Genomic DNA, 142,567 nt, shown 5'->3' on the forward strand with positions numbered 1-142,567 from the left:
TTTGTGAAATATAATTGATGTTGTAGAGGAAGAGTCGGCGAGCCAGGAGGTTTTGATCAGGGGACTCAGCACCCCAGCGCGTAGGTTGCGATTCGGACTGTGTTTGAGTCAGTCTACAATTTCTGTAAGAATCCCTACATCTGAGCACTTCTATGCATATATTGATTTATCGTTGGATTTATTTACGGTTTTGATGTTATTGCTTGTGAGTTGATATGATACATATGAGACGAATTTTATCAACATATTTTCATTATTATGTTGTTATTGTTTATGAGTTGATGCGGCACCTATGAGGCGTGCATGTTGTTTATAATGAAAATATTGAGATAAATTCATTTGGGAAGAAATAACATATTTTTTTGAAAATTTATGAAAATATGTGATGTGATGGAATGTGATTGAACATGTAAAACTAGACATGTAATATGGGTTGGACTAACCTTGTCATGAGATAGCCTCTACGAGCTTATGCGTAGGATAGCGGCCACGAGCTGATGCGTGGGATAGCCTCCACGGGCTTACGCGTGGGATAGCCTCTACGAGCTTATGCGTAGGATAGCGGCCACGAGCTGATGCGTGGGATAGCCTCTACGGGCTTACGCGTGGGATAGCCTCTACGAGCTTATGCGTAGGATAGCCTCCACGGGCTTACGCGTGGGATAGCCTCTACGAGCTTATGCGTAGGATAGCCTCCACGGGCTTACGCGTGGGATAGCTGCCACGAGCTTATGCGTGGGATTTGTGCAGTCTTGGACTGGGACATGATCTTGGTTAGTCCAACGCCAGAAATGAAAAGTTTGAAAACTTTGGAATTTGAGTAATACGGGAATGGATCACATAACGTGAAAAAGGATTTGTGTATATGTACTGATTACATATATTTGTTGTTTGTTGAGCTTTTGAAATGATGAAATGATATATATATTTTGATACTTGATTATTTTATGATTTTGTTGTGTGTGGCTGTTGAGATTCTTACTGGGCTGGAAAAGCTCATACTACACTTACCTTTTTTTTTTTCAGAGGCACTGGATTCGTAGAATCTGTCGGATGGGACAAGAAGTGAGCTCGATCTGGAGTCAGACTGCTAGATAGTTAGAAGTCAATTTATCTTTTATTTATGGACATTTGAAATTATGTAATAAATCAGTACATTGTAGCTGGATTTGATTGAATTACATCAATCTTTGATTTTGGCATTTATGGAATTATTGGAATTATTGGAATTGTTGTTTATCTTAGGCCTTGCATGATCTTTAGGGCATTGCTCTAGGGCTCATGCGGCAGGTCGCGTGCCGGACCCGGGTGATGGGTTCGGGGCGTGACACTCTCTCTCTCTCTCATCACATAAAGGTTGGATTCGATATGAATTGGGCCAAATGTCTGTCAAACCAAACTCAACATTTTTATTAGCAAGTAACACGATTCGATCTACATTAGCTATTTGAGAAACAGGCCAAATCAAATTAAGCAAGTTAAATGAGTCTTAAATAATCTAAAAGGTCTTGAACAGGTTATAAATTGAATCATGACCCCTTTCAATTATTAAACAAATCAAAACAAGCTAAACATGCACTCGATTCATTTAGCAATGAATTAAATCGAGCCGATCTATGTACTTCCCTTATGACAAATCTGAATTTGTTTAAATCGGTCAATTGCTAGTCAGATTGGCGGATCAAGTCACAAGTTGCCACCCTTCTTTCTCTCATATATACAGGCGCAAAATCATTTTACTTATTATACATGTTCCAGCCCGTTGAAAAAAATCTCCTAGCGGTTGTACAAGAAATTTAGGTTTAGATTTCGCAGTTATTAGGATTTGAAGGTTAGAAGTATTTCGAGAAAAAGCTATCCTCATTAGTAAAAAACAAGCACATGCCAAAAAAAAAATGAAAAACATCTATCTGGATGTTTTCAGCCTTCTCTGATTCAAATTGGCCTCTCTGTAGACATATTTGGCCTAAGAGGCAACATCTCTATCTATCATGGCCCAAATATCTCGGAGCAGTAGATGGCAGGCTCTCATGCCATCGATGCACCTTTGAATTCATCAATCACTATAGCCAAATCATCTTTAAGCAAAACTATATTGGCTTACAATATGCGTTGGGCTTGACAGCTCCTTCGGAGTTTGGAGTTGCCCCGGTCTCATGTTTGGCCCGGATTATGTTTAGGCACTGAATAAAGAACCATTTCTCGATTAACTTTTATCATCGGTATTCACCCGTTAAACACCTAACAATAAATAACTTTATTCGCTGTTGGTCGGTGCTTCCACTGTTGGTTAAATAAAATAAGGGAAAAGGTGAAAAAGCTGATAGCGGTGCAGAGAGTTTTGGGTGATTAAAATTATTTCACCGTCCGTCCTGAAAAAAAATTTAACTTGGTTAATTGACAGAATAAATTGATTAGTGTTTGGCTGGTTGACTGGATAACTTTATATTGTCCACACTCTAACAAGAATCTAGATACAGTCTAAATAACTGATATAATTTGTATGATTGATTAAGCAATAGTTATTGTCATCTTTTGGCTTAAGAGAAAGATAAAATAATGCTTGTAGAGGGGCATTTACTAGGAAGCTGGGAGGACTATGGGTCAAGATTAATCAATTATTGGCACAGAGAACATGATTTGAGGATTGGAGGAATAGAAGGGTCATCTTATGGCAAAAAAAACAATGAATTAGTTTTTTCTTAAATTATAAGCAAATTTTGCTTTTGTTTGTGACTGAAGAAAAGAGAAATCTAAGTCAAGTGTGGTCTATAAACTCAAGTCCTCTTTGGAAGCTTGATTAAGTTAATTCCTGAAATAGACATATATCTCAAAAGTAAGAAAACGGGCAGCAATTTTTATATGAAAAAAATCAGTGGAAGAAGCAATTGGATCATGCAGTTCTGAAAAAAAAACTGAGATGCCATCTTCCTTCTGAAAGGTGATGCTTTACATTGTACTATCGTATGAATCAAATTGTCTCATATCTGTACCCTCTCTCTCTCTCTCCCCTCCCCCAACTCCTCTGCCTCTAGTGTAGAACAAAGTAGAAGACAAACAAAATAAGAGTGCCTTGACATGATATTATATGTGTAGGGTAACTTTGCCCCTCCCACGTCTATTGCATTCTGTTTGTTGTTCAAAAATTCTTTATTTAAATCTTTGAATCCTTTGCTTTTGTGGTAAATAAAAGAAATGATGATTTTCTTAAATAAGATCATAAGAAGCTCCTAATGAATCAACATACATGAGTACCTTGACTTATTGAGTTAGTTCCCCTACCACAAAAGAAAAATTAAATCCAACACTGTATACACTGTATGCACAATGTAGCCGTGCAACAAGCCAATCACCTCATCTCTTTTCTGTGAACTTTACTCATCATGCACGACAATAATTGGTACATGCGGTGTAGGGTATAATTTCTCGCCATGGAGTCCCTTTGGCCGCTTTAGTAAACATAGGAAGAAACAAAAGATGAAAAAAAAAAAGGAAACCGAAAGGCAATATAATCTCTGAAACAGCTAAAGTACAATTTCGAGTTGGGTTAGGAACTTAGGAGCTATGCTATGTGAGCGGTTCATTGGAAACCTCGGCATGGGTGTGGTGGCAAATGTTGTTTATGTGTATATTTAGCTTAATAAGACTGTTCATAGATGTGAATGCTTCTGGCTAATGGGATACGGTGGATGACGTCCATGGGCAATGTTAAACTCACACTCTCAATACCAAGTTAAAATCACCACTTGTCCCAAAAGCTTAAATTGATAGGATGAAGATAGATTTATTTATATATTTCATATTTTCTTACAGGCAAGGCAAGTTAAGGTTTAGTTCTATTTATGCCTATAATCTTAATCTTTTGACTAATATAGATGATAAGCGGCAGAGATGGATATTCGTACATTCTGCATGGAGGATATGAACCATACGGTGGAGACTTTTATGGTAGGCTTAGACCAAATGCTGCTCGTCCTTTGTGTGGCCTCTATTCTGGAACTTTTCAGCTCTTTTTTTTTTTTTTTGTGAACGTATGGACATATAAGGTGTGGTGATGTAGATGAAAATTAAGAGGCTTAGTGGATGTGGTATGGCTTCAAACAGATTTACAGGATAAAGAGTCCTTTTTTTTTAATTAGAATCTCACTTGCATATTTTCCAGGGAATTGTATTGAGGGTCTTCTCTTGGTCGAGGAGTGTGGCCTCTCAACCACTGTGAGTGAAGCCGGAACCGCCACTTGATCACTGAATTAAGATAGTATAGTGGATTTTCTGATCCAGAATATGAGATAGCCGACGTGAGTTTTTGCCTTGACATATAACACGAGTGCTTTAATATTTTTGCAAGGTGCTAAATGTCTTCTAGCATTATTCTTTGTATACCAAAGCATAAGCTACTCTTGAAACCCCGGAAATGGTAGTTCATATGATTTTCTCATCCCATTCTCTATTCGAGAAGGGACAAAGAGATTACGGAAATGATTAGATTCATGATTTTGGATGATTTTCCTCATTTCGGTTTTGAGGATTATCAGACCGTAGATATTTATCGTGAAGCTAATGTGGTGGTTGATCGGCTCACTAACAAGAGGAGAGCAATGAAATAGAATGTTAGCTTTTCTTTTCGAGTTGTATATTGTTCTTTCTATTCAGATAACTCGTTATATGTTTTTACATTTTTGATCTATTAAAAGCAAAAAAAAAGTTCGATGCATTAGAGAATATCATTCAATGACATGTAATTCAAAAATTTGTATGCATTGTGCTCAATTTCAGAGGAAAAGTAAATTTCAACTGCTTTTGGAAATTAGATCATGCATCTTCAGCTAATCATTATGATGCTTTAGCTAAAGCAACCTTGATAACACTTCTCCAAATTTTCTCTCTTTTCTCGCGTAAATATGTGCACATGGCCTTCATGCTATTTTATGTGATTTCTTTCCCTTACAAATAAAATTGATTGTAATTGTTTTGATATTTAATAAAAATATCATTGTCAAATATAATTTAAATAATATTTTTTGACAAACTAAGAATATTTTGGCAACTTAATTCAATTGACAAAAATATATTTGATATATTCCTCTATTATTTTATAATTGATATAAATAACAAGAGCAAAATAATAGAGGCATTGCTCCATTATATCATGGATTCAAATTTTCATTTAGACCCTTTTCTTTTTACCATACCATCCAAGCTGCAAAGGAGAGTGCTAAGATCTGATATATATATATTGTTGATCTTTTGACGGTCTAGTCTTTTGATATATTAAGATATCAGGACAAAATTTGCATATATATACGCTCCATTAAAGGTCTTCTGATTTTTTTTTGGGCAAACCAAATTTATTAAATCAATCTAAAATAAATATTTTTATGATCATCAAAACATAAAATATCTAACAAATCAGAAAAAATGTCTATTATTATATTTTTTTCTAAAGTTTTCGAAGACAAAGCACCAGAATGTTGCCGAAATACAAGCCCAAGTCATTAGGAGCTCCCGTTATATTCTAGTGGGAAAAATCTCAGGAACTAGTTAATCGATGATTAATTAATTTTGTAGCGTTACACCAAACTCCGGTTGCCGATTAAGCCTTAAGAGTTGACTTCACGACTCCAATGTGAGTGTCAGGGACGACTGACATCCAACTTACTTGGTCTCCCCAAACATCTCGTGATTTCTTGGTGCTGATGCTGCTGACCGCTCTGTCTACGTCGTTCTGGTCGCCAAATATCATGTAATAAATATGATCACCAATCACATGATTTTTTGCATGTGAATCCCGGCAGCAAACGCGTCATTGGTTTGGAAAGAAAAAGTTCTCCGACGTCCTGTTTTGGAAGCAGAGTGAGAGCTGCATGAGCTGACTTAGTTATGCAGGGGCTCGTCTTGCAAGCCGAGCAGCCTAATTAGAGAAAGATTCGGCCACGGTGAACCATTGAATCCAAAAAGATATCGGTGGCGTGGATAGGTGCCATCCTGCTCCGGAACATCTAGGCCATGGTACCGGGCAATGTAGTATTCTAGTAGGACACGTCTACGAGAGACTAATAGGGCCACGGATTGGATGGCCTCGTACGTGAGGAATCACTTCCAGAGGAAACTTGTGGGTCAACCTAGAGCACTCCACGATGTGTTGTTTTTTGACCTTTTTTGATGTATCCATACTAGAAGTGTATGAGCCATCCATTGCAATAATAATAATAATAAAAATGAAAAGTTCTTTGGAATCAACTAATAACCTAAAGAATCACAATTAATTAAATAAGGATTCTTATGTTTAGGTTCAGATCATTTTCATCTGAATTGGAAGAGGTCCAGAATTAAATCATGGACTGCTTTTGATTGGTACGATGGGCCTGTTATGCAACAAGAGCAGAGCTGATAGGATCCCAACTCTGAACTCTAACTGCTTTTGACATTGTTTTATAGGCAGATACTTGCCTTTTGATATGGGTCATGCATCACCAATCCAGATTCACTGCATGGCCTAATCAAATGGTAAGCTCTATTGGATCATAGCATATCTGACATTTTCACCTACGTAGATGAGTGCATTAAGGAATATTGTTGTTTAAAGTGGTCAGAAAAAGATTTTAGTGATAACTAATCTTTGTCACGTATAAGCATGGTGAAGCGTCAAATATCTTCAGGATCTTGGAAGTAAATAGATATCTGAAGTCATATATACTATTTATTTACACTGTAATATTAAATGTCTTCATATAAGATCTTCAGTACTCTGGAGTCAAGCCTTACATGGCCAACACTCGAGGTCTTTCGGATGCAGGGAGGTCTCATCAGTTGATAGGATATTAAAATAAGAAAGAAGAGGAGAGAAAATGGGATGGAATGGGTAATGGATGGAGCCATCCGTCCTACTTGTCCCTCTTTCTTGCTCCACACAATCCTCCAAATGAATTGCTGCTTAAAAAATTTTAATCGACTATAAAAACCTTCTAGCATCCAAACATCCTAGTATTATTCATATGATAAATAAGATAGATGTATCTTATTTTTTTTTAATTATCTTTTTTTTCTTTTACTCCACACAATCCTCCAAATGGTTTGCTACTGAATAAACATTTCAGAAAAAATTTAATCGACCGATAAAATCTTTCTGCATTCAAATAGCCTAGTATTATTCATATAATAAATAAGATAGTTATATCTTTATTTTTTGAATTATCTTTTCTTTTACTCCACACAACCCTCCAAATGATTTGCTGCGATAAACATCTCTCGTTAAAAAAATTTAATCGATCGATAAAATCTTTTAACATCCAAAACAGCCTACTATTATTCATATATAAATAAGATAGACATATCTTGTATTTTTTAATTATCTTTCATCTTTACTCCACACCAATCCTCCAAATATTTTACTGCTGAATAAATATCTCTTGTTAAAAAATTTAATCGACCGATAAAACCTTTTGGGGTATCCCAAACAGCCTAGTATTATTCATACGATAAATAAGATAGCTGTATTTAATTTTTTTTAATCACCTTTCATCTGCTTGCAGCAAGAGTTAATTATCTTGTGGTATTTATATTTTTTTCTTCTATTTAATATATTATATATTTTCAAACGCTTAAACGGGTCTGCTTTTTCCGGGTCGAACACATTGGCAGAACGTTCAGATACTGTGGAGATGGTGGTATAGCTTGGAACTTCTTAACGCATTCATCCTCATGGGGTCCGCTCTTGCAAGGGCAGTGAATGAGAGCAGTAAGTAACCCATCTGCATTCATTCATCTTTTCCTTCTCTCTCTCTCTCTCTCTCTCTCTCGCCCCACACTGTTCGAAGAGGAATGGCGGAGCACCAATAAGTGGGCCTAACCGAGGTCACCCCCCCCCCCCCCCCCCCTCCGAATCCCAAGGACAGAAGTATCGAAGGGGGGGACGCACGGCAAATTTAGGTGGGGTGCATGCATGGGTCCTTTTGCTCCCCCACGCCTTAATTTTTTTTACGTACTCACTTTTGCTAAATAATTGATGATAGAGGAATTGATTAGCAGAGTATCCGAGGCGTATAATGAGAGAAGGATGCAATCACCAAGGTGCATTTCCTCCTCGTTCCAACAAACCACCTTAATGATCTGGGTTCCTTCTCACAGTTACATAATTACGTAGGCCTTACAGATAGACAGTATGGAATTGAATATACTGACCCCCACCACTATGATTTTTCATGCTCACCCTTACTTCAAGGAATCAGTGATTTGTAATGATTACATCAGCACGTAAGGATTGGAATTTCTCTTGACTAAAAACTGTTGCATGAGTGGTATTTTTATGTGTGATAACTTTGAGATGTGTTTTAATCATATGGTTTTTTTTCTTCTTCTTCTTCTTTTGTTGGTAGAGAATTATGTCGGTGTTCGTCGCGACATCTAACATGCAGCTCAATTTTGGTGGAGTAATTCTAGATGGACCACCTTATGGTGCAAACTTGTGAGATAATCGACATGATATGTATGTTTTTATAGAAATAGATGAGTTTGTAAGAGATAACATCGAAATATTTTATAAGGTTCAAATGATGCCACACTAAATGAAGATGCATCCCACATTTCTTGAAACATGTTGCAAGAGAAAAAGTGCCAATACTTTTGCTAGCTACCAAAACTTGACGAATTTCTAGGCTATGCATCTAATTAATGAGCATGTGGAGGAAGCATATTCAAATTTGTCACTATGCAATTTTATTGGCATATATACACCTTCTGTGCTAAGACAATTTATCAAATTTAGCTCCAACAAAGATCTATTTCGTACTTTGTGGTTAGTCAGCATCCATACTTACAGTGTCACAGTCACCTCTATTAAATGCAAGAGAAAAATGACACAGTAGTACTAGGGTTGATATAGTGCTATTAGTTGTGCTTGAACTAATCAAAAGCTAGCCTGGCTCACATAACAAAAGAATACATCAGATCATAACCGACAAGACAATTTGTTAATAACGATAAATGATAATGAGTTTTTGAAAAAAAATGAGGAAGGTTTATTTTCAAATCAAGAAAGATGGTGGGATATAGCCTTAAACACAGAAACCTACTTGAAACATTTAGAAAAAGGAAAGAAATTGCATTTAGATGTTCTTTCAAAAAGCATGTTTTCTTGAAAGGAAAGAGAGAAGAATTCTTGGAAAGGACTCTTTTTAGTTGATTTTTTCTGTCCAAGTTAGTTGGACAAAATACAAAGAATTTTTATGTCATATATGTTACCATCTTAATCATCAATATAGATAGAAATATCTAGTGTGCAAGAATTTAGAAAGCTTTCGTCAATTTCATTGCACATCTCTCTTGGAACGAGAGATGCGCAACATGTGCTGAATGTTTCGATCCACAATAAAGTAGCCAGAAAGGTTAAGGCCCTGTTTGGGAGAGCTGTTGGCAGTAGAGCTGTTGAAAGTAGAGCTGTTGGAAGTAGAGCTGTCTAAAGTAGAGCTGTTATAAAAGCTGTTTGCTGTTTGGTAACTACATTCGTAAAGTGCTCGTGGTACTTTGTTTTGTATTTGGTAAACAAACTGAGAAAGTACTTTTGTATGACAAAATTATCATAAAGGACATTGCATAGTATTATACAACAGAACATAATAAACATAACATAAATTAATACATAAATATACGATATAGTATAATATTATTGTAATATAAAATAATATTATGTTAATATAGATAATAGTAATAAATTATTAGAGTAATTAATATTTGATAATATAACATAATATTAAATTATTTAACATAACATATTAATGTATTATGATATAATGTAATATAGTATTATATTTATAATATAATACAATAATAAAGTATAAAATATATAATTATTAGTATAAATTAATTTCTCATAATATAACATAATATTAAATTATTTAAAATAACATATTAATGTATTATAATGTAATGTAATATAATACAATATTTATAGTATAATACAATAATTAAAAGGTATAAAATATTATAGTTATTATTATAAATTAATTTCCATAATATAACATAATATTAAATTATTTAAAATAACATATTAATCGTATTATAATGTAATGTAATATAATACAATAATTTATAGTATAATACAATAATAAAGGTATAAAATATTATAATTATTAGTATAATTTAATTTTCCATAATATAACATAATATTAAATTATTTAACATACCATATTAATGTATTATGATATAATATAATATGATATTATATTTATAGTATAATACAAAAATAAAGGTATAAAATATTATAATTATTAGTATAAATTAATTTTCCATAATATAATATAATATTAAATTATTTAACATAACATATTAATGTATTATGATATAATATAATATGATATTATATTTATAGTATAATACAAAAATAAAGATATAAAATATTATAATTATTAGTATAAAATAATTTTTCATAATAATTTTCCATAATTTTTCATAAAATAATTTTCCGCAGTCCAGGGGCTCTTCTTCATGGTCCACGCTCGAGGAGGACCTCAGCGTGGGCCGCGAGGTTGATGATAAAAAAAAAAACAATAGATTGATTTTGGAAGGTATAGAAAAGGATTAAAATTTTTTTTCTTCTAAAATGTGGTTCAAGAGATGCATACAAAAATTGAAAAGAAAAATACCTTTTCTTACGGAAGGGAGTCTGACGGCTTGGGTTCTTGGCTCCAGCAGATTTTTAGGTTTATACAGGGATAAACTATGTAATTATGTTATTTTAATATGGGCATTTTTGTCAAAATATGCTTTCCGAAAAAAGCTGAAACAGCTTCCTCCCAAAAGCTCCAAATTGGAGCTTCCTCCCAAAGCTGTTTTCAGCTTCCCGCAAAAGCTGAAACAGCTTTTTGAAAAATTTACCAAACATAGTTTTTCATCTAAAAATATTTTTGGAGGGCTAGAAAGCACTTTCTGCCCTCCAAAAGCTCCCCCCAAAACAGGGCCTAAGTCGCTCGATAGCATGCTCGATCGTACTTCTTATTGAGCCTTGGATCCTAAACCCATTATGCCTCGCTGATGGATCTAGATGATTGAAAATTTCAGAAACTAGTTCAACCATGAATTCAATCATCTATTCGCATTATCAACAAATAAAAACAACTAGCTAGTGAGAGGTAGGTAGAGTCGAAGCAGCCTTTATTGTGGGGGAATTAAGATGGGACCTCGTTGGTAGGCGAAGTTGGGACCATGCATGCAAGTCCAAAGACCCAACCTCCTTGCATCTTCACCACTTCAGCAGGACCCATACATACCCCTTTTGAACGGCCAACCAGAAAAACTATGTTTCTTTCTTTGCCTTTTTGGGTTCGCCAGTCAGGCCAACTGTCATCATCCAAGTTCCAAAGAAATCCATCCCTTTTGCTCTTCTTCCTCTTCTGTAAAAGTTGAACTCCTGAGAAAAGGAGCAGTTGCATGCGTTCTTCCGTCCATCAAAGTGGAGAGGAAGTTGATCAATTATGAGGGGTAAAGATGGCCTTTAACTCTTTTTTTTTTTTTTTTTGGGCTTTTGGGAGGGGGGAGGGGGGGGGGGGGGGGGGGGGACGTTAGGAGAACCTCCCTGTGGAGGTTCTCCTACGTCCCCTCCCTGTGTAGCAACTCCACGCTGGCCTCTCTCCCACCGGGCATATCCGATATAGGTACCAAAGCACCCACCTCGCGCCACTTGGTACCAGCGACCAGTAGCATATTCAGACTCCGTGTACGGCGTAGGGCATCCGATCTCCGAAGATGACCATTAACTTGCTGGGTTAATTTGATGATGATAATAATAAATAAATAAAAACAAGAGAGCCAGGCCTCATGCCTGAAGCGGGGGTAGAGAATCCCACAACAAACCAATAAATAGTTATATTCTTAGTAGGTAACTATTTATTTAAGATTTTTTTCATGAATATCTTTTAAAAATTTAAATTTGTGTAAATATTCTTTTAAAATTTATATTTATTTTGTACCTTATAAAATACTGTTTTTGTATAAATACTGCTAATATAACGATTTTTTAATAAAAACTATATTTATTTTAATTAAAATAAAATAAAATTTTGAAATTATTTTTTATCTTCTACTAGGATCGCTAATTTTTAATAACATTAGATAGTGTGGGTACATATGTAAAAATAAAAATAAAAAATAAAATAGTAAAATAAGTATTTTATAAGGATACATATGTAAATATCAATTTTGAAAGAATATTGTATATAAAATTCGATATTTAGAGAGTATTTATGTAATTTTTTTTATCGCCCTGTTAGTATGTAGCATAGAGCAACCGACACGCGATGCGGTTATTACTCTGTTAAAAGGCAAAATTATCTTCTTCTCTATGGTTGTTTTTTTTTTGCTAACAAAGAATCGTTTTAGTACAATGAATGAGACATCAAACATGGGAGCCCTTGCTGCTAAAGGTACTGCCGATCTCTGGTTAGAACTTGTACCTGGTTATGTCCGGTTTCATTGAACAGTGACCGGATCATATTTCTGATAAAGTTTGATATTTATTCAGGGATAAATGCAAGATAAGTGCTTCATGGCTTATTTTATTCCCATCGTAGTCTTTGTATAATCTCTTCTTCAATCCTAGAAGCAAAAATGAAGTGTCCTATAGAAACCTTTGGATACTAAGGTATCCGACCTCTTACTTTCGTAGTTCTAGTTCTGAATCCCTAAATTGACTCTCACTATTTATTTTATTCCCAAGCTAGACCTTAATGAAATACCCAAAAAAAGTATGATGATTTTGGGGTTATGAGGATATTTTGGTCATCTTACATCCACCGGGGTATTTCGATGCCGCTTTCGTGAAGCGGGGAATAAAGGCAGTCTTTGGCTTCGGAGATCCCAAAACCACGAGAAAGATATCCTGCTACAGTGGAGAGAGAGAGAGAGAGAGGAGAGAGAGAGAGATCTAGATAGGGGTTGAGGGTGCCGTGACCCGTCGGTCAGGCCTCTTTCACACACCGCCTTCTCCTCCGCCACTCACACTTCGCCGTCTCCACCCCTCCCCACTTATTTTTATATTCGGCGTCTGTCCTCTTCTTTGGACTTTGGAGCTCCACCGGTGGAACAACCGAGAGAAAGACCCGTTTTATTCCCGCCCCCCTCCCCCCTTCGCTCTTATCCCAGTGACTTGGCAGTGGCGCCAGGCCAAGTCTACTGGCTGTATTTTCTTGGAATAAGAGAGGGATTATTTATAATCCCTACAGTCGTTGGCTTATGGAGTAGAAGTAGAAGGAGAGAGAGGAGGGGAGAGAGAGAGAGAGAGAGAGAGAGGAGTGTGGAAGAAGAGATGCTGTGCCTGAAAGCGGAGGCGCTGGGGCATGAAATGTATGCTTCCCATGGCGTCGTACTCCCAGTGAATCTGTAAGCCATGGAGTTCCGCCCGCCTCGGATCCCTCTCCACCCACCGTTCCTTTTCTTTTGTATCTTTTGCTTGTTCTATTTTGCTGATTGGAATTCTCTGGTGTCTGTTCTCCTTGGTGTTGGCTCTGAATTCCCCTTTTGCTTCGCTGTTGTGCAAATTTGTGGGGTGGGCGCCACCGCAGGGGAAGTTCCATTCAGAAGGTGATGCGCAGGCGGGGTAGGAGAGCTGGCGGTGGATCCCGCGCCTCCGATCTGTCGTCTTCGCCCTCCGGCGATGGCTTCCGCTAGCTGCTCTGGTCCAGAGGTCGGCGTTCTATCTATCTCTCTTGCTCGATTTGTAAGAAATTTTTGTCACTTATTTTAACCAATGGGATGTTTGTGTTTTTTGAATCTTGTTACCGGATAATTGCATATAATTATTTGTGTTTGTTGATTGTTAAAGGAGGAAGGAAAGGGGTTGTTGAGTAGACAGGTCATGTTAATCATGTCAATGCCAATTTTGTCCCACTGGATCATGTCACGCAATTTTCGGTATATGGAAAACAAAATTCTCTATTTCTCGACCCATGGGAGCCTGATTTCTGTTGATTTTTTGTCAGGATGATAAGAGCGATGACAGTGGAGGGGGAAGCGAGAAGAGTGCCAAGATGTGCTGCTACAGGTCTCAGCTTGAGCAAGAAGTAAGCGTGCTGTTCTTAATCGTCCATTTCCATAAGAACTAGAAGAAAATCTTCTTATATATTTGAATGATACTGTCGTTGTCATGAATTGTCAAGTGGGAAGGGAGCTAGGAGGGTAAAAGTCGCATCGTCGATACTTATATTAAAGTCTTTGCATTGGTAAAGTTGACTGGGTAATCTCTTCGATAATATAGCGGGCGCTGTTGTAGGAGTATCCTATGAAGTGGGTCAACTCAGCATATTTAATCTGGTATTAGATATTTAGGACAATTGAGTTTTGATATCCATCCACCAGACTAGTTTAATATTAGATCCAGCTTTTATGTCTGTGGAGAACCTGCAGGCTTAGCTCGTAGTTTGATTCTATGGTGCTGCTAGAATCAAGTTATTCATTTTTTGATAAATCATTTCCAACTGGTTAAAGAAGACAGAGCGAGTGCTGGTTATTCTAGTGACTGGACCTGTGAAGTAATCAGTTGAATTAAAATATGCCATTTTGGCCTGAGTTCATAATTTTGCACAAACCAGTCTCTTGCCTGCGAGATCTGCTCTGTCCGTGAGTTTCATCTTTCATTGGGCAAACTGAAATGAAAACCTTGGGATTATTCAGTTTAAAATTTCTGGCATGTCCGGAAGAACCTGGACAAATGATTATTTTAAGGACTGAAGTGTGCCTATCATACTTGTAACTGATACATCTACTGAGCAAGATGATGCCAAATGTTCCCTCTCTTTCCAATTATCCACATTTGTCGATATTTGTTAATGTAATGGAATCAGGCTTCGCACATGCATTCACCATGAATGGTTTTGTATCTGTTAAGATGCCCTTTCTTGCCTTTTCTGTCTGCCAAACTGGAAATTATCCCAAAACTTAAAGATTCGAAGAATAACAATGATTGAACTTGTTGTTGGCCCCTGGATAATTTGTCTTCTCTTTGAATTGCTAGATTTGAATAATAGTTGTTCCTAGTGGATTTCCATTGCCAGTCAGTCTAATGTATAATTGATTTACTTATGTGGCTTGTCGGGCAATGAATTTTGCTTATTTAAGTTTCTACGGTCCTTTAACGATAACAAGTGGTCATTTACCTTAAAGCTCCAGGAGCTTGTGATCAACTTCGTGTGCTGTTAGAAATGAATTAATTTGGAATGCAGGATGTGGCTTCTGAGAGTCATCCAACCTGCAGCACCTTTCTTACAGAAATCAGTTCATGATACAGGTGTAAATTGCTGAGATTGGGACCTCATCCTGTGTTTCCTGTAATAAATATACTGAATATAATTTTATTAATTAATTCATAGCGGTATTAGTTTAAGATCAAGATTATATATAGTCCAGGGTCAAGCATGTTTTCAGTTCCTACATTATGGTATATAAGTCCTTCTCCTTTTACTTGCGTTGCGCTATCTGGTCCCTGTTTTCCATTCTACTTTTCATAAAAGATTAAAGACAAAAGCAGTCACTAACATCACTTTGCAGGTTCAAAAATTGCAGAAGCAGCTTCAAGAAGAGATTGATCTGCATGTGGCTTTGGCAAATGCTGTAGCACATAATGCTGCTCCTTTATTGAACTCTCCGTCCAAGCTTCCAGATAAGGTAAGTTTTCTATGTTGGACCTACTTTATTTTTTGTTTTTCAGGTATTAATTTTTTATTAAATTTTAGAAACAAGTATTTATCGATAAACATTTGTTTAGGCTCAAGAGCTTCTGGCCAACATTGCTGCACTGGAGATCACAGTTTCAAAACTTGAAGAGGAGTTGGTTGCCTTGCATATTCGTCTTATCATGAGAGAAACGAGAGGCGCCTTGCTGAAACCCAACTAGAATGTTTACCATCACTATCACTAGAACAAACTTGTTCAAGTTCTGGTCATACATGGGAGGAGGTATATAGTAGTCTTTCAGTCTTTGCTTTACATATCTTCTGCAGGTGTCATCCAGATCTTCCTGGGTCTGGTTGCTGATGATTAATTGATGTCCTGCTCAGCATATTGCTTCCTTGAGAGTTTCGAAGTTTGGTGGGAGTCAGAAATCTCATTCACCGCAACAAGATATATTATCTGGCCATGGAGGTCAACAGTTAATCCCAGTCAGCAGACTGTCAGGGAAATACCCCGAGGAAGAGGTCTGCTTCTTTTATATTATCTTTTGTTGATTGTATCTAAGACCTAGTTGCTTTGTCTCATACTGGTGGTGACTGAAAACTTATGATGTACCATCCAGGTGTTTTTTCATGATAACATTGCAATAGTTTAGTAAACATTATTCTAATATGTTCTCTTCCATTAAAACAAAACTAAAACAAAATTGTAATATGCAAACTGGAAGTTGACTTGTTTTAATTATACAGATAATGGCATCATGCAGTAGGAGTAAGGAAGGGAAAGAAAACAATGGTTCTCTTCAACCGTCTGATGCAATGGATCTTCAACTGTCTGATGCAATGGATGCAAAGAAGAAAATTGTAAAGAAGACCCATTTGCCGAACCCAAATCAGCTTTCAGAAGATATGGTGCGATGCATGAGAAATATTTTTCTCTGTCTATCTGAGTCATCAAACATCCCTTTGTATGCTTCTTCGGAGTGTTTGCCTTCTCCATCTTCACCAGTTGGGCACCTATCCCGTTCTTCATTGACATCTTTCTCAGATTCATCCTTAATGCCCTCAGTTTTACGAAGTCCTTCAGCTGAGTTACAGCGCAATTATGAAGTAATGGATCAGGCAAATATGTTTGATCCTTACAGAGTTAATGGCAAGGTGAATTGGAGAAATATTGGAAGTTATGGCCTGGCAGCTGAAGTGTCATGGATGTCTGTTGGAAAGAGACAGCTAGAATATGCTGCTGAGGCTCTCAAAAAGTTCAGGTTAGATGTTTTATTTCTAGTGAAAGTTGATATAAATTCATGCTACTCTCATTGATTGGACAAGGGTTCTAATGGCCCACCTGGTTCCTTTGATATATATTTCATGGTTTTTTTTACTTGGAAACATGTTATATGATGATGAAATATCCATTGATAGGTTTCCAGCAACAAGTCTCTGAAAGATCTCTCGTGGAAAGAACCTTAACAAAGTTTGCTTTTTATGTGGTGCATGTGGGATTATATTTACAGATTCTGTTTGTTTTTATGTGGGACAATTCTTTACATCTTTTTTTAAAGCTCAAATTGAGGTCAATTCTTTACATCACCTATAACCCATATGAGTCTCCTGATAATAGTAGCACATGATTTTGAATAGGACGACCTTTGAATAAGATCTGAAGAACAATTCTGGCTTTTATTGCACATGACAAACTATTCTAAATTAGTTATTTACCAATTATTCTTGATTGGGTTTTTTTTTAGAACTCTTGATGTGCTTATTTCTGGAACCTGTTGCCTCTAAAGCCTTTTCCTGTTCATAATATCTTCATCTATATATATGCTAAATTCTTACTACCCAATATCCCAAGTCATAAATGACAATTGGTTTTCCATTTGCATGAGGGAACTTTATCAAGGTCCATTGCTATGTTGTGGTCATTTGGTGCTTGCTGAATTGTATCTCCAATTTGTGTACCTAGAACTGCACAGATTGTGGATATTAAGCTTTGCATTGCAATTGCATATAATAAGGTCTTTCTTACTCTATTAATAACCTGCAAAATTAAGCTCCTCCCACCAATTAGTTTTGTTTCATCATCTATGCTTTGCCTTCTCATTAGTATTTTTTGCATTCCGTTGACATGTCCAATTATGGCGTGTCAGGTAATCGATAACAGATGCACAGAATGAGTCAATCCTGGTATCAGTGGAATATGAACAGATATCAGTATATCATGATATTAATGGAGTTGACATCTTTGAATGTTCTCATATATCTGTAGTAGTCTCATGATGCCCATTGGAGATATCTGTCAGTAGCAACACCTAATTTATCTCATGACATCCAAGAAACAATTATATTTTAGCCAACCTTTTTATACAAAAGGAGTTTAAATGGCTAGTTGGGCCATTAAGCATCTGAGTTAAGAGAACTTTACTTGAGGAAAGAGCTTGACAGCTTGTATATGCAAGTAATTGGAAAAAACATAGCTTCTAACAGTTACTTACAATGAGGGAAGAGAAGAAAAGGAAAAAATTTCAAGATGCAGATAAAAAGGGGAGTGAGGAGAAAACAGAATGGCGAGAAGGTTTCCCAGTCAAGAGGTTCGTGGTCTAGGTTGATTTCAGGTTTGTGGTTGTCAACAATTGCTCCAACTTGTTACCCTTGTTCCCACTACCTTGGATCCCCTCCTATTGCCTGCAAAAATGCAACGCACCAATGTGTTATGCAACCTAGCGACTAGTTCACGAGCTAACCTAATATCTAAAAATTGAATGGACTATTGACTAGACACTGCTCTTCTATAAACAGGGATGCTGGTCATTTAACAGTTGTTTATAATTTTGCATGTATACTTTCTGTGGTTCAGTAAAACCATGCATATATTTTCTTTTTGAATTTTTGAGTTGAAGTTGTAGTTGACTATTAAGCTTTCTGAGTTAACAAATGTCATATAAGGTGAAATAAGGTGAGGGGAAGTTCATTTTTTGGTTAAAAGAGTATGTATAATTGAGAAAAGATTACAAAGACATGTAATATATGGGAAAAGTTTAACACCAATTAGAAAGATTCATAAATTATTCTATGAGTTCATAAGGAACATGCAAGTTCAATTTAGACTGTTTTTTCTAGTAGAAGTTCCAAGAATCACAGAAGCAAGTTGAGATTAGTAAGCTGCAATTTATTTTTGTAAATTTAATATTTTTTGGAGTTATGAATGAAATTAATTTTAAGAAAATAATGACATAGGAATGGGAGACTAATGGAAAAAAAGCAATTTCATTTTGAATTAAGATCCGACTTTCAAATCTAGTTCTTCTTTCACTGCTAGCAATTTTTTTCACTCAAGACCTACCTCTGTTTGGCATATCTTAAATTAAAGTATCTTGGTCACAATTCTGAGATGGCTCATCATGCAATTCCACAATGATATTTTGTATATCTTCGGATGCCATGCTATCTTGTGTTGTCTGCCAGTGTTAGGTAATCATTTATTTTTAGAATCGCACATCAACATACTCTTTTTTATTTTCATTTTTTGGGTATGTGCAGTTTTTTGGGTCGATGGAAGTGTTGCTAATCTTAAATTTATTTGGAGACTGCCTTACATAGTTCATGAAGAAGCATGTCTGCAATAATGTTTGCAATAAATTCTTACATCCTTGTTTATTATGGCTATGCTGCTTGCAGATTTTTTGTGGAGCAATTAGCCGAAGTGAACCCAGTTCGTTTGAGTCACAATGAGAAACTGGCATTTTGGATCAACCTTTATAATGCCTTGATAATGCATGTATGTTTAATACCAGCAATCTCTACCTTCCACTGTTATAAAGTTTGATTTGGTGCAAGTTGTTATTAAGGTAAAGAAGAAACATGTTGCTACTTTAGACTATGTCAGTAATGGTTTTGAGTACCAACCTGTACTGGCCAGTATGGAGCATATCATATTGACCCAGTATGGTACCAATATAGTATGGGGCCTCAATATGCCCCTGTATTGGCACATGATACAAGTGCTGGCAACTGCAATAGTGTATGTTGTGTCAGTAGGTGGGCATCCTACTATACTGACCCATACTGGTCTACCATTATGGGATCTGATACCACAACTTATAATATTGATGTAAATAGTGACACAGAATTTGATACGACTCCTTTTCAACGAGCAACCAATATGAAGATTTTGTCTTCCTGGTAGTTTGCCGCTTAATATTCGTTCAAAATCCTTCAACAAAATCTGTTTTCCTGAATTTGGTTTACTCGTTTAATGTGCTCAGTATGCTTATTTGACAGACAAACTTTTCATTTATATATGGTTCTGTCCTTGAGCACGTCTTCCTGAGATACTGTTTCTGTTTTCATTTTTGGAGCTGAAACATTTTCCGAGAATGGGAAATATGACTTTGGAAGGGAGCGGCAAAACTAAATTTACAAGAACTACCCAAAAGAATGAGATTTGGTCAATTTTTTCAAGCTTTTGGTTTTATAAAATCTGCATATAATCTCGTCTAAATCTTCTAAAGCTTGTTGTTGCTGTCTGCAATAAAGGTTAGAATACTGTTACTTTCGCACCAGAACCTAGTTCTTTGGTGCAGATATGATAGCAAACAGAATTTTCAGTAGGTTTGTTTTAGTAGATATAAGACAAAAAATAAAAAGAACAAGGAGAGATTCCTAGAAGAAAGATCCAGCCTGAAATATAGCTAAGTGTAAAGTTTAAAGTTGCTCTTTTATGTTTTGTCTGCTTAGTCATTGTGGTCTCTTGTCATGAATGTTTTGTGTACTCTTCATTTTTTAGATCCCTCTGATAAGAATTTTTTTCCCTTCTGTTTATTGTCTATATGATAAATTTGTTCGGATGATACTGATTCCAGGTGTTGGATATTTGCTTAAGAATTCCAACTGACATATTTTCAGGAATACTGACCACTTGACATATGAAAATGCTCTATTCTTTGGCATCTGTCTCTATGTGTGTAAACCAAAGGAAATGTAGTGTATGGGAAAATGGCCACTAATGCAAGCAATCTGAGATGGCAATGTTTCTTTTATCTCACCATTTAAATTGAAATAGAACCTTGTGCAATTTTTATGAAACCTCTGTGAAGCTTATTCATCCTTTTGTTTGATTATATCTGAGTGGTTATTGTTCAGCAAACTTGCTCTTCCTTTTAATAAGTCTGTAAATATCATTTGCATTGGATGCCAATGTGACGTTACACCAACATATGGTGGCTCTGCTCAACAGTAGAAGTTGCATATCATTATTTTTGGCAACACCATATGCATACCATGCACTTGTCTATCATTTATGGCTGGTCAGTATAAGTCAATACCACTCTCATTTGTTTTTATGAAGCTGTTGAATGGCCTTGATCCTATTTCTTCATTGATTGCTTTCAAGGACATGTACAAACACTAATGTTGTTCAAAATCTGTCAGGCATATTTAGCATATGGAGTTCCTAGAAGCGACATCAAGCTTTTTTCTCTAATGCAGAAGGTTTGAATTATTGACTTTCAACTCTTTTGGCAATCTAGTTTGCAGAATATATTGACACAAAGGCGTGATGGCTGCAGGTATCTTACACGATAGGTAGCCAGTCGTTTAGTGCAGCTGACATTGAATTTGTCATTTTAAAGATGAAACCTCCAGTGTATCGTCCACAACTAGTATGTGTTGTCTCTTTAAATTGTTCGGTCCTTTTCCTTTCTACTAGCGTAGTTGTTACTTAATGAACGTCAGTTTCAGGCTTTGATTTTGGCTCTTCATAAATCGAAAACTTCTGAGGAGCACAGGAAGTATTCCATTAACAGCCCTGAGCCTCTGGCAGTATTTGCCCTTAGTTGTGGGATGTATTCTTCGCCTGCAGTAAGTTGATTAGATTTTAACTTCAGTGTTTCCTTATAGGGATAACTTAATATCCAAACTTCAGGATGTTGGACTTCTTTTCTTTCGGGAATTAATATTTTCTTTTGTCAATATTTGCTTTGAATTCCTAACTGTGCATGAGAGGAAACGATACCTGGAATATAGAAAAATTTGACTTCATGATTCTGTTCTCGAACTTTTAGCTCTGTGGGGCTTTGAGATGAAGATGAGGGCAATAATTAGTCAGTTGAGTTAGTAGGTCTTCTGAGCAAAAGATCTTCTGGTGGCTTATGAAGATCTGGGAGTAGGACATTCTGAAACAGGGTTAATATTACCCGGTCAGGGTCTCTAAAATGATTTTACTGTTTGTAATGCTTGACTCTTGCCAAAATGGGCTACACCAGTGATATTGTCCTTCTGAATTGATGTTCTTTTAGAAGTCCTTTGAGCTAGTCAGCATGTTCGATTAAGTTATGGTTTTTCCTCTTTAAAGTTGAATGAATGATCTCAATCTATTTCAAATGCAGGTAAGAATCTTCACAGCTGACAATGTTCATGCAGAACTTCAAGAGTCAATGAGGGACTATATCCGGGCATCCATAGGCTTAAGTGATAAAGGGAAGCTTCTAGTGCCAAAGTTACTGCACTGTTTTGCAAAGGGTGTTGTGGAGGATTCTCTGCTGATAGACTGGATATGTCGCTACCTTACCCCTGACCAAGTCACTGTTGTTCGGGATTCTGCATCACAGTGGAAACAGAGACTCCTCGGCGTTCGGAGTTTTAGCCTCATCCCATTTGATTCTAGGTTTCGGTACCTTTTCTTGCCTGAAAGCAAAAGCTTCCAGAGCTCTTCCAAAGGTGGGTCTGTTTGAGCTGGATTTTGAAATGGCCAAGATCTGGAATCTGAGGAATTAGATTACAAATTGGCAAGGATACTCTCGTCCATTGAAGGTACATACTAAGGTTTCTATGAATAGTCATTCTCATGCTGACACGCATGAATAGATGCTGGAAGCTGGGAGAAGAGCAATATGTTACGGTGATGCGGCTGATGAGAATTCCCCTCCTTGTAAATAGGTTGTAAATTCTAGGTGTGCAAGAATTACAGAAGGCAACTCCTGTGTTTAGCCATGCGATATTCCAATGCTAAAAATAATAATCAGCTAAGCTACCGGAGGTATGGATACTTTGCTGGAAGAGTTTCTGCACAAGCAATTTGATTCAATATACTTCAGTCCATGAACAGACTCTAGCCTTCACGTAGCTTTCTTGTTGCTCGTATACATCTGTACTTAACAATTGACACTTGGTATTTGTTGTAAAATAATTAACTTGGGGAACCTCTGCATCCAATAAAAAGGTTAATAAAGATTTATCATGTGAAATATCTCTGTCAACTCTTGCATTAGAAAGAGAGATGATTGCTGTTTTTTACCCTCTTTTAATTAGTAAATTGCATGTTGTTACTTTCATCATTTTTTTTTGAGTTGTGAAATAGTATCATAAGACCACCTTCCATGTTAGAAACCAAGGATTTTTCCTATTGCAGGCACCAAGGGGAGGTCTTGTTGCTGTTTTAGGTTTATCATATTACATAATGGTTAGTCTGGAAATCAAGTTTCTGGTCTTAGCGCTATCTTTTTTTCTGGTAGCGAGAAGCCTCCAATCCCAGCTTATTCTGCCGGAAATTTTCAAACAGGCCCTTAATCTATTGTTTTCACATTTTTAATCTCTTTGATGGCCCTGGCTATTAGTAGGCTGGTTCATAAGGGTGTTTGTGATGACCATTATCAATAGTTTGATGCTTGTGATGGAATGAGATGCCCAAGACATGCATTCTATACTGTTGTATAACAGCAAAAAATATCTAAATAAGCGCACAAAATAAATCACAAAAAATTGTGATTGTGATTGCCGAAATACAGAGCAAACAGTAATGTGTAAACTGAACAAGGCAATAAGTTGAAAAAAAATATATATAGCAAATTGTGACATATAAGATTAAGAATGTAAGCTGCATTAATTCTAAGAAATAAGTTCAGTAACATTTAGAATAAGCAAGAAAAATAACAGCCCAAGAACGTTTTGTCCCCCCCAATCAAATCAAATGTTAGCTTGTTCGTACCTCCCGTCCTCTTCCCCATTATTCTGCTGCGCTGGACCACAATGACCTTGATTTGACTGCCTGGTAGAGACAACAACACCACCTCCTCCTACGCCACCTCTCTCTCTCTCTCCTTCCCCTCCCTTTCTTATACCCAATCGTACATTAATCTTTCCTTGGTGCAGTGACAATGGCCTAGTGGGCGGCCTCTACGAGTGGCTCTCCCTGCAGTCATTCCCCTCGTTCTCCTCCTGCCAGGAAGACTTGTGGCCGGTGGGCAGAGAGAGTAGAAGAAAGAAGAAGAAACACGACAAAGTAGAACAAAGAAGAAGAAACACGAAGTAAATGTAGTTGAGACTAGAGAGTAGAGAGCAAGCAGAAGTGGTAAGAGGGCGAAGAAGAAGAAGAAGAAGTCATGCTATGTACAATAGCTGGTTCGCGTTATGAGGTCAAACAAAACGGTCCTGCCTCTCCTTTCTCCTCCTCAGCTCCTCCCCCCCTCTCCTCAGGAAGAGCAAGTCGTATTTGTTTGGAAGCTCATGAGCTGGATTGCCTCACGGAACAAGCCACGGCCTGTGCCCAGTGCCTCAGCCTCGTCTTCACATGCTGAGGATTGTCTCCTGTTCCATTGCACCAAAATAATGAGACACTTTCAGCAAAAAAAAAAATAATGAGACACAAACTCGAAACGAGAACTAATACTTGATAAATATTTGGTGAAGAAGGAAAGGATTAAAATACAGTACCTGGGTTGCAGATCTTCCAGGACTCGCTGGGGGAAGAATGCGAGTGCTGGTGGGGCTCGAGGGGGCTGCTCGGGCTCAGGCTGCCGCAGACCGTCGACGCCGAGGAGGTGGCAGCTGTGGGAGTGGACGCAGGGCTCGGCGAGGACCGGAGCCTGGGGTCGGAGAGCTGGCGGTTGACGGCGAAGTAGAGGTCGAGAGCTGGCAGCGTGTCGCAAAGATCGTGACCTCCATCTTCTTCATTGAACCCGAAGCCGAGCTCGATAGAGCCCATCAGCTCGTCCCAGTCCTCGTCCGTGAGGCTTCTCACCCTGGAGCCCAGCCTGCTCAGCCTCCCACCGCCGCAGTTGATGGGGGACGACTCCCCGTCCACCATCTGCCTCCGGTGCAGGATCTGCCGCCTTCGCTTCTCCCACTTGGCCTCCCTCGTCGTCTCCCGCATCGACAGCTGCTTCGTCAGCAGCCTCTTCCGCCCGCCGACGCCAGCGACGCCTCTCGCTTTTTCCCACGTCGGCGGGGGCTCCTCGGTCACAGCCACTTCGTCCTCCTCCACCTCGCTCTCCGACGACGACGAGATGATCCCGCGCTCCCTCATGTTGTTCTTCGCCGTCTTTTTTTCCTCCATCCTCCTTCGGTAGGGGAAGAATGAATGGCTGGAGAGGCGGGAACGGCAGCGAGTCCTAGCTAGCCCGCTCTGCCCCTCCGCTTCAGAGGAACATGCAGCGGGGGACCGCGCGCGACGACGACGGCCGCCGCGCGAGAGGAGGACTTCTGGGTTGGAGAAAGAGGACTTAGGGGAGGGGGGTGGGGGCGAAGGGGAAGGAATGGTTTTCTTGATGGAAGGAGGAGGATGGGGTGGGGGTGGGAGGCTAATAAAAGAGAAGGTGGCGTCCGTTACTCCGGGCTGCAATGCCCACCGCTCCTTAGCTTCGACGACACCAACTGTACTTGCAGCGTGACGTGACACGCCAACTATATTAAGAGGGTGGGGGAAGAGGCTGGGAACTAATATTAGGGTGATGGAAGCGGAAGGACACAACGGAAATGATGGGATTCTCCGGAGAATTTGGCTCACTCGGGCTTCTCTCCTTTTTCTCACTCTAAATTTGGATTAAGGATGCTCAACTAATACCAAATCACACCAACACCCAGGGGTTAGCGCTTGTTCAGGGTGTTTTCCTGATTGGCTATTTTCAGGGTTTTCAGATCACTCTAAATAGCTTAGACATGCCAAACTCATCTGGTTTTCCCAATGCTAAACAAATCTTGGGTGAATATTATCTTGTGTTCTCAGCCACCGTTATCAGTTGGATCCGAGAGGTCCAAGGGGTAACGGCTGTGGCCACCCATTGCTCCAGAACATTTGGACTATGGTGAGGGATGGAGGGGCTTTTCAAGCTGAACATGCATACCGCGAAGCCAATGGAGCTGCGGATTGGGTGGCTGCTTATGCAGTCTGTCACTTTGGCAGTACCCTGAGGGCTGAAGATGGGGAGTTGCCTCTGGCACTCCGAAGTATCCTATTTTTTGACTTTATTGGATGTATCCGTACTTATCAGATATGATCTACCCGTCCTAGCAAAAATAAAAAAAAAAATTATCTTGTCTAAGTATATTTGCTGTTGCATGCTTTACAAACTCTTATCAAATACATAACTTTTCCTTTTTCTTAACTTTGTTAATTGTTATAGTCTATTTACACAGTTCTTCCTCCATGGGTGGAAAATAAAAGCTTTGGGCTAAGCATCAGCAAAGGATATGCACAGTTCTTCCTCTATGGTGATCAACTAATGTTGTCAAAATACAATGTAGTAGGTTTCTCTTAAAATATGTTACCTAAACTTTATTGATTTTGGAAAATAATGCTGTTCACACTTTGAGTACTATATATTTGGTTAACCAATAACATTTTGCTAATTCAGGCAGCACAAAGTATCCTTGGAAGAAGAGGAACATTCTCAATTTAAGCCCTATCAAGTTTTCTAGTCATATAAAATATAATACTTTATTTCTTTAAATGAATGATTATTCAGCTAACGAGGAGAGAGTTAGAAGAAGAAAGCCAGTCAATACATATGAAGGCATGCTGTATATTTCGATTTCAGAAGACAATACTTTTTAATCTTGCTAATTACGTCTCTAAGATTCTTAGCACCGAGACCAAGAAATAAATATTCCAATCTTTAAAGGCTTTAAGCAATAGAAACGGTATCTAGCTCACATGGAAAAGTTCTTTTCTTTGTTTGTGCTTTTGAAGAAAGCTCACATGGCAAATTAGATTACAATTCCGAAATTTCAGATTTGTGCTCTGGTTTAAGTCCTCGTCATGATCAACTCAGATGGAAATTTTAGATTTCCATGCACTTGCGACTGTGGATTCGGAAGCTTACCGTGCATTTAGTGAAAGAATTTCTTTTGTCTCCACACTTTCTCAGCAGGGAGTGGAAGACATGAAAGCCATAGAAATTGTGACATAGTTTTCCCAGTATTGCTAAACAATAATTAAATTATTAGTTAATATGAAATGAATCTTCATTAAAATATTTATTAGCCTTCTCTAATTTGAATTCGATTTGGTGACAACAACCAACAATCAGAAATCCCATCGTTTATACTGAAATGAATCTTCATGATTACATTTATGAAACCTGCTCTAATTTGAACTTGATTTGTGAAGGACAACCAATTCAAAAAAAAAAAAAAAAAAAAAAAAAGTATAACAGCATCTTACACACGACAGGTGTGGGTGCAGCCAACAAAATTATATAAAAAAAAGTTAGCAAAAAAAAAGGAGCAAACACGTAGTTCTCTCAGAAAAAACCTCCGGAGTGATGAGCCGCGTAGGAGGTAACCCAGTCAGTAGCACTGTTTGTTTTCCAGCAGACATGACTGGCCCAAATTGAGTCATACTCTCTCAAGAGTCTGTACATGTCGTAAAACAACATCATCCCACTAGCATTGCTGCGCCAACCCTGAATCCACTTGATTATTCTAGCCGAGTTTTTCTCGAGGAAGATGTGGTCTGCATTCAAAACAAACCTCGCATAGGTGATGTTCTTCCATGCGGCTCTAAACCAACACTAAAGACATAAGTATCGAAGATCCGTTTTTCCTCGGCCGCCATCAGTCTAGCGTAGATAACCGATTCATAATTACAAACCTATCGTTCCAAAAGAACAAACACGTCAATCAACCGTTAACAACCATGGGCCTGGGAGATGGATTTTTGACACCTCTATTGTTGGTGCGGAGCTGCGAGCGACATGGAAGGGTATCTCCTTTGCGAGGAGCGTTTTGTGTGCGAAGTACATCTACCTAGAGGGTGACTCGGCCTCTGTGATTAAGGGGGTCCGTGCATGAGATTCTGAGTCGGATGGGCAGGTCTTGCTCCTTGACAGACGATGGATGGCTGAGGAGTGTGGCTCCTTTAGGGCCACTCATGTTTACCGGAAGATTAATATAGCAGCCGACTAGATAGCCTCCTACGTGGCATATTACTCGGAGGGTTTTCTTTGGGTGAACCAGGCAGATGCTTCCTTTTAGTTTAGTCAGCATCTCCCGTCTGATCCGAATAGTGGTACTTATATACGTATGGTGTGAGGAGCTGTGTACCAAAAAAAAAAAAAAAAAAAAACAGCCATGGGCCTAAGCGGCCCAGAAGGAGGTAAGATCACCACCGGTCATTTGACTCAGGCTCTTCTAAAAACGTTCCATGGGGGCGAGAGAAAAGCTTCAAGATGGCTTTCACCGCTGTCATTTCTACGCCCTACCACTCCCAGTCCTCTCTCCTCCTCCGCCCCTCCCCCTCTCTCACCTCCAAGTCCAAGCCCTTCTTCTCCCCTCTTCTTCCCTCCGCCGCCCTCCGACCCACTGACCTTGGCATCGTCGGCAGCTTCCCGGTCCCTACACTAGCTGCCGATCGCTCCAAAAGAGGCTGCTTCGTCACTGCTGTCGCCGACTCCGAGGCCGCGCCGCCCGCGATCGCCGTCGATCCGGTGGCCGTGGAAGTCGAAGTAGAAGGGGGAGGCGGCGACGGCAGTGGTGGTGGTGAGGGTTCCGGCGGAGGCGGAGGCGGAGGCGGAGGTGGTGGTGACGATAGCGGGGGAGATCCCGAGGATAGCGAAGGGGGATCGGACAAGGATAAGAAGGAGATGAACGGGATGTCCATGTCTCAGAAGCTGACGCTGGGTTATGCTGCCCTCGTCGGAGGTGATCCCATTCCCATTCACCACTCCATTTGAATGTCTTCCCATTTATGTCTTTTGCCCTCTTGATTAATATTGGGTTTTGGTTTTAATTTCCTCCCCGCGGTATGCTAATTTTGTGATCTGAATTGAAATTAGAAAGGTGGAGATGATAGCCTACTGATTAGTTAGTGATTTTGTATTTGTTCTGTGTTAATATATTTGTTGAATCTAGGCCTTTCATTTTCAAGATTTGAATAATGTTGCATAGGAGCTATTTATGTTTTTTGGCAAAACTGGAATCAATGGTAATCTCAATAAGGTATCTTTGAATGCACGGCCACTGTATTTTTGTGCTATCTTCAGTAGATGTTGGTGGCATGCGATTCCCAAAATAAGAATCTGTTGAATGAATTGATGTTGGGTTTGGAGGAATTGAAATAGGCTCTTTCGGTTCATTACAATTGAAACAGTCTTTGAAAGAGAATTCTCTCTGTTGTAGACATGTGTCACAATAGCTTACTATGATCTGCTCTTTGAAAAGGTCTGATTGTTTGCAATAGTAATATAGTCTGTTGGTTGGCGTTGCTAGCGTGTCATGTCCGAAAATCGAACTTTTTGGTTTTTATCTTTCTCTGTATCACCGATCCTCTGTTAAAGGAGGAGTGATATTGGCTTCAGAGGTACTCTCAGATGGAACTTCCATAAATGGGATTTGTGATGTATAGATTGTAGTGTCCCAGAATAAGTTCCAGTTTCTAAAATGCTCTGTTTGATTTAAGGGGATTATCAGAAAACTGGGTTTGATTATGTTTTGTTTGACATGGGAGTCATGATTTTGGAAACAATCAAGAAAGATACAAATTTAGTGGAAGTTAGGGCTCTCGGTGTGCGAGATTGTGTGCATGTGCACATGCATGGATGTGTATGCATGTGTTTGTTTATGTGGTATATAATGATACATGCTAGGACAATGATCACGCTAGCCTGATACATGCTCATGCTTCTTCATGATATAAAATATGCATCTTCTTGATGATGCTTAAAGAATGTTTCATGTTATACGTCATGGTACAAAACGCAGCAATACCACCTTATTATGGCTCATTTGTCCGAGCTATATTATTTTCCAAACTTCACTTACGTTTTCATATGTAATTATAGCAATATATGTTTTTCAAATGTAATTATAGCAATATATGTTTTAGCATTTTTACCTTTGAAGTTACAGCTTGCATGTATATCCTCCAAACATGCTATCATATACCAGAGAAAGTGAAAATGAGGGAATATTGGGGTTGAAAATGGAGTAAAAGAGAGGAATAACTCTATTATAGCTTTTTCCCCTGAATAAGCTTATCCAGGTTTGATCGAATAAGTGAGTAAAAAGTTTTTTAGAAATTTCACAAGTGCCCCTAAAGCAACATCCTTGTTTCAGAATAAATTGTGGTGTTTGGTGGGAGAAAACAAAATGTATCAGGGAAAGGTGGGTCTGTCATGGGTAAATCCACTTTGTCCCACAAGTAAACACACCCTTAAAGACCTATATCTTTCCCAATTACCTTCCGGGGACACCATCCTCTCCTCTTCCAATGAGGAAGAGGAGGGGGGAGGGTGGGGGAGGGGTCTTAGGGACAACTAAGGATATCGCAAACAGGATAAAACGAGGAAGAAAAGGGAGACAAGCTGGTGGGTTGGGGGAAGTACATGGGTAAGTTTACCATTTAACTTCAGGTTCTATCTGATTTCTGTTACAAGCAAAGAGAGCAATTTAGAGCATGCAAGGGTTTGAGGACAAGGGCATAGGCCACTGATCCTTTTCATGTTGAGAGTGATGGTTGTGCTTATTTTGCTAGGCAAGAGAAAACAATCGAGAGGATTTGAGGGTTCAAGGAAGAGGGAGTAGATAGCTCATCCTCACCATGTTGTGAATGTACCATGCATTTCGTTTTTCTCCTCTGCTCAAGCTTTGCATGCGCTTTTGAGGCCAAGCAATGACATTAAAAGGTGTAGGTTTTTGCCCCTTTTAACCATCTTGTGCAAATGTAACATAAAAAGGGTGTTATCTTTCACAAATCTTTTATTAAACTGATCGTAGATAGGTTACATAACCTTAAGCAGAGATGGTAGGGGGTGTAGTGTGATGGTAGGGGCATAAGTGCACCTTTCTGGGTTTTTCAGGTGTGAGTGCAATTTAGAAATTAAGTACACTGAGAGCCACATGTAGAAGGGTAGATATGCGATACCTCTTTTTATTCATATCTATAAATTAATGAACATAGCCACATCTTGTGGTAATCTTTATTGAGGTTTTAGTAAATCGAACTCGGAGTCAAGTGTCACATTAATAAGCAAAAGTAACACTGCTGATTTCTATGCAACATAATGGGCGGCATTATAGAAAAACTTAATTCGTAATTATACATGTTCAGCCCAAATAGCCTAGCAAGTTTTTGGACAATGAAGCCTCTATTATTTGAAAATTTATATCTGAGAGAGGAGGTTAAACCTGTTGTCCATTCTCGATCATCATGCTCTATACTTCAAATATCTACAGAATCTTTTCATGTGAGACCATTTATGAGCATTCTGGTGTGGCTTTTACCAGAAAACTATTTTCAATGCAAGACTGCTACAGGTTTTCGAGAGACCTGGTTTATGTTCCTCTGATCTGGATTACCTTCTTGCCTATGAAATGAGATTAAATGATATAGTTAGTCTTGCACTTAATGTGGTTCTGCTATGGGGATATGAAAATAAGGGATGACCAGGCATCTTAAGGTTAAAGTTCTTGCATATACAATGGTGAGGTTGTCTGTCATGCATCAATAATTGGAAATTTATTATACATATAAAAGTTAAAAGTAAATTACAATTTGGTTATTTTGTTAGTACAATTGTCAAAAAGGATAAGTCAAGGTTGGAGTTGCTGAAAGCATTTAGGAGTCCAATACCTAACCAAAATTTTAAACATTGGGAGATTTAAGTTGATTAGAGAATACCCATGAGTAAGCTTATCAAGTCAGCTGGCAGTCCCAAAAAAAATGTTTGGTTCACATTGAATTTTGCTCTTGAAATCTCGTTGGGTTAGCCCACTTGACAAGATACCATACCTATTTCAATCTAAGCTGGCCTATAGATAATTTATATAAAGAATATATGCTTTGCACATTTTTTTGGGAGAAATATGCATTGCACATATTGTATGGAGTGTTTTTCATGTAAACTTCACCCCATAAAACAATTGGAATACAAGTATATAAATGTTTTGACCAGGTCGTGTGGGGCCTGATCAGGCCTATTGCAGTTCAAGTCAGGTACCGGTCACTTGGGACTGTGCTGCCACATCAACTGGCACTTCCTATTTGCATCTCAAGTATTGATAACTATGGGGGTTTTCCACTACAATAAAATAAACCTGGGAAGGTGATCCATGGACACACAAATTTTGTTCATGATAACCTTTGACAGTGCGGCTGAGACTCATACAGTTCCATGGCATATGAAAGAACTGGTTTGATTTTCTGAAAGCTAGGCTAAAGACAATCCTCTTACATGTCTAATGCGGTGCAGCATGGACACACATACAAGAATAAGATTCATACATGTATCCAAATATCTGACTCTCGGCAAGAGGTAAAAAGAGAGATACGAGCATAAATAGGATATTATATAAATTTAACTAAATTATATATTGAAACATTATCTGTTTAAACATTAAAAAGAAGATGTTAAAAAGATATTGTTTGTTAAGATCTTTCGGTATATATGTTATTCATTCCAATTTTGCAATTAACTCAAGTATGTTAGCAAAATAATATTTTGCGAAGTTATTTTGATATTTAAATCCTTAACAAATCTAAAAAAAAAAAAGCTACTCACTCCTAATATAAATTTAGAGGATCAAAATCATTGTTAGAAGACTTCAACTCAATCATTATAGGAGTAGTTCAATTCTCTTTCAGTCTAAAGTTAGTACTAAAAAACTTCATAAATATCTAAGTATCTGATACATATCTGGCTCGGATACTTATCCGATACGGATTTTTGGAGCTGGATGTGAGTGTCAAGGTAACACCGGTCTACTATTTTTGTATTTGGCTCATTGTTCCCCTAGTAATGTCAAACTTTGCAATATTTTATGATCTACCATTTGTTTGAACATGGTCTGGCACTACACTGATCGAACTTGTTCTTGACGTGCAGTTTCCATTTTTATTTTTTTCAGAATTAGTTTTTGTTATTAAATAGATTTTGAAATAGGAATGAATCTGAAGGAGTTGTCAATAATTTGACCATTGTCGAATCAAGGGACTATTGTTAAATGTATTAGGTTTGAATAGAAATATGCTGTTTAGGATGAAGACAATCCAGTGAATCCACTATATAGTGCCAAAACACTGTGTATAGATAATAGATTTGTGTTAAGCATCGCGATAAACTTTACCAACAATGTTTCAATCATTTTGCTTCTCTTTCATTTCTTTTAATTAACTTTTTTTAATTCTAATTTTGTAGTTTTGGTCTTTTTCTGTCCTTTTTGCTATATTATGGCAATTTGATAGATGCCATATAAGTTGGATTGCAGCAGTAACCTTGTCGAATTATTCTTGTTATTATTGCATGTCATACAAGTCTAGAACACTCTCGTGTCTCAAGCTTAAACTTTTTGTTTTTGAATGATATAAGTGGGTGGAGTAATGGGATATGTCAAGAGTGGGAGCCAGAAGTCATTAGCTGCTGGAGGGATATCAGCCAGTCTACTGTATTATGTGTACACGCAACTTCCAGTAAGACCAGCTTTTGCATCATCATTGGGGCTAGGTAGGAGATGGATTCCGTCAGACTCTTCAACTGCAATTCTAAGTTTATGAAGTTTGGCCATTTCCCCCCTTTCCCTCCCAAGTCATCGGCTTTACTGTTTCAAACATTTCAGGTATATCAGCAGCACTGCTGGCCGTGATGGGTTCTCGCTTCAAGAAGTCTGGGAAGATATTTCCTGCAGGTGTTGTATCTCTTGTGTCTTTAGTCATGGTTGGTGGCTATTTTCACGGAATCCTGCGCGGCACACATGCATGATACCTGCGGTCACTGGACTTTGGTTCTGATGCTTCTTGTTTCGGAGTGTCCTTTTAGCACTCTTCATCTGATAACCAATACCCTGTTGTCCTTTTCGTCCATCTTGTGATAGCTAAGTCTGCTGTTAAAAACAGTTTATGGTTTGGAACGAGTAGGTGCTCTTCATGACCCAGCTGTTAATCTTGTAGTTGGCTACTTTTATGTTTCCAAAAAAATTGTAGGAAAAAGGTGTTTGCTTGTATTCCTGTTGCTTACATGTAACTGCTTAAAAACAGTTTTATGGTTTGTTGCTTTTTTTATCTTAGCTGCAATTGCATCTGTGCTTAGATTTCCTGGTTTATGCAGCATTTCAGTGGAGAAGGAAAATTCATGCATGGGCATATTTCTGCCATTTCTTTTACATCTTCAATTTGATTCATATCTTGCTTTGTTACTCGTCCTAGTTGACAGAAGAACATATTTAGGGCTTCCAATTATTTGTGTGTAAGAGGGGATGTCAATTCTTGAAGTTCAAACCAGAGTGAGGTGCTGCAGGTCGGGAATTTACCACCTGATCTGTGTCACATGCATTGTATGCAATGTTTTTAAATCATCCAAAATATCATTTCTGGCCTTCACCTCCAATCTGTGAAGTTGCACTTGAAAAGTAATTGGCATCCCTTTTTTTATCAGATACCATACAAAACTCAGCATTGTTCCATCAAACGACAAGACTGATGTTTCTTTTAGGTTTAAATCCTCTCTGAAAGAATTAAGTACTTGAGGAGATTTAAGATAAAACAATATTTTGCGTGAGGCGAGCGTTAGATACTGCATGAGCAACTTATATCTGCTTCCATGTTAATTAATTTCCTATGTACATGATATGCAGAACGCTTCTTTGCGTGTATCTTATACCATTGATAGGAATCTATAATTAGCGACCATTGCAAACGTGGCGCAAGGGACAATTTTTGGACCTTAATACCCAGTGTGATGGTATCCATATTAAGCTTTGTGGTTGTAGCAGCATCTAGATTGCTGAGAGGGCTAAAGATTTCAAATTTAAAACCATAATTTTATATGATCACCGACAGCTTAAAAAGTGGCTAGAATTTCATACTCAGAAACGTCTTGAAACAGATTTCATAATCGGAAACATCATAGTCCGATGGTACATACGAGAACATATTAGATATCACAGGATGTAATTCACGTTACAGCAGTAAGTCCAAAGCAGCAAGAGCTTATAAAAAATAAAGGATAGGTCTAAACCCTGGTCAAGGTTCTTACAATGACATGGACTTGAATCCTAGGATGATTGGAGTGGAGCGCCACGCTGATGGGTCGCGAGATTTTGAGACTTTCCCTCCACGGACGCTTCAATGCCGTCTGATGTTTTGGCTGGAGCATATGGAGCTTTGCTAACCAACCTGCCCAAAAACGAACAAAAACGAGTACAGTAATAAGAAAGCGGTGTAAAACATCACTCAGAATTGCTAGTAAATCATTTGATTCAAAGCACACCATGATGGAAGATGATCCTAAGAATAACAGTGAGACGCACCAAAAAAAAAAAAACAACACACACGATGACCTCAAAATCTAGATTCAAAGGCCTTCTAGTCTACTTTGGTCCTCAGGCCCTCCAATTTCCTAAAATCGCAATGTGCTTCAAAGCAATTTATGTTAGGTTTGAGGGCCAATTGCTTGACTAAACGCTGCAGTTTCTGGGAGCTATGCATGGTGGCTAGAAGTAACCGGATCCAAATCATCAAACTTCGAATCACTGATCATCAGAATCTATCACAATGCTTGAGCAGTTGAGATCATTGCAAGTTTGGGAAGATACAAGGCCCTCTTTTGTGCTTCTCCTACTAAGGCGCACATTATAGCATGATGGAGACATCATGATGCTTGCAAGGCATCAGTAGATGTGCACTACCGAACCGCATCAAACTGCAGAAGGCTCAACCTATAGACACGTGTAGTTGACACATGATGCGAAGCACACCTTACAACTTGAAATCTGGGCCCTTACACGAGCAGTTTAGGGGGCGTTTGGTAACCCCAACAAAATCACCATGGTACAGGGATCCAAGATTACTGACCACATAAAACCACAAATACCCCTGATATATCTTAGATGAATTTTTTGTATTTTTAATTCTTATGAATCAAAAATGTAAGTCAATATGCTAATTCCTATAATAGCTTCATAATTTTGTCACATATTCTACTTTTAATAGCCCTTATCATATATTTATTAATCATATAAAATATATTATAATAAAATATTAATATATTTATCCATATATTAATTATTAATATATTCTATAAAAATATATTTATTACTCCTATAAATTATTAATCTTATAAAAATATGTTATTTTTCATTATAGAATTAATATTTTTATTTATACTTACAATAGATTAGGAAAATAAGGTAAATAGGAGTAATATATTAAATATTTTCATTATATAAATATAAAATATAATAATATATTTCTACTATAATTTAAAATTATCCTTCAATAATAATAGGATAATAGTAATATATTAAAATATAATATATATATATATCATTAATATATATATATAATATCAACATAATATTATATATATATATATATATAACATTGATATAATATATTGATGGTATATTGATATATCAATTTTTTACTAAATTAAGGGTTATTTTTGTCTTTAACTTTCAACTTAGGATCACTGCCCTAGGGTGACTTAAATTTCCGACCTCAAGGACGGATATTCCATCATCGAGTTGGACGGTGATTTAAGGAGTGGAGGTGATTTAGGATCCCCGCCACGTAGGATCACTATGGTGCAACCAAATGCGATGATCTCAGTATCTCCACCCACATCACCCTTGATCCTGGGATGATCATCCCATACCAAATGCCCCCTTAAGGGCACGCTTCAAGACGGGCTGGTTGTGGTATCACATCGCATGGAGCTAAGTTTGCCCTTAAGATGTGCGGATCCAGGGGTCTCCTAAAAAGAGATGGTCCCTCTACACTAACATCAACTCCACAACTTAAAAGGCTTACATTCAGAAGCCTTTTTCTTGGTCAGGAACAGGAATGTTGAAGAGATGGTCCCTCTACACTAGCACATTCATCAAACTACCACTCCCCTCTCTCTCTCTCATACCCTCTTTAGAAACACTTTTCTTGGTCTGGAATAAGATAAAGAAGAATCTCTCTCTCTCTCTTGAGAGGTAAAGACAAAGGAATAAAATTCCAGAGACGGCATCCACAGCGACGAATTGTTAAAGAAACCTGGTGGACAGCAACGAGGCACAGCGGATGACCAAGAAGGGGGGCCCTACCTCATTAAAACCCCACGCGGTTGTTTGCGTCGCACGGGCAAGTCACATATGATGCTAAGGCAGCGAGATTTCCTCATCTATCATTGTCGGCCACAAACTAATGGTCCACGACAATTGAACTACAAAACTTTAGGACCACTTTGAGGTAAAGAGAGGTCAACTTTAATCTCTAAATATCAGCTAACTTAGCATCCATTTATTGCCACACTAATCATTAAAACGTTTTCTGTCGCTTCCTCGTGTATTGGATTGGTCGGGCAAGAGGTATGTTTTTTTTTTTTTTTTGCTTAAAAAAAAGGGGAAGAGGGGAGGAAGACACAAGCACACCCCCGCGTAGCAGCCCCCACTGGGCCCCCACCCCACCAGGAGAATGTTCGATGCGGGTTGAAATGACCGTGTGTTGGGCACCCCGGCCGGTTTTACTCATACACTCCCCATCCGTGGGCCGGTTCGGTTACCCGACCCGACCCTCCGTGTGAGTACGTCACACCTGGCACCACCCAGGCTACCAGCCGACCAGTAGCGCTTCCAGATCCCGTGTCCAGGCGTGAAGCATCCGGTCCCCAAATTTAATCGACACCCGTGCATTTCGAACCTGGAACCACTTAGTTGGAAGCAAACGCCCCGTTCCAACTAGGCTACCACCTTGGTGGCGCGAGAGGTATGTTTTTCTACCCATTTTCATACACACTCAACTCACAGTAGTTGTCAGAAGGAAATTCTGCTGCGATCTCTACAGGTATATGCTCAAGTAAAAGAAAGAAAAACTTAAGGTGCAGCTCAGATAATGCAGCTACCCATCTTTGGGTGTGGATAAAATAGAAATTAACACAACTACCAAGTTTGCCTTCTTTGGATCGCCTTATTTGGATCAGGATCTAAGTTTACAGACTAAAAGGAAGGACTCGATTGGAGGTATACAGTCTAACATGATGGATACTGAGTGTGTGTACCCCCAAAACCAGATGCCACGACAGCCGGTTAAGGAAGATGAGGCTCTTGCAAAGCAAGTTAAAGCCAGAAAGAAAGTTTGGATCTAATAATGGATTCAGACTAAGATGAGGTGGTGCCCTCTCAAAATAGATTGGATCAGTGAAACAGAGAGACAAAAAGGAGCAACCATGGAAGCCATAGTTTGAATAGATAGTACTCAATTCAATTAGGCAATGCACCAGATGCAGAAGCGAAGGAGAATCCTTGGAGAATAAAATTTGCTTTAATGTAAATGCAACAAACATCAGAGGAGAACTACTTGCTAATTATGATAGAAGGTAGTCCATGCATACAGAGAAGCAAACCGGTGGTCAAGCAGCGCAACCAGGATCGTACTGTACGACGACATTAAATTTTTTATCCTCCATGATCTCAAGGTATGCTAGGAAAGGGTTTGCATGAAAGCACTTTTAAGGATCCAAGGAATTACTATTTACTTGTGAATGGTATGTAGTTCCCACTTTACCATCAGCTACCATCCACGATCTAGTTTATAACGGGAAAAGGAGAGGATTGTGCAAAGGTTTCTCAAGAACCCCATCATGTCTTCTTCGGTCTCACGTTTTGCTTTCCTCAAACTTTAGCTTCTAAAAGAGACTCATAAAAGGGCTGACTGTGGCATATGATGTGCATGTGAAAGCCATATCAAATGAAAAATGCTAAACTAGCAGGAATTAAACAGCTAAAGAACCTGAAAACAAGTTTAGCGACTGTTTAAGGGGTTGTCGGGCAGCAGACCCCTAATGACAAAACTTCATGTGCACTTACCTGAACTCATTTTTCTTCTAACACACACACAAATCCACCTTAGTAGTCTTTTCTGGGTGTGTGCGCATGCATCCATCTCTGCAAATGGTAACTAAAGACCACAAAGCCTTATGGTGGTGCATCTCTCTCGATTTGCATCTCCTAAATTTGAGGGAGATCCTTGATAACTAAGACTAGATAATGAAAATTTCATAAATTTGGTTTCAAGTCAACAATTAAAAAGGGGAATACCCTCTTGAGTGGACTTTTCTTTTTCTTTTTTTTTTCATTAAGAGGAACTGTTCTTGTTTACTAGGCCCTATCTTTAAGTGATCATCCGCTGATCTACAATACTATCAAGTCCTTTTTCTTGTTGAGAGAGAGATTGGGCGAGCCCCATCAATTCATTTGAAAATAGAGTATGACGTCTTATTGACCGAAATACCAGGTAACCAGCTAGTTGCATGAGAAGTTGCGAGAGGGGTTAAAGCTGTTGTTTTTGACATGGAAGTGAAGGTGAAAGGGAAATCTACCTGTCCCGGCGCTTCTCCAAGAACCGCTGAAGCGAGTGCCTCCTCGCAATAGGTAGCTCTGCGCATGGACAAAATTCCTGATTAGAGATCTCAAAATCTGAGCAAAGACATAAAAATAAACCAAGGAGGACAGCCCGACGTACCAGCTTGAAGCTTGCACAGGGAGCTGCCAGGGTTGGGAATGAGCTGGTTCTGCGGTGATGCCCCTCCCGCAGCAGCAGAGGAGCTCTGCAGCGACAGAGACCGCGTGAGCACCGGAGAAGCCGCCGCCGCCGCAGCAGCAGCAGCAGCAGGATTCTGGCCGACCATTACCGGGGCCTTGGCGGCAGCGGCATTGATGTTCTTCGCGGCAGCCGCAGCGGCCGCAGCGGCGGCGATGAGCATAATCGCCTGGGCCTGTCGCAGTGCCGAGGTCGAGGTCGAGATCGAGATCGATCAGTTTTGTGGAAAGGAAAGCAAGAGAGGGCACCGGAAGGCGAGAAGCTAACCTTCTCCAGCGGGACGGCGTCGTAGACGCTGACGGCGCCGTTGTAGAAGATGGTGAGCTGCGAACTGGCCGGAGCGCTCCACATTGGGGTTGCCGAGTTCCTCCAAAGCATAATTCACCACCAACAAGTGTGAATTAAGATCATAAACGCTTGCAGTCACAGGATTAACAAAAAAAAAAAAAAAAAAGTACCAGGCAGTAATTAACTACATGGGAATTTCAGCGTCAAACTTTAGATAACGAGATTTTTTTTCTCTATCTTGGATTTATTCTTCACAAATTACCGGTAAATAAATTAGAAACTTAGCGTGTAAGCCAGGGATGGACGGGGCCAACATAATTATTGCTTTATTGTACGATAAATCCACCAATATTAAAACGGTCGAGCAATTTTTTTAAAAAAAATAAACTTAACCAGAAATTTAAAAAAAAAAAGGAAACACGGAGAGAAACAAGGGGAAGAGAGAAATTAACGGATTACAATTTTCTTATTGAAAAAAATAAAAGAAAATGGAAACGGGAGCCCTCAAAATCTCTGATCTAGGCGCCATCCCCAAATTTTTTTTCTCTCCGGAAATCATCGACGGCTTCGATTCGGGTGGGGGAAAAAAATCTGGAAGCCCTAGCTTTCGCCATGAATCAAACCATAAAACCCAAACCATTTCCCTCCACCGGCATACCTGCTGCTGGACTCCGCTGTAGTCGCCGCTTTGAGGGAAAGATAGAGCGCGCTCCCGTCCTGCGCCGCCACCGCCTCCGGCTTCATTTCGGCGGTCTCCTCTTCCTTAATTTTCTTCGCTCCTTTGCCGCTTGCCGGCTCCCCGAGATCCATCCTGCCTCCGACCATCAAAGAGGCGATGGATTATAAAGGGCCCTTTGAGGTGGAGGATTAGAGGGAGAGAAATTTGGACACGTGGGTGTATATTTATTTATTTATTATTTTCTTTTCTTTTCTTTTGAGGCTACTTCTGTTCCCAACTTCGCATGCCCATCTGTCCCGCTGGCTTTTAAAAGGAGGGTGGTGGAATTAAAAAGACATATAAAAGCAAATGCTGGAATGATCCAATCGATAAGACTTTCGAATTGAATCACATGACGTTTTTGGTTTTTAAACTACCGTCGCATTGTTTCTACCGTCTTGTTCTCTTCCTCCTACCGTTTCTCGTGCACGCCTGTTAGAAGTGGCCCACCACAAAAGATGGTCCTTTGTTTGACCGGCCTGCGAGCATTTTAATGTTTTAACCCTTTTTCTCCTGTTCCAAGGAATCGCTCCCATTGTCGCCAATATAAATATATATATATATATATATATATATATATATATATATATATATATATATATATATATATATATAGAGGTACACCAACGACCTATATATAATAAGTATGGGTGCAGCTCATAAAGTCGAAAAAAAAAAAGAAAATACATAGAAGACAGAATTGAGACGTGATTACCTCAAACAAAATCTCTAGAATAATGAGCCATAAAGGATCCACCCAATCTGCCGCGCTATTTGCCACTTGAAAGATATGGGCAACCCGGTGGGAGGCGCACTCCCCTAAAAGACTATGGATGCCAAGTAACAGCCGCAGCCCGCCAGCTGCACGATCCGAATCTTGGATCTACTTGATCACCATGGCTGAATCTTCCTTCAGGACAACACGGTTCGCGCCCAGCACTAGCCTTACATAGGAGATACCCTCCCACACGGCTCTGACCTCGGCATCGACCACAGTCTGATTGAATATCTGTCGGCCCCTAACCGTCACAAACCTGACGTCCTGATCTATGATAACAAATCCTGCACCGGCATTTCGTCCTCCCTGACACTACCATCGAAGTTCACCTTGAGGAAACCATAGGATGGGGGCTCCTAGGAGACGAAGGTGGTTCTGGACGCTACAAGTGCAGAGTGAGAGCCCCAGATTTTCCTAGTGAACCTAAGGGACAACGACATTGGGACACCAAGGACCTCCACTGTATGAAGAAAGGGCCTGTCCACCACCATCCTCGGCTGCGCACCTCTGTGCTCAAAGATTCGAACATTCCTATCCTACCATCTGTGATAAGCTAGATAGGTCGCCCTAATCTTCTGCTCCACCAAGGCGATCCACCACCCTCCTCGGCTGCGCACATCTGTGTTCAAAGACTCGGACATTCCTATCCTACCATCTATGATAAGCTAGATAGGTCACCCTAATCCTCTACTTCACCAAGGCAGGCTTCGGAGAGGACTCCTTCAGAAAGATCAGAAAATCCTCTATCGATGACCACCGTTGTGTCAAACCGGAGAAAACTGACGCACACTCCTAGATCTGGACAGCCCGCTGACAGCCAAAAAGCACATGGTAGATAGACTCTTCCACCTCCGGACAAGCCCAACAACCTGGAGGTATGCTGACCTCTCACCGAGCCAGTACTCCTCTGGTGGGCAAACGCCCCCAAGCAATTTTCCAGACAAATAAGGCCACACGGGGGTAAAGGCACAACCGCCAAATTCAACCCTCCTCAACCTATCGTGCCGCCAGCCTCCTCATCAGTTCCAGTACGTCCCTTGTACTCACGTTTGTTCTACCAGTCCGGCCCCACACCCTCCTGTCCTCAGCCACACCCACCAAAAGAGGCATTGCTAACACCCGCTCAGCCAGCTGCTTGCTAAATACCTGTCTGACAAAGTCCTTATTCCATCTCTGCTCACCTGGTACAATCATATCGCCTACTCTACTCTCCTCTAGCCATTGTGGGTTGAACAGGGTGGGCCACCGACATAACGGCAGATCGGCCAACCAGCAATCCCTTAAGATATCTACACCTCGGCCATCACCAATCTTCTATCTGATCTTCGACAGCATCTCAAGAGCTCGGGAGCAAATCTTTCGATCCATCGGATCTCCGTACTTGGCTCTCACGAGGAAGCCCCAGAGACTCGTCAGCTGCAGTGTATATATATATATATATACACACACACACTTTATATTCGAAACCATATCTACTACCGTCGTAATCTTTAAAAATTTCAAACTTCAAACTTTGATACTATTCATGCCACAGTTTCTAATACAACTCTGAGTTTTTCTATCATAATTGTCAGTAATTTTAAATCCAAGCTCTGATACCATTCTGCCATATCCAAATCTAAAATTCGAGTTCGGCAGACAGCATCTTTAAGCTGGCGGTGGCCGGCTTATTTATATACTATCTTTCATAATACAAAGAATTTGTTATTACTGGTCTGCGATGGGATCGTAGGTTCGGATGTCTCCATACTAGACAAGTGCAGTCTACGTCTCCTTTTATCTATGTACTGTTGCAAAATAGGTGATTGCAACTCCAACGGATGGCTCCTTTTATTCGGTCTAATCATCAAATGTTCTGTTTTGCGTCTAACACCGGTGATTTGAAACTGGTCCTCTCTGATTCAAACATCTAATAGATAGCATCCGGGCTCATCTATCATATTCTTTTTTTTGTTTTGTTTTTTTCCTTTCCTTGCAGTTATCCCAACAACCATAAAAGACGCCTTATGCATCAATCTTCCTTGGATGAGAGAGAAAACACCTTCAGGGGGGGAAATATCACTTTCCAGGGCGTGTTAACGAAAGCACCATTAGATCTTGGTGCATACGGATAATTGTCGTATACTCCACCTATTCCACAATTATAGATTTAGTTGCACTGGTTCTTGAAATGTCGGATGAACCTGACACTTGATTAAAACTCCAGTTAGTTCCATTTATGTTGAAAGGGTGCAAATGCGCTTGTTAAAAAATAGATGAATATTGATTAGATAAAAATTTCATTCATTTATAACTACGTCTCTTGTATTTATAGTTGGACATATTTAGCTGAGAAGAATTAAGCTCTGAAATGAAAATTAAAATAAGTGACTTTCATATCAACTATTTGGTTGGAAAGAATTTTATTTCTATTCTAATTTTGGAAGAGAATGAAAATATCTAAATTTTCCAAAATCACAGTAACAAACTAAATATGTCAGAAAATAGGATTATTTTGATTTCTATTACAATCAAATTTGATCTTGTCTTCGATTATAATTTCGATTCTGGTCATGAACTAAATGCGTTCTCAACTTAGAACGGTCCATATTCTACATCAACCACTTGGTGGACAGCTGGTGCTGATCCAATTGTAGTAGATTCCTTCAGTCCTGTCTAATCACAACATATATTTGCTAGTTAGGAGGCAATTATTGGATGATTCTAGACAATATAACCTTCCTTTTTCCAATCACCAGCTGACTCATACTGCATGAAGGGAGGGCCAGTGATTTGAGTTCAACCCTCCCCAATTTGAACACAAAATGGACGGCATCCAGATTTAACCATTAATGCTCATACGTCCTGTTTAGAGAAGCAGAATCCCCCGTGGTGCATCTTTTTGCTTAAATGAGAGTAGTATGCCTGAATAAGAATATGCGTGGGCTCCGGGAAACTAGGTACCATCCAAAAATAAAAAAAGCAAGCAAAACTTATGCAAGTAAGTATGTCGTGATATTTTTTAAGGCAAGCGAAGGTAGTGCTACTAGTATTCACGTATATTTGGATACATCTAAGACGTGATAATCGGTCCACAATTTAGTTATATTAGTTTTTTATTTTGGTAAAACGGATGATTCATATAGTTCTAGTATAGACACATTTAAAAAAGTCAAAAAACAGCATATCACGGAGCGTTCTAGGCAGCTCTCTCTCTCTCCAACCTATAGGGCACTCCGAGAGTGATTGGCCACATACGAGACCACCCAGTCCGCGGCTCCATTAGCCTTTCAATAAACGTGCATGGCTTGGAACGCCACACTGCCACTAACCATGGCTCGGATGTCTCGAAGCAAGGGGTGGCACCTGCCCATGCCATCTGTGTCTCCCTGAATCCAGCCGATCACCGATCGTAGCCAAAGCATCCTCAAGCATAATTGCTCTAGCCTGCAATACGCGCCGAGTATGGCCCATACCGGCCTATGCTACCTATAGCTCAGCTTTTGGAATTGAGATGTCGAAGATCTGGCAACCACCAGTAGCTATCATTCTGAAGTTCGGATCTCTGATAACGAGCACCTCCCCTTCTGTCATCATCTAGTACATATTCATCAAAGTTGATTTTAATAAATTATATTAGTTTTTAAAATATTCAAATGCATGACATTAAATCAACTAGAAAGTATTTAGTTTAAATTTCTAATCGACGTGAATTAATTATTATACTCCTCGCGTTACCTCTGCCAAAAAGAGAGATGATTTTTTTTTTTTTTTTGGCAAAAAGAGAGAAACGTTTGCTAATAAAATGAGGGAGCACCTATAGTGAGGTGAGACGTGTGGATCATGGCCTAACGCATGCCCATGACTGCTTTTCTTCCAATGTTTTCCAGCGAATACATGAGTGATATTTACTAATCTCCATATTTCGATGTTTTCATCCCCATTTATCAGACACTTTATGTACTTGAGCCTAAGTATCCAATTGAGTTAAACCATCTGATGTAAAGAATTAAATATATCACATTTGGCATTATAACATTCTTAAGAAAAATTAGCATTCTAATTAACTGTCCGACATCTTAACTAAGTGATGCTCGCTATCATTTGCATAAAAAAAACAAACAAAAAAAATCTGATAATATGTAGACCGTGTAGCAGAGATAAAAAGATTAGGCTCAAAACTATGTACAATGTTTGCAACATGATGCATTAATCAGATACAAATGGCCTACAAGTCTGAGTATGAGTTAGTTTACAAGCTCTCTCTTGACCTTCTTGGTTATCATCTTCAATATCACAAAAAACTTGGTTAGGTGATGATATAAACTCATCCTTGATACTACAAACTAATCATATCATGTTACAGACATCATAGGCAAACATGGGCATAGACTTTGGAACTGATATAGGGATTATAGATCCTATTTAGGAGAGCTGTTGGCATTAAAGCTTTTAGAAGTAGAGATTATATAAAAAGTTGTTTGCTATTTGGTAACTACATTTTTAAAGTGCCACGAAACTTTGACATATATTTGATAAACAAACTGAAAAAGTACTTTTGGTATAACAAAATGACCATAAAGGATATTACATAGTATTATACAATAGAGCATAATAAAATATAATATGTATTAAGTACATAAATATATAATATAACATAATATTAATATAATATAATATAATATTATTATAATATAATAATATCATATTGTATACTAGAGTATAATAATTTAATATCATATAAAATTATTTAACATAACATATCAATGTATTATGATATAATGTAATATAATATTATATTTATAGTATAATACAATAATAACGGTATAAAATATTATAATTATTAAAGTAAATTAATTTTTCATCCTCTCAATAACTGTGGTATAATATAACATAATATTAAATTATTTAACATAATGTATTAATGTATTATGATATAATATAATATAATATTATATTAATATAATAATAAAGGTATAAAGGGACATTTTGTGTAATTATTATAATTTACTATGAGTATTTTGATCCAAAACGAAAAAAATATTATAACTCAAAATAGATTTCTGATAATTTCTAAAAGTGCTTTTTAAGGAGAAGCGCCAAAATGGAGCTTCTCTCAAAAAGCTGTTTTAGCTTTCTTGCAAAACTGAAACAATTTTTCGAAAATTCTACCAAATACCTCTATTTTATCTAAAAGTGTTTTTGGAGGGCTCGAAAGTACTTTTTGGCCCTCCACGATACTACAAACTAATCATATCATGTTACAAACATCGTAGGCAAACATGAGCACAGACTTGGAACTGATATAGGGATTATAGTCATGTCTTCATTACCCTTTTACAAGAACCTTAATAACTTGAACATGAGGCGAGCTATTTGAAAGTAGTTTCTTTATATAATGCATATTATGCATAAGAAATTTATACTAGGGAGCTCCTACTATTAGAGCAAATAGTGTCTACTTGTCATGCATAAATCTACCTTAACTTAGAAGCTTGTGGAGGATTTTGCACATCACAAATTGATACGCGTCTAAATTGCATATGCTTGTGGAGGATTTGTAGCTCCAGATATACATCTATACATATAACTTGCTTTCTTGGAGGAATTATAGATATGTAGTTGACATTTTTTCTTTTCTTCTTTTATTGATTTGGGTTCATAACTTATATTATTGACTTCTGAAAAAAAAATTGTGATTTAATATTCTTGAAGATTGAAGGTTTGGCTATGTAGAAAGCATCCTCTTTTTTTCCTTAATTCCTATGCCCCTTTTATTTTAATTATCTATCGACAATTCAAATCAACATGGCAACTAGTTTATTGTATCAGACTTCAGTTATCAAATTATCAATCAAAAAAAAGTTGGACACCCTTGTAATGCAATTCATAAGATTAAATTCAATCTTTTAAGAGATTTTTATCTGGCTTTCTTTGTCAAACCTTTTATGCTCATTGTCAATAAAAAATCATGGTTACCACTATTGCGAACAATTGGTATTTGGCAAAAACTGTAATCCTTTTAATATTTGGCTTTTTTCACACACATTTTTTAGAAAAAAATTACAGACTTGATAACTTCAATTCAAACATCTCTTTCTAGCTATAAATGTTAAATTGCTGGCAAGCATATAGATATTTTCTTCCTTTCGCTAAGATTTCGTTGCAACTCCAATATCAGCATTATGGATATGTATTGCTCAAATAAGCTTGCTAGCAAGTATAACTTTTTTTAAAAAAATATTGATCATGGATTGAGGATCACCGTCACGATCATCATATCCCTTTGCCATCAAAGTTTATAGATTGTTTCGAATGATACATCCTCAAATATTTAAATCTAAATAATTAAAGATGTAGTAAAAGTATTTTGGTCATGTAACATGTCATATTATTGTACAAAAGACTAGATATCATTAATCATTGAAAAACCCAGAATTATCTCATTTGTACCAGACAAACAGTAACATAGTGGATACAACTAGGAAGTCCAATAGAATTACCAAAAGGAAGCATATCCAAATAGCTAGTCACGTGACAGCCCTGGCTATCGAACAGGTCCGAGAGTGGGTGTTTAAATCGTGCGAGAGACAAGTATATATTCCCACATTTTTCCGAACTCTGAAGCCAAGACCACAAAACGCACACGGGGGGCCAGATAGGACGAGACACAGATGCTAGTACTGGGGGTGTGACGTTAGGGGCTCGTCAAGTGGGTGCTTTAAGAAAGGAAATCAAAATTGGTGGTTTGGCTAAATCCGTGGGCTGGTCTGCAACCTCCGCCACTAGCGTTGGCGGTGGTTTTTATTGGTGGTTTGCTTTTTGGGGGGTGTGAGCTTGCTTTTTTATGGGGTTTGGCTCGAGGAGGGTTTAAAAATAAAAGCGTTTGGGCACGTGAAGCCCGTGCCATCGCCCATCGCCAAGCATTTGTGGTTGGATGTTGGGTCCCACCCATGTTTGTTTTTTTTTTTTTTTTTTTTTTTTTTTTTTTTTTTTTTTTTTTTTTTTTTTTGGTGAAAACGGCTACTCATATCATATATTTCGAATTTGAGTACAGCCCTCCAAATCACAAGAAAGTAAAGAGTACAACTGTGAGGGAACGTCTGCAACAGACGTCCACAGAAAATCACCTGAGTGCCGAGCTACAAAGGAGGCGACCCAGTCTGCTGCCCGGTTCGCCTCCCTAAACACATGCGCTGCCCGAAAGTCAGCCATCATCTGAGCCATCCTACGGGACTCTCGGATAAGGGGATGACCATCCCCAAACCGATCCACACCCCGAATCCAATCAATCACCACCGAAGAATCACCCTCGAGGTACACCCACACAGCCCCGTATACCTGCCTCACATAGGATAAACCCTCCCAGGCTGCCTGCAGCTCTGCTCCAACCACTGTAGATCCAGGCATGCGCCGTCCTCCTGCTGCTATCATCCTGCCAAAATGGTCCCTGATCACATAACCGACCCCTCCAAACAAACCATCTGCCGACCTGCTACCATCAAAGTTCACCTTGAGATAGCCAGGGGGTGGGGGTCCCACCCATGTTCACTCATATCTTAAATATCTGTTATCCGCACCTACGCTACTGCCGCCTGAGACGGCTGAATAAATGTTGGGGCTCTTCTTCTGGTCCCGCAGCACTTAGGGCTCGTTTGGTTCGCGGGAAAAGAAGGGGGGAAAGTGTGGTCAACGGGAAAGTAATGAGATGCCTCTTGTTTGGTTGGAGTTTTCAAAGGAGAGAGAAGGGAAAGTTGTATTCCCATGGGAATGTGATTCCCACATTTCATGGGAAAGTCTTTCCCATGAGAAACATGGGAAAGTTACTTTCCCATTAGGTGGGAATCACTCCATTTTTACTTTTTCCCAAAAAGTCCCTTCAGCATTAAAGAAGCATTAAAGAGGCATTAAAAATCTAATTTTTATTAAGGGCATAATAGGAATTATATATAACTTTCCTAGGAAAGTGGATGGCCAACCAAACATAAGTACCTTGGAAATTTGTCACTTTCCCATGGTCAACCAAACATGCCAAAAGTACTTTCCTAGGCATCCTCTTCCTAGGAATTTGTTTCCCAGAAATCATATTCCTAGGAAGGAAAATGCTTCCCGCGAACCAAACGAGCCCTTAGGATTGTTTTGGCCTCCTACGAGCTCTAATTTTTTGGTTTTCTCAAAATTTTTTTTGATGAGATCAGAGTGATAGCGGCGGATGGGTGGAGGATATTTGATACTTCTATTATTGCTACTGAGCTTAAGGCAGCATGAGAAGAAGTCACATATGCGGGAAGAATGCTGGGAACAGACCGCATTCTCTTCGAGAAGACTCTGCTACAGTGATTGAGTGAATTCGGAATTTAAGCCCAGTTGACGGATTCAAACTATTACTATGCGATATTCGCATCCTCTTAGGTGCAGGCAGTCTCTCGGAGGCTATACACGTATACAGGGAGGCAAATAGCACGGCTAATTGGGTGGCTTCATTCGCAGCCCATTATGCTGAAGATTTTATTTGGGTCGACACTGTCGAGGTGTCCCACGCCTTGTATCATTTATTCTTTTTTTTTTTTCCCCTGATTCTATGGCATGTGGGAGTGGTCGTTGTACCACAAAAAAAAAAAAAAAAAGAGGGAAGAAGAAGAAGAGCATTGGTGTACTGTATAAAATTATCAGTGGAGACCTTGTGAAAGAGAAGGTCAACTGCCCCGCTAATTATTGACAACTAATCAATAGTACGAGCAAGTGTCAATGCATTTGGTAAGGTCTTTTAACTAAATAGTTGAACCGGGACGACCTTGAATGTTTGGAGCTACCCCCAAAAGCATATGTTCGAGGTTGTGTGAATCATGCTTGATTTGTAGAAGTCTAAGAATTTTATCTGAAGTTATATATATATATATATATATATATATATATATATATATATATATATATATATATATATATATATATATATATATATATATATATATATATATATATATATATATATATATATATATATGATTTGTGTGAATTATGCTTGACCGGGGATAATTATAAATTTTTGAAGAGATTCAAAAGCTTCAAGTTTTTAGCCTTTGCTTATAGATGAGGCTTAGGCCAAATGTAGCTATAATTGTAGCTGCCCGTGATGGGTGCTAACACGAGTAGTTTGAGTTGTAATTTTATAAATTGGCATTTTCTTGACTTGGGTCGACTGCAGCCTAATGCATGCTTCCGTCTTAGGCGTGCGCCGCATGACGTAGGTTATCTACCCTATGACTACAGGAGAGGAATAGGTTACTTTTCAATATTTCTTCTTTTTTTTACTATGTTAAAGTTTAGGATTCTTTATATAAATATCTTTCTAAAAATTTAAATTTACGTAAATACCCTCATCAAATTTATATTTATTTCTGTATTCTCATAAAATACTGTTTTTGCACAAATGACCATAATATAACGGTTCTTCTAATACCGTTAATAAAAACCATATTTATTTTAATTAAAAATAAAATAAAATTTTAAAATTACTTTTTTTTTCTTCACCACGATCGCCTTATAAATATTTTTTTGCACATCTATCCATTAAGAGTATTTTAGTTATTTTAATTTGAAAGCCGTTAATTTTTTAATGATGTTAGATGGTGTGGGTACATATGCAAAAATAAGAATAAAAAAAGAGTAGAATAGCAAAATAAGTGTTTTACGAGGATATACATGCAAATATCAATTTTGGGAGGATATTCATGCAAAATTCATTATTTAAAAGGATATTCATGCAAAAAAATTCTAAAATTTAACTATTCCACTGTGCAATAGAAAGATAAAAGGATAATTCCCCTTTGCTTCCCTGTAGATAGGCAAAGAAAGGAGTGGTTCTAATTGCGTGATTTAATGTATGATAAAATTGTCGTTCATGGTATACCCACATGTTTGAAAGCAACAAAAAATCAAGAACAACGATCGCAACACATTTTACACTTAAGCTTTACGGTTGCTTCCCCTTTCTTTGAAACTAATATTTGCTATTTTGTAACTATTTATTAACTTTTATTAGGCACTATTTTATGTATACTGCTTGTTAATTTTTCTCTCTCATCTTGTCACACGGGCAATGCGAACATAGCAAGAAGATACGACTACTAACAATCATTAAAAAGAATCATGAGATGGAATGTTTCTCCCTCGCACTTCATGTTAAGGCTCGATAAATATTAGTTACAGTCTTGTAGTTAGCTAATATGCTATTCGAATCGAAGGTCATAAATTTCGAATCCCTCCTAGATCAATATTTTGTGATGAGCTCGATGTGCTATGCGCATTGCTCTTTTCCTGATCTTCTTAGGAACTTTCAAATTAATTATTTATATTAGCTATCTTCAAAATTTTGGGAACTTTATAGCATTGCAGTAGGTAGAGATTTTGGGAACCTAACATCATCATCGTCGTCATCATCATTCAAGGACTAGCAACTTAGGTCTCATCGATGAATGTGGCTATGTTTTTTTCATTAATAAAGATCAAACTTGTACTGTCATAAGTTTAAACATGAAGGCCTCATTTGAAAACAAGAAAAGAAGGGTTCATCCTCATATTTTTACCAATCAGACCACTTAATTCTTATTTATCTTGGTTTGCAGCTGTCCTTGCTCAATTGGTGAAACTCATTGGAAGTTGTATTTTACATGACAAGCAGTAAAACTTTATATGGACTCAAACTTTTATCCAACCCAAAGATTAGGACCATGCTATTTTTCTCTGTGCATTCTATACTACCAAAATACTATTCATGCTCAGGTTATAATTTAGAAATTGTCTTAAAAATTTTCAAAGGTGCTTAAGGTACGACTCACAAGTCTAATCACTTAATGCTATTTCAAAAAAAGAAAACGAAAGAACAGAGGTAGCATGTTTATTTTTTTTTAAAGAATGCATTTCTTTAATTGAATTCTAATTTGCACATAGCCTCACTCTTTATTAAACATAATAAGAAATCCAGCAAATTAAAAGAAAAAGATAAGATAGAAGATAAGCAAATTTTTTTGGTAACCAGATGGTTGATTCCACATAGTGGAATCTCTCAATTGAAATTCCATTCAAATGATTACTAGCAACACGTACCATTCACTAGTGCATGTATATATGAATTCATTAATATATATATATATATATATATATATATATATATATATATATATATATATATATATATATATATATATATATATATATATATATATATATGTATCTATGAATATGAAGAATATCTCGAATATTGATAATTGATAGGTAAACTATCAATCCTATGGTACATCGTACCGGTTCAAAGTAGACAGTACGGAATGTACCGTACCATACCGGTATCTAATACGGATGACATATTGTAAAAAAATTTGCACTGTACCGTACCGATATTATGCTAGTATGGCACTAGTACCGAGACGATGAATCTTGATCAATCCTATTATCATTTTGCTGAAAACATGTCGTCAAAGAAAAAGAACTAAAGACTAAGAGAATAACATTTTAGCATGTCATCCTTGGCTCACATGGCAGGACTGCTCATGTTCATGATTGAAGTTAATAAGACGGAGAATATTTTCTCATGTGGGTTCCATCATGCTCCACATATCGATCTCTATCCCCTGTGTGAGATCTCAGAGAGAGAGAGTACCCATCTGGAACAGTTCAAATATACTGCAGCCACAGGAAGAGGATTTGATTCCATGATCTACTTCAAACAGATAAGAAATATTTTAAGATTCGATCAAATCAAATCAATTGGGTTGACCCGCTTGATCTATGAACTAAAGTGCGAGATCCCAATTCCAAGCTCACAAATTCGAAATTCCCTGCGACATAGCGAGCTGAAGGTCGAACCGCTTCACTTATCCACGTCGACCTAATTTTGACCTATTTAAGATGCTGGGAAAAAAAAGAAAAATATGATGTTTTCTTTATTACTTCAGCATTTATAATTAGAATTTTGTGATCTCTTTCAAAGAGAAAAAATGCAATATTTTGAGATTCAGACAGACTAATTGGCCCATATATGACTCGAAAGTTCAAATTAGCCAAGCTGATTCTAGGTTCGCCGATTTCAAAAATGTGCACAACATGTATGAGCTCTAGGATTCAGCCAACTTGCTCTAATGGATCAATTTTGACTAGAAATGGCAATAAGTTGGTTGGTTCGGGTTGGGTTTGAATTAAGATGAGCTGGTCCGATGATTTATCCATACCTATATAAGTCATGTCGAAAACTATAAACACATACCACTTCATTTATTTTACATGAATCCACACTGACCCACCAACTCACACACTTTTTTCCATCAATTATACATATAACTAAAATAAAGAAAAAATATGCTATCAAAGATCACAAATAATAAGCCAAATTCAATTTTAGATATTTTATCATAATCATAATAAGCTTAAAGAACGTAATGCTCATAAAAGAATTTACAGAAAGCTCGCAAAACCGCGACCGGGCATTTCGAAATCCCAAGTCCATTCTATTCATCATTTTCTATAATCATTTTTTGGTGAATTAAATTATATAGAAAAATTAAAGAGCCATCAAGCGAATTGGTTCTTGATCAGGTGTCATCTCAGGTGACTTAATGTGTTTGGGGTTAAACAAAACCTCCCCATGTTGATTTCAAGTCAACTGCAAACCAACCTATAACAATCCAAGACCTCACTCAAAATAACTAGTCAGAAAGTATTATTTGAGTTTTTAATTCTGTATAAGTATCCAAAATTTACTCAGTGAATAACCGATGTAGAACTAAACACATGTTAGTACGAGTCCTCACATGCTCCTCCTGTTTAAGCCTTGACGTCCTCGTCAAGCTAAAAATATAAATCTATTCAAATCTATTCACAAGCACCATGATCGGCCCGTGGTTAGCCTCAATGAGCCTGTGCTGCAGTATCCCCCAGTTCATATGGGTTATGGGCTGGATCTGTTCTAATATCATTTGTAATAACTTAAGACCATGTTCAAAATGGCAAGCCAAAAGGTATTATTTGGATTTTTTAATTCTATATATGTATCTAAGATCTATCTAACGAATAATCGATGTAAGACTAAACATACGTCCGCACGAGTCCTTACATAACCCGATAATAAAAATAAATTTATTTTATGTAGATTCACGTGGTTGGCATGTCATCAGATATTGCCGACCCTTCAACCCATTTACATCAACGATTTCAAAGATACTTAAAAAAAACTAAGATATCGTAGCTTCTCAAGAACATAAAACCTACAATAAGTTATCTTTCACTACCAGCTAGAACTAGGATTTGATCTTAGCCTGGTAAAAGCTTTCCTTATGAGCTGCTTAACTTCCTCGGCTGCTATTTGTCACCATTCCCAATGATTTAGAATGCACGGTTGATGGGAGAGGGTAATGCATATTTAATTTTTATAAAATAGTTGTGAAATTTTATTGTTTCTATGATATATCTGTTACCTATATAACAAGATTTCATTGTTATATGTATAATTTTATTTTATAATCTTGTAATTAATTAATTAATCATGTCATGGATTTATTACCTGAACACTAAAAACAGGTCAATGTCTTATTGGGTTTCAGATGTTTGCAGAAAAGAATTCCTGGCAGCTTGCTAAGCTCCAAATCCAATGGATTCTTCTTATACTGAATTATACTGATCCATGCACCGAAATGAGACCTAATGTAGTCAGGCCCATTACACAGCCCAAGAAATGTCCTTTTTCTTGAGATATTTAGGCCCAATCAAAGCCCATAAACTAATACCCCATAGGATTCGAGTCGACCCTTGACTCCACGCTGCAGCCAGATCTCTCTCCGTCGCAGCCGTTGCCGTCCGGCAATCGAGCCCTTGACCTCGCCCAATCTGCGGGTGCCCGCGGCGGTGGATTCGCGCCGCCGACGGTGGCGACGCCGTTGCTCATGGGGTCCTCCGTCTCTCTGCTCACCGTCTCCGCCACCCTCCTCGTCGGCGCCGGATGCTTCGCCTTAGGTTACCTCCTTGCATCCGTATCCGCATCCCCACCCTCTCCTGGCGGCGACCACAACAAAAGGAGGAAGACGGCCGGCCTCCGCTTCCTCTCCTGGGCTCAGACCGTTGTCTCCAAGGCCAGCGCCGCCGCCGCCGCGGCGGAGACAGTGGACACGGAGAGGACCAGGCAGAAGAAGCCCGCCCTCCTTGAGATCGAGAACCTCGCCGATATCCTCGAAGACTTCAAAATGGTGATCTATTCTCTAAAGCCCTCTAAAAATTTTGTAGCTTTTTCTCGAACTTCGATGCTTTTCAGAAGCCAAGACGCTTGAATTGTGTTCTTGAAGTGTTTCTGAGCCCAAGAAATTATTGAATCTTCATTTCTGGTTTTACATCGGCACAAATCCTAATGCTTGCTCCTATTATCTTCTTATTCTATTGTCAAAGATGTTCTCCCCGCATTTATATGTAGGCTTGTGTGAAATTCGAATCGTGCAGGTTCTGGTTGTTAGGAATGATTTAAAGATGGGAAAAGGGAAGATTGCTGCACAATGCAGGTATTTTATTTAATATACATTTGCCTCTTCAGATTTCTTATTTCTGACCTCACTTTTATTTACTTCTTCAATGCATTTCTCTTGAAATTTGACAAGTATAATAGCATTAGCTTGTGTCATGTGCTGCTGGCCTTGCGATTTGGGTTTTGCATGTAAGGTCTAATATTTAGCCTATTTACTTTCTTGGGTAGTCGAAGAATATATTTGGAAATAATGTAAATAATTTACATGCTAATCTTATTAATTTGGAGAAAATATACAATTGAATCCGTATAATTTATTTTTATGGTATTAAGGGAGAAAACTTTTCTAAATCAGCATAACGAAACTAGAGACATAAGTGTGCAGAAGGTTATGCAAAGATATCACTATATTTTGGTTTTGGACCTGTTTCTGAACCATGATTCAGCTTTTATGTGGTCCTGGCTTCTTATGAAAGAAAATGCAGGCAGGTAAGTCTCAGAAATACTTATGGAAGGTTTGCATGAGATATTTTTAAGTGATGAAACGAAAGTAAGATGGAATTTTAGATTTTAGGGAACAAAAAAATGTTTATGAAATTGATATGATTAGTAATAATAATACAGAATGCATTTTTTTTATGGGAAAAGTTATCCTTTGATCCCAAAAGAAGTTGATTGACAATACTATGTGGTCATATTTATTATTTTGTATCTATTACATAGAGATATGCACTGGTAGGAAACATATGCCTGATAAAATTGAGGAAGGTGCTTTTGGAGTGTTATGTGTTTGTTGCATGCCTTCGCAATGTAAGTGAAACATTTAGAGGGCAATATCTACAAATCTATCTGGATCAGAATGTTGTGCATTTAATATGCCCAAAATATGCATGATCAGTTTCATGGAAATGAGAATGTTGGGATTGTAGTTTGGTAACCCTAGGAAGACCAGAATTTTGCGCAAGTATTGAACATGCTAAGCTAGTAGATTCAACAAAAAACCTGTCGTTTGCCTGATTCTATGCTTGAATATGTGGGTCCTTAGTGTAAGCTTACCACCAAGTTGGTTATTAAGACAAGTTGGCTGAGGCATAGAATCAGTTGGCAAGTTTGCATTCCTCTTCCACTGCAGTTAATCTAAGATCTAACTTCACCCTTTTGAGCCTCACTCTATCCATCAATCTATATTATAAGTTTATATTATATTACGAAAGAACTTAAAATCATGGATTAGTACGAAAGGGAGAAATAATTAGTCAACTTTGAATGGGACATCATGCGCAAATATTATCCACCCATTGGGCCACCAGTAGTTTCATGAAGTAGTATTGGAATAATATGAAATCTAGCATCAATCTTGTTAACCTTCTTGCCTTCACCTAGCATTGGAACATCTTGCATGATAACTTCATTATCCTTTGGATAGACTATTCTTTATTTATTTATATAGTCAAAAAGAAATCAAGTGCCTTGTATCCATCTTGTTAGCTCCAACAATGCAAATTTATCAATTTTTATCAACATTGCTATTAGTAAGGCAGAAAAAATTAATTGCTAATCTTATGCTGCATGAAGAGAAAAAGTTACATAAAGGGAAAAAGAAATTGCCAGAAAGATCATAGTAGGTTTACGACAGTTTCATTCAGCATTTCCTCAAATATTTCATGGATTTTGGGTGCTAATGTGATCATCGTTCTTCTTAGAAGACCCAAATTCCTCTTAGCATATGCTGGAAAAACCTGTAGTAACTACTGTATGACCCATGATGTCTATGAGTAATAAACTATGGATATGATCAATTCAGAAACTGGTTTTGATAAATATGCTTTTAGAAATTTTAAGGCTTAAGCAATATTGTTGAATTAAAAGGATGAGGACTTTTTTTAAAAAAAATTTGAAGTGTTCTTAATGTGTAGTACAATGAGGATGATAAGACCTGGTCTAAAAGAATGAAATAAAGCTTTGGTTCTCTCTTATCTCCAAATATAAATCAGTAGCTTCTTCTTGTTCTTTTTATATTTTGGTATTATCAGTAGCTTCTTTTTTACTAAGCCATCGCTGGTTAAAATTCCAATAAAGACCATGGTCTTAATAAACAAGCATAAATGTTAGCAAGAGGTCTGCTTTGTAATTTATATAGAACATGGCCTTCTTTCATGACAAAGCCATCCTTTTGCTCATCTCTTCACCAAATTTATTGCGACAAGGTTTTCTAAGATGAAAAAGAAAGCAAGGAGGATGTTTTAAAGCCAAAAGTAAATATTTTATCATGATTGTGAGCAGTTTAAACTAGAGATTAACTCTCAATCCAAATAATATTCAATAGCTTATAGGTGAAGATATAGGTTTGAGCATGAGAAAATTTAAAGTAACTTGAGGACATGGATCTTACTGCTGTGTAAGATTAAAAACATGCATCTCCAGAGCAATATACACACCATATGGTGATTGTAGATGAACTTAAAAGCTCTCAAGATTCATATAAGTGACAGAGCATTTGAGATGCTCTTATAATGAACTATGTTAGCTGCCATTCCGAAAACAGGGACAAATGGATACACCAGAAAGTTGAGAAAATGAAAAAGAAAGCAAATTCTCACCTTGAGAGGGTAAATTTTAGTCTCACAGACATTTGGAGGTACAAACAAACAAAGGATGCATGAATATATAAGTTTCATATGGTTTTAAGTATTTAGGTGGTAGGTAGTGAATTCATTTTTAGTGTGCATAAGTGCATGGATTTTTTTTTTTGGCTTGGATGCACCTATAATCTTTTGAAGATTTTTTCCAAATTTATGGCAACCACTGAGATGAAGGAGAGTAACTGTCAATCTATTGGCATTATACTTCAATTTTTTGAGTTTTAATTTATTTTAATTAGCTTAAATTTTCTTTTATGTTGATTAAACTTAATTTTTTAATCACTAGATAGGTGACATTTGATGTAAGTTTTAATTTTATCCCTTTGCTTGCCAGTCATGCAACTTTAGGTTTGTACAAGAAGCTTCTTCGTAGGGCACCCAAATCATTGAGCAGGTACCTTGACTACTTATCATGATAATCATGTTAACCTGAGTTTTTTTTTAATGGTATATTTCTTCATTCTGTGTTTTCTCAGCTGTTGAAAAATTGAACAAGCATTTTTGTTTACTATATGCTTAGCCTTGTTTGCTTTATTGTGTGTCCTTTTCTTCTAATTACAGGTGGGAAATGTGCGGGCAGGTTAAAGTGGTTTTGAAAATTGAAAGCGAGGAAGATCTGCTTGTTTTACAAGTACAGTAACTTGTGGCATATGCACTGATATTTGTATTATAGTTATCAAAAAACAAAAATATTGACATGGACAATTATATACTTGCATCAGAACCTTTATACAGATATGTGAAGCATTTTAATATAGCAATATAACCATACATGGGTATTCTACAAACTGGCATGGAACCTTTATACAGATATGAAGCATTTTTTTCCCCTTCAGATTCTACCTATTACGAAAGGTTAATCTTCTGAGAATTGCTTTAAAAATTCAAAGGCAGGTATTTCAGCAAGTTCATCATCCATACAACCCATAACAACATATTAATATGGGACGAATTATGCACCTCAGAACTGAAGATACAGCTGCTTGTTAAATAATTGCAGCTGGTAGAGAACTAGATCATTTTTTTTCCTGCTGTATAACATCAGCAAGCAGTGAAAGTATGAAAGGGAAGGTGTGGAAGTGAGGAAAAATAAATAGTTTTAGAGGGAAGAAGAGAGAACTAGAGTTGTGAAAGGAAAAAGAATGGCCATGTGGACCGTACTTTTCCTTTTCTCTTTCACTAAAAACTCTGCATGTATGACTTACAGTTACATCAACATTGCTATAGATTCCTTTGTCTGGTCTTAGTTGCCTAAACCAAAGTCTCTATGGGATTCAATTAACCCGTAATTCATAAAAGTAGAAAATTTAATGTAAGAAGTGAAACAGGAAGCAAAATCCGCGGAGGAGGTGCTGACTAGATTCACTAGATATTCAGATAGTTCTTGATCAAAGTCACAACATGGAGCTTAAATAAATACTGGTCAGGCCTCTTTTAACTGCTCTCCTAGCCCAACACTGGCCAGCTTTAGGCTCTGTTTTGGCTTGTCTTTTGCTGCTTTGAACTGCATCAAGGAGCTGACTGTGAGTTACTGATCAATGGAATATAACTCTTCAGTTTTTAGTTATTTGCATTGAGTTGTATTGATTAGACAAAACAAATTTGGTATGCACATCACCCGAACCCAGTACCTCTAGAAATTCACACAATTTACCATTTGATGGAATCAGTGATACTCAAATAGTCAATTTTCTTTTATATTTTAACATTCTAATGGTCAGGCAATAAACCTGTCTAATCAGCATGAAATGTTGTCAGATTTACCCAAACCTGGCTTTCATATTTGCTAATTTCTTTCTTTGAAAAATTACCAACATAGGTTTAAAATAGTATATTTACCCACATTTATTTTGTTGAATATGCCTAATTACTCATAATTCTAATTTAATTCTTTAGTCCATCTAACGTAGATGTTTTAATTTTTAAGTACCAGCAAAAGATCCCTAAACTTTAATCATTAAAATTACCGTACTTGCTATTTTTGTGACAGGAAAGAGCAAAATCACTAAAGCTACCAACCCACGTTACCATTGACGCAGGGAGAACACAAATTGCGCCAAGTGAGTTGCTTAAATCTCGTCCCAATTGTACATTTCGATCCCATCATTCTCGTTTTCATCATTTTCAATCAGGATAGCTGCACAGTCAAATATTCTTTGTTGTTAGAAAATTTTTCATAGTTATATTACTTATGTACGGACATCTCATCTCTTTTCTTACAGATTCAAGGACAGTAATGGCTATTCTTGGTAAGCTGTTTGTTTAATTTATTCTAAATTTTTTTACTGTTTTCCTACAATGCAATTTTTCTCAAGTCAGCAAAGATGATGTCAAAAGATTAATTTACTCAGCCTGTGCTCCCTAGGCAATATGTGATATATGGTTACTTAGACTAATTTCTCTCTCTCTCTCTCTCTCTCTCTCTCTCTCTCTCTCTCTCTCTCTCTCTCTCTGTGTGTGTGTGTGCATGTTCATGTTGGTTGTGTGTGTATATTATGCTTGAATTAATTGTGATCTTGTTAATGAACACTTGATAGTGCTTTATCTCCGATTTGCTTGCTTTAGTCACAAAGTGTTTAATAAAACATGTGACACATTGGAACCAAAAGATTTGTTAGGTGAAAGCGGTATATATCTGTTGTCATTCTCTTACGATACGCCGATGGCAAGATAAAATTTGTGAAAATGATATGGCAAAAGTTCAAAACCTCAAATTCTTTGTTAAATGGTTATCAGTTTGAAAGTGAGCTGTAATACATCGTTATTATTTAAATGGTTATTAGCAGCACTTTATTATCATGATTGCTAGTTTGAGGTTATTATTCAATCCCCATGTTGCAAATGATTGACTACAATTAAAGAAGATACCTGAAGAGGAAGAGAGTGGAAGAAGCAAAAATCAGATATTTTACTCAATTTTCTGCATACTTGTTACACCAACTCAATAATTGTTAATGATTTAATTTCACCAAATTAAGAAACATTGCTAGGAGGAAGAATCTTCATCCTGTGTCTCTTAAATACATTGGGTGAGATGGTTAGTCTGGGAGAACTCTAGAGGAGGAGATTTCATCATCTTAACACCTTCAATTACTGCAAGTATATATTTTGCTTTTATTGATGTATTGGATAAAAAATATGAAAAACTTGAGTATGAGTGATAAATTAACAGCAGTTTATTCTTTGGTTGCCTTGTCTTTGAAGGTGGGGCAGTTGTGGGCTAAAACAAAAGAGATTTGTCCTGATATTTAAGGCTTGTCTTCCTTGCATTATGAGCTTCTCCTCTTTCAGCATTGAAAATGAAATTCTATTGCTCAACATTTTGAAACTTTAGTCGGATTGAAGTTGCAATCTTAATTAAGAAAAGAGAAATATAGTTTGGATATGGCTTCACTGTCTAGGGTACTCACCCTTGTTTTTTTTGAGTTAGGGGATTGGGACTCTTAAGTTGTAAGTTAGAACCATTAGAAATTACTACCATTGCATGGCTGGAAGTAGGCATCTGTTGAAGGATTAACATCATAGATTGATTAGAATGTGGTGGTACATTTGCTTTGTGTGTGTGATGTAATGATAATGGCTGTTTCCTTATTTTTCTTATTCTTTACGGAATAAGATGGTGATATAAGGGATTTTAAGACACTGTTATTTGCTCCCCACTCCTTTATTTTTCTTATTCTATATGGAATAAGATGGTAATATTAGGGATTTTAAGACACTGTTATTTGCCCCCATTCCTTTATTTTTCTTATTCTTTATGGAATAAGATGGTGATATTAGGGATTTTAAGACACTGTTATTTGCTCCCCACTCCACACCCCCCCCCCCCCCCTCCCCCCACAGTTCCCAAAACCAACAAAAAAGAAAGCGCTTTCAGAGTTACATGATTTGTGGCATTATTCTACTAGTTTCGTTTTTGATTATGAAGCAATAATTTGCTATAGTATTACAAGTTTAAAAGATGTGCATGAAATTAATTGGAGACTGTCGAGGCTTCCTGCCTTTTACATGAATTGAAATTCATGATCACCCCCATATTCTTACATTTGATCGTGTTGGTGCACCTGGGCAGGACCTGCTGATGTGGTTGATGATGTGACAGGCGGCTTGAAGCTTTTGTAGTGTTGTATTATTGACTCAGCATTCAAGATAGACATCTTGCTGAGGAAGCTGAATGAAAATCCTGATTTCCATTGTTCCTGGCTACTCAGAAAAGCAGGTGGCATGCACACAGTCTGCTCGAGAGCAGAAAGCCTTTGTTTCCGCTACCCTCGCAAGTTGCAGTTAGCCATGCTAGATCCTTAAGCTCCATTCATCCCCTATTGATTAGCTGTGCATTTCATTAAAGGATCTTTGGTTTGGACTTATTTAATTTTAGTAGGTATGAAACTTTTAAATGTGGGGGCCGCATCAAGCACTTGTTTTGTAAGACTTTTTACGTGCAAGGCATGCAATGTGCAATGGTGTTAGCCCCATGGCTCTCTAGGGAAGAGATTTGGTATAATCCCTACTCTGTAATCCCATAATGAAATGGCACTTCATTAAGTCCAGGATCATAACTGAATCTCGAAGTTATGTGTTTGTGAACCGAATAAGCAAGCTTGAGGAAGTATTTAGCACTCACTGTATGCTCAACCGGTTCTTCTGCTGCATTAATCTTGTGCCAAGCTAACAGTATCAGTATGTCTGGTCCTGACCTCTTTAGGGTTGGGGGTCCGTCTCGCCTGGCTGGTTTCCTCTGGTGGCTGGCCGTCAGGACCGGGCAGCGGCTCGGCATATTTTAGGGTTGAATCCTGTGTGCAGCGAAAAGAACACACCTGATTCCTGACTGAGGGAAGAAGATGGCACTCGATGGAGTGCAATGTTGTTGAAAACTCCGATGGCGTTCCAAGAGGCGTCCTCTTGGTACCAATCCCTTCCTCGCTAGCCTCTCCTCTCATCTTTTGTTTTCCTTCTCTCTCTTCTGTAGTCGGATGATGGAGTTGGCATTTTCAATCACGATTCCAATGTGCGCATCAACATGCGATACATGGACACCGTGCGAATGGTTTTCAACTGGACCATCCACAAAATTTCCATCTAGATCGAATTGGATTATAGCTAGGTATGATCCTGTAAATTGTCAGCAAGCGAAAGCCAGGCCGAATCCTTTATCCCCCATGGATAGCCCACAAGATTCTCATATTGTCATTGCTTTCTTCTCAGTTGACAATGCTCTTCCCATCCTCTATATGCCCTTATTTTAGCCACACCTAGCCTTCCATCTAGGTGACCAACCCATTTCCGTTGGTCATCCATAGGTTATCTTTTTTTTCCGCCCCCCCCCCCAATTACTACTTATGTGTTCTTTTCTTCACGTTTCATGGCTTATCCATCTTGACATTTCTGGTTGCATTGTGATCATCTTCTTTGCAGCATCCTTCTTTTTCGAATTGTTTGTCCTGTGTTCCACTAGCATCTCTCTAGTCCCCTCAAACCTATACAATAAAAGCAAGTTAACTTAATCTCTACAATTTTCTCTTTGCGATGCATGTCCTGACACTATGACCCTCATTTTGGTTTCAAATTTGTATAATAGGTACAGCTATGCAGACTTGCAAATAATTGATGAAGTTACATCACGAGATTCATAATCATGTTGTAATACTATACTAATGATGCAATGCTGCTGTCTCTATTGTTTTCGTTTGAAGAAGCATCCATGCATGATATCTTTGGGATTACAATTCTAAGCATATACTGACGCATGCTGCTCTTAATCGATCTGAAATTGCTTTCATTCTTATAGTCCATGGAGAATATACAAGATAATTGGTTTCCCTTTCTCTCTTGCTATTTTAAGTTGGACCAATATGATTGGCGAGGAGATCATAGATTGAGATGACTTCTTAGGCCATCTTGGCTAGTCCGTGTCATGAACCCTTATTTACAATTTAAAAATATACATCTAGGTTTTACATGAAATTTGAAAGTTCTATTTCTTGTGTGATCTCGTTAGGGCAAAGCGCCAGATACTTATGAGCACAAAATATCAGAATTAATGACCGATTCACCAACTATAATATGAATGTACAACTGATAGCCTCATACAGAGAATGGCATAATACAGAAGTGGAAACATACATCAAATAGGTTAACAACCCGGCTCTCAAACTCATGTGAATCATATACCAAGAGATTGCAATGAGAAAGCTGCAATATCCATGAATGTGCACTAACTTGCCATTAAGAAACAGGGCACTTAGTGTTAGTTTAGCAACAGTGGCATGAAAATTTCTGGATGGAGTGTGATCAAGGCAATGATTTTTAAAAGAACTGAGAAGAGGGCAGATTATCGAAGTCATTTGGTACATTGAACCATTAGAGCTATGATGCACAAATCGGTAAATAAAGTATGAGGTAAAAAGCGAAAAAATAATATATCGCATACAAATTCTACATTTGCATATTGGAATTAAGTTTGGAGCATAAAGTGAAAATATTATTTCACATAGAAATTCTGCATCTGCATAGTGGAATTTTTAATGGGCGACAAACTACAAAGAATTATCAGTAGGGCAAGGAAGGTAACTAAGTATCTTACTCCCCTAATAGCATGCCTAATATGATGATTCAAGTCTAAAGAAGGTCAAAATAGGAAGGATTAAAGTGAAATCTGATGCACTTATTGGTTAATGAAGTATTGAGTAAAAAGTGAAAACAATATATGGAATAAAAATTCCACATTTGCATAGTGGAATTAAGTATGGAGTAAAAAAGTGAACACATTGCATTGAATAAAAATTCCGCACTTGCATGGTAGAATTTCAGCACAAAGACTTATCAGGAGGGCAAGGAAGGTAACCAAGCGTCTAAATCCCATGATAGCAGTGTTAACATAATGAAGCAAGACTAAAGAAGGTCAAAATAAGAAGGGTTAATGTGCTTGAAGAATAAAAGGTTGCTGATAAAGTTGTGAGAATATTGCCTCTTTCATTAAAGTTTACTGAATCTCTGGTTAGCAGAGACAACAGTTTGCTGATTCAGATTTCTGTATTCCTGTAGCGTTGCCGACAGCAAGAATATTTGTAATCTTATAGTCTACCAAAATGTGCTAATAACCAGTCAAAACAAGAAAAGGAGATCCACCAACATGGAGTAAAGGAAATCAACAGAAGTCTTGGGCTTAAAGTAGGCTGGTATAATGGTTCGGCAAAAGAATTATCCAAGACAAATGCTTTTGCACTATAGAATCTCACAAGTCATACTGCCTACTTGTATCTCCCTATTGCTCCATTGATTGGCAACTGTACCTTATTAGATACAGTGTCACCTAATCATTCTTAGCGTAACAACTTAGGACTTCATCCAAAAAGACCAGTCGGAAGATATTATTTGCATTCTTTAGTCCTATATAAGTACCTAAAATCTACTCCACGAAAAACCAATGTGGGACTAAACATATGCCTACACGGGTCCTCACTCTTCCTGTTCGCGCCCTGATGTTCTCGTCAGACTAAGAGTTCAAATCTAATCACAAGCATCACGATCGGCCTATGGTCAGCCCCAATGAATTTGTGTTGCCATGTCTCCTATTTTATATAGGTTATGGGTCGGATCCGCTCTGATACCATTTGTAATAATTCAGAATCTTATCCAAAATGGTTAGCGAGAATGTTTTATTTGGGTCTTTTAGTCCTATATAAGTATCTAAGATTTTTTTGGTGAATAACCGATGTGGGACTAAATATATGTCTGCATGGGTCCCACATCAGTTATTCGCTAAGAAGATTTTGGATAGTTATATAGGATTAAGAAACCCAAATAATATCTTCCGGCTAGTTATTTTGGATAAGGTTCTGTGTTGTTATATTTGGATAAGAAGAAAATATCTTGAGAGAATAAGAGGGTATGAAAGACAACGGGCAACCTCAAAAAAAAAATTTTAAGTGTCGCGGGAAAGGATTTTGTTGCCAAAGAAAATGGGAAATAACTGGAACTTCTTTGAGAACCGATCAAAAGAATCTTTTCCACCACCAATCTAATTCCACTTTACTTCCCAAAGGGCCTTTAAAGCAAGGGGAGAAAGATACTAAAACGACAGGGTTCATATCGTTTCTCACCGCACAAATGTGTGAAAGGATCTCGTAAAGCATAAACCATAAATGATGCCTGAAGGGTTTTGGAGAAAAGATTATTCAAGGAGCCAAAGTGACTTGAATAAAATTCCAAGAAAAGGACAATTGAGAGGACAGAATGATAATTCATTTGGTTGAGTAATCGACAGGAATCAATTTAATTACTGTAGAGAATTTGTACAGGATATATCATTCTGTCGTTTGGTTCTGAGTATGGACAGGAATCAATTTAATTACTGTAGAGAATTTGCACTTATCTGTAGAGAATTTTTTTTTATATAGTATCTAATTGATGGAAGCACTCATTGGCAACTTTTGAAATATTATAGAGCAGATATATGGAAACATTTTTTCAAGTAAAAAAACTTAAAATATTTTTTGAAAATTATCTCTTAAATTTTAGATGTTTACAAACTTTAAAACTCTTATCCTTTTTCTTCATGCCTTTTTTAAAGAAGAGTTGAACTCTTCTAAAAAGAATATTGGTTTCCGTTTCCGATATCACATCTTTGGAAATGCCACTCCATAACGGTACAGGACAGAGTCTATAAATAGGCTTTGGATCCGGTGTTATGAGAAAATCAATCCAAATTATTATTTCTCTGCTTCTTAATTAAGACGAAACGGAGAACTTTTTTATCCTTTTTTTTTCTTCTATCAAACCTCTTTCAAAGTTTTCTTTTTATCTGGGCATCTGAAGGAGTTGGTCGGATCAAGCCTTCCCAGCGATTGTGCTCGTTAAAGGAGGATCGGGCTGAGTCAGGTTGTTCTACTTTGAGGATAAAACCGCTGCAAGTTTGTACATAGGAGGCAAAATATGTTCTTAGAGCAGTGTATATCATATGCTTCAATTCAGACAAACTCTTTTTATTTTTTTTAAATAAATTATTTTTTATAATATTTTTATGAAATAAAGATATAACAATTTTTTGGTAAAATATTTCTACCAGTGCCTACTTACTAGCAACCAAAACAAGATGGATATATTTATAGGTTTAAGTTCAAGCACCGAAGAGACAAACTTTAGCCATAAAATACTTATGAACACTAATTTATGAAAAGCGAAGTGGGTTTTTAACTGTTGAAATTTTGGGGAGATCTAGGTTAATTTGGATGGAAGTTGTGAAAAAGGATGTGTATGAGCTTGCAATAAGACATCAGAATTAGCTCTTCACAGAAAAGATTGTCTACGAAGCACTTGTGTAAGATTAGCCGCGACTAGTTATGGAGAGGCTTGATGGCTGTTATTCCTATCTCCAGGCTTGGAGGTTGCTGAAAATATACTCAGAAGGCTTGTTGATCAAAGTCCATTTCAAGGTCACCCTCTCCACTCAATCTTCTTCTCCGTTTTCCTTGGGTGTGCTTTGTTGGGTTTGGGGGGCAGGTATTCCTCCTGTATGCACTCGATCTCTACAATCAACTTTGTTCTTTGAGATCAAGCAAGGGTGATCTGTTTACAGTAGCTGTAAGTCTAGATCTTGTCCCTAGTAACATACTGAATTGCAGTTTTGGAAAATCTTCTAGATTCTCTCACCATGACAGAGAACAGACACCAGAAACAAGACCAAAGGTACATAGAATGGGTAGCCAGGTGGTTTCATCCTGGCAACCGAGCCATCAGCTCTAGTGTTGCTTGCTTTCTTCCTCTAAAAGAGGTTTAGCTTCACAATAGATTGATCAATTCATCCTAAATATACCAACTTTTATTGGAGTTTTCATGCTTGCACATGTGAGGTCAATCCTCTTATTTCTGTCCGTGGGGCTCATGATCTTCATGTATCAGTGATGTTTCAGTGTTGGCTGATCATAATTTTGGATGAAACCAATGTTCGCTTGCTCCTTCAAAAATGGATGTTCATTCTCTGACAAGGTACCAGCAGATTCTTCTTCTTCTTCTTCTTCTTTTTCTTTTATTAAAAAAATCTTCCCGAGGGAAAAAAGATGGGGATTTCTCATCGATCTTCTTGACAATTCAAGACCCTGAACTTGCCACAACTTTAAGCAAAAAAAAAAAACTTGCCACAACTGATCACAGGTTTTCTTTTTTCTTTTGATAGATAATAAATTTTTCTTTTTAAGAGTAATTTCTCGAGCGAGTGATCCTCTTGTTGATGTCATACCAAAGACCATCCTTCAATGGAGTTATATCAGAGAAGCCCTCTCATCAATGTCACCTGACAGTAATTTCTCCACCAAGAATCATTTCTTAACCTAGTACTACTCTTTGCAGAAGAATGAAAACTTGCAAATTTGACCCAGATTAACCTAGATTAACCTGACACTTTATAACTTACAAGTGCAACTATGCGAGCTCATTAATGGTTAAAGATAAAAGAAATCATTCAGAGGAAGAACAGCACCTCATCCAGGCCTAGGGGAAATAGATGAGAACATCAGGTCCATAAGAAAAAGGTGAACAGCTGCAGCCAACCAAATGAATGGCATGTTCCACAGGAGTCATATGGAGATTTTTGGCATGCATCACATATTGCAATGGTCAGGTTCTATATAAGCATCATGTGAGACAAAGAAGACCATGTCCCAACTCTCCAATCCATAGACATGAGGTGCTTTTCTTAGGTCCTTCATGACTGGTTTATCTGCTATCTGGTGAGATGAAGAACTCTGTCTCTATAGGCAGTGTTTCTTTTCCTCTTGAAGCCATGAGCATCCCTTTTTCCATCAGATCTTTTACTGTCCTTGTGCTGTAACTAGAGCAGTTAAAGCTTATGTTGGAAGGAAATTATCAGACATCCATTTCTTCTGTTCTCTCTTTTGTTTCTTCCCCTGGAAAGTGGTGGTGGTGTTGCCGACAAGAGAAGGTTGGGGATAAGAGTAGAGATTGACTAAAAGTGAGGGACAAGGGATCTGGTTGGTTGGGCGGTTTTCGATATAGACTGGTTTTGGTCAAGTTCCTGGAAAAGTAAACAAAGTCGTCATCAGCTGATGGCTTCCAGCCTTCTAATCTTTTCCATTCCATCTTGGAGTCAATGAGATTAACCTCATCCGTGGGGGTGCGAACGTAGGTATAATGCGATGCGAAAAACTTAGTTAATTAAAGGAGAAGGTATGAGCGAGATAGACCACAGTTTCCATCAGTTTGCTTTTTCGTTAGTGTTGGGACGGCGAGTGAACCTCGTTGCTTTCACTTTCTTCTTTAAATTTTTATCTATCTCAGCTTCCTCTTTCTTGGTAACCATTTCTATCTTGCCATTTTATCCTTAAGGCATCCTTTGTCAATAAATAATAATAACAAGAATAATAATAATAATAGCTTTCCAATTGCCCGGTGAGTCATCACCCTCTTGTAAAGGTTGCCATCCATGTCACCTAAATTATTTTCCAATGCTTTTTGGTGATGGGTGTTTTGATTCATGGAGAAGTGATGGATTGTTTAACCATGAGTGGGGCTCAACATGCACTCCAGGTTGGTGAGGTCCAACCCAAGGTTTTGTAAACATCTGAGATGCTGGTCTCTAAGAAGGTTTATTGATCCAAGTAGGCCAAATCCTCAAAAAGCCAAGATACCAACAAGCCCCTTTATTAAAAATGTTTTTGGTCCAATACACGTTTTTGTTCAAATGTTTGCAATGGTAAGGGGTTTTTGCAAGAAGAAATGCTGGGATGAAGTATAATTAAAGCTTGATATATATATATATATATAGAGAGAGAGAGAGAGAGTGAAACCATGTTTGGAATTTGAACCAAGTACAATCCACAACCTTTTTGGTCATCTTGGATTAATAAATAAAAAAAACAAATAATGATCATTAAAAAAAAAAACACTTGCCGAGATTGGGTTACTTTCATGTGTTGAACATGTTATCCAAGAAGGTAATATCGATAACAACATTTTAGCATCACCAACAATTCGCTAATATCCAAGCTAGTTTTCTTAATTTCCAAGAGATCTATGCTTAGTATAAAACAATATATTGTACTAATTAATTTAGGGTTAGCTTTTTTCTCAAGTGATTCTCCGATGATCGTTATCTACTTCATATGTGACATATATCAAATATTTGATCCAAGTCATTAGTCCAAATGAAATCAATTTGCCATCGACCTAGATCTTTTCCTAATCTTGCTATGCACCAAATGAATGAAGCCAGTGCAGGGTAAGCCTGAACCAAATTGTTTCGGACCAACTTTTGAAGGTCCTACGTGGTGTCATGCATTTGGACAGGCTGAATCCACGTGAAATCCATGTGTCGGTCACAAACATCGTGCATGCCCTTGGTGTGCATCCGATCAAATCTTGACAGCAGCGTTTCGTGATGTCATCAACTCCCATACTAGTGGGATCCGACTCGGATCCGACGCCCATCTGACTTGGTTCGGCCCCACTCCGGGCCCACCGAGAGAACAAGTTAGGCCTTCCTTCCCAAATCACGCCACCGTGTATCATAAATAAGAATAGAAGAAGACTTATTTGGTGCACACTTGTCTAGGTTCGGTCAACACTTTTGGGATTGAACCATCTAGATCTCTTGGACCCAATACCATGACCCATAATTAGATTACTTGACCCATCCTGATTCAATGCCTTACCTTATATTAATGTACGAGCTTGAGGTTTCTCCACACGTGTCCATTTGGTTATCATATCTTTCTTTTTTTTATTCTTATTATCGATAATATTTTTGGAGCCCTGCTATGGGTCCCAACCCCAGATATGGCACGAAAAGATTGGTGCAATTTTCAAATTCGGTTTGATAGATGATGGATTTGCAGCATGAAGCAACAATCCTCGTAGAGCATCTACTAAGTGTCATTTTAGTGTGTGTTTGATGCTAAGATGAGAGATACAATAACTACAATCATGTATGCATTAGTGCTTTAGTGTACGCAAATACTTTTGTTGTAGATCTAAATAAATGCATGATTATAGGTCAAGGAAGAATTTAAAAAGTTGAGAGGGATTGCACATGCAATCGCCTGCCACCAAAAATATATCAATTGTAAGTGGAGATTGAAGCAGTGAACTGGACATGCGAAACTACTACACTAGGTTTGCATTTGGCATCTCCAAAATCCAACTCAAGTATTACAAAGTGGGGGAGTAGGAGAGCACAAGCAGGCTCCACCTTTTTGGAACTCATACAAGGAAAGATCCAATTGTTTACCTCAAAACAAACAACCAAGAATAATTGAATTTATTATATAATAAAGAAAATAATGTTTGATTTGTCCCTTAACACAAGACATGAGAGAGTTGGAGCATGACCATTACCAACTACTTCCAGCCAATTATGCTGAGATGCGGTCTGCGGTTCTCAAACATCACCAAGTGGATTGGCATTTGATTCCAATCAGGCCATGTGTTGATTATTTTAGACATATAATAAAGTGGATGGCCAGCTATCACTAGCATAAACTGTACCCATCCAATTCCAATTATTTAGACATAGAATAGGTACATCAGAAGAAAGAAACGCTTTCTTAGATCCTCTCTTGCTACCACCGTTCGTTCCCGTGATCTCATCACCCATTCCTGGGCCCACACGACAATGGTGGTGGGCCACTGTGGTGCAAAAGATGGAAGAGGGTTTCACTTTTCTTCTTTTCAAAAGACACAATCACAATAAAATAAAAAGCAAAAAAAGAAAAAAAAAGCATACCCCCCCCCCCCCCCCCCCCCCCCCCACTCACACCACCACCACCCCTTCCCTGACCCTTTAAATCCCCCCTCCTGCCTCTTCCCACGTCCCCTTTCCTCCTTCCTCCTTCCTTCTTCTCTCTCTTTTACATAGATAAGGTATTATAATTTGAGTTTATATAAGCTAGAGAAGATGACTATATCGATGGAGTACTACTACTCGAGCCGGGTAGTGGCCGGCTTCTTCCAAAAGGTGGCGCTCCTCCTATCCTTTGTGGTGAGACGGGTGCTCCTTCCCTGCTACTGCTGGTGGTCCAGCAACGAAGAAATTAGAGAAGGCGATGAGGCCGGAGCGGAGCAGCACCGCAGGCGGCACCATCAGCTGGCGGCGGCGCAGGCGGTGAGGGAGAGCCTCCAGGTGGCGACTTACGGGGAGGTGGCGGCGGCGGCGGCGGCAGCGGCGACGTGCGCGGTGTGCCTGAGCGAGGTGAGGAGGAAGGATCGGGTGTGGGAGCTGCGAAACTGCTGCCACGTGTTTCACAAGGCGTGCCTGGACCGCTGGCTGGACCACGACGAGCACCTCACCTGCCCCCTCTGCCGGGCGCCGCTCCTCACGACGGTGTACCAGCCGGCCTCCTTCCCGCCGGCCCCGGCGGAGCCCAGCTGGGCCGTGGAGCGACTCCTCTACCTCTTCGGAGACGACCTCCTATTTGCCCCGCCGTCGTAGCCCGTCTTTTTATTATTTTTATTATTTTTATTCCTCTCCGCTGTCCTTTGGTCTTTTCCTTTGGGTATACCGGTGGTCCTTGTGATGGACGGTCTGGATTTTTGGGGTGTAAGTAAATACGGTGGAGTTACGTTATATGTAAGTAATTTTAAGTTTTATTAAGATGTAACGGAGGTACTGTTTGTTGTATACGCTGGATTTCCTTAGATATACCGGGAGTCACGAGCACACTAGGCGGTGTTGGCGTGAATGAAATGGGAAGAATAATTGGGGCCTGGCGATGGGCGCAAAGGAATCGTAACACCGCCGCAAGCATCGCAATCATGTGCGCGGTCCATCCCAGAGTTATCACATAGAGATTCGCGTTGGAGTTATCATTTAGAGATTCGCGTTCGCGGAATCTTCATCTTATCTCTATTGTATTTTTCTTTGCAAACACATAAAAAGGACGATGGACAGAATTGACTCCCACGGTGCGGTAAATTCCCGTTTCATTCTCTCATCAGTTTTCCTTTTCTTTATGAGGTCACTGACGTCGACCTGTCTTTTAAACGAATAGAATACTGAAGGCCGGGTTGTCTCTTTGGCTGCACGAAATTTTATTTGAATGAATCACGTATCGGTACCAAAATCTCTTTGTAGCTATTTATTCTTCAACTTTATTGGCAGCATTCATATAGATATATAAATATAAGCTGCCGTTGTACATAAAAAATAAAAATAAAAATAAAATGCTGTAAAAAAAAAAACAATGGAGACCTGAAATTTATCCTACACCTATGTACGGAATTATTTTTTGCTAAAATTTACACATCTTCTAAGTTGAATAAAGGGATGGCAATTTATATTCTATCCCGTCAGCATCTAACCCAATCTAAATAGAATGAGTTTTAACTGATTGCGAAGTGGATGCTGAAATCACCAATTGCTTTAAAAACTTAAGTTGGTAGAATGAAATAGATTTATTTATATATTTTATATTTTTTTATGTTTTTTTTTTACATGCGGGCCAGACTATTTTTTAATGAGTAAGCTCAAAAATCATGTTGAAATCACTATTTTTTCTAAAAGCTTAAGCTGATGAAATGAAATAGATTTATTTATATATTTTATATTTTTTAACGGCAGACACAGATAGAATAAATTCAGTTGTGCCCGATCAGGCCCATAGCCTGCACGAACCGAGTGGCGATGTCAATGAGGAAACGGCGACGGGCGCCACGGCGTCATACACCATGGGGAGGTAGACTTGGGGCATGATAGAAGGGAAATGAGGGCCATGCTCCTCTTCATGCTTCGCCGTGCTCTTCCTCCCATTTTTTAGGTCCGTCCGCTCGATCTTGTCCCCGATCAGGATCTTGAACGACTCCGAGGCAGCTAGCCATATCCATGCGTTTAGTACACTCAAAACAAAATACGAATCTATAAACTAATAATCTATGTTTATATTTATATCCTTCATAATGCAAACTTTGGGTTTGACTGTACTCTCAAGTTTAACTCCATAATGTTTCTTATCCAATTTCAACTCCAATGGAGTCGAGCTCTATTTTTAAAATTTTTAAATTTTTAGTTCTTTGCCACAAAGGACGATGAGAAACTATTTATTTTGCATTGTTCACTATGGAGGGAGAAGTCACTGCAACAACTAAACAAAAGGTCACATACACGAAACGGATGCTGGGGACAGACCGCATCCTCCTCGAAGGAGATTCTGCTATGGTAGTTGAGTGGATCTAGAATCCAGGCTCTGATGACGGAGTCAGACTATTGCTATGTGATATTCAAAGACTCTTAATTGCAGCAGACTTTCGGAGGCTACACACGTCTACAGAGAGGTGAATAGCGCGGCTAATTGGATGGCCTCATTCGCAACTCAGGTTTTATTTGGATCGACACCACCGAGGTACCCTACACTCTGTTTCATTTACTTTTTTTTTTATTTTATTGGCATTACTCGCACACGGCATGTATGAGTGGCTGTTGTACCAAGAAAAAAAAGAAAAGAAAAAAAAGAAACACAGAAGGTTACAACAGCAGATGGTTTTGGAGAGGCAAAAGGGACATTCCGTGCAGGAGTTTGGAACAAGAAAGGAGGGGAGAATAGAGAAAAGGCGAGGAAAATGGCTGAAAGAATTAAGGGAGCAATTCCGCTCTCTTTATTTGAAAGAAAGGTTCCATGTTTTGAATCCTGACGGAAGTTCCTACATATATTTTTTGCCATTAGCAAGCGGACATCACGATGGGGAACGGCTTCTTGCTGGGCTGGGCCAAGAGCTGATCAGGCCGCCCCATGATTGGGGCTTTCAAGGATGACGCGCCACCGAAACTTGGTATACCAAAAGCTCTGGAGAATTCCAAATTGTACCGTTTTACAGCGATTGGCCACTCACTCAAAACCACGAGTTTGTGCCTCTACCTGCTTAATTGTGCACCATATGGATGTTCCCCGGCTATTTGATGGAAGTAATTCTTAGTGTTGGTGCTCCAAAATTTATTTCTCGACAACAAAAAGTAGAGCCTCAGGAATGGTTTCTGTTGCTGCGTAATTCCAAATTGAGGTCGGAGCAGAGGTTGGATGACTTTAAGATTGGCAAGAACCAAACTTAACTAGTCGACCAAGGTGTGGAAGAACCGGTCTTCTCTGAGGACGATCTGCAAAAAATTCGCTTGTTGAAATGTTTCCAGTAGGGGACCTTCCGATACCTAAGTCAAAATAGAAAGACAATAGCATAGAAGGGAGAAATCTCTACAAAGTAGCGTTTCTAAATGAGCTCACCTGAGAACTTCCAGACTACCCGTATATATAGGGTAGTCAATCGATCCGTTATCTAATTTGGTGCAACGTGCCTTTAATTGCCAGATAATGGTCAGTCGTACATTTACAATATGGAAAACGTTGTGCAAAAGCAGCATATGGCGGTGATCATGTTGATCATGTGTTAACAACAATGTTATCATAGCTGCCGGTCTTTATTGGCACATACAGATTAGCTCCTTGGCTTTCACTGAAGTTGTTCATCTTAATTTATACCGAGGCAAAGAAGGTCGGTCTAATTCGAAGTCGGGATGTCCAACATGTCTCCAACCATTTTCAGCTAGCTCATTGGTTTGGTTCAGCTAGTGCTCTTTTTTTTTGCTAAAACCGATGATTCATACTATTCGGGTACGAATGCACCTAGAAGAGTCAGCATACAAAATCTCCCGGATAGCACCAGGTAAATCACCCTCACCGACCCATAGTGAGCCGCCTGAGTGGCACGCAACAAACGCCGCCACCCAGTCTGCCGCACCATTGGCCTCCCGATATACATGCCCTGCTCGAAAGAGCACCCCCCCTCACCATCAACCATATATCCCGGAGCAGTGGGTGAACTGCCCTATCGCTATACGGGCCCTTCCGGACCCAACTGATCACAGTGGCCGAGTCTCCCTCCAGGATGATGGAGCTCGCCCGCAAAACGGATCGCGCATATCGCAACCCCATCCAAGCTGCCCGCAGCTCTGCCCCTGGAACTGAGATGTCGAAGATCTGACAGCCTCCTGCTGCCACCAAGCGGGAATCCGGGCCCCTGATGACAAACCCAGCACCTCCCCTCCTGCCGCCATCCTGGACTGAGGCATCAAAATTGACCTTGAGGAAGCTCGGGGGTGGGGGCTCCCAGGTGAAAAACACCACATGAGGAGCTGCCGAAGCAGAGTGGGGGCCCCAGATGTCCCGAGCTATCATAGGTCCAAGGACTGAGTCAACATGGAGGAACTCCGCTGCCTGCGCCCGAGCCCGCTCCATCACAAACCACGGGGACAGACTGATATCACCAAAAATACGGCCATTTCTGGCCAACCAAATCTGGTAAGCTGTACATGCCGCTCTAACGGCCAAACATCGCATCGGTGGGGATCTAGACCAGCCCCGAACCTCCTCCAGGAAGCCGTCCCTCCGGCTCCAGACACCCTCCGAGAACCCAGACAGCCTCCAAGTCCTCCTCGCCCAGCCACACTGGAAGAGTACATGATCCACTGACTCGTCCACCTCGCAGAGCGTGCACAAGGGGGAAATGCCGACCCCCCGTCGACTCAACTCTGAACTAGTCGGCAGGCGATCCCAGGCCACCTTCCAGAGGAACAGTGCCACCCTCTGGTGTAGGCCAAACCTCCATACCCAACCACAGTCCCTACTCAGCTCAGACTCCTGCTGAAGAACCCGAGAAACATCACCAACACTGACTCTGGTCCTACAAGTGGTACTCCAGACCCTGACATCCGGACCAGCTGACCCCGGGATGGGAAGAGCCCGAACGCGCTCCACTAGGTGCTCCCCAAATAACTGACCCAGTCTGTCCTCATCCCACTCCCTCTCGCCTGGCACGAGGAGGTCACATACCCGGAGTCCCACAGCTAACTCAACTCCAATCATCGTCGGCCACAAGCTCAGCGGGAGAGCATCCACCCATGGGTCCTCCATAACATCAATGGACCTGCCATCGCCAGTCAACCACCTGGAGTGTGCCTGAGCCATAGGCAGATACCTCCCAATCTCCCGCCACATAAAGGAACTCCTCCGGCTACCCCTCACCTGGCCCACTAAGCCTGCTGGACCATATCTCGCTGACATGACCTGACTCCATAGACCATGTGGCTCCAGAACAAGCTGCACAGCACGCCTCGCCAAGAGTGCCTCACGCCTAGCCAGGAGAGACTGTACCCCTAGGCCACCCTCACTCAAAGGCGTGCAGGCTCTCTCCCAGGCCACTAGATGAACTCCATGGCCCCTCCCCAAAGAGCCCCACAGGAAGCTCCGCATCAGCCGCTCAATCCCTACCAGCACTGTCTTCGGCACAACTGTGTGGGCCATAATGTAAACCGGCATGGAGCATAGCACTGACCTGACCAGCGTCAGCCTGCCCATCATAGAGAGGGATGAGGCCCTCCAACCCTCAAGCCTACTCTGTACTCTCTGCACCAGTGTGGAACACTCCGCCACCCGCAACCTCCTCCCAGTAATGGGAACTCCCAGGTAATCTAGTGCCCCCTCCTGCTCCTGCATCCCCAAAATCACCCTGATCTCCCGTCGCACCCTCCGCTCCGTGCTCGGACTGAAGAATATGGCTGACTTTTGGAGATTAATCCTCTGGCTCCGTGCTAGTGCTCTGCCAGTCCTGTGCAGCATTGTTTTGCATATTTAGTGTTATAATCAAGTATCACTTTTGATTATGCGACCCCGAGGACAAAGGATTGCTCCATTATAGGTTAACATTGCCTTGTGTGCTGTGAAACTAACAAGGATAATACCATAATTTACTCTGCATCATCGTATCTAATGTCTGCTTCGAGGGGCAACGGTTCCATGAAATTTGGATTTGAAATGGGGACCTTTTATTCATGCGACGCTGACTAAAATCATGTTCCCCTTCTTCCCGCCAGAAAACTAACGACTACCCAAACCGCCAAGAAAGAAAGGGGACTCAAGTTACCGGTGAACAGATTGCAAGCCACCTCCTCCTCCCACCCTTCTTGTGGACGTTCGATCCCTCCTTCCTCCCTTCTTTCCTTTCCTCGTCTTCTTTCCTGCCATTCTTTTCATCGAGAGAGATGACTCCTAGATCTTTGCGCCCATCTTTCCGGCCACATTGGGCTTTGCTTCTCCTCCTCCTCCTCCTTCTCCTCCCTGCCTCCACCGTCCGCTGCCGTCCGGAAACATCCATCTCCACCACCGCCGGAACAAAGCTAGCCCCTGAGCGAATATCTTGGGACACCAACATCACCCTCCTCGGCGACGCCTGCCTCAAGAAAGGCGCCATCAGCCTCACCCGCGATTCCGCCGCTAGCGCCGGCCGCGCCCTCTACTCCCAACCCATCCGCTTTCTTGAACCCACCACCCGCTCCCCCGCGTCCTTCTCCTCCCGCTTCGCCTTCTCCATCACCCCCTCCTCCCCCGGCGACGGCCTCGCCTTCCTCCTCACCTCCGACCCCCACTTCCTCGGCAGCCCCAACGGCTTCTTGGGCCTCTTCTCCGACCTCGCCTCCGCCTCCAAGGCCGACGACGCCGTCACCATCGCCGTGGAGTTCGACACCAACCTCGATGCCCCGCTCCGCGACATCAACGATAACCACGTCGCCCTCGACGTCGACAGCATCTTCTCCTTCGCCGCCTCCGACGCCGGCAACGCAGGGGTTGACCTCAAGGCCCGGATACCCATGATGGCCTGGGTCGAGTACAGCAGCACCGAGAAGGCGGTCCGGGTGTGGCTCAGCTACTCCCACTTCCGGCCCCCCGATCCCCTCCTCGTCGCCCGCGTCGACCTCTCCGGCCTCTTCCGCGAGTTCATGTACGTCGGCTTCTCCGCCTCCAACGGCCATGGCACCGCGCTCCACATCGTCACCCGGTGGAGCTTCCGGACCTTCGGGTTCGCCGCCGCCTCCTCGGCGTCTCCGGCCGGAAACGGCACGGACGTTGCTGGGTGCGCCAACTGTTCGACCGAAGGTCAGAAAGGAGGCGACACGGGCGACGAGTACCTCAACCCTGGTGATGGCCCCGTGGCGAGTCTAGCTGTGGGGACAAGAAGATATATTCGGGTGGTTCTCGTCGTGGGCGGAGTAGTGGTCTTCGTCTGCTTGTTGTTGTTGTTGATCGCTGCTGTCATCTCGTGTCTTAGGGGAAATGAGGAAGAGGGCAGCGAAGGGAGCGCGCCGGAGACCGCCGTGGGAGGCGAATTCCAGACGGCGCCGGCGAGGATTTCGCTGGATGAGATAAGGTCGGCTACCAAAGAATTCCACTGCAGCAAGATCCTCGGCCAGGGCGGCTCGGCGACGGTGTATGAGGGTGTTCTGCCTTCTGGATGCAAGGTCGCCGTCAAGAGATTCGGTCAGGTGGACCGGTTCAGCCGCACACTCGCCACGGAGCTGGCGGCCGTCATGGGCTCATGCCGGCACCCGAATCTGGTCCCTCTCAGGGGGTGGTGCTGCGAGAAGGACGAGCTGGTCTTGGTGCACGAGTACATGCCCAATGGCAGCCTCGATAAGATCCTCCATGCTGCTGCTCCTTTTGGATCCCCGGTGGCGGGGCAACCGCCCGCACTCTCATGGGACCAGCGCTGGAAGATTGTCCTTGGCGTCGCATCCGCGCTTGTCTTCCTGCACGAGGAGTGCGAGAAGAAGATCATCCACCGGGATGTCAAGGCCTGCAACGTGCTCCTCGATGCCGAATTCAATGCGAAGGTCGGGGATTTCGGGCTCGCCGAGCTGAATGATCACAACAGAACTCCACCGGTGGCCAAGCCGGCAGGCACCATGGGCTATCTAGCACCAGAGTATGTCCATTCCGGTGTGGCCACCGAGAAGTCAGATGTGTACAGCTTTGGAATTCTGGCGCTGGAAGTGGCGACAGGGCGAAAGCCTGTGGAGAAGGCTATTGTGCTCGTCGACTGGGTCTGGTCGCTGTGGGGGCGACGGAGGGTGGTGGATGCGGCGGATCCCCGGCTTGAGGGCAGCTTCAACAGGGATGAGATGGGCAGGATGCTGGTCGTTGGGCTCTGCTGTGCCCATCCCGACTCCAAGCGGCGGCCAACGATGAGGAAGGCTATAAGGATGCTCAGGGGGGCGGCGACTCTGACTGCCTTGCCGGCCAGAAAACCTGCTGTTAGGCTGCTATCCCAGTTGCCTCCGACTTCGCAGGATTCCTGCTCGCAGGCTTCTGGAGATGCGACCACGTCGTGGTTCTCGCCTTGCATTAGTCTCAACCAGTTGGAAGAACAGAATTATGGCAGAAATTTCACTGCTGCGACTCGGACTCCATTCTCCTGAGCACCTTTATGCCCGAGATTTGTACAAGCCGGCCAGAGATAAAGAGTAGCGTGATCAGAGTCCATTCTCAAGGTGCTTTGCATTTAAAACTCCATGAATTATACCATTTGTTGTGATGTTGATGCCTGTGATCAGACATTCTGGTTGTTTACTTGTTTCTATCAACATAAATGGAAAATTCGGGCCTTGATGGTCTTAATGTCTTACAGGTTTTGATGATTGTTATCTGACATGATGGTTGTTTCTATCAATATTAAAGGAAATTTCGAAGTCTCTGATGGTCTGTCTTAGAAGTTGATCTTTAATTTGCCTGCCTGCTTTTCAGCACAAGTGTATGGTATCTGGTAAAATGAGATATCGAAGTATGGAGCAGGTGATCCGTGTAGTGTTAACAATGGCTGGGTTGCAAGCAAACATACTCATTGTTAGCAATATATCATATAAATAAACAATAATTCTATTAATTCAATTAACAGAAAATCTTAAAGAGAATAATATACATGCATATCATTCGGCATCCAAATAATTCTATTTTAATGCAAAATAAATTTATTCTAGCACAAAATAAATCTATGCATTTAATAAATTTATATTATAGAATTTCAAATCCTACAAATTTACTAATATTAAATTAAAAATAAAAGTAGAAGAAAGTAGCCTGATTGAAGGCAGGTCGAAGCGCGTAGACGCTGTCCCAAAGAAGTATTTGCCCCACGTACGGGTCACCCGGCAATCCTTCTCGGAGATACGACGACCCTACAACTTCTTCTTCGGCACGTCTCGGAAGAAGTCAAAGCGAACCCTATCGAACTTGCAGATCCAGCAAAGAACGGAATGAAAAGAACTAAATAAACTGAATAAAAATGTAAAAATAAAATTTGGAAGTGGCTAAGAGGGAGAAGAATTTTTTCAGAATTTTTCCACTATTTTTCTGAAATTCTTCGTGCTTCCAAAGAGATGAAATCAAGGGGTTTAAATAGGGGTTTTTACATGGGCCGTTTGGTCATTTGCGGACGCGTTTTCAAACGCGTCCGTTTTCAAATGCGTAACGCCCGCTGGGCGTTACCTTTTCTCAAACGCGCACGCGGCCCGAGATTTTGGCCGCGTGCGCATTTAAGTTTTTTTTTTTCTCCAACAATCCCCCACAAAAAAAAAAAAACTTAAATAATTTTAAAATCAAAATAAAATGCTGGATATCTTATATTATGTAATAGGTGTAGGTACCTTTCGGTTTGAACCTTCACTTAGTGAATTGATTACATCTGTGGAGCCAAGGTGGTCTTAACCTTGAACCTCGGTCCATGGCTCAGATTAAATCAACAACACACATAATATAGCCCGATCTGGGTTCTAAGCGGGTTGCGCTGTTATGGCCATGCGCAGATATCTATCATGTGCTTTTTAGGGAATCGCCCATTTCCCATAATCGCGGCCTCACGACTGCACATATAGGTGAGTCCTAATAAGGAAGCTAGCAAGGAAGCTCCTGCCTCTTGGGTCTCGGACTCATTAAGAGTTATACAAACGAACTCATCCTACCGCTTGCTTTTATGAGCACTAGCGCCATAGGGATGAGGAAAACATGAAATAGTGCTCCTCTTAGTCACACTCCGGTTTGTTTCTACCCATTGAACCTTTTAAGGTTGGGTTCCCACCGTGGTGATCTATCTTTATGGGCTAAGCCCCATCCCCCTCGACGACTCTAGAACTACTGTTCTAGACAAGCCTTTAGTAAGCTGATCAGCCAAGTTATTTTCTGATTTAACAAAATTTAAGGCAACAACATTATTTTTCAATTTATATCTTAATGATTTATGACGCACTTTTAAGTGCCTGTTCATTTTTACATTGGCATTTTCTTGGTTGCACTTATCTATTGCAGATTTACAGTCACAATGTAAGGAGACAGGTGGTAAAGGTGACTCATCTACAGGAAGGTCTATTAGTAGATCTCTGAGCCACTCAGCCTCAGTACTAGTAGTGTCTAAAGCTATCAGTTCAGACTCCATGGTACTCCTAGATATTAAGGTTTATTTGGTGGATTTCCAAGACACAGCAGCACCTCCTAGGAGAAAGACGTATCCTGTGGTGGATTTAACATCTAAGGTATCGCTGATTCAGTTGGCATCACTATAGCCTTCTAGAACAGCAGGAAACCCACTAAAGTGCAAACTATAGGACTTGGTACCCTTAAGATACCTAAGAATTCTCTCTAATGCTGTCCAGTGATCTCTATTTGGATTAATAGTATATCTACTAAGTCTATTTACAGCATATGCTATGTCTGGCCTGGTGTAGTTTGTTAGGAATCCTAGTGAGCCTATGATTTGAGCATATAGGCTTTGAAGGACAGGAGTTCCTAAGTTCTTCTTAAGATGAGTAGAGGGATCAAATGGAGTAGAGACAGGCTGACAATCGGAATAATTAAATTTATTAAGTATCTTGTCAACATAATGACTTTGGGATAACTCAATACTTTTTGCACTTCTAATTATTTTGGTATTTAAAATTAAGTCAGCTTGTCCCAAGTCTTTCATATCAAACTTATGAGTTAAGAATTGTTTTACTTCATCAATTATCTGAAGATCTGTCCCAAAGATCAGTATATCATCTACATAGAGGCACAAGATCACAAATTTGTGTCCAACTCTCTTGTGGTATACACATTCGTCTGTACTATTGATTTCAAATCCAAATGTCAGTATGGTTTCATCAAATTTCAAGTGCCATTGCTTGGGTGCTTGTTTAAGACCATAAAGAGATCTGACTAGTCTGCAAACTTTATTTTCTTGGCCTGGAATTTTAAATCCCTCTGGCTGGTCCATATAAATTTCTTCATTTAAGTCTCCATTTAGAAAAGCTGTCTTAACATCCATCTGATGAATCACTAATTTATGAATGGAGGCTAATGCTATAAGGACTCTAATAGTAGTAATCCTAGCTACAGGTGCATAAACATCAAAGAAATCTACCCCAGGTCTCTTAGTAAAGCCCTTGGCAACTAATCTAGCCTTAAATTTATCTACAGAGCCATCAGGCCTAAGTTTCTTCTTAAAGATCCATTTGCACCCTATAGTTTTACAACCAGGAGGAAGATCAGTCAATTCCCAAGTATGATTTTGGATAATTGACTGCATCTCATTATCCACAGCTTCTCTCCAAAAAGGTGAATCCAAGGATTTCATTGCGTCCTCAAAGGTAGTTGGAGAGTCCTCTATAAGAAAAGTATAGAAGTCATCTCCAAATGTTTTCTCTACCCTGGATCTCTTACTCCTTCTAGGATCTGCTTCTACTTCTACTTCACTTGTCCTTATTTTACTAGAGCTACTAGCTATACCACTATCTACTCTAGTCTTAAGTGGAAAGGTGCCTTCAAAATATGTTGCATCTCTGGCTTCTATGATGGTGTTGTTACTAATATCACTTTCTTCTGAATTTATCACTAGAAATCTATTGGCATTACTATTGGCTGCATAACCTATGAATATGGCATCCACTGTTTTAGGCCCTATTTTTTTTTCTCTTAAAATCAGGTATTTTAACTTTTGCCAAGCACCCCCACACTTTCAAATAGCTAAGATTAGGTTTTCTATGTTTCCAAACTTCATATGGGGTTAGATCATTATTTTTAGAGGGAATCCTATTAAGGATATAACAGGCTGAAACAAGAGCTTCCCCCCACAAATTTTCTGGCACTCCTGAGCTTATAAGCATGGAGTTCACCATATCCATTAAAGTCCTATTCTTCCTTTCTGCTACTCCATTTGATTGGGGAGAATAGGGTGCAGTCACTTCATGAATGATTCCATGATCTTCACAGAATTGAGTTATGTCATTTGATGTATATTCACCTCCCCGATCTGATCTAAGAATTTTAATTTTCTTTTCCTGTTGGTTCTCAGCTTCAATCTTAAAAATTTTAAATTTGCTGAGCACCTCATCCTTGGTTTTAATTAGGTAGATGTAACAGAACTTCGATAGATCATCTATAAATGTTACAAAGTATCTGTTACCTCCCCTAGAAGTTCTACCAGAGTCACAAACATCACTATGGATCAACTCTAATAGATCTGAATCCCTCTTAACGGATTTAAAAGGCTTCCTAGGGAGTTTAGCTTCTACACAAATTTGACATTTCTCATGGTTCTTAAGATCACTTTTTGGTATTAGATTTAGGTTCATAAGTTGCTTAATTGAATTATAATTTACATGACCTAATCTACCATGCCAAATAGAAGGGGGTTCTATATTCATAATCAAATGATTTTCATTTATTAAAGGAGCTATTACATTCAACTTGAACAATCCTTCACTAAGGAATCCTTTTCCAATAAACATTACACCATGAGAAATTACAACCTTATTGGACTCAAAAACAAGACGAAAGCCTTGCTGGACAAGCAAGGAACCACTAATGAGATTTCTCCTAACAACTGGAACATGTTGGACGCCGTGCAGGGACAGGACTTTTCCAGATGTAAGCTTTAAGTCCACACGTCCTACTCCTAACACACGCGCCTCCGAGCTGTTTGCCATGATCACAGCTCCTCCACTTGAGATCTGGTAAGAAGAAAACCAGGAGCGATCCGAACAAATATGAATACCAGCTCCGGTATCAATCCACCAATCAAGTGCTTGTAAAGTCATGTTAACTTCAGGAGTGAAGGAAACAGACCTGAAAGCTGTCTCAGAGGAGCCAGCGCCGGAAGTCACCATGTTGACTTGAGCGCTGGATGTGTGTGGACCCTTCTTCTTAGATTGAAGAGGTGCAGTCTTCTTATAGAAGCACTGTGGAGACAAATGGTTGGTCCGACCACACACATAACAGAAACGAGCACCACCTTCCTCTTTCTTCTTCTTCTGCTCCTGGGATTGAATAGGCTTCCCATTGTAGTGGTGGTTAGGGTTTCTAGGGTTGTAGGGTTTCTTCTTGAAATTCTTACGGAAGGGTCGGTTCTGATTTTTCTTAGGAGGAGCTTCTACATTATATGCATTATTTTTAGGTCCAGTAGAGGTATTATTTCTGAGCCTATGCTGCTCTTCAATCCTAATGGAGTTTAAGACTTGGGTTAGGGTGAGAACTCCTTGGGTATGGCTCAGGGTCTTGGCAAAATCAGACCAGGAAGTAGGTAGTTTATCTATCAGACAGGCTACCTGGAATGATTCATCCAAATTGGTTCCATTAGCCCTAAGCTGGTGGATCAGGGTTTCAAATTCATGAATTTGGTCATTCATAGGCTTTGAGTCCACCATCCTAAACTTATTGAAATCGGAGGCCTTGAACCTCTTTACCCCAGCATCATCAAGACCATATTTGCTATCTAGGGTGTCCCAGAGTTCTTTGGCACTCTTGGCTGTGTAATAGATATCATATAGCCTCTCAGAAAGAGCACCTAGGATTCTATGGATACAATGATAATCTATCTCATCAGGTGTCCTAGAGGGTGTGCTAGTGGAGGCAGAATGTTCAGTGTTGGAAGAGGTAGTTGGGTTGGACCCGTTATCAACTTCGATCGTACTTTCACCTATGGCTGAGATTAACCCTAATGTGGTGAGCCAGAACCGCATTTGGTTCTGCCACCTCCTAAAGTTATGGCCATCAAATTTTTCAGGTTTGGCACTAAGATGGTCACTAGTGTTTGAGGCCATAGGATCAGGGTTACAGAATAGTGACAGAAACCTGATTGAAATCAAAAAATCTATGTCAAAAGATTGCAGTAATATTTATATTGAACTTTGGATGTCTAATTGATATATCCAAAAAACTAATAGCCAGATCAGCTCCAGATCGGTGGTGGAGCACTAGGCTCACTTAAGTACCAGCCTTTCTTAGGCACGTATGCCTTTTTGACAAGCTTTTCTTAGACACTATTAGTTAGTGGATATAATCACTAGAAATCACACAAATTCAATATTTAAAATAACCTAAATGCAAATTTAAACGAATTAACTAATTTTTGAATTTTTCGTTTGACCTTTCCGAATTAGTAACGGTTGATTACTAAATTTAATTCTAGCAAAACAATTATTGTAATTGAAATCTAATTTATCAATTCAATAAATTATATATATTAGAATTGATTTATTTTCTTATTAGAATAATTAATTACTAATTTTGTAGCAAATCAATTATGTAATTAAGATGTCAATTCAATGAATTAAAAGATTTATTTCTTTATTAGAATAATTGATTGAGATCTAATAAGTCAATTCAATGAATTAAAAGATTTATTCCTTTATTAAAATAATTGATTGAGATCTAATAGGTCAATTCAATAGATTAATTATTATGTATCAACCAATTTCCGAATTTTCCGTTTGAATGGGATCTGGAAATTACTCCTTGAGGAGTCCAAATGGAGGTATAATAAACCTCTTGGAGGTTAACCAAATTATTACCTCTTTAGAATAATTTATTATTAATGATGTGCTAGCAAAAACAATTATTGCAATTAAAATCTAATATGCCACAATTGTAATAAAAAAATTTAATTAATTATATATTACTAACAAAAACACATACTTCTTTGGATTGTTAGCAATATATCATATAAATAAACAATAATTCTATTAATTCAATTAATGGAAAATCTTAAAGGGAATAATATACATGCATATCATTCGGCATCCAAATAATTCTATTTTAATGCAAAATAAATCTATTCTAGCACAAAATAAATCTATGCATTTAATAAATTTATATTATAGAATTTCAAATCCTACAAATCTACTAATATTAAATTAAAAATAAAAGTAGAAGAAAGTAGCCTGATTGAAGGCAGGTCGAAGCGCGTAGACGCTGTCCCAAAGAAGTATTTGCCTCACGTACGGGTCACCCGGCAATCCTTCTCGGAGATACGACGACCCTACAACTTCTTCTTCGGCACGTCTCGGAAGAAGTCAAAGCGAACCCTATCGAACTTGCAGATCCAGCAAAGAACGGAATGAAAAGAACTAAATAAACTGAATAAAAATGTAAAAATAAAATTTGGAAGTGGCTAAGAGGGAGAAGAATTTTTCCAGAATTTTTCCACTATTTTTCTGAAATTTTTCGTGCTTCCAAAGAGATGAAATCAAGGGGTTTAAATAGGAGTTTTTACAGGGGCCGTTTGGTCATTTGCGGACGCGTTTTCAAACGCGTCCGTTTTCAAGCGTTATCTTTTCTCAAACGCGCACGCCGCGTGCGCATTTAAGTTTTTTTTTTTTCTCCAACACTCATACATCCCAAGTTCTCGGAGAAGAATAGCACATTGCTCAATTCAATCACCATCCAATTTAGGGGCAATAGCTGCCATAAAGATCTCTGCTTATCCCTGTATTTAGTTCAGAAGTTTTTTGATCACCCTCGCAAGATATGTTTGCTCAGGAACCCAAAACTGTACTTTCTTCTTTAGAATGGCTTCCTGTTGCATCTTTATGACAAATGGCAATATGGCAAATAGGAGAAGCAGCTTCACCTGGTCATGCAAACAAAGGTATGTATAGCCCAAATAAATAGGAGCTAAAAAAATATGCCCTTGGAAAAGGCCGTCTCTTGAACAAGTGGTGATATGGAGGGAAATTCATAACTCGAAGGTGAAGGAACAAGATAGAAAAATATTGCTTGCAGAGGCTTCCTTGCTGGAATATCAGAGGAAAAGGTGTTTGCATAGGATGAAGAAAACACTAACGATGAAAATGGATAGAAGGATACCAGACTGATTTGCCTCATGGCAACAGATGATTTCCATAAGGTGGAAAGGCTACATGTTAAGTTTATCCAAGTTACTCCAACAAGTAGTGATAGTTGGAAATATGTAATTTTTTTTAATGGACTTCGATATCCTGGGAAAAAAAAAAAAAAACTCAGCATTAGTGAGAGCAATAGCATCAAGCAGAATTGCTCAATTGGTAACTTGATTCCAATCGGGCCATCCATCAACAGCTTTGCAGTCCTCAAAATTTTCTTGACTAAGAAATGGTTTTGCTGATGCAGTTTAGACGTCGCGGCATTATGAGAAGGCCATCCAAAGCACCTTCTAGGCTTCTACTATAGTTTTAAATAATCATATCTTAGCTAAAGTTTGGAAAGTATGAAAACCGTTTGATAGTGTCCGAAGAACTAATAAAGCTGAGCTGAAGGAGTTTATATATATATATATATAGGAATACAAGTTACAGCTGCAAGAGTGACCATCAAACTTTATTTACGAAAGCACTGCATCCTTGTTCTACGCCTCTGCCTCTAAGTCTTGATTTCCACACACACACAATATCCTGGCATCCTCTGCTCGCATATCATGCTGCCAAGAGGAGGCCACCTGTATCACATCAGCGGGGGAAGGCAGAGCTCTCCCGGCCACTTTTGCCGACGAAGGAGAGGGGGGCTTCGTAGGTGCTGAAGAGACGATAGGAGGAGAGCAGAGAGAGCACAGCGTAGCAGGCCACCGCCCCAAAGGTGATGCCGATGGAAGCCGTCGCCCTCCGGCAGAAGCTGTTGAAGACGCCGCACTGCTTGCTCCATGTCACCGCCTCGTCGCCATTGTAAGCCAGGTACGTCAGCTCTGCCGACACCGTCCCCGCGGCGAGGATCACATACGTGAACACCTGCCCAAACCCGGTATATAAATGTTGTTATTGCAACAAACCAAGAAGAAATCGAAAATTATTAGGAGGTTGAGAGAAAAGATTGCTTATGATGCGAATGATGGACGTGTTGTAGACCGGGAGAAATTTAGCATCTAACACCTCCTTTGTGTGGATGCCATTTCAGAATTTGTTGACCAACAATTTTGACGCCACTCTAGGCCTGGTGGCTACTTTATTTTGAGAAGTCTCGGAGCAATAGAAAATTCACATAGAACCTCGAAAGAGCTTTTGGAGAACCAAAAAGCACTTTTAGATAAAATAGAAATGATTAATAAAAAAATTAAAAAATTATTTTAACTTTACCGGAAAACTAAAATAGCTTTTTGAAAGAATCTTCATTTCAGAGCTTCTCTGAAAAAAAAAAAAATTTTAGGCTCCATCAAGAGATTGTTTTAAGTTATAATTTTTTTCCATCCAAAATACCAATAATTAAATATAATAATTATAGAAAATGATGATATTAATATATAATAATAATAATTATAATATTGTATACTTTTATTACTATATTATACTATAAATATAATATTATATTATATTATATAATAACACATTGATATATTATGTTATATAATATCAAATTATATTATATTATTATAATAATATTATATTATATTATATTATAGTAATATTATATTATATTATATATTTATGTATTAATATATTATATTTTATTATTTTTTGTTGTATAATACTATGCAATGTTATTTATGGTCATTTTGCCATACCCAAAATATTTTTTTATTTTATTTATCAAACATATTTTAAAATTTCAGAGCTTTTTAGAATTATATTTACTTAATAACAAATAATTTTTTATAAAACTTCCACCTCCGAAAATCCTAGTCCCAACAGCCCTACCAAACGAAGCTTTTATCTGTGCTGAACTGTACATGCTCTGCGATAATTGGGTTACATGAATCTTCGTACCGCTTTTTTATTTTTTATTTTTGAGGTCATTGTAACCTTCTTATACCATAACACACATTACTTTTATTTTCAGTCCTAATCCACATAAATGATGCTGAAAAATAATAAGGTAGAGATGTTATAAAACAGGTATACGTATTTTGGACAAATACTGATAAATGTAGGAGGGACTAGCAAAAAAGTAAAAAAAAAACAAAACAAAACATAAAACTGTTCAAACACACACACACACACACAGAGACGGGGGAGGGAGAGAGAGAGAGAGAGAGAGAGAGAGAGAGAGAGAGAGAGAGATGCCTGATCAAAGAAGAATAGGACCCATGAACGAGACAAGGTGTTCGGTCGTGGCATGGCCGTGTAGGAGGCGGATAACAGGGAGTAGCCGGCACAGAAGCCATTGGCATACACCAGGTACCTATTTCACATCCATATGTAGTTCCAACTGTTGAGACACCGCAGAACGAGAGAAGCAAAAAGACAAACAGGTATACATAGAAAGAAAAGGACGAGGAGGCAACCAAAGAGGCCTCTAAACTCTTCTTAAAACTCGCCTGAAGGGGGTGAGGTCGGCATAGGAGACGGAGCCGAAGTCGTTGACCTGGGCGTTCTTGAGCATGAGCACCAGCGCCGCCAGGCACAGCCCCATGGGCACTACCCTCAGCACCGTCTCCGCCGTCCTCACTGCGCTTCGCCCCTCCCCCTCCCTCTTCCTCCCCTCCTCCTCCACCATCGTTTTCTTCGTCATCATCTCTCTCTCAAACAAACTCACTGAAGCCCTCTACAAGCGAGGGGCAGGAACCAAAAAAAGGAGAGAAACAAACAATTAAACAAGGGTCTTCTTCTCAAACACTAGCTGAAGGCGCATGGTTAGGAGTGCCGAAGGAAAGAGAGGACGGGTATGGGGCGGAAAGGGCTGCCCCGCGACTGGGCATTTATGAGGAGGGACGTACGAGAGGGTAGTTGGGGTTGGCGATGAGAATTAAATGGGCGAGATAAGAGGCATGGACAGGAGGGTAGCCAGGCTCGCATTCCCAAGCGCGCGGATGCGGAGCCGTGAACGGGGTCGCCACCGGTCCACGCGTCCTGGAATGCTCGGCTGCCAACGTCGTCGCCATCACTGTCGCTGCGAGCAATTAGTTTTTCTCGTGGGCTGCAACTGCTGCGTGCTAGGGACCTCTGCTACGTGAAATTGTGTGAGGGGGAGAAACTTGGTGTTGCTCGATACTGACATAATATGAGCATGGCTAAACATGAATCAGAAAATAAATTCATCTAAAGAAAGCTGAATCAATTGATCATCTTTTTATTTATTATAGATTTTCCCAACTTTGTTGAGAAGTTAGTATGAACTTTAGAAGTATATTCTTGTATGATAATTGGATAGTTGAGTGGCTTTTTTTCATCCTATTGCAATAATTATTATCAAATTTTTGTTACACTACTTCACTCATGTGATTTATCTGGAAAGCTTGCAACGAAAAGATAATAAAGGAGTACTTTTCATCTTTAACCATGTAATTGATAAAGTTTCTATTCATAATAATGAGTTAGTCTCCCTTTGATTGCATTAAAATGAATATATATGGAGCAGCTTCCGTGTTGTTTCGGTTGTTCAAGATCATCAAGAAAATCGTATAGTTTTGGAAATCATTCATTGTTCCTTTCCCACTCAGCTGAAGATGTTAAAACAATAGCGTTTTTGAGGCATTGAATTCTTGATTTCACTTCATCCATCCATGCTCAGGAATTGTTGAAGGCGATTTAATGATTGTTGTGACGTTTTTATCAACGGATTGTTCTACTCCTGTCTTGCGGGTCTAGAATATTATTGCTTATACTAAAAAAACTCCACCAAAATTTTTATTTTTCTATTTCCTATACTCCTAGGATGGCAAATAAGATTGCTCATTTGCTAGAAAATCGAGCTAGGACAACAGTGAATCATCTAACTCATACCAGTAACGCAATCAGCAATGGATGTCTTATACTTCATGATTCTCCTGAATTACAGAAACAGTTGGAGTTGATAGAATGATGGTGTTGAAATATTTCGAGAAGAAAGCAAAAGAAAAAGAGAAAGAGAAAAGTAATTTTATTTCTTTATTACTTCATATTCAGCATATCTCAGAAATTATATATACTCGTATACAAATTTCATGCATAGAAAAGAGATTATATATGCTCGTATACAAACTCCATACATGAAACCCGCCGAGGCTAGAGCCCCGACTACCCTCTCCTCCCCAAATGAGGTAGGAGAAACAAAAGATCTGCGAACGACGACGATGACCACAGCAAAGGCTGAAGAGATGATGGCAGCAGGTTACGTGATCGGTGATCTGATACCATTTGAAATATTTGAAGAAGAAAACGCGAGAGAGAGAGAGAGAGAGAGAGAGAGAGAGAGAGAGAGATAATTTATTTTTTTGTTGCTTTGTATTTGGTACATCTTAGGGATTATATATACTCGTATATAGACTCTATATATAAAAAATAATATAGGTTGATATAGGATCTCATTAACAAAGAAAAATATTATAGGTGATATATGTTGTCGTGTGATCCCTAAAATTGCTCTAACAAGATTATGCTAACAAAAAAAACTAATATAGGTTGACACAAAATCACACTGATAAAAAAAATATTATGAGTTGTGCAGATTGTTATGTAATTTCTAAACTTATTCTAACAGATAGGATAGCAGACATATATGACCACCCCAATCCCATCATGCAGAAAGTGGTCGGCTGCGTCCACATGGCATAAACATACTTCGAGGATAGTGGTAGCTATGGTAAGTTGATTTTCAATAAGTTGATTTCCAAACTGAGCATAATATTTGCCCGAGCAAAGATATCTTACTAACACTAGAAAAAAGTGTGAAATCCAATGAAAATTTGTCAAAGAAGCATCGTTAAAAGATAAACCGTGCCAAATTTTACCAATGCATCTTATTAGCGCTGTGTTATTATTGGCTTCCAACAACGCTTTAAAGTGTTGGCAATTTAGAAACATTTATACCGATGTTTTTTTAAGCGCCATTAAGGTATGATGCTTAAAAATGTCGTCGAAAGCCAATAATAAGATGATGCTAATAAGCGTTGTCGGATTCAACTTATTCGTATTGGTTAAAATATAGAGAAAAGTTCTGTTATATGGGTCATCGTCAATGGTTAGAAGCAAATCATCTATTTCGATTTCAAAATAATCTATTTGATGGTACTATAGAGTTGCTATCTGCTCCCATTCTACCAACTAGTACTGAAGTTCTTCGACAACTGCATGGCATCAAATATAATTATGGTAAAATCTCCAAATGTTCAAAGAAAAGAGAAAAGAAGGATGTTAAAAGCTCAATAATGAAGAGCTGATAGCGAAGATCACGTTGCTATTTCGAAAGGATGGGCCATTTTGCTAGTAGAGATGATTCCATCAAATATTGAAATGATTAGGGTTAGGTGTTTTACCCATGAATCCTTTTCAAAATTTTATGTGTGAATTGTCACAATAGCATTCCCATCAATTAATGATTTTCAATTTTCACTTTTTTTATTTATAGTTTAATTTGTGAGACAACACATGTTCCGCACATGGTCAACAAAAAGAATCAAAGATAGTTGTGGGCTCATCAATGAACTTAACACTCAAGATAAATGCTTTACCACTAGCCCTTAGTGATTTTTACCTCAAAAATTAGTGGTAGAAGAGATGCATTTATTGCAAAGAGAAGGAAGAGTGGAGACACATGCCTTGCATGTATAAATATAAAAATAAAATCAACTTACCATATATAAAATAATAATCTGTAAATATAATAAATACAAAACAATAATCTATTTTTATGCATCTTTGATTGATGAAACAAGCTAGCTCTTCTAATTAGTTTAAAACCCAAGTGAATTTTTAAAGTAATGCATTGAATGCAAATAAACTTGATTTAATTCAACAAACATTCTTATGCGTGACTTTCTAAAGCATACCTTCATGTAAATGATCATTTTGTATTAATTATCCTCGCATCTAATATTCTCCCTTGCAAACAAGTGAGACCTCAGCAGGGCTTAGCTTAGAATGTTGCCCAAGGCGATGGCAGGCCAGTATAATTCTTGCGAAGAAGGTTGGGGCTAATCACTCTGGGGTGCTTTATGGGTTGGAGACAGAGTTGCCTAGAGTGCTCCGTGATTTGCTATTTTCTAACATTCTTGAATGTATTCATACTAAAACTGTATAAATCAGGGATAGAGATATGTAGGCCCTACCTTTGCCAGTGTAAGAAGGTAGAGACTATCACCACCAATGATCTGTCACACCACTACTCAGTTTACCAGCCTGATGTGGCAATCAGTGATTCCTACAATACGTAGGTAGGTCAATGTCAATCGAGCTACGTCTACTGCTCAGCCAATCACCGATTACCAAATTGGATTGGTAAACTGATCCATGATCAAATAGTTCATGGTCATGCATGCATTTCTCAGATGCATCCCACATGCTTGTTAATACTTGCATCGCATATCCCCTGCTCTTGGTTTCAGAGAGATTCCTCTCACCCTTCTTCCATCCTCCTATCCTCTGTTCTTCCTCCTTTCTCCTCTTCACGAGGTGTTTACAGCCTTGATGAGTCCTCAACACCAAATCCAGAGCATCCTCCTATTGCGGGCCCCTGTGACTTGGTGAAGAGGCCTAGCCACCCTTGACATAGCCAACAACCTAATAATAGTCAATTGAAAGGTTAATTTAATAAATCATAATTCACATCTTGCGCTGGAAAACAATCAGAAGCAAGTGGTTGGTCTGAATTAAACATACTAGAAAGCATTTATTGATGGTCAAGGTGATGATATTAATAATACAAATCAAATTTTAAAACTAGGCGGTTGACTTCATACATGAAAACCTTGAATTTCCAACTTCATTAATTCATACCCCTCAAGGCGTGCAATTGGGTGGACACTCGACCATAGCCACTGCTAATCTTCTAGGCAATGCATTATTTTTTGAATACCCCTGTCCGGTGATTTTAATTTCCACCATGATTTTAGGCAAAAGATTGGAAATGCCATATCTTATTTTAGTCCACTTGTCTTAAATTGCCCTGACATTGAATCTTCGAGCTTTGATATATTTATTTAACTAAGTCTGCGATCATTCACCTGCAATCTCATGCCAGCAATTATTTTATCAAGAATACTTAGATGTGGATGCAGGACGATCCCTTGTGTTCACATTCTTTCTCATGTCAATTTTCTAAGAATTTGAGTTTGATTACACTAGAAATTTCTATTTGATCGTTTGTCAAATTTAGTTGAATCGTATAAGACTAAATTTGGTTTTAATTACATAGAATTAGAAAGCTGTAAATTTTTTTTGTTTCTTTACAAAAATCAGTTTTTTTAGAAAGTCATATTACTCTAAAAATTGTGCAAACGTGTTTTTTGCAACTTTAAAAATTATACACAAAATTCTCTGCAGATTTAAAATATTTGTAAAATTTTTCTATAACTTTAAATTTGTGCAGAAATTTTCTCCGGATTAAAATTTATGTAGAAAATTACTACAGCTTTAAAATCTGTACATATTTTATACAACATTAACTTCTATGCAATCTATTTTCTGCCATCTTTAACTTCTATGCAGAATTTTCCGTATCTTTACAAAAATTATTGGTGATTTAAAAAAATTCCTAGTATCCCTACCCAGTATGTCTTTTATGAAAAATAAGCCATGGTTGGACACGGAAGAATTTTCTTTAAAGAAGGTGCAAGTGGTGATGAGAGCGGACCCCAGAGTCATAGATGCCTTCCTCTTCGCATGCTCTCCCTTTTTTTTTTTTTCCTTGTCGTCTTCGCAACGGTTTCTATCCTTCGATCATAGTAGACCAGTCGGGGCATCTTTTCAAATACTATATCCCTTCCCAGAAAACAAGCCTCAATCGCCGTCTTGATCTCATCCAACATGGAAGCAAAAAAATCTCAGGTAAGGCCACATAGTGCCAATCTTGGTACCTACCATATATCCGTTTGTCTGTCCGGAAGACTAATTATTTGCGAGGCGATTGACTTGGGGAGCCATCTGGATGGTCATGTTCCCATTTCTTTAGACGCGTAGCGTGCAAGAAACGAAATAGATTGTGGATTGATCAAATGAGCAGCCAGATTTTTTACAGATGTTCGGAATCTACGAATGCAGCTAACAAATCTAATTATGATTTCCTGCACCTTTGCCGTTCACCATGACACAGAATATTTGGCAGAATGTTTTGAGTGCAGGACCATGGCAACCAATTAGCCGGGCATGGCCTCAAACACAGGATGACAATCTAACAGGGTTGCGAGGTTGAGACAGAGACAGAGAGAGAGAGAATGAAGGATTGAATTGGTCGCCGGTAAACAGGAACAGCCGAGGTCAGCTCTGGCTGCTCCACGCGCTTCTCCTTAATTCATTCATCTCTCGAAGAAATAGACAGACAGCTCAACCATTAAGAAGAGAAAAAAAAAAAAGTAAACGCGCTGAACAACCACAGCCACCATCATTGTTTATTACCAATTCTCTCTTTTTTCTATCAAGAATCATTGACTAATATCGTGATTGGTATATGATTTCTAGCATGCGTCAGCATCTGGCTTCCATCCTCATGGAAGAAGGAGAAGCTGCTCGCTCTCTGGTCTCTCCTGCTAAGTTCGTAAATTGGCACTCCAACTCTGCCAAACAGCTGGTGATTCTTTGGCCTCTGGCTTCCCGATGCACTTGCATGCCCTCAAAAAGATAGCCATGCAACACCTTGTCCATGCTGCTGACCATCTCCACCACCAATCCCACAGCAGCAGCCACCTGTTCCGCCTCTTCTACCTTGTTCTCGTCGTCATCCTCTCTTCTGCTTCTCCCCATGGTGCCTGCACGCAGGTGGAGAGGGATTCTCTTCTGTCCTTCCGCTCCAACCTCTCATCAGCCTCCAACAACAGCCTGCTGGGTTCATGGAGGGGCACAGATTGCTGCATATGGGAAGGGATTTCTTGCGATGGCAACAAATCAGTCACTCGTCTCTGGCTGCCCCTTAAAGAACTCAGAGGCCAGATCTCACCCGCTCTTGCAAACCTCACTCGCCTCTCCCACCTCAACCTCTCCCACAACTGGCTCACTGGCACCCTGCATCCAGCCCTGCTGTGGTCCGACCACCTCATGACTTTGGATGTCAGCTTCAACCATTTGTCCGGTGGATTGCCTTCGCCGCCACCTTCATCTTCGCCTCCGGGGAACCATCCTCTGCTGGTGCTGAATGTCTCCAGCAACCGCTTTACTGACGCATTCCCATCCTTCGGCTGGGGGATTGCGCATAATCTTGTGGCGATCAACGCCAGCAACAACAGCTTCACTGGCCTGATTCCCTCCGCTCTTTGCGCTGACTCGCCCCTCCTCAGGATCCTAGACCTCTCCCGCAACCAATTCGGCGGCAGCATCCAATCAGGATTAGGCAATTGCTCGAACCTAGTAGTTTTCCAAGCAAGCTTCAACAATCTTAGTGGGCCGCTCCCAGACGATCTCTTTGATGCCGTCTCACTGCAGCAGCTTTCCCTGTCTTTTAATCAACTTTCTGGGATGCTCGATGGGGGACGTATCACCAACCTCTCAAATCTAACTACACTTGATCTTAGTGGCAATCAACTCACCGGACAGCTCCCAGCTTCGATCTGCAAGCTCGCAAGTTTGGAGCAGCTGTTCGTATATGGTAACAAACTGAATGGTTCCTTGCCCTCAGCCCTGAGCAATTGCGCGAAACTCACGTGCCTGAACCTCAGGAGCAACTGCTTTACCGGGGAGCTTTCTGCCGTCAACTTCTCCAGGCTTTCCAATCTCATCATGCTTGATCTCGGGAACAATGGTTTCGTTGGTGAAATTCCCAACAGCATTTACTCATGCAGATCTCTAACCGCACTGCGACTGGCCGGGAATATGCTGCAGGGCCAAATTGCACGAGAGATGGCAAATCCGCAGAACCTGACATACCTTTCACTTTCTTCCAACAAGCTAGTGAACATCAGCGGCACATTGGAGATCCTCAAGAGTTGTAGGAACCTCACCGCCATCATCCTTGCAGGGAATTTCATTGGCGAGGCGATGCCGGATGCCGGCTGGTTTGACGGCTTCCAGAATATCCAGGTGCTGAGCCTATGGGGTTGTCAGCTGACCGGTCAGGTACCTCCTTGGTTGGCCAAACTTGAAAAGCTGGAGGTTCTTGATCTTTCCTCCAATCAACTCACTGGTTCAGTCCCCAGTTGGTTGGGTTCTCTGCCCCATCTCTTTTATCTGGACTTGTCTAATAATCTTTTCTCGGGAGAATTCCCCCTGGGAATCACAGGATTGCCGGTGCTGACATCGGAGCAAGCCGCCGCCCAGGTGGACGTGGGGTATCTCGAACTGCCCGTCTTTGTGATGCTCACCAATGCATCTGGTTTGCAGTATGATTCCCTATCAGCCCTTCCCCCAGCAATATACTTGGGAAACAATAGCCTCAGTGGCAGGATCCCCCCAGAGATCGCTCTACTGAAAAGACTCCTCGTATTGGACCTCAGCCTTAACAACTTTTCCGGCGAGATTCCTGCACAGCTCTGCAATCTTACCAACTTGGAAAGGCTGAATCTTTCCAGGAACCATCTCTCCGGCATGATTCCATCGCTGCTGAACAAGCTTAATTTCCTTGCTTCGTTCAGCGTTGCTTACAACGACCTAGAGGGGCCGATTCCATCGGGAGGTCAGTTCGACACTTTTCCAGCCTCCAGCTTCGAAGGAAATCCCAAGCTCTGTGGCTCTGAGATTCAGAAATCTTGCACCAATCATTCAGGACAACCCCTTTCACCCTCACGCAGGAGGCTCAACAAGAAGCTCATCATTGGAGTCGCACTTAGCGTCTGTTCTATCGGAGTGCTTGCTCTCGCTGCCATGGTGGCTTGTCGCAGGAAGAGGCATCCAGGTCGAGGCGGTAGTAACGACATGATGGATCTAGATGGCATTGCCTGCACCTCAGTTTCGGGCCTTCCATGCGAGGCCATCAAGGACTCCATTTTGGTCATGCTCTCGCCAGGCAACTGCGAAACAAAGGATCTCACCTTCGCCGACATCTTGAAGGCGACGGACAATTTTGACCAGGCAAACATCATCGGTTGCGGAGGCTTCGGGCTGGTGTACAAAGCTACGCTGGCGAGCGGCACGAAGCTCGCCATCAAGAGGCTGTCTGGTGACATGTGCCTCATAGAGAGGGAGTTCAAGGCAGAGGTGGAGGCTCTGTCCATGGCCCAGCACGAGAACCTTGTGTCCCTACAGGGTTACTGCATCTGCGGCAACTTCCGGCTATTGGTATATTCGTACATGGAAAATGGCAGCCTGGATTACTGGCTCCATGAGAGGGATGACGGTGGGGGGTCGGTGCTTGATTGGCCTGCGAGGCTGAAGATAGCACGGGGGGCAAGCCGTGGTCTTGCTTACATCCACCAAATCTGCCAACCGCGCATTGTGCACCGCGACATCAAGTCCAGCAACATCCTTCTCGACGCAGAACTGAAGGCCCATGTCGCCGATTTTGGCCTCGCAAGGCTGATCCTTCCCTGCGACACTCATGTGACAACTGAACTGGTTGGGACCCTGGGATACATCCCTCCGGAGTATGGGCAAGCATGGGTGGCCACATTGAGGGGGGACGTGTACAGCTTCGGAGTGGTCTTGCTCGAGCTTCTCACAGGAAGGCGGCCTGTCGAGATCTTGCCGAATCTATCGAGAGAGCTTGTCCACTGGGTGCGGCAGATGAGATGCCAGGGGAAGCAGGATGAGGTCTTCGACCCCCAGCTGAGAGGCAAAGGGTCTGAAGAGCAAATGCTGCAGGTGCTTGATGTTGCTTGCATGTGTGTCGTTCAGAATCCTTTCAAGAGGCCTACCATCAAGGAGGTGGTCAGCTGGCTGGAGAACATTGGTTCTGACCTGCAGCTGCGAAGGTAGTTAGGTAGTTTCTGCAGTCATTGCACTTCTAAACATACTGAGGAAGCACATAGTCTACAATTCCAGCCGTCTTGGCCATAAACCATACAGAAGAGGAATTCCTCCCAATGTCATACTGAAAATACTCAAAATTTCCAACGCTCGTATTCTTCCATTCTGCTGAATATACAGATCACAAAACTGTGAGCATGAAACAAAAAGTGCCCTACAATCAGTAGCTTGAGCTTCATTGACCTTTTCTTTCATTGATCATTAAAAAAAAACAAGCTACATAGGCTCTATTTATAATGTGAGGTCCGCTCTAACACAATTTGGGTCGGATTCCTCTCGCTAATCCTAGTAAGACTCTTTTTTCTAAAATAGATATTTCTAGTTTAAAAAAAAATTAAAAATCTCGAGGAGGTAGATCCCGACTTCTACATCAAATCTTCCTTCTATTGCTCTGCCGGATTCTTATCGGATAGAGAGCTACACTCGATCAAAGTCTTACCCAAAAATAAAACTTTCGGTTTGACTAGCCTATTTCGGAGCTTAAACGATGGAATTTTGTCTTGATTCAACCTCTTAAGAGGTTAGCCCAAGCTTATAGATTTCGAAAAGATACCCTTTTTTTTTTTAAAGTTCATCTCAATTAGGCATCGTATGGCTAAATTATGGCCTTTGAAAGTTTGGCTGTAACTTGGCTTTCCGATGTAGCGGATCTCGCTCTTTGACCCTATTCAGTCCTGCTCGTAATAGTCAAAGTAGTCCACACGAGTCTAAGGATCTCTAGTTTCAAAATTGGGGATATGTATATGATAGTGGGTAAATCTCAACTACTTTGTCCTACCCTTCATGCATCAAAAGCATTGACTGAAGATGCCAACATACACCAACTTGCATAGATCCAAAGCCAGCCACAAAGAAAATCATGTATAGTTAGCATGCCTATTACAGGTAAAAATTAATCACACCTTCAACAAGATTCTCCAATGACTGTCACTTGTTGGGTTGCTTGATTGATACAGCTACCGACAAGCATAATCATAATTCTTCAAAACTTTCCTTTTATCCCTTCTTAGCATGTACTATTGACCAATTATCTACTAGGCAACTCCTAATCAGTTGTCCTTTCATTGTGACATGTAGAAAGAGTACATTGGTACCCCAAGTCATTGCTACAGATAAAACTTTGGAATTAACTATCTTCTTAATTGAACTCTTAAAAGTTTCTAAAGCTTATTTCTCATAGTCCCCATTCTTTTGAAAACCATTAACCTTCGAGACTCATTCGGCTCTTCTTGTCCTAGCAAGCCCACCTTGTAGCATTTGACTTTTAAGATTGTTAATGACAAAAATGCGATCACAATAAACTCATTGCTTTCTGCCATTTGTGCTTAGTCATGCTCATGGATTTTTAGATTAGGTGGCTACTAGGGGAGTGGATTAGCACAAAGCTCTTCTGGATTAATTCTTGCAAGAGATGGTGGTACAACTACATGCTGGACAATAAAATTCATTAAAGATGTTCCCAAATGGTTATGATTTGTTGATGGTTAGGGGTGTAAATGAGCGGAGCTTGATCCGACTTTGCTTTGGCCAAGCTTATTTAAAATTAATTTCGTTCTTGAACTTTAAGATCAAGTTTGATTTGTTTATCATTATTTGGATCTGAATTCAAGCTTAACTAAACTGGACATGAGCCTAATTGATAAGCTTGATAAACCTAAATCAAACCAGAATCAATTCCAACTTGAATCAAGCTAGGTTCAAGCTTGAATCGTAGCTTAAATTCAACCTTGATTTAAGTTCAAATTAACATTTAATTGATTCAAAGAATAAAACACACAAGTTAAAGCCTTAAACCAAGGTCCAGTATCTATATAATTGAGCCTTCTCGAACCGAGCCTAATCAAGCAAGTCGATTTAATTTCAGGCCTGTTTTGCCGGTTCACGCATGATTTGTTTAGCTTCAAACAAATTAAGCTTGATTCAAGTTTTTCCTGTGCTGAGCTAGAGACAAGCTTGAGCTGATCAGCTCGTTTGACAGCCTTATTGATAGATGGTGAGTTGCAGAGTGAAAGCAGCAAACCATAAGATTATTGACATTGTTCAACAACTTTCCTAATTTGCAGAGTGAAAGCAGCCTTAGTGCAACCATTTGCAGCAATATTGGGAAGACTTAACGGTCAAATTGCACAAATCTTCCATGCAATTTTTTCGTTATTTTACCGAGTTTGTTTGAACTTTCCATGCTTTTGGGCTGAACTTGTTGCAGTTTTTCAAGCTTATAGAGAAACACATCCATCTTCTTCAACGTCTCTACATCAATCACCATTTTGTCTCATTGGGCATGCTGAGAATAGATTTTGCCTCAACACATAGAGCATAGGCTTGCAAGAACTAGGTAGAGATCTGTTTTATTCCTGATTCTTTTAGATCCCTTGCATTTCGAAGGATCAAATCGGGCGTTTATAAATGTAGCTTGAATACTATGCCTAAGCTAGGTAGTGTCAATCAGTGCAAAATTACTATGGGCTCAAAATCTTAAAAGAAAAACTAATTCTGGCGCAACGAGGAGGAAAAAGAAAAAAAAATATAAATAGAAAGAAAAGAAAAGTTTGCAAATGTTATGGAACAAAAAGAAAGACATCTCATGTGGCTTGTTTGGGTCGCGATCTACATTCATCTTGAGGAGACTCAGCTACGGTGATCAAGTGAATTCGAGATCGATATAGCGATGCTGGCGGACAGTCATTACTCCGCGACATACTTAGACTAACGAGAGAGTGTGGCTTCTTCCGGACCACTCATGTCTACCGGAAGGTGAATATTGCTGCCAACTAGGTTGCCTCCTTTGCAGCTTATTATGTTGGAGAGTTTCTTTGGGAGAACCAAGTGTATGTTTCTTCTTCTCTTCGCCAGTTTTTTTTTTCTGATTTTGTTGGCTGCACTCATGCACGTTTTTTGTAAGGCACCATTATACCAAAAAAAAAAAAACAAGAAGAAAAAAAAGACACCCCTAATAATAAAAAGAGGAATATTATTTTGGTGCTTGCCCAATGTTGGGGGCCTCCTGAAATAGCATAAGAGGAAGCAATTCAATATCTCTGTAAACATAAAATCAATGCTTGAGCACTCAAGCCTCTTCCCTTATCCATAGATGGTATATATGGACTATTTACAACATAGAAATGGAGCCAAAATCAGGCCAAGCAGCACCATAAGAATAAAAAATTGTTTGCATATGGAACTTAATATGCCAATTGGAACCACACCATGTTCTATTTTGACGGCCTCTTTCTTAGTCATGTTGAAACTCATGAATGTCTTTATCATGGCTTTCTCTATCCCTAGGAATTATTGTTGAGATTCCCAATAGTTATTGTCAAAAAGGAATTGCCCATAGCCACGAAACTGCCAATAAGACAAATAATTTCATGCATCACTCTGTAGAAAAATTCACTATCGAAATTCTAATGTGGATAACTTCTTGAGTCATGTTTCTATTGACCATCCTTGATTCTCTAGTAGTTTCACAGAAGCTAGCATCATGACTAATCCATGATCATTGCTCCAGATTTGGTAGAGCATCGTAAAACAGATCCCTTGTGCATTCTTTTGTTTTATTGTTGTCTTCTTTTGTTTACAACCATGGCATCAACAAACATCTCAGTCCCTCTCCCCCCCAACTCCCTACACACATTATCTTATCAAGAAAATAAATATGCTTGCTCTAGAATCTTCAAGCTGAGTTTTGCTCATCATCCAAGCTTCTCATGCTTCACTATGAAACTGATGATGGCTCCTAAATATTGTGCTGCTATTGGATGCTATCTCCCAATATAATTTGAAGCCATATGCTGCTTTATTGGGCAACAAAATATGGAAGATCTTGGTACATGAGTCCTTTTGCTGGATATAAAAATCTCCCTGTTTCTTGAGAAGCCTGAAAGAACTTCTACTATATATATATGCTAGAGCAGCTAGATTTTATTCCTATGTTTCACCATACCAAGTCCATCATTTTGGTAGCTAAGAACAACCCACCAAGCGTATTACAAATCATATCGATCTTCTCACTTGATTCAGCTCTCATGGATAATCCTCATGTAATGGAAGGCAAAGTTGGAAAGACATGAGTAAATGAAGCACTGCTAATTAACCTAAATTCCAATGTTCATAGTCCTGTTTGAATCAAGAGAAAGTTGCCCAGGGCACTTCGAAACCTATTATTTACCGATTCTATTGTGTATATTCGTACTCGTAATATATGAAATATTCGTTTAAGTATAAAAAAAAATAAATCAAGGGAGATGGTGACATTGCACGAAGCTCTCAAAAGAGTGGCATCTAGCGTTTTACCTGCGAGGTGATTCCGTGGCCCTTCCCTCTCCCCCCACCGCATCTCTTCCTTCCCATTAATTTAGGCTGCGTTGAGCTGGGGCCAGCTATTTTTGGGCATGACATTACCCAGCTTGAGAGCGAGGCTCTTTCTGGCTGGCTGCATGCATAACTTAGGCCATATGTGTACACACACACACACACACGTGTGTGTGTGTCTACATGTATACATAAGAAAAGATAATGGCTGTTAATTATAACTGTCTGTTATAATGTAAATAACGACCATTATTTCTATACTCTAAATAATATATCATTTTTTAAATTCAAAATTTTTTATTAGATTTTTCTCATCTCAAAATGATTGTACGATGATACAATCCAAAAGGAATTGTTTTTTGTGGATCCAATGAGAAGGCACATTTGTTATTGCAGCTAGTATCCTTTATAGACTCATCATAATAATCATTATAAAAAAAAATTCTGTCATGCCCTCGACCCAAGGTTATGAACCGGAGTCGTGGCAACCGCTGCACCGCAAGCATACAGGATATTTCAATATGATAATCATAAATATGCAGTAGAACAATTTAACTAATGATAAGCAAACTTTATTTCATTAACTAGTTCAACTTACAATGTCTCACGATTCTAACATTAATCTATTGTAAAATATCAATTTAAATAAACTCTAATATAAGATAACTTGTATCAAAGTTCTGCTAGTCGCTCTCTCATATTGAACACTTCGATATTGTACCAAAAAGAATCCGATAGGCTAGTTCTCTAAATCTGTAAAAAAACAAGAAATTGTATAATGAGCTAGATAATCTAGTTAGCAATGATCACTTTAGCTACACAAATTAAGCAATCAAATAGATAATAATTTGTAGAAAATAGGCATATATACAATACTAATATACAAATCAAATTCTTCTTATAATCTTAAATTTTGTTTATGGATTCAAAATCTTTCAAATATTCAATTCATCTTATTGATCCTGGGCTATGGCCACATCATCCTATGGCAGGGTTATAACACTCACTAATCTTCTTACGATGAGATGCGCATCATTTTGCAGCAAAGTTATTCAGGATCGCTAGTCTGCTGGCGGCATGTCACTAATAATCTTGGATATAACCTTCTGGACAAATTATGTGCCAACATATTAGCCCCTATTCCTCAACATAGTCAAGTCGAAATTCAAATAGTTTTGGGTTTCATATTTTAGTTTTAAAATCATACAGAGTCAAAATCAATCAATCATATCCATAATAAGACATATATCATCATAATATTCTAAAATAATATTTTTTATAATAATATACTATCTATGGAATTTATGCATTATGAATAATACCACTCAAAAGTCATAAATATAATAATTTAATAATTACTGATAAATTTAAAAAAAGTGATATATTACTTACATTGCGAACGCAATCCAACTAGCATATCTAATTAATTCTAAAAATTCTTCTCAGAGGCTAATATAAAAGAAACATCTTTTTCATTAAAATTTCATCATAATTATATTTTTTTTAAAAAATAAAATTTTAAAATCGAAGACCCTCATAGGGTTGACCAAGCGGGAGTGCTTGACCCTCTGGTCGGTCTGATCAAAGTGAAATTAATCGAATCATACTCGGATTAAGGCACAGATGGTTTAACAAGGATCATGGCAATCAAATTTAATAGTATTCAGTAGGGGTCAAGGTGGAGGATGATACGCCGCTTGGCGACCTTAGGTCAGTGCCATTCACCAGGGTCCATTCAAAATTACTATGAAGAGTCCCTATTGGATCCAACAATTATCTTAGAGAGAGAGTAGAGAGAGAAAGTTCAAGTAGAGAGAAACAAAAGTCTTTCTCTAGCCAAGGAAGAAGAAAGAAGAGGAAAAGGGTGGCAGTGATGGCGCTTGGGTCAGGAGATCCCCGGCCGACCAATAGGCGCTCGACGGCGACTGCGGCCGACAGTACCAAAATAGATCAAAATAAGAGTTCCGACCCCTTAAATCATGAAATAGGGTAAACCCGAACTCTTGCCAAGGCCATAAGCCATTGTGGAGAAACAGAAGGAGGTCTTGGCAACAAGCACCGGTGGTGAAACCCGCTAGAAATAGAAGAAACAGAGTTTGTTTCTGAAGACAGAGAAAAACAGGGCATTGCCTTTCTCGGCCAAATTCTGGCGATCAACGACTGGAATCTAAGTTTTAAAAGATCCGGAAGAAAGAGAAGAGGAGTAGCTTGATGGTGGCAAGGTCTTCATCGGTCTTGGTGGCAATTGGCCTTGGCGAAGGTGCGAACGTGATCGATGCTCGAAGAGAAAAATCGAGAAACACGCTAGCTATGAACTCTAATCGAAGTCGGTTCTCCGGTGAGGATGAGAGAGGACTCAGGGAGTGCCTCTAATAGGCTTGGGGGCAACTAGAATCCGACTTAGAGTCGGATTCCATCCGACGAGATCGGGAGGAAGAAAACTCTCATTGAGAGTCCTCTTCTCTCTAGGCACATGTGTGGCACGTGCCGATTTCTCTTTTCTTTTATAGGCCCAAATTGATTAGGTCAGTCAAGTGGACCAGCCCTATTTTACTGGGTCTCACAAATTCTTTTAATTTAGAAGGTTGAAATTTTACTTGTTGAGGCAAAAATGTCATTCAACACCTTTATGTGACCTGCCTAACCTATTATTCAAGCGAACTCAAACTTGCCTTATGACACTATAGGCTAAGCACAAACTGGATCAGCATGTGGCACCACGATATTAGCCTAGTGTCATCAAAAAGGAATTCCCATGGTTCATGGTATTCTGTCGAGATCGTCATGTTATTATTAGTAGCCTCTAGTAAAACATATAATGCAAATGCTCCACTTAGTTGGATAAGGTTCCGCATGATACTCTTTCTTGAATGTCTTTTTTAAATTAAAATACTCTCCACATTGGAATACTATTAGATGATTAAGAGAGTAAGAAGGCAAGAAGCGCATCAATCCAAATTAAGAGTGGGCATATTGATACCAATCAACACTGAATAAAAAAATATACATTATACCGCTGATATTTTATACGTTTTCAAGATCATAGCCATGAATTATATATATAGTTCCCTGTTCTAGATCATGGAATCAATAAGGACAAGAAAACCAGGGCAACGTAACGGGCCAAAAGCCTTTACTTCTCCGTTAGGTGCATCGAAATTCGTTTTGCTACAGTTGCAAAACTCATAAGGCGAGCTGGAATGCAGAGTGACAGAGAAAAGTTTACAAACGCAGAAGAAGGTGCGAGGAAACAAGAACAGCCTGTCCCAAGACACAAATCAAACAAACAAAACTCTTCCATACTCCATTTCCTCTTCTCTTGGCTGCCGTCTTCTCATGGCAAGCCACCGGTCTTATTGGGTACAAGAAGAATATAAAAAACAAAATACAAGAAAGAAAATTTTTTAGTGAAAAGCATGAAGAATTTTTATTCATGGATGCTAGAATGGTACAAAAGGCTCTCAATGGCTTGTGCATGCCAAGACTGTAGTCATAGATATAAAGATAACTCTTAGCTTATCACTCTTAGTTTACTTGAGATGCCTCCTTAATTTTTCAAAATATTTCATACTGGAATCGTACAACTTCTAAACTTATAACTAATATTAATATTAATTGTAAGCCCGTAGAATTAAAAATTAATTTCTAACAAGTCCCCGAGAGCAACTTCCTGGCCTTGGTCATGCGAATCGCCGATTTCCCAAGCCGTCGACTCGAGGGCGTGACCTATATATATATAGCATGAACTCCATGTTAGAAAGATGAGCAGAGCTGAAGCCAAGGAAGCAAAACCTGAGAGAGAGGAAGCAAGGGGCATGATATAATGGTGGAGACTACTGTCTTACTTGTTCTGGGTGGGATTCGAGCGAGAGGGCGGTATCGTCCTGAAGCTCACTCCTGCCTGCTTGATGGGCATTGCCGAGCCATCGACCTTCATGTCCTGGCGCTGTTTAGCTTGAATTATCCCAGGAAGTTGCCTCCGACCTGCTCCACTAGTGCTCTCAGCAGTCCCACACCACGGAGAGTATGAAGAAGAGCTCACGAAGAACATTGACACCAAAGCGAGTATGAGCGCTAGAGTTGCCGTGCCTAACAGAGAACTCAGTACTCTCTCCTTCATTCTCTCTTCTTTGAGCTTGACTATGAGCAAACTGAGCTAGTTGGAAGGAAGGAAGGAAGACAGCTGATTCAAAAGAGTGGATGAGGGTGTAGGCCGGCTACTCTTCGGATTTATGTTGGAATTCTGTGGCTTTTCTTAATTTTTTATTACTGTATGCGGACAGGAGATCATGTGTTTGACTGTCATCGAGAGCTTTTTTTCTAACAATTTTTGGTAAGAATCTAAAGCGTGTTGCCATCTTCCATCCCTGCTTAATTTAACTGGCTCGTCATGTGATCTAGGCACATGATTTTAAAATTTTGGTTTTTGGTTTTTGCCGAAGTTTCTGCCTCGATCCAGCATTAATTCCAACCTTCTTTTATGTTAACACATATAAAAAAAGAAAAATGAAAAAAAAATTTATATTTCTATTTCATAATATTCGGTACATCTCAGAGGTTACATATACTCGTGTACAAACTCTATACAAAAAAATAATATACATTAATATAAAATTATGCTAATAAAAAAAATACCTGTTAATATAAGTTGTTATGTGATTCCTAAAATTACTATAGCAATATCACGTTAATAAAAAAAAATAATACTGACTGATATCAATACGGAAGCATACCAACAAAGAAAAATAATACTAACCGATACAGGATCACACAAAATAATAATAATATAGGCTGATATAGATTGTTATTTGATCCTTAAAATTATGTTAATACAAGTTATTATATTTGTCGTCCAAATCAAAAAAAGAAGAAAGACACTTCATTGTTTGCATCGATTCAAATTTTGATTGGGATAATCAATAGTTTTTTAACTAGCTGAGTAATCGTGGTCCAACTTCTAGTCAATTTATCGATCCAATCCTCTCCTCTAAACATCTCTTAGCCCCTTTTTTTTTTCCGCATCAAATCCATTTTACCCACTTTTATCATCCTCTAGTCCTCTCACTATTACTCTCCTCTAGTTGGATCCAAAGGCGGCTCGTCTCTTCATAAAAAGAGCAGATTCTCCCATTTTTGTGCCCTCACTGTCAACAGATTATAAAGCCTTTGTCCATCAAAGAAGGCTAGGTTACCGATATTGACATCATCAATAAAATCTCAGTGATTCTAGTCAATTTGTACTATATATGAACTGCCGTTTTTACCAAAATAAATAAATAAATTGATGATGTGAAATTGGATTAGGCGTTCAATCACATGCCTAGGGCCATAAGAGAGCATGCAGGTGCAGGCAAACTTGAATGGCATTAATGTTGTGGATTCCTGTGTGGAAGGGGCAGGAGAGGAGAAAACAAGCTGTTCACGTCGTTGGAACTTTGTTTTCCTACACCAATCAAACCAACATCGATCAATCACTTTAGGGGATAAGATTTTGGCGAATATTGAAGAACAGATCTGGAAAGAAAGAGCAAAAGAGCAATGCTATGGTCCCGCAGAAAATCGCTTGGCTGTGTCTTGCACCATTCACTTTGCTTCATTATATTGCAGATGCCAATTCAACACCTGCTGAGCGACTTTTCAAGTTAAAACGTTGAGTTACTAAGACATTTTTTAGTGCCTTTTCCGAGCTACGACCATACCACAGCTTTAGAAAAAAAAAAATTACAGTAGCATTCAACAATACTACCATGAGACGAGCTTCTCAGGCTTGAATGGGGGATCACTGGCGCTTACTTGGCGTACTATATATGGTTGGACAGGAATGCTCGGATCTTTGAGGATGAACAGATACCCTTGAGGGTTGTGGCGGAGAGAGTGTTAGATGTATGCCCTAGAAGCCAATCTGGCTGACACATTATTAATTCTAGGGACATAATTTTGTACTTGACTATTTATTATTAAATAAATAAAAGGCATCTTTTCATTCATATTGTTTATGTGTCTATGAATCGTCCAAGAAATTAATAAGATGATGATACATATTCTCAAGAGTTGAGAATTTGAGCCATGTGTCATTGGTGATTAGTTTCTAAATGCTCCTGATCAATGGATCATCACGAGGACGGTGATCGATCCGATCAGTGCACAGATCACTTTCCTTCTGGATGGACGAGACTTGAGTCCACAGTGTAGGGACACTGAAGTGATAGTGCATGTGCTTGTTAGAGAACAAGGGTACTGAGCGTGACCAAGACAAGAAGTCACTTCGATGTCTATCAACTCGTCAGTGACTTGCTTGATGTTGCAGTAGTGTGACTGGTCCTTTGACCTGCGGTGCTTCGGCTACTCACAGTGAGGTTATTGTAGTTTGACTGCACACATACATGGTCTCTAGCCATATGGGTCCATGCAGTGTAGATTGGCTGCAGTAAGTTTACTGTAGGAGTAGGGTATGCACCTATATGGAATCTATCGACCTTGATAGATAAGGAGAGATCCTATGTGATTTATAAGACTGAGTTCGTAAGACCTCGGCCGGGGCAGTATGCACAGTGGAGAAAGAGTTTTCCACTCTCGAACTTAAGTCGAATAAATTTTGACATATGACAGACGAAGGGGTTTGACGAGTTATCCATGACCTCCGTCTTGTAGTGATCCACGATAGAAGGACTGTAACACATGACAACTGCACCTAGAGGTTCATCATTCTATTCTGCTGGGTAGCCACTACATGCTGCTAGGTGTCACTGGTGGATGGTGGGACTCATAGGGATTATCTTGATGATCGATAAACCCTAATGAGTTGAGTTGGAATCGTTCCAACCCATTGAAAGGAGTTTTCAATGATACTGAGATGGAGATCTCAATATGTCTCATTACCAGTCAGATTAGAACCTATGAGGTCACACACATTAGAGGTTCTGATTATTAGGATTGTCGATTTGTGATTTGGAATCACAATGTCAATTGTCAATAAGATTGATGTACAAAATAACCCACTAAGAGTTAGTGAGTTAAATGGAAGAATTAAATAATTATAATTAGATTATAATTAAGTTTTTTATTGCTGATTAATTAAGTCAAATTATGATGGGTCTGATCCAAAAGAAATTTGACTCAAATCCTAGTCAAGAGTTGGCTAGATCGAGTCCCAAAAATCCTACCTAAATTCAGCCTTTTTCTTTATATGGAGCCTCCCTTTTAATGCCCTATTTTGAGGAGTCAAGGGGCAGCCAAGAGGGCAAGAAGGAGCGTGGACCCCTCTCCTTCTTTGCTGGCATACGCCAATGCCAAAAAAAAAGAGGAGGCGCCAAGGAATCCTAGTGGGACTAGGACCCTTGGCGCCTAGGGTTTTGAACCCTATAAATGGTAGCCCCACGTCCCATGCTTTGATGATAAGAACTTCTCCCAGCCGTGGGGCAGCAAGAAGGATTTTTGGGGATTTTTAAATCAGCAAATAGGGAGAGAAAAGAATAAAAAAAGATGAAGGGTTTTCTTCTTCCTTTTGAAGGCTGCACAAGGTGGGATCCTTGTGATTTCTTCTTCCTTCTTCTTCGACACCCAAGAGAGGCTTTTGCAAGGAGCTAGCACCCCAGTGAAGCCCCATCTCTGATCTTCAGCAACCTCGTGTGGATACTTGTAGAGGCCGGACGTTTGTGCGGCTATAAGGAACCAAACCACGATCATCGGTTGCGGTGTTCTTCTACCCGCACAAAGGTGAAGATGAGATCTTCATTTGAAATTTTATATTTCTGATTTTCTAGTAGTTTAACAATTCATAATTAATTATTAGATCTTAGTTTAGTCCCCATCTTAATTCAAAAGGGTTCTGAATCGTTTTGATTCAGAAAAATTTTGAAATCTACCCGATCCTGTTCCGGCGTATGCGATGCACCGGGCCCGGCATGCGGATTCCGCCGCGAACGTCGCGCCGCTGTGGGGCAATCCAATAGTGGTATCAGAGCCAGGTTTTGGGGATCCAATTAAGATAATAGTTAATTAATTATGAATTAGTTCTGATTTTTTAATTATTATGCATGCTGAAAAATTCTGCGTGCTGAAATTTCGTGTTGCTGAAAATTTTCAGCATGCTGATTTTGTTAGATCGATCATGCGATGTTAGTTTTAAAATTATGATATGATTATGATGTTTAAAATTAAGGTATTGCATGATCTGGATCTCAGATGGTTGCATAATAAAATTAAAATCAGATTAGATAAAATCATGCATGAGATGCATGTGGTGATGATCATAGGATTCAAACCCTTTTGGTATCGAATGTAATGACCTGCGATGTGATCTGTAATGTCATGTAATTTTGCAGATGCTTGCATGCATCTTATTTAATATTTTGAGAGGCCTGTGTGCCTCCTAAAAGGGAGATGTAATTTATTTTTATTTTTATTTTATATCTAGTTGTATTTCTGTGATGTGATGTACGTCAACGATCAAATCAAAGATGATGCATGAGATGAGCAGGGGTCTAAGCGGCTGATGGCGATTGGATCAAGAGTTGGTCAAGGATCGAATCAAGGAGGCTTGGAACCAATTCAAGAGTTGAAGACCAGTTGATCGATTGACGTGCATGTGCTTGTAATACGACCTAACTAGAATCCATGATCATCACCTATTTAAATTTTAGCTTTAATTATTGCTGCGATCATAACTGCCTGCAATGTGCCGTTTGCATGTGATGTGAATGAGAGTCGGGTAGATAGGTTTACATGTGATGTAGCAAACCCAATTGAGACCTAAATTAAAACCTCCTCAATCAAGTCGAGAGTGAACCGACATGAGCAAGTCATATTAGATTAATTGATCTAATTGGTGTCTAGGAAAGCATTAAAGGTGGTTACTTAATTAGGACCTTACTCTCTGAGTAAGGGGAGCCTCCCACCTACTTACCTGGCCAATTGTTCGATTACCTCTTATGAAGAGCTCAAGTTGGAAATACTAAGACCTGATTAACCAATATTAAGTCAATAGGTCTTCCACTGTAGTAGAGCTGCTAAGGCCTTTCTGATGTTGATTTGTCTCGGCTGGACACAGTGGTCAAGTTGCATCGGGGGGCTGGACCTCTCTATAGACATGAGATGTTGTAGGGTAAAGGTGGGGTTGGGCACCAATAACTGTTAGGTGAGGACCCAATGACGACTTTATTCCTACGGTTATACGGTGGGTCTGACTTAACTAAAAAATGGGACCAATAACTATTAGGTGAGGTTTTCATGGCTTAGAGACCAAGTTACACTGCAACATGTTTCAGAAGCATTGTACAAGAGTTGTACATTCATCAATCTATGTGTCACCAATAACTGTTAGGTGAGGTGGCATGTAAATTGATGGGACCGCAGTACCCACTAGAAACCCTAGTCGTGTGGGATTTCCGTTTTTCTACCAGGGGAGTGTGAGGAATTCGAGAAAATAGTGGGAGTTACATTTGTTCTAAAAGACCTTAGAACAGATTAGAATCAAGTACAAAAGTCTAACTAGAATCTTTACTCTCTGCAGATACAATGTCAGCTTCAAACCCTTTGACCCGTATTCTTGAGACCAACCGACTAACCGGAACCAATTACAAAGACTGGCTTAGAAACCTCAAAATTGTTTTGGACTGTGAGAAAATAGGCTACATACTCGATTCAGATATCCCCACACTACCAACACGTCCTACTGATGTTCAGCGTGAGATGCATAAAAAGTGGTTGGATGATGACATTAGAGTAAAATGCTATATGATGGCATCCATGTCAAATGAACTCCAATGCCAGCATGAAAATATGAAGACTGCTAGAGACATACTGACACACCTGCAAGAGTTGTATGGTGAGCAGAGTCGCACAGCTCGTTTTGAAGTGTCCAAGAGGCTTTTCAAAGCGAAGATGCGCGAGGGGCAGTCTGTCCATGATCACGGTCTGACTATGATCAAGGACCTAGAGGAGCTTGAGAAGCTCGGAATGAACATGCACAAGGAATTGCAAGTGGATTTGATCCTACAGTCACTTCCTGATTCATTTGGTCAGTTTATAGTAAACTACCACATGAATAAGATTGAATGCACTAAGACTGAACTGATAAATATGTTGGTAACTGCTGAGGGAGCCTTGAAAGGTTCAAGGGGCAATGTTCTTGCTGCTGAGTTGACTTCTGGTTCCAAGAGAAAGTCTACTTGGAAGAAAAAGAAGCCTGCTAAGAAGCAGAAGAAAGACAAGAAGCCAAAGAAGGAAGTTCAAAAGAAAAAGGCTAATGACAAAGGAAAATGTTTCCACTGCAATGTCGACGGCCACTGGAAAAGGAACTGTCCTTCATACCTCGAGAGCCTGAAGAACAAGAAGGCTGACACACCTTCAGAAGGTATAGACTTGCTCATAATTGAAACTAATCTAACGGTTTCTTCTACTTCCAGTTGGGTTATAGATTCTGGTTCTAGTGCTCATTTGTGCACTACCATGCAGGGTCTAAAGGAAAGTAGAAGGCTGGCGGAAGGTGCGGTAACTCTTCGGGTTGGCAATGGGGCAAAAGTTGCTGCTGTGGCTGTGGGCACCTACTATCTGCGACTACCGTCTGGTTTTAGTTTATTACTTAAAGACTGCTATTATGTACCTGTTGCTAGCAGAAATTTGATTTCTGTTTCATGTCTAGCACAGGAAGGTCATGTTTTTACTTTTGACAAAGACTGCTGTTCTATTTATTTCAGAAATAAAATAGTTGCACGTGGTTTTATGATTGACAGTCTCTATCATTTACATATGGATGTATCTATAAATGTGTCAGAGCAAGAAGTGAGTGCCAAAGGATCCAAGAGATCCAGGGATGAGATAAACCAAAGATATTTGTGGCACCTCAGGCTTGGCCATATTGGAGAGGACAGAATGAACAAAATGGATAAAGATGGGCTTCTAGGCTCATTGACTTCCGAGTCATATCCAGTTTGCGAATCCTGTCTTCAAGAAAAAATGGCTAGATTACCCTTTGTAGGACAAGGGGAGAGGACCACTAAAATACTTACCCTAGTACATACAGATGTATGTGGCCCATTCGATGTGCTAGCCAGGGGACGTTATTCGTACTTCATTACCTTTACCGATGATTATTCACGGTATGGGTATGTGTATCTTATGAGACACAAGTCTGAATCTTTTGAAAAGTTCAAAGAGTTCAAGAATGAAGTAGAAAAACAAACTGGAAAACCTCTTAAGGCTCTTCGATCAGATCGAGGAGGAGAATACCTTAGTGGAGAATTCCGGGACTATCTCAAGAAAAATGGCATAGTCTCACAATGGACACCTCCGGGTACACCTCAACTCAACGGGGTGTCAGAGAGGAGGAATCGGACCCTATTGGATATGGTCAGGTCCATGATGAGCTTCACTGATTTACCTATATTTCTTTGGGGAGATGCCTTACTTACCGCAGTATATCTACTGAATATAGTTCCCTCTAAATCCGTTCCTACCACACCATATGAGATATGGCATGGTAAGAAACCAAGTCTTGGTCATCTCAAGATTTGGGGATGTCCGGCCCACGTCAAAAGACTACAGGCGGACAAGCTAGAGGCTAGGACCATAAGTGCTCGTTTTATAGGATATCCTAAAGAGTCATTAGGATACAATTTTTACATCTCAGAGGATCACAATGTGATTGTGAGCCGTCATGCCATCTTCTTGGAAAACCAGTTTATCCTTGATAGAGGCAGTGGGAGGAAAATTGAGCTTGAAGAGAAAGTCTCTGAAAAGCAACGAGTCATGAATCCTATTGAACCCATTCATACAGAGCCAGTACACGATGTCCTTCGACCACCTCGTAGATCTAGTAGGGTCTCCCATCCTCCCGATAGATACTTAGTATACTAGAAGAGGATACCGAGGAAATGTTCCTAGTGGGAGATAGGGATCACATACAGGATCCCAAAACCTACAACGAGGCGATATCTGATGTCGATTCTGAGAAATGGTTGGAAGCTATGAAGTCAGAGTTAGACTCCATGCATTCCAACTAAGTCTGGACCTTAGTAGACCCACCAGAAGGTATTGTACCTATTGGATGCAAATGGATCTACAAAAGAAAGATAGGTTCGGATGGAGAGGTAGAGACCTATAAGGCAAGGCTTGTGGCGAAAGGGTATAGTCAGCGCGAAGGCATTGACTATCAGGAGACCTTTTCACCTGTAGCCATGTTAAAATCCATCCGAACATTGCTTGCCATTGCAGCATTTCATGATTATGAAATCTGGTAGATGGATGTGAAAACTATTTTCCTGAATGGATATCTTGATGAAGATATCTATATGGAACAGCCTTTGGATTTCACTTCCAGTGATGGAGATCACAAGGTCTGCAAGCTGCAAAGGTCCATCTATGGACTAAAGCAAGCATCTCGGAGTTGGAACACTCGTTTCGATGACGCAATCAAAATGTTTGATTTCATCAAAAATGAAGAGGAACCGTGTGTTTACAAAAAGGTTAGTGGGAGCGCTGTCGTATTTCTCGTACTGTACGTGGACGACATACTACTGATAGGGAATGATATTCCCATGCTAACCTCGGTCAAGGTCTGGTTGTCAAAAGAATTCTCCATGAAAGACCTTGGGGAAGCATCCTATATTTTGGGAATAAAGGTCTATAGAGATAGATCTAAAAGGATGCTTGGCCTTTCACAGAAGATGTACATTGAGGAGGTGCTGAAGAGGTTCAGCATGGAAAACTCCAAGAGGGGTCTCTTATCCCTAATGCATGGAATTCATCTCTCCAAGAAGATGTGCCCCAACACATCTGAAGAGATTCAACGCATGAGCAAGATACCCTATGCATCGGCAATAGGGAGCCTCATGTATGCCATGCTATGTACACGACCTGATATAGCCCTTGCTGTGAGTGTCACAAGCAGATATCAGTCGAATCCAGGTGAAGAACACTGGACAGCTGTGAAGAATATTCTTAAGTACTTGAGAAGAACTAAAGATTTATTCTTGGTTTTTGGAGGATCAACTGAGTTAAAGGTAGAAGGGTACACAGATTCAGACTTCATGACTGATGTCGATGATAGGAAGTCAACATCTGGATATGTGTTCTTATGCAATGGTGGTACGGTGAATTGGAAGAGTTCTAAACAACCGATCATTGCTGACTCTACTATGGAAGCTGAATACATCACCGCCTCTGAAACTGCTAAGGAAGGCTTCTGGTTCAAAAAATTCATTGCAGAATTAGATGTAATGACATCAGATGCCATAACACTCTACTGCGATAATAATGGCGCCATAGCTCTTGCTAAGGAACCAAGGTCTCATCAGAAGTCCAAGCATATAGAGCGGCGCTTCCATCTCATACGCGACTATGTTGAGAAGAAGTATGTCGAGGTGCAGAGAGTAGACTCCGCGGATAACGTGGCAGACCCGTTCATTAAGCAGCTAAGTCAGCAAAAGACTGAAGCCCACCTTGAGAAGATGGGGCTTAGATATATGACTGATTGGCTTTAGTGCAAGTGGGAGATTGTTAGATGTATGCCCTAGAAGCCAATCTGGCTGACACATTATTAATTCTAGGGACATAATTTTGTACTTGACTATTTATTATTAAATAAATAAAAGGCATCTTTTCATTCATATTATTTATGTGTCTATGAATCGTCCAAGAAATTAATAAGATGATGATACATATTCTCAAGAGTTGAGAATTTGAGCCATGTATCATTGGTGATTAGTTTCTAAATGCTCCTGATCAATGGATCATCACGAGGACGGTGATCGATCCGATCAGTGCACAGATCACTTTTCTTCTGGATGGACGAGACTTGAGTCCACAGTGTAGGGACACTGAAGTGATAGTGCAGGTGCTTGTTAGAGAACAAGGGTACTGAGCGTGACCAAGACAAGAAGTCACTTGGATGTCTATCCACTCGTCAGTGACTTGCTTGATGTTGCAGTAGTGTGACTGGTCCTTTGACCTGCGGTGCTTCGGCTACTCACAGTGAGGTTATTGTAGTTTGACTGCACACATATATGGTCTCTAGCCATATGGGTCCATGCAGTGTAGATTGGCTGCAGTAAGTTCACTGTAGGAGTAGGGTATGCACTTATATGGAATCTATCGACCTTGATAGATAAGGAGAGATCCTATGTGATTTATAAGACTGAGTTCGTAAGACCTCGGCCGGGGCAGTATGCACAGTGGAGAAAGAGTTTTCCACTCTCGAACTTAAGTCGAATAAATTTTGACATATGACAGACGAAGGGGTTTGACGAGTTATCCATGACCTCCGTCTTGTAGTGATCCACGATAGAAGGACTGTAACACATGACAACTGCACCTAGAAGTTCATCATTCTATTCTGCTGGGTAGCCACTACATGCTGCTAGGTGTCACTGGTAGATGGTGGGACTCATAGGGATTATCTTGATGATCGATAAACCCTAATGAGTTGAGTTGGAATCGTTCCAACCCATTGAAAGGAGTTTTCAATGATACTGAGATGGAGATCTCAATATGTCTCATTACCAGTCAGATTAGAACCTATGAGGTCACACACATTAGAGGTTCTGATTATTAGGATTGTCGATTTGTGATTTGGAATCACAATGTCAATTGTCAATAAGATTGATGTACAAAATAACCCACTAAGAGTTAGTGAGTTAAATGGAAGAATTAAATAATTATAATTAGATTATAATTAAGTTTTTTATTGCTGATTAATTAAGTCAAATTATGATGGGTCTGATCCAAAAGAAATTTGACTCAAATCCTAGTCAAGAGTTGGCTAGATCGAGTCCCAAAAATCCTACCTAAATTTAGCCTTTTTCTTTATATGGAGCCTCCCTTTTAATGCCCTATTTTGAGGAGTCAAGGGGCAGCCAAGAGGGCAAGAAGGAGCGTGGACCCCTCTCCTTCTTTGCTGGGAGCCAGCGCCCCTTGATTCAAGGAATCAGGGGGCCCGCCAATGCCAAAAAAAAGAGGAGGCGCCAAGGAATCCTAGTGGGACTAGGACCCTTGGCGCCTAGGGTTTTGAACCTTATAAATGGTAGCCCCACGTCCCATGCTTTGATGATAAGAACTTCTCCCAGCCGTGGGGCAGCAAGAAGGATTTTTGGGGATTTTTAAATCAGCAAATAGGGAGAGAAAAGAATAAAAAAAGGTGAAGGGTTTTCTTCTTCCTTTTGAAGGCTGCACAAGGTGGGATCCTTGTGATTTCTTCTTCCTTCTTCTTCGACATCCAAGAGAGGCTTTTGCAAGGAGCTAGCACCCCAGTGAAGCCCCATCTCTGATCTTCAGCAACCTCGTGTGGATACTTGTAGAGGCCGGACGTTTGTGCGGCTACAAGGAACCAAACCACGATCATCGGTTGCGGTGTTCTTCTACCCGCACAAAGGTGAAGATGAGATCTTCATTTGAAATTTTATATTTCTGATTTTCTAGTAGTTTAACAATTCATAATTAATTATTAGATCTTAGTTTAGTCCCCATCTTAATTCAAAAGGGTTCTGAATCGTTTTGATTCAGAAAAATTTTGAAATCTACCCGATCCTGTTCCGGCGTATGCGATGCACCGGGCCCGGCATGCGGATTCCGCCGCGAACGTCGCGCCGCTGTGGGGCAATCCAATAGAGAGCTCTTCTTTAGACAGCCAAGATCACTGAGGCTATTATAACGACTTTATCTAGGATGGCTAGAAACATTTAGGACCCCCCTCCTCTCTGCTGTTACATCGCTCAGGATTGTTCTTGTCTCATGGGAGCCCCCATTCCTGGCCATCTGAAGGTGAATTTTGACAACAGTGTGTCTGTAGTTGGAGACAGTACTGTAGGTGTAGGTTTTGTGATCCGGAGCCACGACTCGAGACTGATTGCTGCAGGAGGGGCGACGCTTAGTTGGATTGACGACCATCTGAATGGAGCTAAGAGCAACATGGGAAGGCATTATATATGTGAGACGGGTGTTAGGGGCAGAGCGCATCCTGCTTGAGGGGGATTCAGTCACCATGATTGATTGGATTCAACTAGTGGAGCCGAGGAGGGGTGACAACCCTCTGTTGTGTGACATCTGGAGGATGGCGGGCGATTGCAGGGCCTTTCAGGCTATACATATTTACCGTGAGGCAAATATGGTTGTGGATTGGGTCGCTTCCTTTGCTGTACAGCATTCTAACAAGATCCTCTGGTAGGGGTAGCAAACTATGATCCGACCCGCCAATCCGACCCATGTTCGACTTGCCATAAACAGGTTTGGATTTGGCCTAAATAGGTTCGGGTCGTAAACAGGTTGACACGTTTAACCTGTTTATTAATTAAATTGGATACGGGTTTTAGACGTCTGACCCATTTAACCCATTTAACTGTTGGGCTGATAGAAGATAAAGGCCACAACCCATAAGACCCAGAGCCGGGCCAACTCCCCTCGGCCTGATTTCTCCGCCTCAGCCTGATTTGGTTTTTCTTTTCAGTTTTCACCGCTCAGCTATGATTTGCCGATTTGGCCATTTGGGGGACTTAGGGACCAGGGTTTGTGACAAGCGCTGCTTGAGCTCTCTACTCTTTCGTCTCCCCTCTTCTCTCCTCCACCTCCGCCCTCTCCTCCGAGGCTCCCCCTTGCCAACTACTTCTGCCTTCCTGTCGACAGCGAGTCGGCAACCGCGGCTACATCATGCCCCTCGATCGGCCGATCTCACTCTCACCTGGGATGAGATCATCACGGCTACATCACCCCGTCGACGCCCCCCGCGGCTACATCGACGGCCCCCTCCTTCTTCCTCCTCGGCTAGGGTTTTCAGAACCCACAACTGGTGCCACCGGAGAGAGTAGCTGCAGCTTCTTCCTAGAGCGAGGTAAACCATAAACCCTAATCCCTATTTCCTTTTACCCCATGATAACAAACTAAAAGAAAAGAAGAAGAGGAAGAGGAAGGGGGAAGAAACCTACCTAGGATCTCCGACTGTGGATCCGGTGCCGCGCTTGATCGCCGCTGTGGCCGCAGTTGTCGATGGCCGCGCTAGGATTCTTCCTTCCCTCCTTTGAGGGGTTCTTTTTCTTCTCATACTGCGGTAGGCAAGACAGAGAGGGTTCTTCCTCCCCCCTTTGCTGAGGCCGTGACTTGGTCGCTGGTGGAGCCGCCACGATGAGGTCCGGGGGAGGAGCCGCCGACCCCTCCCAGACCTCATCAGATCTTCGAACTCTGATTTCTGAACATCAGAGAGACTTCTCTTTCTCTCTCTCTCTCCGTCGAACCCCCCACCTCTCTCTTTCTCTCTCTCGCTGGAAACAACCCCACCCAGCCACCGAGCCACCCTCCCATCTCTCTCTCTATTTGGTTAAACGGGTTAGAACAGCAAACCCGACCTGTTTAATTGATCTGTTTATTAAATAGGTTAAATGGGTCGGATTCGGGTTACCTGTTTAATAAATAGATCGGTTCAGGTTATAATTTCTAACCTGTTTATTAAACAAGTCGGGTTCAGGTTTATATTTTTTTGACCCATTTAATATTTGACCCGATCCGTTTATGTCTGACCCGATCCGATTGCCACCCCTATCCTCTGGATACACCAGGGGGTCGTCTCTCCTTTGCTTAGTCATTTCTTACCTTTTGATTATGTTGGTTGCACGCAAGGTAGAGTAGTGTAAGCAGCCGTTGTAACCAAAAAAAAAAAAAAAAAGGAGCTTGTGACACTTGAGCATAAAATAGGTCACCCATGCATTGTTTATTTCATCACCAAAATTTATTTAAGCTCAAAAATATATAAATGTAAATTAATTTTTAAACACTAGAAACAGATGAAAACATTTTGCTAATATATTTCCATAGTAACATGCATTGTCATGTTACATAGGAGCAATGAGAAAGCTCCATGGTAGCCCGTTCGGTGGTCTTTGTATCATTCGTATTGACAGTTGATGTGGGCTCTACCCTTATTCGTCGATCAAGTGGAGTTTATTCAAGACTTGTTTGGTTCATAGGAGAAGGAAAAAAAAAGTATTCTTTCTCCATGATTAGCCTTTTACAAAAATAAAATTTTTATATTTTATGAGAAAGAAAACTCACTTTCTCATATGGCCAGAATTGGTTTTTTTTTTTTTAGAAGTATTCTTAAATTATCAAAAATCTATTGGTAAAATTCTCTTTATTAAAAATATAATAGATATTTAATATAATTTTAAAAAATAAATATCAAATCAAAAATAAATTATTCTACAATATATTATTTTATTATTATCAATTAAATATATTAAAACTATTTTTTGAATATTATATGTTTAAAAATTATTCTTTCATCAATCAAGTCATCACCATGTTCAATAGATCCGATCGTAAGAGACAGTAGAATCAGTGTCCGTACGGGTGGCCAGCAAACACAGGATCAGATGGGGGCAGCCGGCCGGTCTTTCTTTCTCATATTTTAGTCTGCTTTCTGATGCTTTTTTTTAAGAAAAAAAAAAAATCTCGTTTCTTCGCTGCACAGATGTCCAGTACGGTAAAAAGGAATTGAACAAAAAGGGTTCCAATGCCCCGAGAGTAAGAATTGCATTAGTTGCAAACTTCAAGGGTGCGAAGCTCCAAGTTTTAGGGCGCTGCACCTTTGAGCCATTAGTTTTTAGGATGGAGTTGAGAACTGTTTAGGAGGAGTCTCCCATGCAAGACGAGTTTTGGAGGCCCGGAGCATCATTTTGGAAAAAGATTTTGTAAAGATGATTGAGTGAATTCTACAAAAAAGGCCAGAAGTACTCGACCACCCACTTATAGTAGACATTCGGCGGTGATATCTTCCAAATTATGCACGTGTTTCAGAAGACGAACATAGCTGCTGATTGGGTCGCCTTCTTTGCTGCTCATCATTCTGAAGATATTTTATGGACCCACTTTGTATCTGTTCTTTTATTTTTGTATAGTATTTTGTCCTTTGATTCAGATGGCAGTGCTCACGTGAGACTAGTGTAAGTTGCCGATGTACCAAAAAAAACTCCAAGTTTTTCTTTAGGGTAGACTTTCGGCTGTACAATGGCTTCTCGCGGCGGCAACGCCGCCCATGGTATTAGCATACAAATGCAATCCCAGAAAGTGGGGGGATAGCAAAAGCTAAGCCTTTATCAATAGCTTCAGCAACTAATTAGTCGGCTGATTGATTTCTCTCCGAACAAATATACATTGCTGGAAAATGCAAACCAACCTCATTTCTACACCAATCTTTAAATAGTCTGCTTTACACTGACTAATTAGAAGCACAGTCGTATACACTAACATGACAACTCTTTATCATATAGAAGTGCATATGTGCCGGGTTAGTTAAGATTGGACGCTACCCGGTCCTAATCGGTTTTCAACTTTTGGAACAGGAATCATGCCAATCCATATTAGAACCTACCTCAATCCAACCCAATCAAGATGAGGTTGGTTCGAGTTTGGTTGTTGGATTAGTTTTGTAAGAAGAAAAAGTAAGTAAATTAATGAATTTAATCGAGGATGGCATAATCCCTCGAGCCTCAACAAATATAAAAGTGAAGACACCATATTTGTGAAGATGCCGATAATAAAATCCAATGATAATAAAATAATAATCATATATTAGTAGAAAATATAAAGTTATAAGCTATGTTTAACAAATTCGAAACTGAAAAAATTGAGGCAAATTCCATATCCATTAACTTAACCACAAATTTATTTTCATACATGTCAAAAAGTCAAAAAATAATCTAAAGAGATAGAGGAAAAGAAATTATGCATAGCACTAAGATTATTCAAATATTTAAATGAGCAAAAGCAAATCTTTAATCAAACCTATCCATCAAAAATAGAAAGAAAATTAAAAGGTAAAAGCTGAAAATAACAAAGGAAGATCATTAACGGTAAAAGCATCAATTCAACAAATAGTGTATCAGACAGGTCAGGTTATTGTCTTGGTTACCCGGCCCCTTATCCCAAACCCATCCTGATCAGATTTTAAAAAATTAGAACAGAGATTGACCCAATTCTATATAAAACATAGGGCAGCAAGTGGATTAGACTTATGACTTCTGATCTAGAACGAATTCAGCCTGATTCGAAGTTACTTGCATTAGGCTTGGATTAGAAATCATGATCCTTATATATGGACTTGATCTAAATCCTTAAATTTCTGATTTGAAACTAAACCAATTTAAAACTAATATATTATATATTTTAAGGCCTCCTTGAATATAAGAAATTAGTCTTCTTTTCAGAAAATAATTTAACAATAATTTATATTATTGATTATAATTATATTGTTGATAATGATTTATTATTTTTTACATACTATGTTTATAAAATCATTTATAATCAATTTATGAACATCTATATGATTTCTATTTGGAATAATTTTGACTTGTTTTGACTCAAAAAATCTGATAGATAGATAAAACTAATATTAAGTCTGATCCAATCCAACATGAAGAGAATTGAATAAGATCTGGGTTCAATTTTTTGATCCAACTCAAATGTAGATCGATTTTGGATTGTTTTCATCCCGATCCAAACCAACCCGTTTGCAGCCCCATAAAACCCGAACCCATGTGCACACTTTGTATACACCTATAGAATGAATGAACATATCAAGACTTATGAGGGAGTATTTACTTTTTTTTTTGTAGAAATGATTGAGCACAAGGACAGAGCCTGTTATTTTTTTAAAGTATCATGCTAATTAATTTTTCTTTATTTGTCATATGCTCATGGGGATTGTTATGGTTACTAGTTTTAGCTATCTATACTTATTTAAGTTAGTGTAGTCTTTTGAGTATGCATATTACCCACCCTAGCATATGCAATTTATAAATTTGTCTAATATGCAATGATTGTGAGCATGTTTAGAAAGGCCTCATCAAATATTACTTGGTACAAGTAAATTATTGTGTTTAGGGTATACACTGAATTAAGTTGTATGGATGAATGTAAAACATAGCTAAACCTTTTTAGTATAATTTTGTAACTTGTTTTGCAGGTTTCATAATTACTTATATAAAAAAAAAACCTTCCATTAAGAAGAAATTCATAAATAATTTTTCTTTCCGGTAAGCTTCGGAGCCTAAAAGAATCAATATATCATGTGTTCTATGTGAATTGTCATATTGGATATGAAAAAAAAAAAGATAAATGTAACTATCCAATACATTTTTGAATTTTTAATAAAAATTCAAATTTTTATTTCCATAAAAAGAGGTTAATCTTATATTTTATTAAAAAAATATTTCAAACTTTATCGGATCATTCTACTCTACAGATAACGAATTTATATATTTAGCAATGAATGCATATAAACTATAAGACTATAATATTTACAATGAGATGGTATGAGTAAAATGGTCTGAAAAAGTTCAAATAAATTGTTGAGGCAACATATATCAAAAAAAAAAAAAAAAGTTTTACCGTTCCGTTCTATTTTTAAAGCAGTGGCAGATATTTTTGTCATCAATAAAAAGCTGCCTCTATTTTTTTTTTAAAAAAATATAATTTTTATGTCACAAGGTTGCGTTGAGTACCGTATCCGTAACTAGCATAGTTGCGTGCTTGATCGACGCCGCCGGTTCCCGATTCAACGGTGGCGGCTCGCCGCACACCAAGCCTTCGCACGCCTGATTCCACACGGAAATTCCATATACTAGCTCTAGAGTACCATTCTGTCTCTCTCTCATCCCCCGCCGCCGCGATGGAAGCTCTGACGTCCGCCGCCGTCTCACCTCCCACCTCCACCAGAAGAAGCACCCGAGACTCCTCCCTCCTCCGGCCGCCGCCACGGCGGCACCGCCCCCACCTCGCCGCCTCCTCTCGCCTCCCCTGCCACCGCCTCCCGGCCCTCTGCTCCCTCGGCCTCCCCCCCTCCCCCGTCCCCATCAGCGGCGGTGGGAGGTGGCGAAGATCCTTGGTGGCCTGCGCCTCCTCCTCCTCATCGCTGGCTGGAGGGGACGAAGGGGAGGACGAGGAGGAAGCAGGGGAAGGACGAGGCGTGGGCGATGACGATTTGGAGCGGGCGTTGGCGATGGACGCGAGCATCCCGGGGAGCTCCCAGGAGTTCGTGCGGCGGGTCTCCTCCCGCGCCTACGACATGCGCCGTAATCTTATGCAGACCATCGATTCCATCAGTTACGACGGTATCTTCCACTTCCCCTCCCTCTTCCTCTGCTTCCACCTTCATTCAGTAATCTATCCATCCATCAATAGGCAGAGAATGAAAAAAAGACTAACTTTAATCTCGAATTGGCTTCAAGGCGAGTTCGAGATTGTGTTTCATTGAATTGCTGCTAAGAATGGTTGATCTAGTTCGTTTTATTGCTTTTATAATTCTGTGTCCTGTTTTGTGTTTCTTGGTAAGTGGGAATCATTATGTGTGATGCCTCATGCTCCACTGCAGCCATCAGTAGGAGGTCATATAATTAATGATCAGCTAATTTACAGTGATAAGTTCTTGGCCCGATTTTGGATCGTTTGATTTTTGTTTTCTTTTGTTTTAGTTAATGGGATCCACCTGATAGGATTTAGGGATTTTGCAGATTAAGGGTTCTACTCCCTCAATGGGAGGACTGAATATCAGATTGCGGGCCATAAATCCGTAGCTAATTTTATAACTTTGCTAGGGACATTGCTTTTCCGTTATTGTTTGTTTCTCATTATCTTCTTCTCCTACTCCTTTTCTCATTGGATATTCTGTAGAAAAATATGAAAATAATTTAGGTTTACACTAATTCTTTGAATTGGAAGTACATTTCAGATCTTTGCCTAACATAGGATCGGTCACCATGTTGATCTTTAGATTAGTTGGTTTTACAGTCTAAGGATCATTATTGCAAGTATTTAATTGTATTCCTGACCAGCATGTTGGTGAACATGGAACATGCCAAAAAGATTTAACAGCATGGTGATCTGTTGGATAATCTTGAATGACATGTTGCTGGCTTGGAGAAGCAAATGGATGATCTAACATCAAAATTTCATGTTCACTTGACCTTTTTGAGAGCAAAGGTTGCACTACAAGTGGGCAAGATTGTTCTTCAACTGGGAGATTTTGGCAGTAGAAGATCAGCAAGTCAAGAACCTACAATTACTGATCTTTTCGTTGAAATATTGTATCCAGCTTGATAAACTAGAATTGTTCATTTAACATTTGACCAAAATTTTGAAATTTTGTTCGAACCTAATCAATCTCAGCTGCAACAGATCGGTTTAGGCCAAGACCATCCAATGCCAACACTCAAATTTTTGGTTTGGGCTGGTTTTTGGCTAGTTTTAGCTTATTTCTATAGTTCAGCCAAAATTGACTGAAATTGATTTTTTTTAGTTTTTTTTTCTGTTTAACAAGTATATATGTTAAATGGTTTCTACCATTTTCTCAATTTGTCAATGTTTTTGATATCACATTGGATTAAATCCATGTTATTTTTTGGCTAAATTTTGTTATTATGGTGGCAAGATGCAATCTTAATGTGTATCTTTTTAGAAAGTGTTGCACCTTGCTATCATTCTTCTTTTTTTGGTTACATGAGTTTTTTTTACTCTTTTCTTAGAATAAAATGAGTGAAATAAAATGGGTTTTAATTTAAATGGTTTTTTTGCTTAGATGGGTTATTCAAGTGAGATAGAATGAAATATGCTGGGTCAATCTTTTTCTTTCCTAGATGGATTATTAAAATGAAATAGCATAAAATATGCTTACAGAAAAGTTTAGTTAAAGAGAAACTTAGAGAAAATATCGAAGATTAGAAAAAGAAATAGAGGAAAATCATAAAAAATAGAGAAAGCTATTGTAAGATATATAAAAATTAGAGAAAACTATAATATATTTAAGTTATTAAGCTTTAAATAGTTTAATTTCAGCTTGCAACCATCCAAACTACACAAACTGTGATCCTAGGTAACTGAAAAAACAGATGACAATGATGTGAAGTAAGTTTTCTTAATTTCATTTTTTAATTTTTCCTGGTTTTTTCTGTGAAACTCTGAAACTCGTAATGAAATTGTTGAAATTGTTGAAACTGCCGAAACCGAAACTCTATCCAGAAGACCGAAAATGAAATTGAAACTAAGTTCAAAGACCTTGGTTTGGCCATGTACATGTTTTAGTTTCGGCTATTATATCCTTGTTTTGAATTGGGACTCATAGCATTCTGTATTCTTTGTGCCTTGAGGATCATACCTATTTCCTATGTTAAGTCACCTCTACATGTCCTCTAGAGACACAGTCTATGGGAGCTTGGCAAGCTACTTCCTAGTTGTATGAGTCAAATTGTCCAGCAGGAAAGAATGACTACATTGCCCATCAAATGGCTTTTTAGTTCACTGAGAGGACCATCTTGTCCAAGGTTGCCTTAGATGGGAAATTAACTCCAACTCAAATGGTTGGCATCAAGCTGAGAGCCAATTGCAAGTTGTTCTTGGACTTTTGATGGTTCCATATTGCTGGATAAAGCCTGTTGTTTAAGGTCAAGGTATTTCATTATGTTCAAATATAACAACTTACAATCACAATGTTCATGGACTTGGTTTGTCCAAGTGCTTAACACTTGCACGATTCTAATATCCAGTTTCAGATAATACACCGAAAGTTGTTTCTATTCCCATTTTCACCTTTTTAGATTCTAGTATCCTTTGAAGTGCAATATATAGATTCTTTTTGAGCAGATATTTTGATTTTCTGAAATGTTTTAGAGTATATAAGTCTTTTTTCCCTCAGTTCTGGAGTCCAATCCTTGGAGGGAAGACTCAAAACCAGTCTACGTGCTGGCTCAAAGAGATAACCAGTTATGGACAATGAAAACACGCAGGAGTCGCAGGTCAGGTTTGGTTTCCTGTGTTATGGCTATTTAGACAAAGATATCTGATATGCTACTGGTCTGCTAATAATCTGCAACTTTGTGCAGTGAAGTTGAAAGGGAGCTTGATCTGCTATTCTCTAAAGGAAGAAAGCGGGGATCAGCAATTGGCAATAAAGCTACATATTCAAGTGTTGGCACAAAATTTCACATGCTTGTTGAAGATATCAGGGAAGGAGTGCTTGTAAGTATTAAAAGCATGTACTTCACCATATATTCCCAAAAAAAATTATGCATTGCTGATTGGTTTTGACAAATTATATGATGTTACTGTAGCTTCCTTTTGCATTAATGTATATGGGTCCAAGGGCTTACTTTTTGCATTTGCTGAAGTATGGATTATGACTCTCTCTTCTTCCGCGCACATTTGAAAAATCTATATTTGTGCTAATAAATGTTAGCAGAGTTGGTTGGCACCTCGCCCTTGAGGGCTTGCCCTTTAGGAGGTCCGAGGTTCAAATCCTGGGTATTGCTTCAAATAAAAAGAAAAGAAAAAAAAAGAAAAATTTATCTTTATTGTATTCATGCAAGTTGATTCCGTAAGTAGAAGTCAGAATTTCTTATCTTTATTGTATTGGATATTTGGATTTTGTCCATCATTTTGGAGTTTTCTGCTTGCATAAGCCCATTTAAAGTAGCAAACATGCGGTTCTAAATCTCATAATCTTCCAACCAACTTGCTCATCCTGTCCAACTAGTTTGGACCATTTTCCTTTCCCTCGTTGTTAAACTTATAGGGCTCGTTTGGTTTGCGGGAAGTATCTTCCTTCCTAGGAATCTGATTCCTGGAATCATATTCCTAGGAGGAGAATACCTAGGAAAGTACTTTTGGCATGTTTGGTTGTCAATAGAAAAGTGACAAATTTCTAAAGTGCTTATGTTTGGTTGACCATCCACTTTTCTAGAAAAGTTATGTATAATTTCTATCATGCCCTTAATAAAAATTAGGTCTTTAATGCATTTTTAATGCTTCTTTAATGCTGAAGGGTTTTTTGGAAAAAAATAAAAAAGGAGTGATTCCCACCTCATGGAAAATTTCTCATGGAAAAGACTTTTCCATAAAATATGGGAATCATATTCCCATGGGAATACAACTTTTCCATCTCTCTTCTTTGAAAACTCCAACTAAATAAGAGGCATCTCATTACTTTTCCGTTGACCATACTTTCCCCCCTTCTTTTTCTGCGAACCAAACGAGCCAATAGTGGCATATGAATATTGGACATTGAATGCATATATGATGCCATGTATACCTGGGTTATAGGTTTGCCAATGTAAGTTTGCTCTGCCTTCCTGGCTTTCATGGGCATTCTCTTCCAACTATTGAAGCTATAAAGTATGAATTCCATGTATTTCTCAGTGAAATTATGTTCATATTGGCTTTTTGCGGGTGCATTATGTATTGCTTTTTCCTAGTGTGATAGATGCCAGGTGCTGAGAACCGCTTTCTTCCAGGTGTTTGAAGATGAGAATGATGCCACAAGATACTGTGACCTGCTACAGGGAGGAGGACAGGGTTGTGAAGGCATTGCAGAACTAGAGGCCTCATCGGTAAAAAAATTCACATACAAGTTTTGCAATTGTTTGATTGAACCCTAATGGATGATCATGTTTCATACAGGTCTTTGATATTTGTCGCAATATGAAGGCTCTGGCTGTTTTGTTCCGTCGAGGAAGGACACCTCCATTGCCTAAAAGCCTAGAGCAAAATCTAAGAGCTCGAAAGCGGTCGCTAGAAGACCAGGATCTTATGTAAAATGTTGTATAATAAAACAACCTGATTATTTCTAGTATTGTATTTATCCGTTGATATGCTAAGTGCATTAAAATGAAAGAATAGGTGTTTATTTTATACCAACTTGAGCTAAAGAGAAAGAAATAGTTCAGACGAGGGGTATAGGTGAGTGTAAAAGCTGATTCTTTTTGTCCCTATTGAATGCCGCGGCCTCCATCCGATGCGTGCATGTCTGTGTCTGCATGCGCGTGTCTGCGTGCGCGGGTGCACATGTGTGTATGCGTGTCTGCAGGTGTGCGTGTGTGTGCATGTGTGCGCGCGCGTCTGCATGCGTGTGTTGGAGGGCGGCTCTCGGCCCCGAGTCGCCACACCAAGCCTTGCACCTTAGCTCCTTGCGGATGCCTTAGAAATGTTGGAACGCGGGCCGAATGGATAACGTCGTGGTAGATCGAGCTTGTGCTGCGGTGTGCCAAGCTCTTAAGTGACCGTGGGAACTAAGGTAAGGGGAGGGCCTACTGGCTGCAGCTTGACCCGATCCTTAACTTGAGAAGAAGATAATCAAACACAAGAAGATATTTATAGAGAAAAGCTTGATTGATTCTATTCCCAAAATGAAGCTACAAGCGTAAATCTAGTGGAACTATGATGGGTTTTCACTAGCCCAAGTCCTTAGAGAAACTCTAGGACCGAATACATAGGGACAAGTCCCTCCCAAGCCCTTAAGCCGAATACAAGTGGAAATACTCACAAGACAATGGTTCAAAAGTTCCCTAAGGATGTCTCTCTATGGCTTATTTATAGCCTTACAAGTCTTCATATGGATGCCCAAAGGGATGGCTAAGGCATGGCTTCATAGGGCCTAGGCATGGCCAAGGCCATGGTTGCTTGTGGCATAAGGCTGCACATTTTGCATGGCTGCTGCAGCAAGGTCCTTGGCAAGGCTGTGGCATGGGCTGGCAGCATGGCTGGCAGCAGGCATGGCTGGGCTGGCATGGCCTTTGGCAAGGCTGTGGCAGGCTGCAGGGCTGGCTGGCAGGCTGCAGGGCATGGCTGGGTGCTGACATGGCTGTGGCAGGGCTGCTGCAGTGGCTGGCAGGGCCATGGCATGGCTGCAAGGCATGGCTGGGCCAAGGCAGGGTGCTGGCAGGTCTGCAGGCCAAGGCTGAGGCTGGCAAGGGCGTGGCAAGGCTTTGGCAGGCCAATGGTAGGTGGCTGGGCATGGTTGCAGGGCTTGGCATGGTGCTGGCAGGGCTGGCAGGGCTATGGACATGGCCTGGCAGGGCTGCAGGCCAAGGCAGCAGGCCATGGCATGGTTGCAGGGTGGAATGGCCCTTGGCAGGGCCTGGGCAGATGGCCTGGCCGGCCTGGGCGCAAGGCATGGTGCTAGCAGGCCATGGCTGGGGTGTTGCAGGGGCTGGCAGGCGGGGCGCATGGCCCGGCAGGCGGTCAGGCGGGCGACATGGCCTTGGCAGGGCATGGCCATGGCCTGGCAGGGCTGGCAGGGCCTGGCAGGGGCTGGCTGGCCATGGCCTGGCGCTGGGCAGGCCAGGGCATGGCCTTGGCAGGCCGCTGCAGGCGTCCAGCATGGGCGTTGGCCTGGCGCTGGGCGCGCGGTACGGCGACCACGTGTGCAGGCGGGCGCGGGGCGCGCGCTGTCGGGCGCGCTGCGCGGTACGGGCGCGCGCGGGTGGGCGCGTGCGGGCGCAGGCGCGGCCTGGGTGTGCGCTGGCGCGCGCAGCCGCGGCCTGGGCGCGCAAGGGCGCGTGCGGTGGGCGCGCATGAGCGCGGCTTGGGCTGCGCATGGGTGCGCCATGCCTTTGGCAAGCTTGGCCCACTCTTGGCTGACCTTGGAGATGCTTGGCCAAGCCAAGGCTCCCAATGCTTGGCCAAGGCTTGGCCAAGTGTGAATGGGCTTGGCCTAGGCTTGGCCAAGTGTGAAGGAGTTTGCCTAAGGTCCGACCACCCCTCCAAGCAAAGTAATTGACTCGGATCTTGAGTTTGGCCATTGCACGACCCTCCTTTGGCATCATTCGGGCACGGGCTCTTCTTTGGTTGTGGGATCCGACGGTGGTGTTCATGGGGGTCCTCAACATTCCCCCTTCCTTTAAAATTATCCTTGTCCTCAAGGATATAGCGTGGATACCGCCGGAAAATTTTGGCATAGTCTCCTCAAGTAGCATCGTTCCTCTCCATTGCATGAACACTTGCCATAACTTTCTTCTTTCTTTCTCCTCCTTCAATATCCCCCGGTGAGCTTCAAGCAACCTTCGAACCTTTGGAGGTAGCCCCTCCAACTCCTTTTCTTGCCGGTTGCCTTCATCATGTGTTGGCCGGTCAACTTCAAGAATCGTTTTGATACCGGCTCAACCTTGGGCAAGGGCCAATTAATCATGGCCTCTAACTTTGATTGATCATCCTTCATTTCTTTTCTCAAAGTAATGAGGATAGAGCACTTCAACTCCGGTTGGGTGAGGGTATATATTGCAAGCTTGATGTGGGGGTGGTGTTCATCCAAAATAGACAACACAACCTCCACATGTTCCTTGTGTTGCTCCATGGGTTGAGAAGGGACCAAAATATTATCAAAGGAAGCAAAATTTGTCAAGCAAGGCCAAGGTACCTCATTTGTTGTAACTTGAAGGATGGACGATCTTTGCAAGGCATACAAAGGGGGCTCGGCCTCCTCCTCTTTTGAACTACTTCCGACCTCATCATCATGTTCAAGCTCTTCCCTTTCTTCTTCTAAAATTTCAGATTTGGTGGCTTCTTCTTTGCTATCCACTTCTAAGAGGGATGCTTGCTGGGTCTTGTATTGGTGCTCGGTGCTCCACTCGTCCTCATGCTTGGAGCATAGCTCCCTTTCCTCAATGACTTGTGGCTTTTCTCTTGGCAAGCTCTTGACTTCCTCGGGTTGGTCCTTATTGCCATTTTCAACCTCTTCTTTGTCTTTGCAAGGGGTTTGCGGTTGCAAGGAAGAAGATGCATGGTTGCAGAATTTTTCTTTGATGCATGTTTGCACTTTCTCTTCTTGCTTCATCTTGACTATATGCTCATGGTGGTTGACTACCAGTGAGGGTCTCCATTGAGACACAAATACCCTCACAAATGTATTCCAACCAATCCTTTCCCCTTCTTTATCATAGAGATCCTGGATCCATCTCCACCACCTTCTCGCCTTCCCTTCAAGATGGGAGCTAGCGAGGGAGACTCGATCGGCTCTTGGAACCTCATAGACCTTAAAGTATAGCACCACTTCGTCTAGCCATTCATATGGGTGGTCACCTCCAAATTGGGAAAGTCGATCTTGGGCGTCCTTAGCCCTAGTCGAGGACTTCTCCCATACTTATCTTCTTGGACTTCCTCCCACCGACTTCTCCTATGCTCTCTTTTTTTTCTTCTTTTCTCCACCAACTCTCCTTATTTTCTTCTCTTCTCTTTTTTTCTCTTCTTCTTTCTTCTTGCTCCCTTCTTCTCTCTTCTTTTCTTCTTTCTTCCCTCATTCTAATGGCCTCTTTTTTCCTTTCTCTTTCTTCCATATCCCTTAGATCCTCTCTAACCTTAGATATGGTTTTCATTGCCCTCTTCAAATGGGCCGAACTCTTCTTCATGGCTTCTACCATGTTTAACCCAACTCTTCCACTCAAAACCTCCGTTGGCCGTCACCCAAGGGATGATCCGACCCTTCTCTTTTATATAAACAATTCACCACACAATTACAATCAAAGGAAGTTTACAACATGAAGTTTCTCACAATCTAAGAGAAACGTATTGTTGCTCTACTTGCTCCCTACCCGGTGTAGTTAGAAGGGCACGAGATACTACTAGTAGCCTCCCTCTTATGTCGTCCCTCATATACCCTAACACCGAATAGTTGGGTCAAATAGTACCGGGTACTACCAATAGCCTCCTCATTGGCACCATCCCTATGATAAGCAAAATAGAAAACAATCCATCCTTCTTACAACAAAAATGCTCTCACCTCTTTTTCAAGTAAGAAAGATAAATACAGAAATTTGAGCACTACTTGTATGCAAAATTACTTTTACCCCCTCTCAAGATCAACAAGCAATATGAAACTCAACCCAATATGCAATCTAAATTTTTTTTTTTTTTATTGGGGTTGTAGGTGTTACCTCTTAGGAAGAGATCTTCCTAATGAATTCTCTTAATGAAAGCACCATTGTTGGAGGGCGGCTCTCGGCCCCAAGTCGCCACACCAAGCCTTACACCTTAGCTCCTTGTGGATGCCTTAGAAATGTAGGAATGCGGGCCGAACGGGTAACGCCATGGTAGATCGAGCTTGTGCCGCAGTGTGCCGAGCTCTTAAGTGACTGTGGGAACCAAGGCAAGGGGAGGGCCTACTGGCTGCAGCTTGACCCGACCCTTGACTTGAGAAGAAGACAATCAAACACAAGAAGATATTTGTAGAGGAAAGCTTGATTGATTCTATTCCCAAATTGAAGCTACAAGCATAAATCTAGTGGAACTATGATGGGTTCTTACTAGCCCAAGTCCTTAGAGAAACTCTAGGACCGAATACATAGGGACAAGTCCCTCCCAAGCCCTTAGGCCGAATACAAGTGGAAACACTCACAAGACAATGGTTCAAAAGTCCCCTAAGGATGTCCCTCTATGGCTTATTTATAGCCTTGCAAGTCTTCATATGGATGCCCAAAGGGATGGCTAAGGCATGGCTTCAAAGGGCCTAGGCATGGCCAAGGCTATGGTTGCTTGTGGCACAAGGCTGCATACTTGGCATGGTTGCTGCAGCAAGGTCCTTGGCAAGGCTGTGGCATGGGCTGGCAGCATGGTTGGTAAGGCTGGCATGGCTGGGTGCTGCCATAGCTGTGGCAGGGCTGCTGCAGTGGCTGGGAGGGCCATGGCATGGCTGCAAGGCATGGCTGGGCCAAGGCAGGGTGCTGGCAGGTCTGCAGGCCAAGCCTGAGGCTGGCATGGGCGTGGCAAGGCTTTGGCAGGCCAATGGCAGGTGGCTGGGCATGGCTGCAGGGCTTGGCATGGTGTTGGCAGGGCTGCAGGGTGGAACGGCCCTTGGCAGGGCCTGGGCAGATGGCCTGGCCAGCCTGGGCGCAAGGCATGGCGCTGGCAGGCCATGGTTGGGGTGCTGCAGGGGCTGGCAGGCTGGGCGCATGGTTTGGCAGGCGGCCAGGCGGGCGGCATGGCCTTGGCAGGGCATGGCCATGGCCTAGCAGGGGCTGGCTGGCCATGGCCTGGCGTTGGGCAGGCCAGGGCATGGCCTTGGCAGGCCGCTGCAGGCATCCAGCATGTGCGCGGCAGGGCTAGCCAGGTGCTGGGCGCGTGCAGGCCATCCTGCCGGTACGGCGGCCACGTGCGCAGGCGGGCGCGTGCTGGGCGTACGCGGGCGCGCGCGCGCGGGCGTGGGGCGCGCGCTATCAGGCGCGCATGGGCGAGCGGGGGCGGGTGCGACGGGGCACGCGCGCGCGGTCCTACGGCCGGCGAGGTTCAGGCGGCCGAACCTCGCCCGGTAGTGGGCGCGCGCGGGCGCACGCAGCCGCGGCCTAGGCGCGCACGGGCGCATGCGGTGGGCGCGCATGAGCGGGGCTTGGGCTGCGCCGGGTGCGCCGTGCCTTTGGTATGCTTGGCCCACTCTTGGCCGACCTTGGAGATGCTTGGCCAAGCATTGGGAGCCTTGGCTTGGCCAAGGCTTGGCCAAGTGTAAATGGGCTTGGCCAAGTGTGAAGGGGTTTGGCTAAGGTCCGACCACCCCTCCAAGCAAAGTAATTGGCCCGGATCTTAAGTTTGGCCATTGCACGACCCTCCTTTGGCATCATCCGGGCACGGGCTCCTCCTTGGTTGTGGGATCCGACGGTGGTGTTCATGGGAGGTCCTCAACAGCGTGCTTGCATGCGCGTGCGTCTGTGTCTGTATGTCTGCATGTGTGTGTGTGTGTCATGCGCGTGTCTATGTGTTGTGTGCGTGTCATGCGTGCATGCGTGTGTGGGTGGGTGGGGGGGGGGTTGTCGGCCTTCAATTTTCATGAGGTTCTAGGTCCCAAGGTAGTGAGAGTGGTGTACCTATCAAACTTCCAAGGAGCGTTGTTGAGCCGTCGCGGGCCCCTCGCGTGCCGAGGCGAGACACTTCTCGACTCTCTTTGCTCCTTGAGTCTCCTCTTGGTTTCTTGGGGGAGTCTCCTGTCAGTAGATTTGCAGTGGGAAGCAATGACTTTCTTGACATAGACATACTTGTCGGCTTGTGCCAATATTTCAGCAAAGTCGAAGGAAAAGCGCTTTCCTTTGATTGAGGTTGATGTAGCTAGCGGCTGGACCCTTCCTCTAGCGCTAATCTATAGCCGCCATATCCAAACCGAGATAGAAACGCAGCTCGGACAACGCTGAGGTCTACTGGAGGCAGGCAGAGGGTTGAGGCATTGGGCGCTGGACTCCTCTGTTGGGTGGCCTGCAAGAAGTCCATCTGCTGGAGGATTTTCGACGGGAGACCGTCCAATGCTCAAGTCAAAACAACGAGGCAACAGTATGGAAGGGAGAGATTTTTGCATAGTGAGGGCTCTATAAGAAGGGTAGCGTATTGCAGATCTCAGGTCCTCCAAGTTTTTCTCCTTATATAGGGAAGCCAACCTTGTCATTATCTAGATCGATGTGATATGTAATGCCAGGTAGCGGCTAGTAGTACGACTACAACATGGGGGTCACTCTGTATAGGCAAAGTGCGGTGCAAGTCTGACGCGGGATATATGAGTTGCCATGTTAGGGTTGTCGGTTGTTGGGGTTGTCAGCTCTTGTTAACACATGCTGATTGTTCTCCATGGCCAGTAACTCATCGTCGGTGCCAAAGTTGTTCACTTCAGTTTATATTTGAGGATAGGGGGTCGGTCGGGCCGATGTCGGGGTATCCAGTATTTCCCCTATCACATATATATATTAATTTTGTGAAGGTATTACCATAATTTTATATATGTATGAGGGTAAATATATTAATTATAGATTCTTAGATTCAGTTGAGCACCATTCTCCCTTGTCTATCCGGCTTCTTTAATCAGTTTGGTTCTCAAGTATACCATTAGTATGGTCACCCGACTTTCTCCAAACTGTTGGATAATCTCATCCACAACCTCTTTCTGATCCATGGACTCAATCAACTCCTTATTTCGGTTCTCAACATTTCCTCATAAGATCTGAACACATCCCTGCATAGCTTGATCTAGCATCCAAACAAGGCCGAAAAGATAGCTTACGAGAATGCTCCTCCAAGCATCCTATCCCGGTCCTCTTTCCTTCTCTCGTCCGCCATGGCCTGGCAGGGCTGGCAGGGCCTGGCTGGCCATGGCCTAGCGCTGGGTAGGCCAGGGCAGGCCGCTGCAGGCGTCCAACATGGGCGCGGCAGGGCTGGCCTGGCGCTGGGCGCGCGCAGGCCATCCTGCCGCGCGGCATGGGCGTGCGGTACGGTGGCCACGTGCGCAGGCGGGCGTGGGGCGTGCCTGGGCGAGCGAGGGCGGGCGCGCTTGGGCGCGCGCGGTCCTGCGGCTGGCGAGGTTCGGGAGGCCGAACCTCGCCCGGTAGCGGGCGCGCGCGGGCGCGGCCTTGTTGGAGGGCGTCTCTCGGCCTCGAGCCGCCACACCAAGCCTTGCACCTTGGCACCTCGCGGATGCCTTAGAAATGTAGGAACGCGGGCCGAACGGGTAACGCCGGGTGCTATGCAATCCTTAGGACGGTCACGGATACAAGTCAAGGGGCGGGCCTACTGGCTGCAGCTTGGCCCGGCCCTTAGCTTGTAGGGAATGGTGGACACGCTCCTTTGGATGGCCGTGGAAATCAAGACAAGGGGCGGGTCTATTGGTTGCAGCTTGGCCCGACCCTTGGCTTGAAGAAGAAAACAATCACTCAATAGAAGATATGTAGAGGAAAGCTTAAGGATTGATTCTATTCCCAAATTGAAGCTACAAGCATAAATCTAGAGGAAACTATGATTGGTCTTCCCTAGCCCAAGTCCAAGAGCAAGCTCAAGGACCGAATACAATAGGGCAAAGCCCTCCCAAGCCTAAGGCCGAAATACAAGAGAATACATATGACATAATATCTAAGCTCCCAAATGTGCCTCTCCGGCTTATTTATAGGCATCCAAGTCCCCATATGGCTGCCCAAAGGAGTGGCTAAGGCATGGCTTCCTAGGGCCTAGGCATGGCTAAGGCCTAGGTGACATGTGGCACAAGGCTGCAGCCGTGGCATGGTGGCTGCAGCACTTTGGCATGGCTGTGACATGGCCTGGCAGGGCGTGGCTGGCTGTGGCAAGGTGTTGGCATGGCATGGCTGCTGCAGGGGCTGGCAGGGTGGAATGGCTGGGCTGCAGGCTGCTGGCAGGTGGAATGGCTGGCTGCAGGCTGCTAGCAGGATGGCATGGTCTTTGGCAGGCAGGCTTGGGCATGGGTGTGGCTGTAGGGCCATGGACATGGCTGCAGCAGGCTGGACAGGCTGAGCAGGGTGCTGGCAGGGCAGGCATGGCCCTTGGTAGGCGGCAGGACAAGGCTGGGCATGGCTGCAGGCTGGCTGGCCATGGCCTGGCCTTGGCAGGGCATGGCCACGGCCTGGCAGGGCTGGCAGGGGCTGGCTGGCCATGGCCTGGCGCTGGGCAGGCCAGGGCATGGCCTTGGCAGGCGCTGGGCAGATGGCCTGGCCGGCCTGGGCGCAGGGCATGGCGCTGGCAGGCTGCAGGCGGCCGGGCATGGGCGGCCAGGCTCTTGGCTGGGCGCTGGCAGGGGCCTGGCACTGGTTGGGCGCATGGTCTGGCAGGGGCTCCAGCATGGGCGCTGCAGGCTGGAATGGGCGTGCACAGGGTCTGGCAGGCTGGGCGCATGGCCTGGCAGGCTTGGCAGGCGGCCAGGCGGGCGGCATGGCCTTGGCCGGGCTGGCCTGGCGCTGGGCGGCATGGGCGCGGCAGAGCTGCCACGTGGGCGGGCGGGCGCGTGCCGGGCGCGCGCGGGCGGGCGCGGGACGCGCGCGGGCGGGCGCGGGGCGCGCGCGGTCGGTTGCGCCTGGGCGAGCCGGGGCGGGCGCGGGGCGCGCGTGGGCGGGCTCGGGGCGCGCGCTGTCGGGCGCGCCTGGGCGAGCCGGGGCGGGCGCGCCTGGGTGCGCGCGGGCGGGCGCGCACTATCCTGCGGCCGGCGAGGTTCGGGCGGCCGAACCTCGCCCGGTAGCAGGCGCACTGCGCGGTGCGGGCGCACACGCGCGCGTGTGGGCGCGGGCAGCGCGCGCGCGGCCTGGGTGGGCGCGGCCTGGGCCTGGACGCGCGCGGCCAGGGCCTGGGCGCGCGCGGGCGCACGCGGCCGCGGCCTGGGCGCGCGCGGGGGCGTGCAGTGGCCGCGTACGGCCGTGGCTTGGGCCGTGCACGGCCGTGCCGTGGCTTGGGGCTGCTGGGCCTTGCCTTGGCCGACCTTGGGGATGCTTGGCCAAGTCTTGGCCCCTCCCCCAAGCCAAGAGTTTGGCCGGGGCCTTGTGCTTGGCGATGCTCTCCTTTGGCCTTCTCTAGGCCTTGAATCCTCCTTGGTTGCAAGCCCCAACGGCGGTGTTCATGGAGGGTCCTCATCACGTGGTCATGCGCGGGCGAGCGCAAGACTTTGGCCATGGTTTGGCCCTCCTTTGGCACCGTCAAGGCCCAAAGTCTTCCACGGTTGGCTTCTTGGCGGTGTGGTGGGCTTGGGTCCGCAACATTCTCCCTCCCTTGAAAAATATCCTTGTCCTCAAGGATAATGAGTGGATGCCGCCGGATCATCTCATCATGGTCTTCCCAAGTGGCCTCTTCTCTCGGCATTCCTCCCCATTGAAACATTACTTGCCAGAGTTGTGTCATGGCTCTCTTCAAGTCGGCCCATGTTTCTCTTGACTTCGGGCTCCCTTCAAACTCTCTCTTCTTAGCCACTAACCCATAATCATTCGCGAAGCGCCGATGGTAGCCGATTGACCCCAAGTCCACCCTTAGGGCCGAGATCTCCACAAAGGCCTCAACCTTTCGTGGACCAAAATTTACTCCTCCCAAAGTGTGGCCCATATAGCCCAACTCGAATGTACACTTAGAAGGCTCGATGTAGAAGTGGTGATTCTCCACAACCTCCGAGTGCTTCATGTGCTTCTCCATGGACCCGGAATGGATCCAAGTATTATCAAGGGAAACTAAAATGAACTTCCTCAAGTAAGGCTTAAGTACCTCATTCGAAGCGGCTTGTAGGATGGATGATTTTTGAACTCCCGATGAGGCATGCCAAGTGCATTCGGCCTCCTCCTTCTTAGCGCAATGTCCGGCCTTCTCGTCATGCTCCACCTCCTTGCCTTCTTCCTTTGACTTCTTAGTTCTTGTGCCCTCATCTTTCCGGCATGCTGCAGAATTTGTTTCAGAAATTTCTGCAACTATTGAAGTTGTTGGTGCGGTAATTTCGGTCACCATATGATCCTCTTCCTTGGGCACCCCTTCCTCATTTTTTTTACCAACCTCCTCCAAGAGTGCTTGATCAGCCTCTTGCTGCTTGGATGCTTCATCGGGTGTTTCATCATGCTCGATCATCCTTTGTTGTAGGGGCTCTTTGCTGAAATTTGGGAAGTCCAAGGTAGACTCCCTCTCTTGGGGCCGTGGTCCTCCCATAGCCTCCTCACCATGGTCAGCAATATTTGGCTCCTTTCTCTCCTCCATATCTTTTCTTGGGTCTCCAAGGTTTAGATCATGGGAAATCTCCTCCGTGGGTTGTCTTATATGATAATGGCTAGCCCCAAGCTTCATACACTTTCGGGCCTCCTCTAACTCCCTTTTTATCATCATCAATTGGCCCTCTCTCCACCTTCTTTCTCCATAGCCATGCTCTCCATGGCGGCTAGCATAGCTACTTGCTCCTTGAGCACTCCTATACTCTCCTCTTTTTTCTTCTTCTCTCCACCAACTTTCTTTCTTTTCTTCTCTTCTCTTTTCTTCTCTTTTCCTTTCTTCTCGATCCTCCACTTGGCCCCGCCGAGAGGCGTGCGACCAATGTTCATTTCTCCTCACTTCTTTCTCCCCTTTTTTCTCTTCTTTTCTCCTTTTTTCTCTCATTCTCATATACTCATCTTTTCTCTCTCTCTCTTCCCTATCCCTTAGATTCTCTCTAATCTTGGCTAGGGTCACATTCGCCCTCTTCAAACATGCCTCACTCTCCTCCATAATGTTTACCATATTAACCCAAAGTAGAATTTGAAATTATTTTTTTAGGGTTGTAGGCGTTACCTCTTAGGAAGAGATCTTCCTAATGAAACCTTTCAATGAAAGCACCATTATTGGAGGGCGTCTCTCGGCCCCGAGCCGCCACACCAAGCCTTGCACCTTGGCATCTCGCGGATGCCTTAGAAATGTAGGAACGCAGGCCGAACGGGTAACGCCGGGTGCTATGCAATCCTTGGGACGGTCGCGGATACAAGTCAAGGGGCGGGCCTACTGGCTGCAGCTTGGCCCGGCCCTTAGCTTGTAGGGAATGGTAGACACGCTCCTTTGGATGGCCGTGGGAATC

General features: G+C 40.8%; 9 protein-coding genes, 1 long non-coding RNA gene and 1 pseudogene across 11 annotated transcripts; 8 read left to right on the forward strand and 3 right to left on the reverse strand.

Annotated features, from left to right (window-relative positions):
* The first annotated feature begins 12,890 nt into the window (after window positions 1-12,890).
* Window positions 12,891-22,909, forward strand: LOC103717791 (annotated as a pseudogene).
* Window positions 22,910-23,506: 597 nt separating this feature from the next.
* LOC103717790 lies at window positions 23,507-25,150 on the reverse strand. Its single transcript, XM_008806305.3, has 2 exons — window positions 24,366-25,150; window positions 23,507-24,239 (listed from the first exon to the last, which is right to left on the reverse strand). Exons 1-2 carry the CDS (start codon window positions 24,985-24,987, stop codon window positions 24,157-24,159), a joined length of 705 nt encoding a protein of 234 aa, XP_008804527.1. The 5' UTR covers window positions 24,988-25,150; the 3' UTR covers window positions 23,507-24,156.
* Window positions 25,151-28,068: 2,918 nt separating this feature from the next.
* On the forward strand, window positions 28,069-33,943 carry LOC103717806 (protein FATTY ACID EXPORT 2, chloroplastic-like). The gene is made up of 3 exons (XM_008806334.4): window positions 28,069-28,571; window positions 33,236-33,370; window positions 33,483-33,943. Exons 1-3 carry the CDS (start codon window positions 28,100-28,102, stop codon window positions 33,623-33,625), a joined length of 750 nt encoding a protein of 249 aa, XP_008804556.2. The 5' UTR covers window positions 28,069-28,099; the 3' UTR covers window positions 33,626-33,943.
* A 759-nt stretch (window positions 33,944-34,702) lies between these two features.
* On the reverse strand, window positions 34,703-40,729 carry LOC103717789 (protein TIFY 3-like). The gene is made up of 5 exons (XM_008806304.4): window positions 40,394-40,729; window positions 39,715-39,814; window positions 39,370-39,622; window positions 39,227-39,284; window positions 34,703-35,037 (listed from the first exon to the last, which is right to left on the reverse strand). Exons 1-5 carry the CDS (start codon window positions 40,558-40,560, stop codon window positions 34,917-34,919), a joined length of 699 nt encoding a protein of 232 aa, XP_008804526.2. The 5' UTR covers window positions 40,561-40,729; the 3' UTR covers window positions 34,703-34,916.
* A 14,248-nt stretch (window positions 40,730-54,977) lies between these two features.
* Window positions 54,978-62,919, forward strand: LOC103717788 (peptidyl-tRNA hydrolase 2, mitochondrial-like). The gene is made up of 7 exons (XM_008806302.3): window positions 54,978-55,444; window positions 55,692-55,750; window positions 58,690-58,749; window positions 58,917-58,986; window positions 60,346-60,415; window positions 60,578-60,604; window positions 62,428-62,919. Exons 1-7 carry the CDS (start codon window positions 55,145-55,147, stop codon window positions 62,475-62,477), a joined length of 636 nt encoding a protein of 211 aa, XP_008804524.2. The 5' UTR covers window positions 54,978-55,144; the 3' UTR covers window positions 62,478-62,919.
* A 4,461-nt stretch (window positions 62,920-67,380) lies between these two features.
* On the forward strand, window positions 67,381-68,397 carry LOC113463435. Its single transcript, XR_003387636.2, has 2 exons — window positions 67,381-67,789; window positions 67,997-68,397. It is a non-coding gene; the product is annotated as an uncharacterized LOC113463435 (long non-coding RNA).
* Window positions 68,398-72,156: 3,759 nt separating this feature from the next.
* On the forward strand, window positions 72,157-73,267 carry LOC103717787 (E3 ubiquitin-protein ligase EL5-like). The gene has a single exon (XM_008806300.4). It carries the CDS (start codon window positions 72,265-72,267, stop codon window positions 72,796-72,798), a length of 534 nt encoding a protein of 177 aa, XP_008804522.2. The 5' UTR covers window positions 72,157-72,264; the 3' UTR covers window positions 72,799-73,267.
* Window positions 73,268-78,188: 4,921 nt separating this feature from the next.
* On the forward strand, window positions 78,189-80,803 carry LOC103717805 (L-type lectin-domain containing receptor kinase S.7). The gene has a single exon (XM_008806333.4). The coding sequence runs from the start codon at window positions 78,391-78,393 to the stop codon at window positions 80,599-80,601; it is 2,211 nt and encodes a 736-aa protein (XP_008804555.2). The 5' UTR covers window positions 78,189-78,390; the 3' UTR covers window positions 80,602-80,803.
* Window positions 80,804-88,703: 7,900 nt separating this feature from the next.
* LOC103717786 (CASP-like protein 2A1) lies at window positions 88,704-91,076 on the reverse strand. Its single transcript, XM_008806299.4, has 3 exons — window positions 90,711-91,076; window positions 90,457-90,574; window positions 88,704-89,187 (listed from the first exon to the last, which is right to left on the reverse strand). The coding sequence occupies exons 1-3, from the start codon at window positions 90,905-90,907 to the stop codon at window positions 88,912-88,914; spliced, it is 591 nt and encodes a 196-aa protein (XP_008804521.1). The 5' UTR covers window positions 90,908-91,076; the 3' UTR covers window positions 88,704-88,911.
* Window positions 91,077-96,032: 4,956 nt separating this feature from the next.
* On the forward strand, window positions 96,033-100,434 carry LOC103717784 (tyrosine-sulfated glycopeptide receptor 1). Its single transcript, XM_008806297.4, has 2 exons — window positions 96,033-96,659; window positions 96,766-100,434. Exon 2 carries the CDS (start codon window positions 96,901-96,903, stop codon window positions 100,144-100,146), a length of 3,246 nt encoding a protein of 1,081 aa, XP_008804519.2. The 5' UTR covers window positions 96,033-96,659; window positions 96,766-96,900; the 3' UTR covers window positions 100,147-100,434.
* A 25,657-nt stretch (window positions 100,435-126,091) lies between these two features.
* Window positions 126,092-131,172, forward strand: LOC103697527. Of its 2 annotated transcripts, none has more exons than XM_026801275.2 (5): window positions 126,092-126,599; window positions 129,176-129,280; window positions 129,363-129,498; window positions 130,770-130,865; window positions 130,936-131,168. In XM_026801275.2, the coding sequence occupies exons 1-4, from the start codon at window positions 126,158-126,160 to the stop codon at window positions 130,852-130,854; spliced, it is 768 nt and encodes a 255-aa protein (XP_026657076.1). In that variant the 5' UTR covers window positions 126,092-126,157; the 3' UTR covers window positions 130,855-130,865; window positions 130,936-131,168. The 2 variants fall into 2 exon arrangements, with proteins under 2 accessions (XP_026657076.1, XP_008777622.1); XM_008779400.4 differs by having other exon boundaries at window positions 126,110-126,599; window positions 129,176-129,275; window positions 130,936-131,172.
* Window positions 131,173-142,567: the final 11,395 nt, after the last annotated feature.

Source organism: Phoenix dactylifera, unplaced genomic scaffold (genome assembly GCF_009389715.1).
Source record: "Phoenix dactylifera cultivar Barhee BC4 unplaced genomic scaffold, palm_55x_up_171113_PBpolish2nd_filt_p 000085F, whole genome shotgun sequence".
NCBI classification, from domain to species: domain Eukaryota; kingdom Viridiplantae; phylum Streptophyta; class Magnoliopsida; order Arecales; family Arecaceae; genus Phoenix; species Phoenix dactylifera.

What these genes read in the sequence shown, in the direction of transcription:
- LOC103717790 (XM_008806305.3), bottom strand. Translation starts at nt 24,987, where the DNA reads ATGGAGGAAAAAAAGACGGCGAAGAACAACATGAGGGAGCGCGGGATC. An exon ending in CTGGAAGATCTGCAACCCAG is followed by an intron (nt 24,240 to 24,365) that starts GTACTGTATTTT and finishes GCAATGGAACAG; the next exon opens with GAGACAATCCTCAGCATGTG.
- LOC103717806 (XM_008806334.4), top strand. Translation starts at nt 28,100, where the DNA reads ATGGCTTTCACCGCTGTCATTTCTACGCCCTACCACTCCCAGTCCTCT. An exon ending in TTATGCTGCCCTCGTCGGAG is followed by an intron (nt 28,572 to 33,235) that starts GTGATCCCATTC and finishes GAATGATATAAG; the next exon opens with TGGGTGGAGTAATGGGATAT. An exon ending in TGCATCATCATTGGGGCTAG is followed by an intron (nt 33,371 to 33,482) that starts GTAGGAGATGGA and finishes CAAACATTTCAG; the next exon opens with GTATATCAGCAGCACTGCTG.
- LOC103717789 (XM_008806304.4), bottom strand. Translation starts at nt 40,560, where the DNA reads ATGGTCGGAGGCAGGATGGATCTCGGGGAGCCGGCAAGCGGCAAAGGA. An exon ending in ACAGCGGAGTCCAGCAGCAG is followed by an intron (nt 39,815 to 40,393) that starts GTATGCCGGTGG and finishes TATGCTTTGGAG; the next exon opens with GAACTCGGCAACCCCAATGT. An exon ending in TTGGAGAAGCGCCGGGACAG is followed by an intron (nt 35,038 to 39,226) that starts GTAGATTTCCCT and finishes GTTTTTGGGCAG; the next exon opens with GTTGGTTAGCAAAGCTCCAT.
- LOC103717788 (XM_008806302.3), top strand. Translation starts at nt 55,145, where the DNA reads ATGGGGTCCTCCGTCTCTCTGCTCACCGTCTCCGCCACCCTCCTCGTC. An exon ending in GCACCCAAATCATTGAGCAG is followed by an intron (nt 58,750 to 58,916) that starts GTACCTTGACTA and finishes TTCTAATTACAG; the next exon opens with GTGGGAAATGTGCGGGCAGG. An exon ending in AAGATCTGCTTGTTTTACAA is followed by an intron (nt 58,987 to 60,345) that starts GTACAGTAACTT and finishes TTTTTGTGACAG; the next exon opens with GAAAGAGCAAAATCACTAAA.
- LOC103717787 (XM_008806300.4), top strand. Translation starts at nt 72,265, where the DNA reads ATGACTATATCGATGGAGTACTACTACTCGAGCCGGGTAGTGGCCGGC.
- LOC103717805 (XM_008806333.4), top strand. Translation starts at nt 78,391, where the DNA reads ATGACTCCTAGATCTTTGCGCCCATCTTTCCGGCCACATTGGGCTTTG.
- LOC103717786 (XM_008806299.4), bottom strand. Translation starts at nt 90,907, where the DNA reads ATGATGACGAAGAAAACGATGGTGGAGGAGGAGGGGAGGAAGAGGGAG. An exon ending in GCCGACCTCACCCCCTTCAG is followed by an intron (nt 90,575 to 90,710) that starts GCGAGTTTTAAG and finishes GATGTGAAATAG; the next exon opens with GTACCTGGTGTATGCCAATG. An exon ending in TCCTATTCTTCTTTGATCAG is followed by an intron (nt 89,188 to 90,456) that starts GCATCTCTCTCT and finishes GGGTTTGGGCAG; the next exon opens with GTGTTCACGTATGTGATCCT.
- LOC103717784 (XM_008806297.4), top strand. Translation starts at nt 96,901, where the DNA reads ATGCACTTGCATGCCCTCAAAAAGATAGCCATGCAACACCTTGTCCAT.
- LOC103697527 (XM_008779400.4), top strand. Translation starts at nt 126,158, where the DNA reads ATGGAAGCTCTGACGTCCGCCGCCGTCTCACCTCCCACCTCCACCAGA. An exon ending in CGATTCCATCAGTTACGACG is followed by an intron (nt 126,600 to 129,175) that starts GTATCTTCCACT and finishes TTTTTCCCTCAG; the next exon opens with TTCTGGAGTCCAATCCTTGG. An exon ending in AAAACACGCAGGAGTCGCAG is followed by an intron (nt 129,276 to 129,362) that starts GTCAGGTTTGGT and finishes AACTTTGTGCAG; the next exon opens with TGAAGTTGAAAGGGAGCTTG.